This window comes from Notolabrus celidotus, chromosome 4, assembly GCF_009762535.1.
Source record: "Notolabrus celidotus isolate fNotCel1 chromosome 4, fNotCel1.pri, whole genome shotgun sequence".
NCBI classification, from domain to species: Eukaryota; Metazoa; Chordata; class Actinopteri; order Labriformes; family Labridae; genus Notolabrus; species Notolabrus celidotus.
The window spans coordinates 5,936,921-6,081,099 of NC_048275.1; the positions used below are offsets into that span (position 1 = coordinate 5,936,921).

The 144,179-nt window shown below is 43.3% G+C and overlaps 4 protein-coding genes across 5 annotated transcripts in view; 2 read left to right on the plus strand and 2 right to left on the minus strand.

The window, feature by feature from the left end:
• Window positions 1-24,358: 24,358 nt before the first annotated feature.
• npas4l (neuronal PAS domain protein 4 like) lies at window positions 24,359-33,182 on the minus strand. Its single transcript, XM_034682126.1, has 10 exons — window positions 33,013-33,182; window positions 32,175-32,261; window positions 30,422-30,585; window positions 28,371-28,516; window positions 28,127-28,226; window positions 27,788-28,046; window positions 27,589-27,698; window positions 27,214-27,349; window positions 25,916-27,120; window positions 24,359-25,003 (listed from the first exon to the last, which is right to left on the minus strand). Exons 2-10 carry the CDS (start codon window positions 32,252-32,254, stop codon window positions 24,975-24,977), a joined length of 2,229 nt encoding a protein of 742 aa, XP_034538017.1. The 5' UTR covers window positions 32,255-32,261; window positions 33,013-33,182; the 3' UTR covers window positions 24,359-24,974.
• Window positions 33,183-40,417: 7,235 nt separating this feature from the next.
• Window positions 40,418-94,539, minus strand: klhdc3 (kelch domain containing 3). 2 transcript variants are annotated; one of them, XR_004630977.1, is made up of 12 exons: window positions 94,413-94,539; window positions 90,829-91,071; window positions 87,866-88,042; window positions 87,554-87,669; window positions 87,395-87,466; window positions 83,585-83,798; window positions 82,148-82,234; window positions 81,033-81,205; window positions 80,555-80,663; window positions 53,010-53,083; window positions 51,161-51,239; window positions 40,418-45,242 (listed from the first exon to the last, which is right to left on the minus strand). XR_004630977.1 is itself a non-coding variant. In XM_034681569.1 (11 exons), the coding sequence occupies exons 2-11, from the start codon at window positions 90,980-90,982 to the stop codon at window positions 45,176-45,178; spliced, it is 1,149 nt and encodes a 382-aa protein (XP_034537460.1). In that variant the 5' UTR covers window positions 90,983-91,071; window positions 94,413-94,539; the 3' UTR covers window positions 40,418-45,175. The 2 variants fall into 2 exon arrangements, 1 of the variants encoding a protein (XP_034537460.1); XM_034681569.1 differs by lacking the exon at window positions 81,033-81,205.
• A 37,496-nt stretch (window positions 94,540-132,035) lies between these two features.
• LOC117811971 (protein myomixer-like) lies at window positions 132,036-132,263 on the plus strand. The gene has a single exon (XM_034682481.1). It carries the CDS (start codon window positions 132,036-132,038, stop codon window positions 132,261-132,263), a length of 228 nt encoding a protein of 75 aa, XP_034538372.1.
• The window catches only part of LOC117811970, a 57,412-nt gene continuing 45,312 nt past the window's right edge, over window positions 132,080-144,179 (plus strand). The window contains exons 1-9 of the mRNA XM_034682479.1: window positions 132,080-132,878; window positions 133,254-133,343; window positions 134,135-134,278; window positions 139,734-139,880; window positions 139,998-140,189; window positions 142,906-142,989; window positions 143,206-143,324; window positions 143,403-143,517; window positions 143,598-143,675. Coding sequence (XP_034538370.1) covers window positions 132,390-132,878; window positions 133,254-133,343; window positions 134,135-134,278; window positions 139,734-139,880; window positions 139,998-140,189; window positions 142,906-142,989; window positions 143,206-143,324; window positions 143,403-143,517; window positions 143,598-143,675 — 1,458 coding nt within the window. The 5' untranslated portion in view covers window positions 132,080-132,389. The remainder of the gene's footprint in view (window positions 132,879-133,253; window positions 133,344-134,134; window positions 134,279-139,733; window positions 139,881-139,997; window positions 140,190-142,905; window positions 142,990-143,205; window positions 143,325-143,402; window positions 143,518-143,597; window positions 143,676-144,179) is intronic.

The following is a 144,179-nucleotide window of genomic DNA, read 5'->3' on the forward strand; positions in this document are numbered from 1 at the left end:
TTCATGTTTACGACAGGTGCTAAGAGATTTAATGCAAAAAAAACCCTGATAATTAGTTTATTCTAAAAGAAAAAAAGTAGTATGGGAGGTCGAGCCTTCAGTTATCAGGCCCCTCTCGTTTGGAATCATCTACCAGTAAGGGTCTGGTAAGCAGACACCCTCTCTACTTTTAAGAGTAGGCTTCAAACTTTCCTTTTTGATAAAGCTTATATTTAGAGCTGGATCAGGCTTGGACCAGCTATTAGTTATGCTGCTATAGGCTTAGACTGCCATAGGCTCAGACTGCTGTAGGCTTAGACTGCAGTAGGTTCAGACTGCTTTAGGCCAAGACTGCTATGAATCAAGACTACTATAAGCTAAGACTTTTATAGGCTTATACTAACATAGGCTTAAACTGCTATAGGCTCAAATTTATATAGGCTTAGACTGCTATAGGCTAAGACTTTTATGGCTTAGATTGCTATAGGCTCAGACCTCTATAGACTTAGACTGTCATAGACTTAGACTTCTATAGGCTCAGACTGTTATAAGCAAAGACTTTTATAGGCTAAGACTACTATAGGCTTAGACTGTCATAGACTTAGACTTCTATAGGCTCAGACTGTTGAAGCCTAAGACTTTTATAGACTTAGACTGCTATAGGCTCAGACCTCTATAGACTTAGACTGTCATAGACTTAGACTTATATAGGCTCAGACTGTTAAAAGCAAAGACTTTTATAGGCTAAGACTACTATAGGCTTAGACTGTTATAAGCTAAGACTTTTATAGGCTTAGACTGCTATAGGCTCAGACTACTATAGGCTTAGACTGTTATAAGCTAAGACTTAGCTAAGACTTGCTATAGGCCTAGGTTCTATGGGCTTAGGCTGCTGTAGTCTTCAGAAAACAGTTGTTGTGATTTGGAGCTGTATAAATAAAGATTGATTGAATTGAAATGGGGCAGTTATCACAGATGAGGCAGATGTGAAGCTCGTGAAACATGGAGTGCAGTCTTGGGCCACTCCTCTTCACTAACAAGCTTCCCTCCGTGTTCCAAAAGGTGATCTCCATGAAATGTACGAAAAAACATCTCATTCCAGGCGTTGTTTTTCCTCTGCTGGGTGGTTAGGTCTTGCATTTTAATAAGCAACATAAAAATTGCAGCCAGTCCAAAATTAATCTGTACGTGTTTCTGATGACGTGACCACCACAGGGTCTAAGCTTTCTCCAGCGGGTCTCTGACCTCAGGATCGTGGGGGACTAATCACACGACCTCTGCTGATTCCAGATCCTGCCCTCTGGCAGGAGATGTCCTGTCCCTGAATTTAAAACAAACAGAGGCAGCTTCACCTGCTCTGCTATCAGACTCCTGAATAAACATGACCTCCAGAGAAACCTACCCCCCCTCCCTAGTCTCCTCACCTTCCCTCCTCACCTGGAGGAGCTGGACACCAGCTGTTTGGGTCTATGATATAGGAGTCAGTGATATACTCTGATTTTTTATATTTATTTTAAAGGTGTAATTATTTCCACATTTTTTTCTTGGTGGAGGCCGAGCTCAGCTTTGACCCTGCTCGCCCTGCTGCTGAGCGTCACATGAGTCAAAGTGTTTGGGTTCACGTGGTCAGACGTGCTCTGACTGTCTGATGGAGGACTCAGAGGAGAGAGAGGACTTCTCTCTCACATCTCCCCCACATCTCTCCCTCCCACTGAAGCCGTCAGTCATCCTGACTTTAACAGCTCTGTGACTGAGAGGCCACACACTGCAGGGAGCAGCGCAGAGTTCAGATACAAAGAGCCATGTCTCAATAAGAAACACAGCTGCAGTTACATGAAGCCTTCAGTACGATGATGCACCGAAGCCTCACATCAGACTGAAACAGAGCTGCTGCTGTTCTCCTCATGACGAAGGATCTTAATGAGAATTCTAAACTTTAGAATCTATACTTTATAATCATGCAGCTGAAACGTTCCTCTTCAGTTTCTGCAGTTTCTGTTTTAAAGAGAAACCCTCAGAACCATTTCTCCCTCTGGGGAGGATGTGAAGAGGAAATTATTCAAATGTCAGTGTGCATCGTTATTACAGTCATAAATCTAAATTTACACTCGTCCTGACTTCAGGTGTTTTTGAAAGCGGTGACCTGTTTTATGATCGGGTCAGGATTTACTGAGCAGGAAGGAGGAGCGAAATAATCTGCAGCAGGGTTTGAACCGAGTAAAACTCAAGCTGCTGCTCAGACGGAGGATCAGGAACACATGAGGATGAACATGTTCAGATTTCAAGAAGGAGGCCGTTATTTTAAGACGTCAGGAGAGATAAAATGTGGACATTCATTTGAAATAAGACGTACATTTATGAGTTTGTTTATTTAAAGGTGACATATCACGCTTTTTCATCAATATATATTGGTCTAAGAGGTCCCCAAAACATGTCTTTAAAGTTTATGCTCAAAAAAACACTTTGAAATCAGATTTTGGTCTGCCTGAAAAAACCCTCTTCTTCAGTCCTCCTCAGAACACTCTGTTTTCCTCTCTGACCACGCCCCCTCAGGAAGTGGATGTGCCTCGGCTGTCCAGCACGTTGATCTAATGTTAATATGTTGGCTGAACATACACGGCTGCTCAGAGATCACGTTACATCAACCCTCTGAATCTGATCCAGAATCTGATCCTGACGGAGAGGCGCCTGCAGCAGGACCTTTCTGAAGGATTGGTCACAGATTTAGTGTTTCTTGTTGTTTTATTTGTCAGTATGTCGACATGTGTCTCGGTACACAGCTACGAACATGTAGCTATGTGGCTATGCTAACTAGCGCTAGCACTTATCCATGACAAATAAAAATCATCCGCTAGATCTTCAAATCTGCAGACGTGTGGAGTAAAACCGACCTCTACCAGAAAGGCAGCGGGACCTTTTCTGAAGGATTGGTCACAGATTCTGTTTTTCTTGTTGTTTTATTTGTCAGTATGTCGACGTGTGTCTTGGTACACAGCTACAGCTATGACATGTAGCTATGTAGCTATGCTAACTAGCGCTAGCACTTATCCATGATAAATAAAAATCGGGGGCGTCGTTTTGGAGGAGCTCTGAGGGAGAGGGGAGGGGTTAGACGGAGTCAACGAGGAAAAGCTACATTCAAATTCATGCTAGTTTCAGAGACTGGCCAACCCCAGCTTTAAGACATAAAATGTCAAAATGAGCAGGAGTAAGTCATACTTATGAAATGAAAAGTTATAAAAGGAGATTATAAACAGAAGTATGACTTGGTTACACGACGACAGAGGTGAAAAAGTACCTGACATTTAAAGCATCATGTTATATTCTCTTGTATTGTATTTCAATAAACCGTGATGACTCCATGTCTCAAACCTTCTGGCCCTCACAGACGATTAAAGCTGTGCCGTGGGATGAAATTGCCTTCATGTTTTTATCTGAAGCTGTCATGTCCACGGCTCACTGACTCCTCGAGTTTACCTCAGGTAGCCCAGCTTTTATTTTCACCTGCATGTTTCCAATAAATGCTTCATAAACTGGATCCTACAGAGAGAAGTTAAAACTCCATCATGATGCTCTTAGACTGAGTTTTACATCCAGCAGCACCGAGCATGGCGCACGTTTGTGGACCGGACGGCGTCAGAAGAATCTCAGTCCATCTGCATCTGCAAGCTTTACACACTCCTGTGTCAGTGTGTGAGAAAGGCTTCATGCTATCTGAGCTCCAAAGCCAAACTAAACCCTCCACCAGCTCTTCTTTAGAGACTCCACCCTCACTTTCATTAAGATGCTCCACATCGCCTTGAAAACATCTCTTACAGCAGACAGTCAACAAGAGCGTGTTGGAACCAGCAGCTCCTGCTCTACAGGGGAGGCTACGGCACATCCCGGCGTGGAGCGTGCAGAAGCAGAGGTCAGAGTGCGCTGCAGGGACCTACCTGATGCTCGCTGATTAGCATTGTGTTGTGAGTCTCGCTCCAAGCTTTCTCTGAGCCAGTGTGTAGACGGAGCTGTGATCAAACATCAGAGCAGAGTCTGTCCAGGAATACTGCACACTCTGACTTTAGTGCATGTTTGTGGAAAGTCTGCAGGTTTGTGTTTTTAATATTTAAGTCATCACCTTTAAAGTAATCATGGTATAAGAAGAAGAATCAGAGCACACTGCAAAAACTCAAAATCTTACAAAGTGAAATTGTCTCATTTTTAGTCAACATGTCTTCTCCCACTTGATTGAAGATAAATTTACTTAACAAGTAACATTTGAGCAAGATAGAGGGATTTGTTTTAAGACATCTTATATATCTTGTTCAGTCAAACAATCTTGAAATGATCTTGTTTTGAGTTTTAATTTAGAAGAAACAAGGTTTATTTTACATTTCAGACATTTTTCAAGCTGAGATCTTATTTGTAGAAGACAGATAATCTTGATTTAAGACAAACACTTTACTTGATTTAAGTAAATGACTTTTATTTAAGAATCTAATAGAATAGAATACAAGAAAGAAAGAAAGAAAGCAGAAAGGAATTAAAAAGAAAAAGGAAAGAAAGAAAGAAAGAAAGAAAGCAGAAAGAAATGAAAGGAAAAAGGAATAAAAGAAAGAAAGAAGGAATTAAATGAAAAGGGAAAGAAAGAAAGAAAGAAAGAAGGAATGAAAAGAAAAAGGAAAGAAAGAAATGAAAAAGGAAAGAAAAAAGAAAGAAAGAAAGAAAGAATGAAAGCAAGCAGAAAGAAATGGAAGGAAAAAGGAATAAAAGAATGAAAGAAAGAAAGCAGAAAGAAATGGAAGGAAAAAGGAAAGAAAGAAAGAAATAAAGAAGGAATTAAATGAAAACGGAAAGAAAAGAAAGAAAGAAAGAAAGAAAGAAAGAAAGAATGAAAGCAAGCAGAAAGAAATGGAAGGAAAAAGGAATAAAAGAAAGAAAGAAGGAATTAAAGGAAAAAGGAAAGAAAGAAAGAAAGAATGAAAGAAAGAAGGAAAGAATGAAAGAAAGAAAGAGAGAAAGAAAGAATGAAAGAAAGAAAGAATGAAAGAAAGAAAGAGAGAAAGAAAGAAGGAAGAAAAGAAAAGAAAGAAAGAAAGAAAGAAAGAAAGAAAGAAAGAAAGAAAGAAAGAAAGAAAGAGAGAAAGAAAGAATGAAAGAAAGAAAGAAGGAATAAAAGAAAAGAAAGAAAGAATGAAAGAAAGAAAGAGAGAAAGAAAGAAGGAATAAAAGAAAAGAAAGAAAGAAAGAGAGGAAAGAAAGAGAGAAAGAAAGAAAGAAAGAAAGAGAGAAACAAAGAAGGAATGAAAGAAAGAAAGAAGGAATGAAATGAAAAAGAAAAGAAAGAAAGAAAGAAAGAAGGAAGGAATAAAATGAAAAAGAAAAGAAAAGAAAGAAAGAAAGAAAGAAAGAGAGAAAGAAAGAAAGAGAGAAACAAAGAAGGAATGAAAGAAAGAAAGAAGGAATGAAATGAAAAAGAAAAGAAAGGAAGAAAGAAAGAGAAGTTGTTGTTTTTAATGGTGGGTTTCAGTTTTCAGACACTGTTTCTTCTAAATCAGATCAAAATAAACATCCTCAAACTCCATGCACACAATGAAACAGCTCCTTTAGAGCAGAGCTGTCTTCTCCTAAAAAACAACATGACTGAATATTAGTATTTCTAGCTCACTATGAGAAGACATTATATCTCAACATGAGACAATTCAACTTTGTCATCTTATTTCAAATAAAAGGTCTTAAACCTAGAGAAGTGCCGCTATAATACAACTCAAATTAAGGTGAATACATCTCAACACTGAGACTCTAAGCTTTAAAATACTTGTAAAATATTACCTAAAATAAGCTTTCACTAGTTTTAAGATCACAGTTTTCTAAATATTAAGTCTTATTTTAAGAAATCTTACCAAGCAAATGTTCCCTTGTTCTATTGGCAGGTAAAAGTACCTTGAAATAAGTTTTCCTTCTTGTTTTTGGAGGGGACTTTTTCCAGTGTATGCACAGGGATGAGATCTGTCTCTGTGTTGTTGGTGCTTGTTGTGCAGAAGTACAGTGAGTCTAAATGCAGACGCAGCGGGTAAAAACGACACGTCACAACCTGACATTCGGAGTTTTTTGTGTGCGGTTTGTTTACAGCCTGATGACGAGAGTGAGTGATCATGTACCCTGACAGATCAAACACCGCTCCATGCATGTGCAGCTCCGTGTGCAGCGAGGGATGAAACAGCAGCGTTACAGTGAGCTGAGCGCTCTCCTTGTCCTGCGGGGGCCTCATTAGCACTGTGAGTCATCGTCGGCGCTGGAATCGAGCGAATGCAAATGAGTTGTGATGGAAGGCATCTCCCCGGGTGGCACAGCCTCAGCACACCTCCACCGACTACTGTACAATAAATCATCCCCGTGCCAGTGCCTCGGCGTTCACCATCACAGCCCCCATTAGAGACCCAACCTGCAGCCCGAGCCGTAAACCCCGGGATCAGAGCGGGGAACGCGGGAGGAGCGGGGTATGGCGTGTGGCGGTGACACATTGAAGTCACAGAGCGAGGACGACTCGGAGGAAACGTGGAGCTAGTTCTCCTGCAGGATTTGAGATGTGTTCGATTAAAGGAGGCCCGCCGGGAGAGCGGAGCAACTGCTTCAACGCCAAACCGGTTCATTCAACTCAAACCTGCTGCCTTCCTGTCCCAAACCAAAGAGATCATGTTTGATTAGCTCTGTGAAATCCTCATTGATTTCTGTTTGTGGGAGCACAAAGCCGTGTGTGTGTGTGTGTGTGTGTGTGTGTGTGTGTGTGTGTGCCCTGGAGATGCTCTGTAAAATATGTGTACAGTAGCAGAGCTCTGTTCATTTTACTTTCTAATTACATCTTTATTTTCCACTTGGCAGCCGGCCCGAGTTTCGTGATCCGTCATTCCACTTTCCCAGATTCCCCTGCATTTGTTGGAGCCGTGTGGTCTGCGGTCTGTGTGTGTGTGTGTGTGTGTGTGTGTGCGTGCGTGCATGGCCTGGTCATGTGACGGACGTCCCTGCACACCGGAGGTCACCGGGATCAGCGTCAGCACATTAATCTGAGCGTACGATGAATAGATTAATGAGCGGGTGATGCCAAATTGCTGCCCAGGCGGCGCTGTCTTCAATTATCATCATTAGCGGGGGCTGAATGAGCTAAATAGTGATCCGCAGTATGGATAGGTCTCGTCTCCTCTTGTCTTTAAATGGCTTTTACATGTATAATGGCTGAGGGACAGTATAGGGTGGAGGATGAATAAGAGGAGCCAATGAAGCAGGAGAGGAGAAATATCTTCAGGGTTGTTTGACGGCTGCAGGAACTTCTGAGTGCTCCCAGTTTTTTCTGATGATTCAAAGATGAAAAGATGAGACCTTGATGGTGCAAAAGCAGAAACAAGAGAAGCTTCTAACTTTTACTCTTGACAAGGTCATCTCATGTTTCACACAGACTGTTGCTCCCCAGGATCAGGTGCTTCCAAAGACAAACCGGACCAGGCTGAGCTTTCTTCATCCATCCTCTCTGGACTACGAGGTCCGTCTGTCCAGGGTCAGATTCGTGTCCCTGACGTTGTTGTGGATCACATCATACAGGGCAGGTGGTAGGGTCTGCAGAGGAGACTCAGGATCCAGATATCAGCTGCTGAAGTCCTCGGTCTCTACCTGGAGGAAGGTGATCATCAGGAGCTGCAACATTCAATCACTTTTTCATTCACTGCTGCAGCTTTGTCTCTGATAAACTTCCTGCATCTCTCAAACGTCTGTTGAATCAGCACTTTTAAGTGTTAATGCTAGCTGCTGCTTCTTCTTATTCCTTACATCTTAGTTGTGATGGAAACCTTTAAGTTGACTTAAAGGTTTGTGTTAAAACTTGAGGACTTCTTCCTCCTCTGAAGACCTGCAGCTCATGTTTTGCAAACTGTAGTCGTGTTCTCATCTGAAACCATGAAAACATCCACACCGGTCACGCCATCTTCTATTCCTAAATCTAGACTAGGATTTAAAATCCTTGGTATCTTAAAGAGCTCATAGTGCCCTATTACCCCTCTAGAACACTACGCTCCCAACATGCAGGCCTGCTCATCGTACCTAAAGTCTCTAAATATAGTATGGGAGGTAGAGCCTTCAGTTATCAGGCCCCTCTCCTTTGGAATCATCTACCAGTCAGGGTCCGTGAGGCAGACACCCTCTCTACTTTTAAGAGTAGGCTTCAAACTTTCCTTTTTGATAAAGCTTATAGTTAGAGCTGGATCAGGCTTGGACCAGCTCTTAGTTATGCTGCTATGAGCTTGGTGATGTGAATTCTTTCCATGCTGCCTAAATGACGCCCCCTGGAGGCCAAATATGTCACTGCAGCCAAGTGTTGTGCCTGATTGATTATTACAGTCAGGTGTGTCTGCAGACACTTCATCAGGGTCAAACTCAGACCTGCAGATCTCTCAGATCTTCATCCACTCCTCTCCACGCGATCCAGAACATGTAAGATATTCTGTTTATCCTCATTTATCTGCCATTCTTTAACTTATAGCAGCAAACTCTGATAGGAATTATGTTGTTATTAATTCTGTTGTTGTTTAATTGGTATTAATTGTGAAATATGACGTTGATCCCACAGAAAACACGGCTGTGGATGGAAAACAAATCTGCAAACTGCTCACCTCGTCAACATCTCTTTAATTTGGGACTCTTAGGCGGTCTCCCTTTAAGAACCTATCATGTTTTAGTAGACTGCTATAGGCTTAGATATTTCAGCTTGTTTTCAGGCTTGTTGTCTTGACTCAGCTCAAAATCAAGTACACAAGTTTATCAAAGGAAGTGCTGTTACCTGAAGATGTAGAACGCAGACGAGGTGTGCGTCAATAAATCAGCGTGGAGGATGGAGCATCGGCCAAAGTCATGGAGAGTCCCAGAGACTGGTCAGGTAGTTTTATGAATAATATTCCATCATAATATAAACAGAATATTAACTGGGGCTGATATGGATCATGCCTCCCTGGAGGTTTTGGATCTAAGAGTCCTGATCCTGCTGAAACTGGAGGTCTGATCTGCAGGAAATCAGAACCATGATGACCTGACGTCATTGATTCCCTCTATGATAGTTTCAGGTCAGGTGACGTTGGGACGGCCTCGCCCTCGTGTCTTAATATATTACCCATGATGCCGAGGTTCAGTCCATCCGTCTTTACCTATCGAGACCTCTTTACTGTTTCCATGGTAATCCTCTTCTGCAGGAGTCTGAGACGCAGATGTGAAAACCTCTCTGTGAATGAATCTTGTTGAGGTCATGTTTTTAATCTGAAGCACTTTGTTCGTTCTGAGGGCACTCAGAGTCTCCGTGTTCCCCGTGTTTCTCGTGTTCCTCGTGTTCCTCGTGTTCCTCGGCCGCCCGGAGTTTGTTCCTCACACACAAGGAGCTGATTCTGAGCGTCTGTTTCCTGCATCCTCTGTGAGGTGTGCAGAGACGCCGTCAGGTTGCTTATCTGCTTCACCTTGTTGCTTTTATTCCTTCATCCTCTGCACGGCGTCTCAGATCACCAGGATGAGTGTTTCTGCAGAGCCTCATCATCATCATCATCATCATCCTCCACGTTACCAGAGCTTCTCTTCACACTGGACTGAAGCTCCTCAGAGGGAGATCTCTCTGAAGTGGAAACTCATCTGCGTTTCTTGGCTTGAGCAGCCATCCTTCTTCTGCAGCTCGCTCGATGTTTCCTGCAAATAATACTATCTGCATAACACAAACGATAGACCTCCGAGCGCCGGCGTCCTGCAGAGGATGAATTATTCAGAGAAGAACGTGAAACCTTCTTCAGAGGAGTTCAGAAATGATTCAGGATCTTTGGAAATCAGGGATTTCCCTCCAACAAGAAGAGGAGGAGGAGGAGGAGGAGGAGGAGGGAAGCATTCAGCTTTAATCCGGTCTCTGTTATGTATGAGCCGAGGCCTCGTGCCCTCTGAGTGAGCTGCACAGTCAGAATTATCAATGAAGGCTAAAATCAAGCTAACCGAGCACTAACAGGCTCTGATGACGGCTGATGAATGTTAAAGACGCACCACCCACAGGGGAGGAAGAAAGACCGAATCATCTCACATCCTGCTCCACGAGTCAGGAACAAAGACTCAGAGAGCGACTGACAGCAGCGCCTCAGTGTGAGCGAGACCGGAGTCCTCTGAACCAGGGATCAAGGTCTGCTGGAGACGACCGGGTCAGCTGGAGAGCAAACGTACATTATTACACAGCCGGGAGAGAGACAGGAAGCGTGGGGAGTAGAGAGTGGGGGAAGACATGCAGGGAATGGTTGATCAGCCGGGAGTCAAACCGGCGACCTCAACGACATGGACTATAGCCTCGATATGTGGGGCGCTTAGACCGCTAGGCCACCAGCGCCCCTCAGGACTTGATTCTGAAGTAACATTCACAGCAGCAGTCTGTTACATCTTGATAGAAAACCGCTGCTATGAAGAACAGACCATTGCTAGTGATAAAGCTCCAATCACAGACTCTGGAGGACTCCCTGTACTCACACAGCCTGCCGGGACATATCAGGGTTGCAACCTCACCAGAGGCACCTGAACCTTGAGTCCCACAACCTTCTTCTGCAGAGACAGTGAGTGTTCCGGTTCTTAAGTATCCTGTCTTTGTGTTTGAGCATGAAAGCATCATCTCCTGATTTCAGACACCAGGATTAGTCTTTGTCCTGGTTTCTGGAGAACTCTGAAAAGAAAGCAGGACCCTGTGGCATGTTACCCTGGCGTCTGACCTGGCTGTGACTTCCTGTGAAGGCTTGGCCTCAGAGAAGTGACGTATCAGCAAAACAAACATGGCGGCAGTAACAAGAGGACCTTACCTCTGGAGCAATGAAGGGTTGCAACCTCACCAGAGGCACCTGAACCTTGAGACCCAGGACCTTCTTCTGCACTGACAGTGAGTGTCCCGGTTCTTAAGTATCCTGTCTCTGTGTTTGAGCATGAAAGCATCATCTCCTGATTTCAGACACCAGGATTAGCCTTTGTCCTGGTTTCTGGAGAACTCTGAAAAGAAAGCAGGACCCTGTGGCGTGTTACCCTGGCGTCTGACCTGGCTGTGACTTCCTGTGAAGGCTTGGCCTCAGAGAAGTGACGTATCAGCAAAACAAACATGGCGGCAGTAACAAGAGGATCTTACCTCTGGAGCAATGAAGGGTTGCAACCTCACCAGAGGCACCTGAACCTTGAGACCCAGGACCTTCTTCTGCACAGACAGTGAGTGTCCCGGTTCTTAAGTATCCTGTCTCTGTGTTTGAGCATGAAAGCATCATCTCCTGATTTCAGACACCAGGATTAGTCTTTGTCATGGAGAACTCTGAAAGAAAGCAGGACCCTGTGGCGTGTTACCCTGGCGTCTGACTGCTGTGACTTCCTGTGCAGGCACGGCCTCAGAGAAGTGACGTATCAGCAAAACAAACATGGCGGCAGTAACAAGAAGATCTTACCTCTGGAGCTATGAAGGGTTGCAACCTCACCAGAGGCACCTGAACCTTGAGACCCAGGACCTTCTTCTGCAAAGACAGTGAGTGTCCCGGTTCTTAAGTATCCTGTCTTTGTGTTTGAGCATGAAAGCATCATCTCCTGATTTCAGACACCAGGATTAGTCTTTGTCCTAGTTTCTGGAGAACTCTGAAAAGAAAGCAGGACCCTGTGGCGTGTTACCCTGGCGTCTGACCTGGCTGTGACTTCCTGTGCAGGAGCGTCCTCAGAGAAGTGACGTATCGGCAAAACAAACATGGAGACCTCTCGAGCGATGAAGACAGAGTTTTGCAGGGAGTCCTGCACCGTGCAGAGCAGGACTCAGGAATCTGTGAAAGACCCTGCATTTCATCACCTCTTGGTCCCTCGTCCTTCATGGTGTCAGTCTGAGGACTTTCTCTCTCCCCCTGTAGTTAGACCTGAGGTGAAAACACCAGACCTGCAGTGACATGTTGGAGTTTAATAGTGCAGTCACAGTGATCTTATAATAGCTGTGAGGAAAATAGCCAGTAAAGGTCTGTTTCTCCACATTAGTACGACTCACATTTACAAACAGAGACACAAACTCTCAACCTTTTTTAAAACCCTGACCCTGAAGTCTCAGTAATGAGCTGTGTGCAGAGGATGCAGAACGTATAGGACCCCGGTAGCTCAGAGACACGAGAGTGTAGAACATGTGCAGTTAATGAGAGTAAAGACTGTAAATCCAGCTTCATTAAAAAGCGGGTCATCAAACTGATTTACTCTCTGCAACATCTAACGAGGTATTAAAAGAAGTTTCTCATTTAGAGATGCATAAATTAATATGTTTAAGTCTTTTCATTTGATGCCCTTTATTCATTAACTTGTATTAAACTGCTCTCATTATTTAATTAGTTTTGATGCTCTGTAAGCCTCGGAGCGCGATCAGATCCATCGTGTTTATTTGCGTCAGTCTTTTGGGATTCTGCAGAGAGGGAGGGATAAACATGTTTACACGCAGACCCGTATACATGTCCCCTATACGTGGCAGCCACCAGCAGTCAGACATCTTCATCATCAATTACCTTAAACACCCACATCACCACAGAGACGGCAGCAGGGCAGGAAAAAATCAAAGAGTATCCCACTGATCCACCTGAGAGCTCCTGTGCTCGGATTCCTGCAGAGAGAATCGATTTTCTGAACGGAGGAGGGAGAGTTTAGAGAGGGCAGATCCACAATATGTTCCCCTTCAAGGAGAGAGGTTTGAGTCTGCAGAGGGAGGATGTAAAGAGAGAGAACTGGTGTTCTCATATTCAGTCCCTCCAGGAAGTTGCGATTTTGCAATCGCAACTATCAACGCAAATTCAACCAATCAGCACGATTTTTTCGCGGCCTTGCAATTTTATACAATCACCGCAACTTTCCAGCAAATTTGACCAATTACCTCAATCTCAGCCCCTGTACATCATCGGTTCTGTCATCAATTTCTCTTCCTTGGAACATAAACGTAAGTCCTCACTTGATCGGAGAACAGGTGAAGAGCGAGGACAGCAGGCAGGACGAGTGAACATGACAACGTTGTTATTTATAGATACTAGAGTTATTATCTGAAGGGCTCAGTGTTCGCTTGGTCTCTACCTGCAGCAGGTGTGCTTTATGAACCAGCTCTCCCTCCTCCATGCATCTGTCTCATCTTCATTGAGGATTTTTACCCCGGGTGTGTGTTAGTGACACAGACACAACCGGGGGACGTCTGTTTAATATTTGATGTTTGACGTTGTTGCCGTGGTTACCGTAAAAAGCTCCTCGTCTACAGCTTGATTTAATCCAGTTTGGTGATACATCAGACACATTTAGTAAGTTTTGATCAACTCCTTGTCATCAAAGATGCAGATGCATTTCAGAGTGCCGTGAACTGTCTGTGCCTCTGTCGCTGCGAGGTGCATTCAGGGGCCGTCGTAAATGTGCAATACAGTCCTTTAATGGCATTTTTCTGTGAATCAAGAGAATCAAAATACAGTCAGTGGCCACATAAAGAATGTTTTCTAAAAACATCTGTAATTTAGTGTATTTGCTTGCCCCTGAGATGTTATTGGGGGAAAAAAGCAAAGAAAAAAATCTCAACTTTCACCGCAATTTTTTGAAAAAGCTTTTTGGGCCGCAACAATCACCAAAAAAAATCCTGTGAAATCCTGGAGGGACTGGATATTAATGTTCTGTAGCTGAGATATTGGGGAAGTTTGGGTTTGAGGTAAATCACAGAACCAATTAACTCCAGTCTGACAACGTTCACGCCTCTGGGGACGATGGTCATGCTGAAGACGGTGGTGTGTGCAGCTGAAGGTGATAAACAAGCGGCAACCTCTGGTCTAAAAATCTGAGTCCAATGTGGAAGTGCTAAAAACTGCAGTTCTGACTTTCAGCTGACTTGATTGACAGGTGGGAACACTGTAGTTGTTGGCTAGGAGGCTCAAAGCCCGCCTCTTTACGTCACAATCGCTCAACAGCAGCAATATGGCTGCAGCCGCCGACTGGCCTCAAAACAGCGCTTCAGAAACAGATGGGTGAGGTCACGGATACTACGTCCATATTTTATACAGTCTATGGTGATAAACAACCTTCAGCTAAGACCCAGAGGAGCGCCTGTTTGTGTTGAGTCTCAGTTTCACTGTAAACAGTTCCACAGAGGCTTCACTCTGGCTTCCTTCAGCGGTATGAACCTGAAACAGAAACTGATGTTCTTGTGATGTTCTTGTAATTAACAGGTCTTAAGTTTGCTGCAGCCTGAGTGATGAGCTCTCTGAGCGCCCATTAACACGAGGACCACAGAAACCCTGAATGCAGCACCGTCTGCTGGCTGCCCCGTAGGGATCATGATCCTGTTTCATCAGCTGCTGTTTGAGTGTAGACTTTACTGAACAACAGACTCCTGTCCTCCTTAGAGGCTAAATGTTACAGATTTTGACCACATGAGAAGATTAGAGGTGGAATTCTGATTGTGACGACGTCTCAAAGTGAAATCGGTCTCTCTGAAGGACGTCTCTGTTAGCTGTTTATGAGCTCAGCTAACTCAAGTTCAGCTCATACTTTGGAGACTAAATCCTCCACAGGTTATCAACGATGGGAGCCGTGTTGTCATTATGCTGGATTGTGTTCCTCCTGCTGTTGCTCTCCATACAGACTGCTTTTCCTGCAGCCTAATGAACGGGTCTTCAGTTTGCTGAAATAACAACATCATGATGCAGATTAGTCAAAAGTCAAAAGTCAAGCTTTGTCAGGTCTGTCCTCAAGAGGAGAAGAAAACTACGTCTACAATGTTTGTTTGTTGAATGGAGGTCTATGAAAGAGGATTAGAGACACTGATGTTTCTTTTAGCTCTGACCTTCTTCACAGAATGTTCCATTTGTTCTCAGAATTCTGACATCAAAGACAGAACTCTGGAATTCTGTCTGTGATGTCAGAATTCTAGAACACCTGCTGTTGCTCTCCATGCAGACTGTTCTTCCTGCTGATGCCTGATTGGTGGATCACTACTCAGACTACAGACAGAGACCAGAACCCTTCTCAGACTAAAACCCAGACCCTGAGATCCAGATTCAACTCTGAATCAGAATCTGTAATTACAGGTTAGTTGTAGCTGAAAGTAAAAAGCTTTGTCAGGTCTGTCCTCAAGAGGAGAAGAAAACTACGTCTACAATGTTTGTTTGTTGAATGGAGGTGGGATCCATCATTTCTGATGCTGCGTTCAGGGAAGTCAGGAAATCTAAACGCTGATTGTCTTTAGTGACACAGCATCAAGCAGATTTGTGTCTCAGTGTAAATGTTTGATGTAGAGCAGATTGTTAGCTGCTCTTCATGCAGATATCTGTTTATAGAGAGGAAGAAATCCTCCTCACATTAACAACCATGGATTGTGTTCCTCCTGCTGTTGCTCTCCATACAGACTGTTTTCCCTGCAGACACAAGTTGAACCTTGTAATTCTACAAGTGAACAGATGTAGAAGAATAGTGTCTGAAGGCTCTTTGGTAACAAAAAGGGATTCTTCAGATTCAGCTGCAGATCTTTCTTTGAAAGTTTTTTCATCCTGCAGCTAAAAAACACCGCAGAATTAATCTGCAGAAGAAGATAAACCCAGAAAGCTCTGTTTAGGATGCTGAAATCAGAATACAACATCCCAGCACGTTTTGTGAATCCCCAAAATGAAATTTTTCATAAGCAGATGATTCCGTCAATGCACGACAGCGGCTCACATCTTAATCCGATCTCTGCTCAGTGGGATTTCTCTGCTGTGGAAAGGTGCTTCGCCTTCAGCAGACAGACTCCTCTGTGAGAGGAAACAAACATTCATATGCATGTAGGCTCTGCCGTCTGTACTCCCCTCCCTGGCCGGCCGCTCTTTTTCTCCGGTGAATATCAACAGGATGTGTTGACTCTGCACGACGCTGATCCAGAATCTGAGCTCTGGTTTGGGGCTTGGCAGCAGGACGAGCAGGAGGAGCCCGGAGGAGCAGGCTGCAGTCTATTTCGGGTCTTTTTGTTTAACCCAATTACAGTGTCGGTGTTGTGCTGACTGAACACGCTGCAGTCAGGTGAAGTGAGTCCTTTGAAAAGTGGGACAGCAGCGTTATAGAGATGGAAATGTGAGGCGCTGAAAACAATAAGAGGCGGTTTTGTGTCGAGACAAGGAGAGAAATGAATTACACAGGGAGCGCAGCGTGCAGGAGGAGACGAATAAAAAGGTTGACATGCAATAACAGCTCCTGTTTTCCTCGTGACGCCTCTCCGTGACCTTGGCGGGGAATCATCTGTGCTTCTGTTTCGATCTGCCAGAGCATCCCAGAGCGAAACAGACTTATATATTCTTCTCCGGATGGCTTTCCACGTCTTCATCTCTTTCAAAATAAATGTAAACCTGAGATAAGCTTCCAGCCGAGCACACGGGGCCGGCTGCAGCGACAATAAAAGTGTAAGCCTGTAAATAAAGGAAGATATGGCAGCACCACCTGAGGCCCGCCGGCTCAATCAGCCGGGCTCAATCTGCAGGTTCATCCTCTGCAGATAAATGAGGTAATCATGTGAGAGATCCACGGGAGAGACGCTGATAAAGACCCGGCTGCTCGTGGGAGGCTGGGTCTGAAAAGAACCCATCCATGAGCTGTTGTCTTGAACTGCACCGCTGCTCCTCTCAGTCAGCATCCGCCCTCCAGACGTCCACAGCTGACGGAGAGGATGTTCTCTCTCTGTCCTCAGCCTCCGTCCTCCTCTCACAGCTCAGATATGAATCACAGAATCAGAGGTATTCATGCAGACTCGTCCTCGCTCCTGTGAGGCGGCTTCTCTTAATTTAATCTCACATCTTAATTTAATCTGAGGGAGGCCGCTGTAATTAAGAGACACATTAACCTGAGAGATGAAATAAGTGGCTGTGTGTGTGTGTGTGTGTGTGTGTGTGTGTGTGTGTGTGTGTGTGTGTGTGTGTGTGTGTGTGTGTGTTGGAACATACATACACGAAAATTCCTTTAAAGTCCTTTAAAAGAGTTAAAAACAGATCAGACCCTCTTAAATGTCATAAATATGTGTTCTTTATCTGTGATCTACATGTTGAGTCGTTAAGAGATGATGATGCTCGTGATTGATTAGTCATGCCTGCCTGGACAGGAAGTGGGAGCTCCTGATGACGATGCCTCCTTCTCAGTGAAGCTTCGTGTCCGAGCTTTATTTCCTTATACTTCCTGTTTCAGGTCAAATATTTGTACTTTATGTTAGTGCTGGGCGATACCACACTTTAATGATTCCATATGATACAGATAACTTAAAGCTGGGGTTGGCAGTCTCGGAAAACTAGCATGAATTTGAAAGTAGCATTTCCTCATGACTCCATCTATCCCCTCCCCTCCTCCCTCAGAGCTCCTCCAAAACGACGCCCCCCCGCTCACATGCACGAGCGCCGCTGACTTGCGACCATATGATGGTGACTGATTCAAAACCGGTCCTCACCAAAACATTCTCATAGTGAAAGTTAAAAACACAAACAAACATGGCTGCTGTTAGTACTCACAACAGTCATTCTAGCATTATCCAGTTGTACTGGTGACACGATATCAGGAGAAAAGTTATAACACATATATAATACTGTAACAGCTCTACTGTTTGTTAAATGTGTTCAGTGTAGATGTTCTTAATTCCTACAGTGTTGACAGTCAGTGAAGGCATCAGGAGAGGTGTAGAGTGTGCGAGCGGGAGAGAGGAGAGACAAGAGGAGAAGTTCTTCATTCATTCAAACATTGATTGTTGTTTTGTTGGTTGGCGTGGTAACGGCCGACAGTGACCGGTTATTAAAGATCAACGTGTTCACGAATCGGCTCGTCATCACTACAGCGTCTGGACAGACGCTACAGTACATCTAAACTTTCTGTAGGACTTAAATGTCAGAGCCCCGTGGTGAGAGCTTTTTAGACTCTGATCCGGACTACAGTCCTGAGCAAAGCACCTCATCAGGTCAGAGGGGACAGGCCCGAGGTCGAGCGAGAGGGGCAGTCAGTAGAGTCAGGGGAAGTAGAGGCAGGAGATGGGGACTCGGCTCCGAGTGCACACTGGGGAAATGTACGTGCAGGAGGCGGGCAGAACGGCAGGACGGAATTTGATTGGTTTAAAATTTTGGCACCCAAAAAAGGCTGATTGGTTGGTGTTTTCCCAGGTTTACTCCGGCTGTAGATAGCAGCTTTTCTTCACTCTTTTTTAAGAACACATCATGTATTGATCGCCATCAGGACATAAAGATCATTTTAACCAGTATAACAAAAAGTGGATCTAAATCTGATTACCAACCCCAGCTTTAAAAAAAAAAAAATTCAATTAGTGATTTTATTGAGTTTTCTTTTGTTAAGAATAATGAACAACAAAGACATACATACATGGACTATGACAACATCAGATAAAATAAATACATGCAAAAAAATAAATAAAATAAAATAAATAAATAAAATTGTTTGGCAGGAAAAGGTGGGCATTTACATTTATGTTTGCATTTCCATATTAAGGGCAATTACCATACATTCTTCACAGGGTAACGTTGCTTCCCCCAGTGATACTGATTACTTTTTTGGCGATTCATTCTACACCCAATAATTACAGTGAGATTTTTTTAATATAAAATGCAACCCTTAAAAGACGAGTCCCATTACAAATACTGTTCATTTATAAACTTTAATATGCAAATCCTTCTGTGGCCTTTTTTAAACAATGAAATCAACTTAGAACACATAAATAATAAATAATTAACATCCTCTATTTAAATTCTCTGAGTGGAACCTTCACCATGACTACTGTTAAAATGACACTGTGATCATGATGTCTCTGAATTTGGGGAAAGTCACACACCTGGATATACTTTATATACTCAGAGTCCTCTGTGCAGTAGAAGGTGTCGGTGATGCATCCTTCTCTGCTTCCTCTTTCTGTCTCTTTCCCGCTCCGAGGTAAGCCTCAGGATGAGATGTTTCTAAGTGTTTAAACAGGTTGCTTGTGTTGCTGCAGTGTTGTACATTTTTACAGCACAAACTACCCCTCACCAGAGTTTGATTTACGCTTGAAAAACATGCCCACATCACACTCCTCTTTCCTCTTTCTCTCTCAGCCATGCATCACCTCAGACGCAAGCATATGGTTGCCACCTTGGTTTGTTAAAAAAAGGGACACTCGACCGAATGTTTGGGACGGAGGACTCGGTCACCATTACCAGTTCAGACTGACCAAATGAACATCAAATTCGGACATAGGACACTGGTAAGCTCTGCAGCTGCGATCTTGTCTTCTTCTGGTGAACCTCTTTTGGTCTTAAAGTTGCAATGGCTGCTTGTTTTTGTTTGTTTGATATCACAGCTTGATGCTTTTTTGTTTCTGCATTTATCCCTTCATATTTCACAGAGATTTTCACCCGACACAAACGCATGTGGCAGAAAAACTGTCTCCCTGGGTCGACCGTACCCATTCAAACTCTGACAGTGTCGCCCAGTCAGGATTGTAGCTAGCATATAGTTTTATTTCATGCTGGTGGCTTGCATGTATTTGCTCCATCTCCTTCCTTGTCAGTCGTCTCTCCTCCCATTTCAAACGAAGACGTGGTGAAAAGAAGACCTCAGCGCGGAGTACGCCGGTCAGTTCAGCTTGCTGTCTCTCTTCGGTGAAGTTTCCCTCACTGCTTGAACTGCTTTGAGAGCTAGGGTGTGCCCGTGTGTGATATATGCATGGACTGGAAGAAAACAGAGACAATTTGAAATAGCCTCAGAAGCAGATGGGACCTTTATAGACTCCAGAACAAAGGAAATCAAATTAGGTTTTTGCATTTTTCCCCAAAATATGGGACAAATTGTGTCCGGGGAGAGACATTTATTTTCTAGGGACAGCTGGTGAAAAAAGAGAAGCATTCTGGGAAAAACAGGACGGGTGGCAACTCTAACTTTCATCGATGCACTCATGAAAATATCTACTGCTAACTCTCGCTCGTATGTCCTGACATCGACGCCCAACGACACGTATACGAAATAGTTTGCATGCTGTGTTGCGTGGGTAGAAGTTCGCCAGCTGTTGCACGATGTCGGTGCACCTCAGGGTTTCTGCAGGTTCCTGCAGGTTCAGGGCGCTCAGCTGAAAACACGATATATTCAAAGAAGACTTTAACACCTGACCCTGCAATCATCATGCACCTGCAGCTGTAAATGACACAGACACAGAGGAGTGTTGGTGTGTTTCCCCGTGTGTGTGTGTGTGTGTGTGTGTTCGTGTGTGTTTAGTGATGAGGTGGATTCCTGCAGTCTCCATGGCGCGGACAAATGCGCCGACGCCTGCACTCTGTGTCACGGGGCTTCTGGGAAATCACGAGTGTTCCAGGTATCGCTGAGCGCTGCGGGCGGCAGATGTGGGAGACTTGTTAGGAACTTTATCTGCCATTGTACCCTCCAACAGACATCGCTCTTAATTAGGTCTCCACGGAGAGGACCAGGCATCTGGACTGTTTGCTCATGAACCAACTGAATCATGTCCTTTTGTGCTCCAGACGCCACACTAACACACAAACACACACACACACACACACACACACACATGCTCCTCTTTATTCTACCTTGTTTAGTCTCTCTGAAGCATGCAGATATCAGTCAGCTGCTGCCTGTTGGAGCTTTGACTCCATCTAGTGGTGGTTTTTATATTGCATGGTGTAAACAGGCTCTGCATTGCACACTGCAGCAGCCTGCCTGTGAGTGTTTCAGTCCTTCAGTGTGTGTCCGGCTCTTCCTGTTTGCATTGACTCTGCGTACCTGTGTCATCGATCCCTCCGTGCACGCTCACACGCTCTCCTCGATGCACGATATGTGAAAATCGATGGAGCTGCGAGGACGAGGAGTCTGGATGTTGATCTGATCATAGAGAGAGAGAGCATGAATCACACACAGAGGAGCTGTTAATTATAAATATAAAATGCTGCTGTGAAAGAAGGAGCTTTTAAAAGCTGTGTGAATTAATGTGTTTATATGAATCTGACTCTTTATGAGCTGCAGAGTCAGAGGAGCAGATATCACCTCTCTCTCCTCTCGCCGCCATGAACACACCCGCTCGTATCTCTGTGGGCTTGTGTACTCGGGGTAAGGAACACCACAGTGTTTGGCAACTCCGCTCAACTTTTCAATTTTTCGGCAGTTATGAAAGTGGGTCAGCGTGGGATTAGCCTCAATCTCATCCACATTCAGAGGCGCTGTAGTCGCAGAGGAACGCCGCTGCGAGGCCCGAAAACTGGCAACACACAAGTCTTTGAGGTTCCAGCGACTCATCACCTCTGCAAGATCACCTCAGGTTTGATGAGACGCAGGAAAGCATGAGCAAGACTTTAAACTACAGATTCACACAGACCTGGCTGATCCAAACTCTACCAAATGAGCTTGGCGAGCACGGGGGAATCAGAGGCCCTGAGATTGCTCCTCTGCTTAGGATTTACCCCAAAAACACAAGAGACAGAGCGACGAACTCTCCAGCCTGAGTTTAAGAAGTCGTTTTAATAAACACTCAGCATCCAGAGAGAAGATTATGATTCACCCGCTGACAGTTTGACCTTTAATCAATGCTGCATGCTGGACTGATACATCATGTGTTTGTGTGCATTCATTGATCCTGTCGTGCAGCTCCGCCTCCTCCCTGCAGAACGTCTCATAACGAGCACGTTCATGTGTTTAGCGTCGTGCTCACCTGCGTCCCGTTTCTCCACCAATCAGAAGTGCAGCGCGATTGATCTGCACTGCACGGTGCTACCCTGAGTATAAATCCCATAATGCATCACTTTAGTGAAGTTTATAGCCATGAGAAAGATGTTTGAATGATGCAGATGTTGCTCGTACGTAGTTTGAACCTTGCAGCGATGCAGACTGCTCAGCTGGTTTTGTCGTATGAGAGGACTCGGATTTGACTCTTCTGGGTTTTTCTGGGTTCCTGTTCAGGATGTGAGCCGCTTTGCACTGAGATGTTTCTTCATCTGCTCGGCTTCAGCTGCATCACAATCCTCCTCAGTGAACAACGAAGCTCTGAGATGAGACATTTTTCATCACAGCGACCTCGGGAGACTCGAGTGAGCTTCAGACTCACCCGGTTTTTGTTTTTAAAGCAGGGTTCCATGGTTTGGTTTTGTGCTCGTCTCTTCTCTCCCTTCTCCTGCCGTTTTCAAGAAACCAGCGATTGTCCATGTAATGAAGTTGAGATTCATGTAAACGTTGCTGGCCTGTATCAGCTACTGTGTGTGTGTGAGAGATGTTTAGTTGTGATGGGCAGATGAAGCAGTATGAGCTGGAAAAGATGCTCTGAAGCTTCCAACTCAGCGAGCACAGCGACATCTGGTGGTGGTGAAAGTTAAAGCTGCCGTCTTAATGCTGCTCTGAAACACCAACACGTCTCTTGTTTAGGTGTCCTGCATCAGATATTCAGGCTTTTGTTTGAGTGTGTTGCAAATAAATGATAAACCTTAGTGTTTATTTCTTCTTTCTTTAAAACTGTCGAGTTGAACGAAGAGATTTTGCAGCATCAGTGACTTTCGAGGCGTCAATTATCACTCAGGTGACATTTCATGTCCGACGCAAGCTTCTACACTTTATCTTGAAGCCCTGCAAAGTTTATTTGTTCTCTTAGGGAAGGTTAGAGTTTACCTGGATGACTTGTGTTTATTATTTCAGCACATTACTCATCTCTGAGGTTCATTAAAGATCCTCTCTCTGATCTGACATGTACCACTGACTTGCTGAAAATCGAGGTTTTCCCTCGATAAAAAAGATCAACTTGTCCCGACTTCGTGCAAAATTTCCCAGAGAGGCTGTCAGGAAAGAGTCTGCGTCCGGAGAACAGCTTGTAAATAAATAGCTGTAAAATTGTACGAAGGCTTCTTGCTGGAGTTGTATTTTCTCTTTGTGTTAAAGGTGACATATCACGCTTTTTTCATCAATATATATTGGTCTAAGAGGTCCCCAAAACATGTCTTTAAAGTTTATGCTCAAATAAACACTTTGAAATCAGATTTTGGTCTGCCTGAAAAGCCCTCTTCTTCAGTCCTCCTCAGAACGCTCTGTTTTCTCTCTGACCACGCCCCCTCAGGAAGTGGATGTGCCTCGGCTGTCCAGCACGTTGATCTAATGTTTACATGTTGGCTGAATATACACGGCTGCTCAGAGATCACGTTACTTCAACCCTCTGAATCTGATCCTGACGGAGAGGCGCCTGTAGCAGGACCTTTCTGAAGGATTGGTCATAGATTTAGTGTTTCTTGTTGTTTTATTTATCAGTATGTCGACGTGCGTCTTGGTACACAGCTACGAACATGTAGCTATGTGGCTATGCTAACTAGCGCTAGCACTTATCCATGATAAATAAAAAAAATCATCCACTAGATCTTCAAATCTGCAGACGTGGGGAGTAAAAGAACTCCTCACCCAGCAAACCCCAACCCGGAACTCACGCACTCCACATCAGAACCTCCTCCACCCTCCCAGAACCAAGCTCCGGACCATGGGAGATCGGGCCTTTTGTGCTGCTGCACCACGTCTGTGGAATTCCCTGCCCAGCCACCTCAGAACCCCACAGACTGTGGATGCTTTTAAAAAACATTTAAAGACCTTCCTCTTTAAAGAGGCTTTTAACTTATTTTAAGTACTGCTTTTAAAAGTTTGTTTTTACTGTGTGCCTGTAGCACTTTGAGATTTCTGGAAATGAAAAGTGCGTTATAAATAAAATGTATTATTATTATTATTATTATTAAAACCGACCTCTGCCAGAAAGGCAGCGGGACCTTTTCTGAAGGATTGGTCACAGATTTAGTGTTTCTTGTTGTTTTATTTGTCAGTTTGTCGACGTGTGTCTTGGTACACAGCTATGAACATGTAGCTATGTGGCTATGCTAACTAGCGCTAGCACTTATCCATGATAAATAAAAATCATCCACTAGATCTTCAAATCTGCAGACGTGGGGAGTAAAACCGACCTTTGTGTTTATTAAGACAGCCTACAACTAGCATGCCTCCCTCCTAAGCTCCTTGTTAGCACACATTTGTGCAGGTAATGAAAAACGGAGGAGGGATTCAGTATTATTTTATACAGTCTATGGGCTGAACAAGCTCCGAGCTCTGACTCCGTGACAGACCGGATATTGTTGTTACGTAACAAAAACACTGAAGTCTGAAACGGCTCATTTCACACACATTTACAGAAAGGTGGAGAAATCAGAACAGGGGCAGAATGGATTCTTTTCATTCTAGGGGGGTTTGTAGACATGGACACATATTTCAGGTAGAGAACCATTAAAAAGTCCATTTTGCATGATATGTCACCTTTAAAGTCAGATAATAAAAACATGATTGTAAGGAGTTCTTGTTCATCATTTTATTAACATTTAAAGCTCATTATTCATAAATCACATTAACATTGAACATTCAGACGTGTAGCGTTCCTGTACCGTAAAAAAAACAAAGACTAAATCGACTTAAAGACGTTTTTAAGACGATGAAGTGATTTTAAATATTGGAATGTATTTAATGTACCACTGAGGTAGATAGTTGTCACATCAGTTTATCTCTCAGTTAAAGTTTCCTGCAGTAAAAAAGATTAAACACAAACTGATGAAACAGAAGAACTTCCTCTCTTCGTGTTTTAAAGGCACAGAAGGTAAACGTCTCTCAGGTCGGAGGAATGATCCACGTGTTCTTCAGGTAGCTCTGAGTCCATTACAGACTCCTCTGGCAGTGACGTTGATAAAGTGCTCCGCAGTAAACTGTGTTATAAGAAAATAGAGTTTCAGTCTGTGTGGACAGAAACTATTCTTAAAGTACCGCTCTCATAAAAAATAACACCTCAGCAGAAATCCAGACCGCAGCGAGACCAGAACGTGATCCACTTTAAGGTCTCTGAATCGAGTCGAGGACACATGGAGACATCCTTTAAACGTCTGCAGATCCACTGGAGGAAGGTTTCTCTGACAATATGTCATACGGGACGAGGATCAGTAAGTCACAGACTTATTTCAGTACAGGTTCTCTTCAGAGAGGGCGTCTGAAAGGAAGCAGAGAGGGAGATCAGTGAGGGGAAGCTTTGGAGACCTGCAGGACACGAATCAGGGGAGGAGTCAGGACATGAATCAGGGGAGAAGTCAGGACAGAAATAAGGTGAGGAGTCAGGAGACAAATCAGGACACAAATCAGGGGAGCAGTCAGGAGACAATCAGGGGAGGAGTCAGGAGATGAATCAGGAGAGGAGTCAGCACACGAATCAGGGGAGGAGTCAGGAGACAAATCAGGACACAAATCAGGGGAGGGGTCAGGAGACGATCAGGGGAGGAGTCAGGAGATGAATCAGGACACAAATCAGGGGAGGAGTCAGGACATGAATCAGGGGAGGAGTCAGGAGACAAATCAGGACACAAATCAGGGGAGCAGTCAGGAGACGATCAGGGGAGGAGTCAGGAGATGAATCAGGAGAGGAGTCAGCACACAAATCAGGGGAGGAGTCAGGAGATGAATCAGGAGAGGAGTCAGCACACGAATCAGGAGAGGAGTCAGCACACGAATCAGGGGAGGAGTCAGAACACAAATCAGGGGAGGAGTCAGGAGACAAATCAGGACACAAATCAGGGGAGGGGTCAGGAGACGATCAGGGGAGGAGTCAGGAGATGAATCAGGAGAGGAGTCAGCACACGAATCAGGAGAGTAGTCAGCACACGAATCAGGGGAGGAGTCAGGAGACAAATCAGGACACAAATCAGGGGAGGAGTCAGGAGACTAATCAGGAAAGGAGTCAGGACACAAATCAGGGGAGGAGGTAGGAGACAAATCAGGACACAAATCAGGGGAGGAGTCAGGACATGATCAGGGGAGGAGTCAGGACACGAATCAGGGGAGGAGTCAGGACACAAATCAGGGGAGGAGTCAGGACACAAATCAGAAGCCGCTCGTGTTGGTTGCTCACCTTGCTGAAGGACTCTCTGCATGTACTGGTTGAGTTGATGCAACTCAGAGTTTTGTTCGTGGCGTCCCAGCTGCACACTGAAGGGATCCACGTACGTCTCAGCGGGCAGCAGCTCCTCCTGCAGAGCCAAGGGGACGCCGAGGAGCTCCTCCTCCTGCAGCTGCAGGGACCCGATGCGGCTCCTGCTGCACAAACCCGGCTGGTAACTGTGAGACACGAAACCCGAGTGGGACACGTTGCTTTTCACGGATGTCACCATATCCAGGTCTTTAAGGAGGCTCTCGAACACGCTGTCCTCCAGGACCTGCTCACGCTTCAGAGGGAGAGGAGGCCAGTCACAGGTGGAGGTGTTAGAGGGAGCAGGTTGGATCACGTTCTGACGTGGGCTCAGGGAGTGATACGAGTTGAAGCTGCTGGCCAGAGAGGAGATCTGCTGAGCCAGGATGCTGATCTCCTCCTGCTCCCTCTCGCTGTAGTCGGACTCTGTGGAGGGTGGAGACTGGTTGGGGGTGAGGAGGTTTGCATGAAGGGGCAGCACGTGGTGAGGAACATGCTGCGTGTGCAGGAGCACGCCCCCTGGTGGCTGCTGGAGGAGGCTGAGGTCGTCCTGATGCAGAGCGCAGTCTGCTGAGCTCTCACACAGATCGGACAGAGACAGACTGCCAGGAACCAGCCGCACGTCTGAGGCTGGGAACTCAAACGCCGCTGATGAAGAGGAGAGAGGAGAGCGAGCGGGGAGGCGGATGAAGGCTGTCGGCTCTAATGGTTGTTCAGCTGCAGGCGGCGGAATGGAGGGCGACAGGTGACAGGTGAGGACCGCCTCAGGGAAGCAGGTCTCAGGGGAGGACAGCATCGTGTACCCGTGCACATCCATCAGGAGGTCATGGCTCAGCTCCTCGTGCTGCAGCGGCGAGCCGGATGAAGAGGAGGAGGAGGCGGGGCTGTAGGGAGGAGTGAAGAGAGCCAGGCTGTCACCTAAGGGAACAGGTGAGGTGTCGCCTCTGGAGCAGCCGGACGCCATGAAGTACACGTCTCTGGCTCGGCCGCTCTGGTCCTCGCTCTGACTGTCAGACGTCCTCCGCCTTTTAACACACTTAGCACTCTGAGTCTGCGGCGGCGGCTGCTGAGCGTGAAGGTGGCAGGATGCTGACGGTTTGAAGGCCTCGCCGCTGATCGTGGTCTGCAGAAACCTGGCCTCGGTTTCACTGTGGAAACAAAAAACACAGTCAGCGTTTTAGACTTAGGAAACTTTCTCTCTCTGTCGTCTCCGCCGGCTCGCCAGGAGAAGTTTTTCTTACCTGATGGTGAAGTTTGTGCAGCTCACACCCTGCAGCTCACACAGCTTGTTAGCTTGAGTGTAGATCCAGGTCCATGACAGATCTTTGCACTGGAGTCTGAGCACCATCTCTACCCGGGAGCCTTCGTCTGCCTGCACTGGACGGGACGGAGGAAGAGTCAGGGTTATTAAAATGCACAAACAATGACGTGCACAGAATAAATCAGGATCTGTCTCTGCGTGCGCCGGCTGCAGAGTGACTTTCCCTCTCTGAGTTAGAAATATATGATGCGTGCATGAACAAATCATCCTCTGTAGGTGTTGTTTCTCGTGTCTTCTCTGTTTTTGTGCATCTTAAGTTGGATTTGAAGAAGAGTTCTTGCAGGTTCAGACTTACATAGACTCGTGTGAGCGGCTGCACACGCAGAGAGATCTTCAGGGTGGATCAGACCGTACCACGACCGACCGATCAGCTCGTCTGCAGAGTAACCCCAGACGTGTTCAACACTGAAAACAAAACAGAGCAAAGGATCCATCAGCTGGAGCTCCAGAGTGTTTCACACCTACACCAGGTTCAGATGAGTCTGCACACGCACCTGTGTGACGTCTGAGTGAAGCTCATGTCCAGGCCGTGCATGCTGTGGAAGCTGAGACAGGAAGGTGAGTCTGAGCTCTGCAGGCGGTCGACGGTGGGGCTGCAGAGAGCGACGAACAGAGGCGAAGAGGAGGATGAGGAGGGGAGGAGAGGGTGAGGAAAAGAGCGGTACCTCCCTCGGACCAGGATGGAGCAGCAGCCGCCGCCGTACTGCAGCCTGAAGGCTTTGGAGGATTGCATTCGACAGACGAAGCTCCGCTCTGTGGAGGAGGACATGTCGTTCAGAGTCTGTGTGATGGAACTGAAGCTGATTTAAAGCCGTACTGTCTCTTTAAATTACCTGATGATGAGTCGTGTTCAGTGTCCAGGTGAGATTTAACAGCGTCCACGTCAGAGCGCTCCAACATGTCGTACACGGAGTCTCCTTGCAGAACATCCAGCTGCAGATTAAAAACAGCTTCACCGTCAGAAGCTGCAGATTAAACTTCACACTCAGGGAACTTCATGTTTGAGCTTTTTGATTCAGTTGATGATGAAATCACAGAAATCAAGAACAAGTGTTTCAGTTTGAATCCCTCACTCACCATGGAGAAACCCAGATACTCGGACACGTTTTCAGACACGTAGACAAGCCTCCCCTGAGCCGTGGTGACCAGGATGAAGCCGTGCAGTGCGGGGAGGAAGGCCTCGTATGGAGGGGGGCGGTCTGATCTCTCTGCAGCCGGGAGTCCTGAGAGAGAGAGAGAGACAAAGACAGAGAGATCAGCCTCAGACAGCAGAGTTTGGAGGTTGTAATTCTCACTGAGTCAGGCAGGGGGCGCCAACATCTCCACAGACTGAACGCTCCTCAGGTTTGTTTTCATGTGTTTGATTCTTTGTGATCGATCATCTCAGAGGACTTCATCTTTTATTCTTTCCGTCCTGACGACGACTTTAAACTTGAGTGAAACAATGTGTTTGTGTATTTTTCTGCAAACCTAATTCTAGTTTTCTCACACCTCGTTCTGTAATCCAGATTGTACGACAGAGGATTAGGGCCACTGAGAAAGAATAAAAAATTAAGGTCCAATTTGTAAAATTATTATTATTACTCTGAGAAAAAAAGTCAGACTTATGAGATTAAAGTCAGAATAAGATAAGATAAGATATTCTTTATTGGTCCCCCATTGGGGGAAATTCTTTTGTTACAGCAGCTTACAACACGGGACAGGGGAATACAACAGTGTGCATACATAGTTAAAAATATAATAACATTAATAATAGTAATGATAAAGGTAAAATAGAACAGAAGAGAATAAAATAAGGCAACTATTACAGATGTATACACACAATGTGCATTCCTATCTGATAAATAGAAAGTCATTCTGACTTTTTTCTCAGAATATTAATAATACTAAAAAAAATTGACCTGTTTTTTTTTTTTTTCAATGGTTCTCATCCTTTTCCTTAAGATTGAGTCCAGCTCTCTTCTCAGATCAGGATAATCCTGATGTCTTGGATCAAAGTGATCCTGATCATACTCAGACATGTGACTCCTGGAGGTTCGATCAGGATATAAAAATAACAAATGTGTCCCCGTCAGAGATCCATAATCTAAACCGGATTACTTTAAACATCTTGGTTTCAGAGTTTAAACACTTAATTTATTAAACTGCAAAACCTCAGAAAGAGAAGGAAAGGCAGTCCGGTCCGTCTAGAAGGACTTAGATTGGGAACCAAAGAGAAGAGAGAGCTTGGAGGTCTGACGGGGAGCTGGAGAGGTTCAACGACTGCTGAGTGACCCCTCTCTGTTAATGATGTTCACAGCATCATGTGTGTGTGTGTGTTTCACATGATCAATAACAGAGTACAGCGTGGCTTCATCCTTGGTCCCCACATTTCCTGCCCCCCCCACTGTTCGGTCCACCAAAGACTAAAAGCCCCAAAACTATCTTTAGAATTATAACAAATCAGATTTTTCCTCCAGGATGATCAAAGTAAGTCTTCTCCTCTTCCTCTCTGGAGTAACTTTCCCTCCTCTTCCTGCATCTCCACCAGAAATCATTCAACACTCAACACATGATGAATCAGGTTTCCTACACGGGGAGAAAATCTGTTGCATGATGTTTCAGAAAGTACCGGACTAACAGACTAACCCAGAGCTTCAAACTCGCCTTAAACTTAAACATTTGATCAGTTTGAGGATTTAAAAAAGCATCGTCTGATCGGTGCATGCATGAGTGAAGTTATAACCTGATGTGACGTCTGTTTTCATGCATTAGAGATGCTCCTGCAGGACTCTGAATCTTCCTGATTTAGGAGCTTGCAGCTTTTTAAAGACAGATTGTGATCTCTCCCTCAAATCGTCTGTAAACTTTGAGAATCTTCAGTGAGAGTAAAAAGTGTTTCAGAAGCTTCCTCTTGACTTCAGTTCTCCTGTGTTTATCTGTTGAACTTTAAAGATCCTGATATTTAAAGAAGAGTCGAGCCAGAGAGTAAAGAAAGTTACTTGATGCACTTTAACTCGTACGTCTTCCTGGATCGAGGATAAACTGAAACTACAGATGAATAAAACCTTCAGAGATTCTGTCGTATCTGATATTTCTGCAGAGTCAAACTTTGCAGAAACTTCCCGCTCTGAGCGGCGAGCACTCACCCCGCAGGAGGACGGTCTTCCTGATGAAGGTGCAGATGGCGGCCATGGAGTGCAGGTAGGACAGCCTCTCCTGGTCGTCCCGGCTGACGGGCAGCAGAGCCCGCATGTTCCTGATCTCGTGGTTGATGTGGTCCCGCCGGGCTTTAGAGGCTCCTTTGGTGGATCTGTGGGACACCATGGTCATGAGGTCAGAGGTCAGAGGAGATGGAAGTTTGTCCTAAAGGTGAGAGCGTCTGCCCGCGCTCATAGTCCTCAGGTGTTCAGAGAGAAGAGAGGGATGAAGAGCCGGACTCTTCCTCTCTATCACTGCTTCCTCTGAGAGGAGTGTGTGTGTGAAGCAGAGAGGAGTGTGTGTGTTTGCAGCAGAGAGGAGGACTCTCAGCAGTGTGTGAGAGTGTGTGTGATCAGGGAGCTTTTATAGCCGTCACAGCTCCAGCGTGGGCGTCTCTCTCAGAGGGGGGCCGGCCTTCTGCTGCTCTCTTCAGTTCCTTATAAAGAGGGAGTCCTCGGAGCCGGGTCACACGTCACAGAGACACGGACTCCACAAAAGGAGGGTTTCATCACTCCGTCTGTCTGTCTGCAGCCAATCAATAAAGATTTATTCAAATGATGGTTCAGAGAGGATTCTCCTTCTCACTGAGTGTTTCTAAATGTGTGTGTTTCTAAATGTGTGTGTATGTGCAGCGTGGATGTTTTTTTCTGCTCTTCTCTTTAAAACATTGATTAATAAAGGTTCAGGTTTCTCGCTCTCTGAGAGAATCTGAAGGTTTCTCAAACTCCGGCTGCAGACCGGAGAGGATTAAAGACTCCCCGAGGAGAAACACCGCAGGACGCTCAGAGAGAGAGAGATTAAACAACACCGGGTTGATTCAGAGGAGGAGAGGAGAGAGGAGGAGGAGGAGGAGGAGAGAGAGGAGGAGGAGTTGCAGGATGTAGGAGGAGGACAAGTTGGAAAAGTTGAGGAGGAGGTGAAGAAAGGTTGACTAGAAGAAGTAGGAAGAAGAGGAGGATAAGGGAGGAAGGGGCATGGAAAAGAAGGAGGAGAAGGGATGGGGGGAAATGGCGGGTAGAAGAAGAGGAAGAGGGATGGCTAGAAGGAGGAGGAAGACAAGAAAGAAAGGAGGAGGAAAGAAGAAAGGAGGCAGAGAAACGGGGATGGATGAGGAGGAGGAAGAGTGAAGGAGCACAGGGAGGAATAGAAGAGGGAGATGAAGGAGAGGAAAAAGAGAAGGAGAAAGAGAGTTGCAGCAGGATGCATGAGGAGGATAAGTTGGAAAAGTTGAGGAGGAGGTGAAGAAGGTTGGCTAGAAGAGGAGGATAAGGGAGGAAGGGGCATGGAGAAGGAGGAGAAGGGATGGGAAAAAAGGACAGGTAGAAGAAGAGGAACAAGGTAAAAGAAAGGAGGACAAAGAGAAAGACACGGAAGGAGATGAAGGTTGAGGAGGAGGACAAGAAGGAAGAGGAGGAGGAGGAGGCAGAGTGAAGGAGGACAGAGAGGGGTAGAAGAAGAAGAAGAGGGGAGATGAAGGAGAGAAATAAGAGAAGGAGGAGAAGAAGGGTTTTAAGGAGGGAAAAAGGGAGGCAGAGAAGCATGAAGTGGAGGAGAAGGAGGAGGAAGAGTAAAGGAGGAGAAGAAGCAGGTGAAAGGAGGAGGAGAAAGAGAAGGTAGGAGTCTGACAATAAGGAGTAAGAAGGCAGAGGAGGAGAAGGATCAGATAAAAGAGGAGGAGGAAGGAGGAGGAGTGTGACTGACCGGAGTCTCCTGCAGGGGGCGCTGTGAGGATCTCCGGGTGGAGGATGAGAGGAGCAGAGAGCGTTTCCACGACTCTTCATCCTGACGCTGAAACAGAGGAGAAGAAGAAGACGAGTTAAAAAACAAACTGAGATTAGATCCATCAAATAATCCAGACTACAGAGAAGAAGAGACTTTAACTCAGAGAGGAGAGAGGAAGTTTACACTGACACAAACTGAAGATCATCTCTAACTGAAAACACAAATAATCAAATAATCCAGATTACAGAAAATTGGAGTTTATCTCAGGGTCATAATCTCAGGACATCATGGAGCTGAGATTCTGTGAGATCTTACCTGAAGTCTCTGCAGACTGACGACGAGTCTGAGACTCTGTTCCTCCTTTAAAGCCTCAGACTGACTCTCTCTCTCTCCCTCCCTCTGTCTCTCTCATCTTTAAATAAATGAATAAATGATTGTGGAGCATCACTCGACGTGACGTCACACTGAATTAAAGTTATTTTTAGAGGAGTGATGTAAAAATAACTCAGAGCAGGAAGTGATGAGAGGATTGAAAGAGGTGAAGAGAGAGAGAGAGAGAGAGAGAATGAATCATTCATACTGTTTTCATTTATTAAAGAGAGTATTGATCTTCTTGTTTCTCTCCCCTTGTTATTCATCAGATCATTAATCAGCATTCATTCAGATCTTTGTAAACCTCGTGTGTCTCTGATTCTGTTTCTCTCTCAGTCCGGTCTCTAACGATGCTCAGACGATGTTTCCTCTGAGTCATGATGAAGAAGAATCGATCATAAAGGTTCATAAAGAGTTCTCCACGTGCACAATAACACAGACTTACGTTTAAATGTCTCAGCGCTGAGGGTTCATGAACTCTAAAAGTTCCTGCTCTCGTGTTTTGAACGTTACAGATCGTCTGCAGAGCTTTCAGTCCTCAGTCGGATGAAGTCTCAGAGTGAAAGTCTGTCTCACTTGAAGAGACATGTTCAGCATCCACCAAGTAAGGTCCAGTTGATCTGGATTTAAAGGTCCATGTGACGCTCAAACTCTGATTCATCCTCATCAAGTTTGCTGTTTTATAGTTTTATCTCTCACGTGTTCCTGCAGCCTGAAAGAAACAAAACATTTACAAAGTCTGAACTTCAGAGCTCCTGGGAGGAGTTTTATTAGACCCACAAATAAAGACAGACCCTCAGCAGGAAGTCTGAACACTTATTTTAGTATATTTCTAATCTGAGATGTCACTGCTGCTCGGTTGATGTCAGCCGAGGAGATTGAAGGTGACATATCACGCTTTTTTCATCAATATATGTTGGTCTAAGAGGTCCCCAAAACATGTCTTTAAAGTTTATGCTCAAAAAAACACTTTGAAATCAGATTTTGGTCTGCCTGAAAAACCCTCTTCTTCAGTCCTTCTCAGAACACTCTGTTTTCTCTCTGACCACGCACCCTCAGGAAGTGGATGTGCCTCGGCTCTCCAGCACGTTGATCTAATGTTTACATGTTGGCTGAATATACACGGCTGCTCAGAGATCACGTTACTTCAACCCTCTGAATCTGATCCAGAATCTGATCCTGACGGAGAGGCGCCTGCAGCAGGACCTTTCTGAAGGATTGGTCACAGATTTAGTGTTTCTTGTTGTTTTATTTATCAGTATGTAGACGTGTGTCTTGGTACACAGCTACGAACATGTAGCTATGTGGCTATGCTAACTAGCGCTAGCACTTATCCATGATAAATAAAAATCATCCACTAGATCTTCAAATCTGCAGACGTGGGTAGTAAAACCGACCTCTGCCAGAAAGGCAGCAGGACCTTTTCTGAAGGATTGGTCACAGATTTAGTGTTTCTTGTTGTTTTATTTGTCAGTATGTCGACGTGTGTCTTGGTACACAGCTACAGCTACAGCTATGAACATGTAGCTATGTAGCTATGCTAACTAGCGCTAGCACTTATCCATGATAAATAAAAATCATCCACTAGATCTTCAAATCTGCAGACGTGGGGAGTAAAACCGACCTTTGTGTTTATTAAGACAGCCTACAACTAGCATGCCTCCCTCCTAAGCTCCTTGTTAGCACACACGTGTGCAGGGAATGAAAAACGGAGGAGGGGTTGAGTATTATTTTATACAGTCTATGGGCTGAACAAGCTCCGAGCTCTGACTCCGTGACAGACCGGATATTGTTGTTACGTAACAAAAACACTGAAGTCTGAAACGGCTCGTTTCACACACATTTACAGAAAGGTGGAGAAATCAGAACAGGGGCAGAATGGATTCTTTTCATTCTCGGGGGGTTTGTAGACAGGGACACAGATTTCAGGTAGAGAACCATTAAAAAGTCCATTTTGCATGATATGTCACCTTTAACATAAAGTTTTCATTCAGAAGTGACCGGAGTTATAATCTCTGCAGAGAGGACTCTCAGTAAACTGTGACCGTAAACTGACAGCAGGAGTTTCACCATGAAAGGAATGGACAGGACAGAATCTGTATAAAGATTAGAGTATCAGCTTTGTCCACAGGGGGCGCTAAAATCTACACAACCAGCATTTGTAAGAGAAGCTTCAAGACAGATTCAAAACTCTCAAGAGTGACGATGAGGAGGGTGAAGCATTCAGGAGTAGATATTAAACTTTCTTCTAAATCATGCTCTTTCAGAGGACTGCCTCGCAGATCCTCAGACTTCCTCTCTCTCTGTCTCTCGTCCTCTCTCAGTGAGAGCAGATCTCCTCCTCTCGTAGTAATCTGTGAACAGACCTCGGGCTCTCGGCTGTGGCAGAGTTTCTTGGTGGCTTAAACGGAGAGTCTGTGAGTCACTCCATTAAACCCTGCTGGAGGAGAATGAAGCTACAGGTCTGCAAACATGACGCACTGAGAGCAGACGACAGATTACAGCATCACAGAGCGTGAGTCACACCAAACACACCGAGCGACACAAAGAGGACTCTGACGGAGCGGGATCCTGAGTTTAGAGCACGAGGGGATTACAGAGTCAGTGTGTGATCAATACAGATATCAGATCAGATCAGATCTTGATGGAGACACGAGCCGGGAGCTGACTGAGAGGAAAGTCAGACCAACCAGAACATCCAGATCACATCCAGTCTCTGCAACAGTTTTCATTTTATCAACACTTGGGAGGAGGATCCAGCTGAATCCAGATCCTGCTCAGATGTGTTTACTTTGACTCTGATCCATGATGAACACTGAAACTCTCCTACTTTGCCTCCACTTTCTCCTGCAGGCCTCTAAGTTACATTTCTGCAGAAAGTGGAGGTGAGAGCGCCGCAGGAAAATCAGCTTAAACATGCAGGTGGTTAGAGGTGATGATGTCATATCATGTGACTCGAACAGCGGCATGCAGCAGGAAGAATAGAAACATCTGAGGCTGCAGAAGGAGAATCATGTTCAAGAGATGTCTGCATCAGCCTTCGTAGTGTCGCTCTCTGCAGCTTCGTCCTCCATCGCGTTGTGAACACCCTGATTCTGATGTCATGTCCTGTTCTCTGCTCATCATGTAACAGGGAAACTCCAAGCTGGGAGGAAAACTTGTGCTGCAGGAAAATTTTCAGGCGTGCATGTGTGACAGAGTACAGTGTGTGATCCTTAAGTTATATTTGGCAGTATGGGAGCTCCCTGTCCTTCCATGTGCCTACGTGGAAGGGCAAAGCCTGCGGTGGGGAGAGCACACACCCCCTTCCTACCTTATTTGCATTCATTACGTAATATTTGACTATGACTCTGTTCTCAGAGATCCCTGCCCTTCCAGATGCCTACGTGGAAGGGCAACACCTGAAGTGGAGAGAGCATCCTCCCTAAGGAGCACGCTACCCCGTTATTTGCATGTATAAGTTAAATTTGTCGGTATGGCTCTGTTCTTGGAGCTCCCAGCCCTTCCATGTGCCTACGTGGAAGGGCAAAGCCTGCGGTGGGGAGAGCACACACACCCTCCCTGCCTTATTTGTATTCACTAAGTTATATTTGACTATGGCTCTGTTCTGGGAGCTCCCTGCCCTTCCAGGTGCCTACATGGAAGGGCAAAGCCTGAGGTGGGGAGAGCACAACCCCCTCTCAGGAGCACGCTACCCCTTTATTTGCATGTATAAGTTAAATTTGTTGGTATGGCTCTGTTCTTGGAGCTCCCAGCCCGTCCATGTGCCTACGTGGAAGAGCAAAGCCTGCGGTGGGGAGAGCACACACACACCCTCCCTAACTTATTTGTATTCACTAAATTATATTTGACTATGGCTCTGTTCTGGGAGCTCCCTACCCTTCCAGGTGCCTACGTGGAAGGGCAAAGCCTGAGGTGGGGAGAGCACAGCCCCCTCTCAGGAGCACGCTACCCCTTTATTTGCATGTATAAGTTAAAATTGTTGGTATGGCTCTGTTCTTGGAGCTCCCAGCCCGTCCATGTGCCTACGTGGAAGAGCAAAGCCTGCGTTGGGGAGAGCACACACACACACACCCTCCCTACCTTATTTGTGTTCACTAAGTTACATTTGACTAAGGCTCTGTTTCTGGGAGCTCCCTACCCTTCCATGTGCCTACGTGGAAGGGCAAAGCCTGCAGTGAGGAGAGCACACACACCCTCCCTGCCTTATTTGCATTCACCAAGTTATATTTGACTATGGCTCTGTTCTGGGAGCTCCCAGCCCGTCCATGTGCCTACGTGGAAGAGCAAAGCCTGCGGTGGGGAGAGCACACACACACCCTCCCTACCTTATTTGTATTCACTAAGTTATATTTGACTATGGCTCTGTTCTGGGAGCTCCCTACCCTTCCATGTGCCTACGTGGAAGGGCAAAGCCTGCAGTGAGGAGAGCACAGACACCCTCCCTGCCTTATTTGCATTCACTAAGTTATATTTGACTATGGCTCTGTTCTGGGAGCTCCCTGCCCTTCCATGTGCCTACGTGGAAAGGCATAGCCTGAGGTGGGGAGAGCACACCCCCCCTCAGGAGCATGCTACCCCTTTATTTGCATGTATAAGTTAAAGTTGTTGATATGGCTCTGTTCTTGGAGCTCAGGGATTGTTTCTTTCAGCTCAATGTTTTCAACCTTATAAAGCCTGCAGTCCTGCGTTCACAGCGCACATTTGAAGCTCAGCGGTTTGAGACGAGACGACCGATACAAGAAAATAAAAGATAACAAGATGATCAATGAAGAAACAAACACAACTTTTGTGAAGCAGAGAGCAGCGTCTCTTTGCTCAGTCCTCTCCAGCAGTGATCTCTGCACACTCTGAGCTGATGTTTCTGTTCAGCTCTCTGGACTCTAATCTGTATCTGTGCAGTGATTGAAACAGGAGGATGCATCAGATCTGAATCTTTAGAAAGGGAAGTTTGACCGGCTGCAGATACATGGGGCACGGGATGAGTGACAGCACAGATCCTGCAGAGCTGAGAGGAACATGAAGCCAAAGTTAGAGAGCTGTGTGGCTGCAGAAAGAAGCCGTGAAGATATTTAAATAAAGCACATGATGGAGGGATGTTAAAGCTTTATGCACGTCTTTTTTTGAAGCATCTGTAAGTGTGTTTGTCTGCAGATCATGGCTCAGCATCTGGTTGGCCATCATCCTACAGTAGATTATACAACAAGTACTTATAAGAGCCGAGTGCACTCATACTTTAAACACTCTGACTCTGTGTCTCTAACATCCATGATCATCGTCCGTCGACTTGTTTCTTTACTTTCTGTTATTCCTGACCGTCTGTGGTGTCTGTCCTCTGAGGCCTCGCGCTCCTTTAATGCCTCTCTCCTTAAATCCCTGACTGAGTGCTCTGAAGGACTCTGGGAGCAGAGAACTAGAACTTGAGTGAGGGACTCACTCGGGGACGGGACAAGACAAAACAAATCACTCTGAACAAATCCTCAGTCTGATTGTGGAGGGCCGCTGGGACTCTGCGAGTCCTGGAGGGAAATTAGAGCGTCGTTTGTCTGAGTGGCTCCTTGCATTAACGCCTGCCGGGCCTGCAGGCTCTGGGGCCAGACAGGGGGACCCGCTGCAGTCCTGCTTCCTGTGTGCGGCGGGGGCCAGGCGGGACAGGGTGTCTCTGCTGCCCCGCTTTAAGCCGAGTCCTCGTCTGTGGCCTGCACTTAACACTGCAGATAACAGCGGCTTTATAGCAGGCGACTGCTGACAGACGGGAACAAACTGGAGCTGGATTCAGGGGAGACACTTTCTAATGAAGGGACCCCCCAAAGCAGCCGCACGCGTCCTATTAGGTGGACTGAGGCAGGGAGGGGGGGCGGGGGGGGGTCCGGTGACAGTGAGGACAATCAGACGGAGCGGCTGGAGCAGACTCTGCAGCTCTGCTTCCTGCAGAAACCCAGAGAGCAGGGTTCAAAGAGCTGGGAGCGACTGACGACACGTTCAGGAGCTGCAGGACGATTATTCAAGTGTCAACGCTTCCTCTGAGCAGAACGAGCACGTCTGATCAGACTGACGTTCACATAAACTCTGATATGAGATCAAATGTTTCATTACAAAGTGACTTCAGGGTCAATAACTTCCTGTAACATCTCTAACTAACTCTCTTATAATCCAACCACATTCAAAAGGTCTTGTTTTACAGTCAACATCAATAATAGACGCCGACTACAGCATGAAATCCAAAGTGTGCACCCACTCCTGCAGCCTCTGAGACCTGGACCAGAGTTTAGACTTCAGGATCAGGTCCACAGCTCCAAATCTTCCTCTGAAACAAGGAGTACAGGCCGAGTCTGGTGCTGAGGTTCAGGGTTAGATCTCCTCAGATGATGATGATGAGGACGATCAGACGGAGCGGCTGGAGCAGACTCAGCTCTCTGGGTTTCTGGAGGAAGCAGAGCTGCAGAGTTCAAAGACCAGCGAGCGATTAACGACACGTACAGGAGCTACAGGAGGAGAGAGTATGGAGATAAGAGGAGGAAGAGGAGGAGGAGGCTGGCTTCTCAAATCTGATGCTCATCAAAGTTAGATTAAACTGGAAATAACTGCAGCTGTTACAAACTGATCCCGGTTTGTGATTGATTGCATTCAGTGATCATGTGCATGATTCATTCTGACTTCCAGGAGTCTGTGTGCATGCCAGCAGCAGGTCAGAAGTCATGACACAAAAAAACTTTGTCTGTACTTCCTTCTTCTTTTTCTTCTTCAATTTTGAGCTTCTGAACACATCCAGACTGATTTCAGCCTCAATCAACCTCAAAAGACAAACACCAGTCTGTTTTCCTCTTCAGCACGATATTAAAGGCACAGTAAGGAGTTTTCGTGTTGTGTTGATTCTGGCGCCCCCTCTGGTTGAAGTTGGTAGTGCCTTTCTGGGATGCAGACTACATTTCCCATGAGCACCGTCACTCCCTGTGGTAAAGATGTGTTTCTTCTTTTTAATCCTTTGTTCATCTTTTAACAGGATGCAGAGTGATGAGGTCGTGTGTTGATCTGAAGCTACGTCAGATTATGAACTGTAACGCAACGACGACTAAACTTTGTACGTTAGCTAGCTTACAGAAGGTGAGCTAACGTCCCAGTGTCGTGATGTGAGCTGCAGCGTCCCAATAAATGTCTGGATAATGTCATCATGCACACGGTTTAACTCTTTGGTACTCAAAGAGCAGAGAAGCATTCACACGCAGGCATAGAGAGGGGAGGTGTGCCCTTCCACGTAGGCACATGGAAGGGCAGGGAGCTCCAAGAACAGAGCCATACCGATAAATTTAACATATACATGCATATAAAGGGGCAGTGTGATCCTGAGGGGGGAATGTGCTCTCCCCACCTCAGGCTTTGCCCTTCCACATAGGCACATAGAAGGGTAGGGAGCTCCCAAAACAGAGCCATAGTCAAATATAACTAAAAGCATGTAAATGAGGGAGGGAGGGGATGTGTGCTCTCCCCACCATAGGCTTTGCCCTTCCACATAGACACATGGAGGGCAGGGAGCTCCCAGAACAGAGCCATACAGACAAATTTAACTTGAACATGCAAATAAGGGAGGGAGGTTATGTGTGCTCTCCCCTCTGCAGGCTCTGCCCTTCCATGTGCCTAAGTGGAAGAGAAGGGAGCTCCCATACCGCCAAATATAACTTAACGCATGCAATCTTTGAGGATCTTGGTCCTGACTGAGTGATACGAAACCACATCAGGTCCCCAAGCCGCCCCCCGGCACTGCATGATCTGAAGTATTTCGGCCTCTGCAGCTCGGACCGGGACGCGTCTCTGAAAAACTGAAATGTGAAAGAGTGAAGACGGACACGAGCTCTTCTTCAAATCGTCTCAGATTTATTGTTGATACAGTTATAAAGCATATTGCACAGGAAGTCCTGACCAACCTCTCCACTCAGAGTCCCTCTGAAAACACGTGTCAAATATAAAACCGTCAAATAAAAACAGTGAAGTGATCCAAACACACGGCGTACTTTGTTCTGATCCTAACAAGCATTCTTTGTAGTTTATGAATTAATCCACAGAGAGAGAGAGAAACACACTTCTTGGCGTTAAAGTTGGAGAACGTCGTCCTGCTTGGCAATGATCGCCGCTCGCTCTAAGTGACGTTAGACGAGCGTGCGTTAGGATTTATTGATGCATGTTTCTCTCAGAAGCTGCTTTAAAGGTTAAAAGCTGTAAAGGTGCAGAGAGAGCGTACATCACCATCGCTCGTTTCACTCTCACGGAGGCGAGCGTCTCTGAGGGACAGGTTTGTATTCCTGAAGAGGTCTTGGCTGAAACACTGTCACCCTAATCTTCACACGCAACAAGAAGAGGACCGAAGTCCTGCAAGAAGAAAGTCTTCCACCACACACGTTAAAAAAGTGACCGAGCTTCCTGCGTCACATCCAAGGTTTGATTTGTTCACCTGTACCTTTACTCTGTCGTTAGCAGGGACACTGAGGACCATGAAGAGTGAAGAGTGTGGATTGTGTGTGTGTGTGTGTTGTCATATTGGCACTGCCGGTCTGTAAATGAAACCCACACTCAGTTTGGGGGGAGAGAGAGGTTTGAAGCAGCATTGTCTCCTCTCTGTAAGGCCAGACCGCCACGATCAGCCGCTGACTTCAGCCCGCACTAACGATTGTTTCACACTTCTGTAAACATCAGGATGAAGGTCAGAGTCTTCACTTCCTGATGTTTGGGACCAGCAGCCGGCCTGCAGGATTCATTTCTACCAGCTGATCCGGCACAGAGGGGATCTGGTCTCAAAGATCAGGACTGAAGCAGCCTGGTTCTTATTTACATTAAACTAGCATGGAGAGAAGTTCTCTGGCTGTACTCATCATCACCTGGTGTTTCTTTTAAGACCCAAAGACAAGTCTGTGATACTCGATCTTATCATCCTCATGAAGGAAATCAATCAATCCAACAAATACTGTCACCCTAAAGATACCAAGACTTTGGCAAGACTGGCGACGTTAAAAATGTTAAAAATATAGCTGGAAAAACTCTGATTGTCTTTGTTTTGTGAGCTTTAACCATCACAACACGCTGCGTTAGCACCGTTTGTTATCGTCACCATATCTTACACGACGCAAGCTAATTCGGAAAGTTTCGGCAGTATTGTTAGCTCGTAAAGACGCTCCTGTTGTTATCGGAACTGAGTTTTAATCTGTAGAAACCTTCGATCTTGAAGTATGAAGCCAATGCAGAAGTGCCAAAAACAGCAGTTCCTGGAGTGTCCACTAGAGGGCTGGCTGCAGAAACACTAGAAACCAAATACACACCCATTCAAAGAGCCGATCTTTAAAATAAACATGTTAACAGTTTAGGTCTGAGTAGCTCATTTCTCTATCAGCACACACTGTACGAAGGGAATTTATTATTAACGTGTTCTTTTTTAAAGATATTAAACGTACAAGTTTTAAATATTAGAGACACATTAGCAAGGAGGCTCAAAGTCTACCTCTTCGCCTCCTGTTACGTCAACCAAATTTAGGTTGAGGCTTCAAAACTCTGCTTCAGTATGGAATACAAGATGTAGACGCAGAGATGACGTCGTACAGTCTGTGGTTATTACACAGATGTGTTGAATCCTTGATCTGATTCTCAACAATAAAGTGTTTCCAGAGACGACCCTGATCACACACGTCAAATTGAATCAATCTGTGAAATGTGTCCGGCGCATTTCACCTCCGCCTGTTGACACTGCGGCAAAGAACGAGAGTGAATGTCTGCTTTCGAACTCTTTTGATTACATGGAGGATATTTTAAGATTACTTTGAATCTATTTTAGGAGTTCAAAGTTTAAGATTCAAACAACAGAGAGAAGAAGACGAGAGGAGGACACTAGTGAGGGAGGTTAAATCACACCAGAAGATGAGCGAAAGAGACGTCTAACGAAGTGAAGAAAAGAGACGACAGTGTTCGGAATGACAGATTCACTCTTAAGTCTATACTCAGTGTCAGCTTGTTTATGTCCTTATATGGTAACGACCATGCAACTCTTACTGGATACGTTTCGTTGAGGTAAGATCGACTTGTTTGGAGCACTGGCAGTTATTTTTACAACCTTATTTTTTGTAAGTAACATCTGTAAATACGATGATATATCTGGATTTTTAAGGTGACTTATATTAAGTGTTAAGATTTATTTTGAATAGTTAATAAGATAAATTAACTTGAAAGACTTTGAGGTTTTTGCAGCATAAATATTCAAACTCTGAGCTAGCTTTTCAGCGATATTGAGCCAGCGTTTGAGAAACCCAAAATAAGTCTTGACTAAATAAAGTCTTTAATAAATTCCCTGTTTAATGCAAATATGGAGGATAACAACAGCACCAAGCTGTGGCAGTAAATGACTGAACCTGATGAACCTGTGAAGTCTTGAGTTGTATTTTGTGTTGATTGATCCCTCAAAGAGACCGCTGACTGCACCAAAGATCTGAGATATCACAGACGTCATCGTGGAACAAACCTGGATACTAAAGGTTGCAAACAGAGACCGTCACCTCTCCAAACTTTGTTCTAAAACTTGTACGGTGAAATAAAAACAAGCGCCTGAGTAAACACCTCCATGTCCGGGCCTCTCATGGCGAGTGTGTAATAATTCAGTAACAGCCCTTCTGTGTCGTCAGCTGAACACAAACACACGTGTGTCAGCGCGGCGTGAAGAAGCACGCTGTAGGATTGTCTAAAAGAGGAGCGTCTACATTATGCACATCAGAGATGATTCCCCCGAAACAACAGGCAACGTGGAGCAGGTGGGCGAGGATCACGAGCATCACGTGCGGACACACATACACAGTATATGTTTGCATCATGAGTCTACGTTTGGCACTGAAAAACAAACTGCAGGAGGAGGAGGAGGAGGGAGGAGGGAGGAGGGAGAGTCGTAGCTCTCTGGAGATAAACAAACACAGACCTCACGGTGAGGAGGCGTTTGTTTGTCTGAGGGGAGTCTTCATGTGAAGGATGCGACTGAGGGAGGTAGATGGACCGAGAGTTTCACAAGGCAGACCGGTTTCTGACTTCAAACTGAGGCCGGACTCAGACTTCAGACTGAAACACTAACTGGTCTAACAATCAGGCTGCAGACATAAACCACTTTCACGTGCACGAAACTCCTCAACATGTCCTGACTTCATCCGGATGAGCTGCATGTAACGAGGTTTTCAGGCTGACTTTAACCACAACCGAGTAAAACGTGGGGAAGAAATCAAAGTGTGTGTGAGCGCATGTTGGCGTGATGTGTGTGAAGTTCTAGAAACAATCCGAGCTTCAAGTCAGCAAACTGTTAAAGATTAAGGCGGAGACTTCATTTCTGTGCGTGCCTTCGCTTACGGTCCAACTTCAGACTGGAGTTAACGCTTAAAGACAAAGCTGATGTAAGCATGAAATATCAGATAAAGATCAGTTAAAGGGAAACTGTCATGAGATTTCATCACGCCTTCTTCGTGCTCTCTAAAGACTGTTTCGAACGGCGTGCAACCAACGCTTGCTGAAGCATTCGTGGACGAAACTCCTTGGAAAAACCCTCGCCCAGAGATTCAGTATTTCTATGCAGTCTGTAAGTGATCTCACTCCTGAACATTTCTATCCAACGGACTGTGAACACAAACACCAGAGCTTTTCACGTTAAGCCCACATTAGCCGTGTCTTTTTTCGGGTGTGTTTGTTTTGCAGTTTTTTCGTCCTCACACATGTTGGAGTGACGCTAACGCTCAACAGTTTCACAGCTACCTCCTTCCCTCTCTCCTTTCTGCTCTAAACGTACTGACGTAATCCTCCAGAACCTTTAATGCTAAACATTCAACAAGATCGCTATCATCGGCACGCCTTAGACGAGTCTCTGAGCAGCTCAGGATGTCAAAGATTGGTTCAGTGAAGAAAACAGGTATACATCTGATGCATGCTCCTCCTGTAGTCTGAGTCCGGCCTTAGAGACACTTAGCATCGGGGTGTGAGTGAGGAGAGGATGAAGCATGAGACAAGATGAAGCCAATCACACAGAACTTTTTCAATCGTGGAACCCTAAAAGATCTTGTACACGTCTTCTTAAATCTAACACCAAAGTCCACGGTCACCTTCGTCCACTTCATAAACTACAGACACTTAATCCTTTTACATGGTTTCATGTCCGTTTGAGAGACTCAGCGTCCTTATCGATCCACCAGTAGATTCACATTAGTCCTTTGAGGGAGACCCGTGACATCGTCCACAGAGAGCTCTCTGGAACCTTTGGCTGAAGTTCTTGTCTCTTCCTGTGCTTAAGATTAGAAGTCTATGATTATCATAGGCTGATTGGATTTCTAGAGAGGCTAGAAAAGAAGAAGGAGAAGGTGTCAATGATTCGGGTCTCACACGACCAGCGTCTCAAGGGTTCAAAATATCCGAGACCGCTCGCGGCTCCAGAGGAGTCACGCAGGATATTTTGGTCAGAGTAAAGTTGAAGAATGTGGAAAATAAATCCCATCCAGATCCAGACTCTAGAAAAAAACAGCGGTCTGGATCTGAGTCTGTAAGAAAGTTAAAAGCCTAAAGAGTCCTGAATCAGAGAGTCCTGATCTCCCTCACAGTCAGGAGGGTCAGCCGTGGGACGAGAAGATCGGCCTGCTGATGTTGCTGTTTGTTGTCATGGCTGCCAGTTCCCACCTAGAAGAAAACATGAGACAGAACCAGGAAACGTATTAGAGACGGTCTAAATCAGGGGTTCTCAAACTTTTTGGAGCCAGGGACCCCTTACAGGTGAGAAAATTGTCCAAGGACCCCTCATAATTGTAACACAGATTAATCACATTAGTGATGTGTCATGATCAAAAGCTGCGGCTCTGAGAGTCGATGCTTTATAGTGAATCAGAATCCCAGTTTTTTCCTTTACTGCTTAGCTCTCTCAGTGCTCAGCCCCAGCTCTGCTCACAGCACAACTCAGCACAAGCTGAGGAAATTAATAATGTCGTGTTTGGTTCTGCTTCTGTTTGCTTGAGTTTGGTTCTGGTTCTGTTTGTTGAGTTCGGTTCTGGTTCTGTTTGTTGAGTTCGGTTCTGGTTCTGTTTGTTGAGTTCGGTTCTGGTTCTGTTTGTTGAGTTCGGTTCTGGTTCTGTTTGTTGAGTTCGGTTCTGGTTCTGTTTGTTGAGTTCGGTTCTGGCTCGGTTTGGTTCTGGTTCGGTTCTGGTTCGGTTTTGTTCTGGTTCTGATTTCTCCCGTTTGGTTCTGATTCTGTTTGCTTGAGTTTGGTTCTGGTTCTGTTTGTTGAGTTCGGTTCTGGTTTGGTTCTGGTTCGGTTTTGGTTCGGTTCTGGTTCAGTTTGGTTCTGGTTCGGTTCTGGTTCGGTTTGGTTCTGGTTCGGTTCTGGTTCTGGTTCGGTTTGGTTCTGGTTCGGTTTGGTTCTGGTTCGGTTTGGTTCTGGTTCGGTTCTGGTCAAGTTCTGGTTCGGTTCTGGTTCGATTCTGGTTCGGTTCTGGTTCGGTTCTGGTTCGGTTCTGGTTCGGCTTGGTTCTGGTTCGGTTTGGTTCTGGTTCACTTTGGTTCTGGTTCAGTTCACTTCGGTTCTGGTCAAGTTCTGGTTTGGTTCTGGTTCTGTTTGGTTCTGATTTCGTTTGGTTCTGGTTCTGTTTGCTTGAATTTGGTTCTGGTTCTAACCCTAATCCTAACCCTAACCCTAATCCCAACCCTAACCCTAACCCTAACCCTAATCCCAACCCTAACCCTAACCCTAATCCCAACCCTAACCCTAACCCTAACCCTAACCCTAACCCTAATCCTAACCCTAACCCTAATCCCAACCCTAACCCTAACCCTAACCCTAACCCTAATCCTAACCCTAATCCTAACCCTAACCCTAATCCCAACCCTAACCCTAATCCTAACCCTAACCCTAACCCTAATCCCAACCCTAACCCTAACCCTAACCCTAACCCTAATCCTAACCCTAATCCTAACCCTAACCCTAACCCTAATCCTAACCCTAACCCTAACCCTAACCCTAATCCCAACCCTAACCCTAACCCTAACCCTAACCCTAACCCTAATCCCAACCCTAACCCTAACCCTAATCCTAACCCTAACCCTAACCCTAACCCTAATCCCAACCCTAACCCTAACCCTAACCCTAATCCTAACCCTAATCCTAACCCTAACCCTAACCCTAACCCTAATTCTAACACTAACCCTAACCCTAACCCTAATCCTAACCCTAACCCTAATCCTAACCCTAATCCCAACCCTAACCCTAACCCTAATTCTAACCCTAACCCTAACCCTAATTTTAACCCTAACCCTTATCCCAACCCAAACCCTAAACATAACCCTAATCCTAACCCTAGTCATAATTCTAACCCTAATCCCAACCCTAACCCTAATCCTAACCCTAACCCTAATCCTAACCCTAATTCTAACCCTAACCCTTACCCTAATCCTAACCCTAATTCTAACCCTAACCCTAACCCTAATTCTAACCCTAACCCTAACCCTAACCCTAATTCTAACCCTAACCCTAATCCTAACCCTAATTCAAACCCTAACCCTAACACTAATTCTAACCCTAACCCTAATCCTAACCCTAATTCAAACCCTAACCCTAACCCTAATTCTAACCCTAATCCTAACCCTAATTTTAACCCTAATCTTAACCCTAACCCTTATCCCAACCCTAACCCTAATCCTAACCCTAACCCTAATCATAACCCTAGTCCTAACCCTAATCTTAACCCTAACCCTAATCTCAACCCTAACCCTAACCCTAATTCTATCCCTAATCTTAACCCTTACCCTAATCCAAACCCTAACCCTAATCATAACCCTAACCCTAATCATAACCCTAGTCCTAACCCTAATCTTAACCCTAACCCTAATCTCAACCCTAACCCTAACACTAATTCTAACCCTAATCTCAACCCTTACCCTAATCTTAACCCTTACCCTAATCTTAACCCTAACCCTAATCATAACCCTAGTCCTAACCCTAATCTTAACCCTAACCCTAATCTCAACCCTAACCCTAACACTAATTCTAACCCTAATCTTAACCCTTACCCTAATCTTAACCCTAACCCTAATCTCAACCCTAACCCTAACCCTAATCCTAACCCTAACCCTAGTTAAAAGAGCTGGCTCTCTGAAAAGAGCCGAACTTCCCATCACTAAAGAACATGCTTACTATCATTTGCACTCTTAGTTCCCCTTGGAACTATTTGTTTTGTAAAACGTATCAATGTATATACTTCAGACCTGTACCATACTTTTTTAACTCTTGAAATTTCCATGTTGGTAAAAAAATCTTCTGCAGCGTCACTCAGCCCACTAACTGTGAGTCCTTCACCCACCCCTCTTAGCCTCCTCTTGGTCCCAGTGCAGAGCTACGATGTGTATAATGATGAGGGACGGTCTGGCTGTAACACGAGAACCAGGAGCAGGGGCTGACAGCAGGCTCTGCTGCTGACCTGCTGACAGGTCAGAGGTTGGGCTGCAGATTGTTATCTCTGGCTCTGGTTTCACACTCACTCCTCTTAATTTGCTTTGTTCGTTTTTCTGTTGTTGTGCGCGTGTGTGTTTAAGAGGGGAGATTGGCACTGGAGGTGGAGATGCCAGCGAGGGGCAGAGGGAGTTAACGTGAGTCCTGTGACCTCGGGGTGAAAACTCTCTGCGGGTTAGAAACACGACTGCAAACAGCGAAGTGTGGAGCGTGCAAGGTGGCAGTGACAGTGTGAGAGGAATGGAGGGTGAGCAGTAATTAGGATCGAATTACTAAAAAAGAAAAACACTTGAGAGAAACTCCTTCATTACTGAAGCACTTGTCTAATGAGCCAAACCACGAGTCCATTAAGGATATCTGAGAAATCTTTGAGTCTACAAACAGACGAACCGTCAAACGATTCTTAAATATCAGGCGCCGTATTTACATCAAGCTTGTTTTAGAAAGAGAGAGCACAGAGACTTCACTGAATATGAACCTTCCAGTTTAAAAGACTCGTTTATACTTCATGTCTTTAAATGTTTGAATACTGCTTCAACATGATAATGACATCTTTTAAACCCTGTGATCAAACATCAAACAAAAACAAAGCTTTGTTCTCAAACTGGAATCTCTTGAAGTATTACAGATTATTTAATTCATTTAGGGAGTACAGAACGGGATTAGGGCCGCTGAAAAGAAGTTTTCCTGGAGAGTGGGCCAGTATAAAAAGTTGTTTTGAGGTTTTACTTTTTCATTTTTTCATTCATATTTTATAGAACGCTGAGATCAACGACAGAATTCTAGAATGCTGAGATCAAAGCTAGAAGTCTAGAATGGCTTTGATCCCACCATTCTATAATGTCAGAATCTAGAATCTCTGGCTTTGATCTTAGAATTCTAGAATTCTGGCTTTGATCTTAGAATTCTAGAATTCTGGCTTTGATCTCAGAATTCTAGAATCTCTGGCTTTGATCTCAGAATTCTAGAATCTCTGGCTTTGATCTCAGAATTCTAGAATCTCTGGCTTTGATCTCATAATTCTAGAATCTCTGGCTTTGATCTCAGAATTCTAGAATATCTGGCTTTGATCTTAGAATTCTAGAATCTCTGGCTTTGATCTTAGAATTCTAGAATCTCCGGCTTTGATCTCAGAATTCTAGAATCTCTGGCTTTGATCTTAGAATTCTAAGATTCTGGCTGTGATCTCAGACTTCTAGAATCTCTGGCTTTGATCTTAAAATTTTAGAAATCTGGCTGTGATCCCAGGATTCTGAGAAGAGTCAGATTGCTGACTCCCTCAAAAAGTCAACTCAAATGTATTTGTGGCCCGCTCTTCCAAAAATATTCGCCCTAACCCTTTTATTTGTAAACAAGAGACAGGACGGTGGATCAAGAAGGAAACTAGGAAAAGAAAGACAGATCGGAGGATGACGTGCAGATAAAAAAGATTGTTCAATAAAATATTTACCACTTGATAAAGTTCTACTTATAAATAAATCTGTTTTAGTTATATTATTTTGGATGGATGTAACAAAACAAATATTTATGCTTATATGATACCTTTCCATTAAATCCCCAGTTAATTCCCATAATTTCCAATTTGGAATATTTCCAAAATTCCCCAGCTTAACTTCCCATGGAAATTTACCGGAAAATTTCCACCTCTTTGCAACCCTAACCCTGAGTCACTTTTTTAACTTTTATATTAAAATATATATTTTTGAGCTTGTTGTTGCTGAGAGGAAAATTATGTTTTATTCCCTCATCACACCCATTAAGTGACAATGTGTGCCTTACACTTTGCAGTACCTGTTTCAGTGGTTTTAATAGTACTTTGGTTTAACGGGGGAGAGATGTGATTATTAAATAAAGAGTGGTTTCAGTGTAAAATAATGTTCATCTCTTTTAAAAAAAGCTATTTCAGATAATGCTAAAAACCTGGACCCTCAAACCTCAGCCCATGAGTAGACAAAGGTGCCAGAATTCTAGAATTCTGAGATTAAAGCCAGAATTCTAGAATTCTGAGATCAAAGCCAGAATTCTAGAATTCTGAGATCAAAGCCAGAATTCTAGAATTCTGAGATCAGAGCCAGAATTCTAGAATTCTGAGATCAAAGCCAGAATTCTAGAATTCTGAGATCAAAGCCAGAATTCTAGAATTCTGAGAATAAAGCCAGAATTCTAGAATTCTGAGATTAAAGCCAGAATTCTAGAATTCTGAGATCAAAGCCAGAATTCTAGAATTCTGAGATTAAAGCCAGAATTCTAGAATTCTGAGATCAAAGCCAGAATTCTATTCCGACATTATAGAACGGTGAGATCAAAGCCATTCTAGAAGTCTGGCTTTGATCTCAGAATTCTAAAAATGTATGTAAATTAGAAGTTTACATGGAATAAAAGAGTATTTATGTATTATCTGTGAGCAACATTAAGGCATCTCAAGCACAGAGATGTTACATTAAAACATATTTCATATCACACAAACATATTTTAACTCTAGGACAAATAATTATTAGAATCAGAGCCAAATTAAGTGATCCAAACTTTTCCTCAAACTTTGAATGTTTTCTCACCGTGTGTTGCACACCATTAAACATTTAAAGACTGAAATGTGCGTGTGTGTGTGTGTGTGTGTGTGTGTGTGTGTGTGTGTGTGTGTGTGTGTGTGTATGATTGTTGGTCATTGTTTTAGTTTTTTCAAAGGTTTAATCCTACCACAAAGTGACTTCCTTGACCTCCTCATGCAGTATAACTTCCTCTTCCCTTCTTTCACGTTGACGCTATAATTAAATAAACTGAATATATCTTCCTCTTGTTCTTTATTCGTCTGTGTCTTCTGGATAAATGACACATTATGAGGCTGAGAACATCGCCTGGACTTCATCTGTTTTATGTGACTGTGTTATTCTCCTATAGAGGAGAGTGAAAGCTGTAAGTGGGCAGATGTTATAACTATTTTATCATGTCAGACAAAGAGCTGAGTAATGAATAATGAGTCCTAATCTCTCTCTGTGACAAACAGCCTCATTACACAGGAGGGGCAGAGTGGTGGCAGATATGACACAAACAGCAGGAAACACAATATGTGAGTTTGTGGAGGAGAGGATGCTGCTCTGACCTGATGTCTTGTGGGAGTCCCGACTGCTCCAGACTGTACTGAATAACAGCTATTTTGCATAACGTCTTCAAATTAGGGCCTGAAAGGAGAGAGAGTAATGAGTCACAGACGGATCACAGACATTAATCACAGCGAGGACATGAATCCATGTGTCAGCGCTGGGTTAGATAAAAACAGCTGGAGAAACAAACACCACATTATTATACATATATACACTATCAGTCAAAAGTTTGGACACACCTTCTCATTCAATGGTTTTTATTTATTTTAATTATTCTCAACATTGTAGATTAATACTGAAGACATCAAAACTATGACATAATCTGGTTTTGCCATAATCTGGATTACAACAGTAGTTAAATAGGGCTATCCATTGTGTGCTAACCCTACCTCTGAACAACACAACTGATGGTCTCAAACACATTAAGAAGGCAAGTCATTCTATAAATTAACTGTTGACATGGTTCATGTTAATCAGAAACCATTCCAGGAGACCACTTCATGAAGCAGACTGAGAGAAAGTGTGCAAAGCTGTCATGAAGGAAAAAGGGGGCTACGAAGAAGAAGAAGAAGAAGAAGAAGAAGAAGAAGAAGAAGAAGAAGAAGAAGAAGAAGAAGAAGAAGAAGAAGAAGAAGAAGAAGAAGAAGAAGAAGAAGAAGAAGAAGAAGAAGAAGAAGAAGAAGAAGAAGAAGAAGAAGAAGAAGAAGAAGAAGAAGAAGAAGAAGAAGAAGAAGAAGAAGAAGAAGAAGAAGAAGAAGAAGAAGAAGAAGAAGTTTTATTTAAAAGCGCCTTTCTCAACACTCAAGGTCACTTAACAGAGGGATTAAAAACACAATAAATTAAATAAAAAACAACAAGCAAAAGTAACACCAAGTTTAAATGAAGCAGTGAGATTATATGGAGAATGCAGCTTGAAACAGATGGGCTTTGAGTCTTGATTTGAAGAGGGGTAGTGAGTCTATGTGTCGGATGTCTGGTGGGAGTGAGTTCCAGAGTTGGGGAGCAGAGCGACTGAAAGCTCTGCTCCCCATGGTAAAACCCTGAAAGAGCCCGTCTTTACAGATCTGTCCCTGCGTATCCAAACATTTAGTGCATCTATAAGTTGTTTAGTAACCTCCTGATCACACGTGATTTCAAAAGGCACCCTTTTGAAATCACCATCATTTTTAACCCAGGTGATCAATACGTGGGCTGATTACCTGCAAAGCGCTCTTATTTTGAAGGCCCATCTATGGACGTGACTCTCCCACCTCACGTTCCCTGATAAACACGGTGAGGACACACGCAGCTGGCACGTGGAGGCGTTGGTCACAGGGGAAGCCGCTGGGCACGGTCTGTCCCATATGGTCCCTGTGTGTCCCTGTGCTCAGCCCACCTACACAACTCCCTGACTGTGACCTCACCGCGTCACGGGCAGGACCTGGCTATATTTGGGCGTCTGCACGGCGGAAGTTATAAATGGGAAAACACACAAGGCAGGTAACACCGTGTCCTCGGGATGGACGCTCGCACTTCTGTTTTGGTGACGTAAACAAACGGCATCGCTACCGGCTGAGATGGAGGAGCGGTTTCTAACTTGCTTGGTGAATCTCATTGGAGGTTTCTGTGGTGAAATGAGGAGGCGGGGAGGTAACTCCTCATCTGTTTATCTACCGCTCCTTGTCCTCCTTTACGTAGGAAAGGACAGGACAGGAAATTGAAACAGGGCGCTCGAATATAAAAGCCTCCAACCCTGATAGATTCACCTCCACGTTGTTCCTATGACTGGCACCAAACAGCAGCTCAAATCACCCTGCTTCACAACTTTAATCTATCAATGGTAAACCAGGTAAAGAGAGGGATACTCACTGAAGTCTAAGATATACAGGTCTGAGTGGTCCATGAGGTTGAATTCATCCCCCATTCCTTGCTCGGGACACGGGCTGCAAAGAGAATGAGAAGTTTGAGTACATTAACAAACAATCAAAGCTTTGAACACATCATGGACAAATCAGAAGCTCCTGAAACCTCCAGACACACAGCGTTTGAAGGTTGTGTTCACTGCTCAGCTGTTTAATCATCTGTCAAACTTTTGTTTTTGCACTCGGAGACTGATCTCAAGTATTAAAGGTGACATATCATGCAAAATCCATTCTGCCCCTGTTCTGATTTCTCCACCTTTCTGTAAATGTGTTCTGAAACGAGCCTTTTCAGTTTTCAGTGTTTTTCATACGTCACAACGCCATCCGGTCTGTAACAGGAAGTCAGAGCTGGGAGCTTGTTCAGCCCATAGACTGTATAAAATACAACTCAACCCCTCCTCTGTTTTTCATTCCCTGCACACGTGTGTGCTAACAAGGAGCTTAGGAGGGAGGCATGCTAGTTGTAGGCTGTCTTAATAAACACAAAGGTCGGTTTTACTCCCCACGTCTGCAGATTTGAAGATGTAGTGGATGATTTTTATTTATCATGGATAAGTGCTAGCGCTAGATAGCATAGCCACATAGCTACATGTTCGTAGCTGTGTATCAAGACACACGTCGAAATACTGACAAATAAAACAACAAGAAACACTAAATCTGTGACCAATGGTTCAGAAAGGTCCTGCTGCAGGCGCCTCTCCGTCAGGATCAGATTATGGATCAGATTCTGGATCAGATTCAGAGGGTTGAAGAAACGCGGGTCTGTGAGCAGCCGTGTATATTCAGCCAACATGAAAAACATTAGATCAACGTGCTGGACAGCCGAGGCCACATCCACTACCTGAGGGGGCGTGGTCAGAGAGCTCATTCTCATTTAAAGGCACAGACACAGAAAACAGCCTGTTCTGAGGAGGACTGAAAAAGAGGGTTTTACAGGCAGACCAGAATCTGATTTCAAAGTGTTTTTTTGAGCAATAAACTTTAAAGACATGTTTTGGGGACCTCTTGGACCAATATATTTGGATGAAAAAGAGCAGAATATGTCACCTTTAAGGCTGCATCGCTTTTCTTTTCCCCCTCCGAAAACTGACTTTATTTAAATGTTCTGTTTTCTTTCTCTGCTTCTTTTCTTCTAGAATCTAATTTATATTCCTCCTCAAAGACCTTTCACAGTCTTTCTTCTCTTCTAGTGTATCTTCAGTATTTCATGTCATCTTTCCCTCCTGGTGTTTCCTTTCTCTTAAACTTCATTGATATAATTCACCTCCCTCCTCCTCTCTCCTCCTCTCTCTCCTCCTCTCCTCCTGTAATCAGTGAAGTTCATTAGCAGCGAGCCACAGATCATTCTAAAGGAGAGCTGCTAACACGCTGCTCTGCTCTCTTATCAGCGCCTGCCATGATTTAAGCCCACAGGAAGAACAGCGGAGCGGTGAGACGGCAGACTGGCTCGAGCTGATAGTCTCCCAGACCTGTGCAGACTGAGATATCACTGCACATCTGTTTCCTGCTTCAGCCTCACACACACACAGATACACACAAACACACACACACACACACACACCTGTGACACCTGGAGCTCTGTATCACACTCTGTTCACTCATCATCTCTGTAACGGTTAATTAAGATGCAGACTTGTCTGCTTGGATGGATGTTGTATAATCAGAGGTCTGACGGTAACAGGCTGCGGCCTCTGGGGACTCAAACTATCATTTAAGGAAGATTTATCCCCGCAGGGAGGCACGGATATTCCTGTAAAAGCACATCATTGCTTTACATCCATAACAAAAGAGCACCAAGAGACCGGTCCAGATTGGAGGATAAAAATGCACTCTATGGTTTTACACGGCCCCGAGGACAGTTTCATCCAGACAGGTGTATTTACTGAGGAGTTTAGAGTCTATAAATATCCATCAGGAGAGGAACAGAGGGGCTGGGGGACAGGTTTGGTCTTTAAGAGGAGTGTTTCTGAGACGCTGAAGGTTCCTGTGAGTGGAACCTCATAGACTGTATAAATAATGGACGTAGTATGCATGACGTCACCTATCTGTTCCTGAGCGCTGTTTTGAAGCCAGGCGGCGGCCATATTGGAAATGCGGAACTCAAACAGGCATTGTGCGACATAAAGAGGCGGGGTTTGAGCCTCAAACCCCGTACAGGGCCAAATCTCAATTTCCTCCCTGAGCCCTGAGCCCTTCTGGACTTAATTGACGTCAACTGGAAAGTGATTGAGGGCAGGAGGCAGTAAGGGCTAAAACTGTAGAACTGGGAATGAAAAAGCACTTTGAGATTTCTCAAGTAACCTGCATGACGTCACGTAGCTCACCTTAGAGATATTAGGAATTTTTATTGCACAATTTTAACTCCTCAGATTCAAGGCGCTTAAGGCATGACTATCTGTCATGTGATCCAGGCTCTAACTGTACACACTGCTTAACCACAACATTTAAAATATATAAAAAGGCTATTTAATTATAAATATATAAATTATACTGTATATACACATATGTGTGAGGATAAATATACTAAGGCTGTTTTCTATATTTATATTTACAGGCAAACTTTTTTGCCTGTAAATTTTATTGCAACTTTCATGCTTCTTGTTTACAATCTCTCTCTTTTTTTTTCTTTATACTTTTTATTAGTAGTTTTCACACACAAAGAAACAACAAGGAAACAAAACAAGACAAAACAAAGACGTGGCAGCATGTCAGCATTGGATGAGTTTTCTTGTATATATATATATATATATATATATGAGACTATCTTCTGTAAGTAAACAGCTCATTTTTAACTCATCCTTGAGTATAGGACTTGATACCCCATGCAGAAACACACTTTAAAGAAAATGTACAAAGAGAAAAATCTACAACGTCGACAAGAATAAACAGAGAAAAAGAGAAAAAAAAAGAAAAAGAAAGAAGAAAAAAAGAAAGAAAAACTAGAAAAGAAAAGTAAATACATAAAGGAAATTTAAATCAGATTTAATTTTTTTAATTTCATGTGACGGCGTTCGTTTACCCTCCAAGCTTGTGGGCTTCCCCTGGGAATACGGTGTTTTACACCACAATGCTATGAACTCTGGGTAATTCCCTTATGCTAAGTCTGCAAAAATGCCCACTTACAGAAAGGGGGCATAAAGGGCTCAAAAAGTCAGTGAGAGATCCCTCACTCACTTGATGATGTGACAGTGGGACAGCCCTAAACCCTCAAGGACTTAACGGGCCTCAAAGTCAGTGAGTGCTTGAGGGTGGACATTGAGACTGGGCCCAAGAGTCAAGTCAGTCATGTCCTTATTTGGGCAGAAACTTGTAATCTTAATATCTTCTGAACCGTCGCGTTAGAAGAAAATTCACCCCCTGTACAGTGTGTGCCGATAGAGAGATTAGCTACGTAGAGCCAAGCTGTTTTTTGAACCAGGCTGTAAACATGTTTATTAATGCTGCAAAGATCGTCTTCTTTGAATGGGTGTGTATGTGGTTTCTGCTGTTTCTGCAGCCAGCCTCAAGAGGATTCTCGATGAACTCAGCATGGGCTTCATATTTTGAGACCCGAGGTTGCCGCTTGGGACAAACACACGGACAGACACTCGTACGGCAGCGTCGAAGCACTCCAGCAGACTCAGACTCGTTCTTTAAGTGCTGCAAATGACATTCATTTTATTTCCCTGTCCGTCATCTCTCTCCATTCTTCACTCTCACCTCACACTCCTCTCTCCTCCTCCCATCAATCTCCATCCCTCTTTCTCCATCGCGTCTCCCTTCACTGCGTGTTCAGGATGTTGTAAGGGTTTTACGTTGCTAATCTTCCCTAAACAAACAAGACGGTGGCTTAAAGCGGCCCGGAGAGGCGCAGAGCACGAGCACGGCCGTCCCAGGGGGCCAGCTGGGGAAGTCATTACGCTCCCCGACCCCCCCCTCCCCACCAGGAGGGGAGCACCCGGGGCTTACAACCTTTATCAGAGGACCCTCAATCACCCGAGCCCTCCCCTCATTATTAGACCGTCTACTCCTGGACCTGCTCATCACTGCTGCCCCTAACATTTATAAAACAGTCATTTCTATGTCATTTTAAAACACTCATTTAAAAACACGTACATTTAGGACGACTGTGACTTCTCTGAACAACACTCTGCAAACATGAACCCAGGAGGCCAGGTTCTGGACTTTAAAGTGACATGTTGTCCCATTCTGTCCTGATAGAGGATTTCAGCTGCCCAACAGTTCAGGGTCTCCTTTGTTGTATTTTTAGTTTCATGATGCTCCAAATGTTTTCAATGGGGGACGAGTCAGAACTGCAGGCAGACCAGTTCAGCACCTGGACTCTTCTACTACAGAGCCATGCTGTTGTAACACGTGCAGAATGTGGTTTTGCTGAAGGTCTTCCTGAAGACTTCATTGTCTGGATGGCAGCATATGTTGCTCCTAAACCTGTATATATTGTTCCGCATTAATGTAGCCTTCACAGATGTGAAAGCTACCCATGCCATGGACTCTTATGATCCCCATACCATCAGGGACGCTGGCTTTGAACTGTGAGCTGATAACAAGCCGGGTGGTCCCTCTCCTCTTTAGAGCATAGGACACAGCGTTCATGATTTCCAAAAAGAATGTCAGATTTTGATTCATCAGACCACAGGACAGTTTTCCCCTCAGTCCATCTTAAACAGGCTCAGGTCCAGAGAAGTCTCTGTGGTTCTGGATCAGGTTTATATATGGTTTCCTCTTTGCATGGTTCAGTTTTAACCTGAGTTTGTGGATGCAGTGACTTCCACTACAGAGTCATGTCTGTTTTAATGCAGTGACTTCCACTACAGAGTCATGTCTGTTTTTAATGTAGTGACTTCCACTACAGAGTCATGTCTGTGTTTAATGCAGTGACTTCCACTACAGAGTCATGTCTGTTTTAATGCAGTGACTTCCACTACAGAGTCATGTCTGTGTTTAATGCAGTGACTTCCACTACAGAGTCATGTCTGTTTTTAATGCACTGACTTCAACAACAGAGTCATGTCTGTTTTTAATGCAGTGACTTCCACTACAGAGTCATGTCTGTTTTTAATGCAGTGACTTCAACAACAGAGTCATGTCTGTTTTAATGCAGTGACTTCCACTACAGAGTCATGTCTGTTTTTAATGCAGTGACTTCCACTACAGAGTCATGTCTGTTTTTAATGCAGTGACTTCAACAACAGAGTCATGTCTGTTTTAATGCAGTGACTTCCACTACAGAGCCATGTCTGCTTTTAATGCAGTGACTTCAACAACAGAGTCATGTCTGTTTTAATGCAGTGACTTCCACTACAGAGTCATGTCTGTTTTTAATGCAGTGACTTCCACTACAGAGTCATGTCTGTTTTTTAATGCAGTGACTTCCACTACAGAGTCATGTCTGTTTATAATGCAGTGACTTCCACTACAGAGTCATGTCTGTTTATAATGCAGTGACTTCCACTACAAAGTCATGTCTGTTTATAATGCAGTGACTTCCACTACAGAGTCATGTCTGTTTTTAATGCAGTGACTTCCACTACAGAGTCATGTCTGTTTTTAATGCAGTGACTTCCATTACAGAGTCATGTCTGTTTTTATTGCAGTGACTTCCACTACAGAGCCATGTCTGTTTATAATGCAGTGACTTCCATTACAGAGTCATGTCTGTTTTTAATGCAGTGACTTCCACTACAGAGTCATGTCTGTTTATAATGCAGTGACTTCCACTACAGTCATGTCTGTTTTTAATGCAGTGACTTCCACTACAGAGTCATGTCTGTTTTTAATGCAGTGATCTCCACTACAGAGTCATGTCTGTTTATAATGCAGTGACTTCCACTACAGAGTCATGTCTGTTTTAATGCAGGGACTTCCACTACAGAGTCATGTCTGTTTTTAATGCAGTGACTTCCATTACAGAGTCATGTCTGTGTTCAATGCAGTGACTTCCACTACAGAGTCATGTCTGTTTTTAATGCAGTGACTTCCACTACAGTCATGTCTGTTTATAATGCAGTGACTTCCACTACAGAGTCATGTCTGTTTTTAATGCAGTGACTTCCACTACAGAGTCATGTCTGTTTATAATGCAGTGACTTCCACTACAGAGTCATGTCTGTTTATAATGCAGTGACTTCCACTACAGAGTCATGTCTGTTTTAATGCAGTGACTTCCACTACAGAGTCATGTCTGTGTTCAATGCAGTGACTTCCACTACAGAGTCATGTCTGTTTTTAATGCAGTGACTTCCACTAGAGTCATGTCTGTTTTTAATGCAGTGACTTCCACTACAGAGTCATGTCTGTTTATAATGCAGTGACTTCCACTACAGAGTCATGTCTGTTTTTAATGCAGTGACTTCCACTACAGAGTCATGTCTGTTTTTAATGCAGTGACTTCCACTACAGAGTCATGTCTGTTTTTAATGCAGTGACTTCCACTACAGAGTCATGTCTGTTTTTAATGCAGTGACTTCCACTACAGAGTCTGAGGAGCACACTGCAGTAGCTGTGAACTACTGTGTGAGCTCTGAGAAGAGGAGGGAAAGCTCTCGGATGATGACGCGTGAAAGAGTTCAGATAAGAGGAGCTTGAACAGGAGCAACAGGAGAGATGGAGAGGCTCTCTTCTAGGTTGAGTCTTTCTTTTGGACGAGTCTTTCTCGCATGTTCGTGGACGATGTCAGGCCGGGGTGTGAAGCGGGACATTAAGGAGCAGTAATGCTTTAATGGTCGTCACAAAGAGGAAGAGAATGAGGGGATGATAGAGGCAGGAGAAGGTAAAGTGAGGTGTTAAGAGGTGTGGGGAGATAGACCGCCAGTAGTTGGAAGCGGGAAAGTCACGGTGAGCGGCTTTATGTGGCGTCCTGGTGTTTGATGACTCACTTTGTTACTGGATCAGTAAAGTATCAGTAAGTGTGAAAGTGGTCCTCCCCCAGCAGCAGCAGCAGCAGCACTGGTTCCCAGTCTGATGAGGCTCCCCCACTAAAACAACACTGCCTGCTATTTCAAACAACACTCAGCGAGGTGTCTAATCACCCCCAGCTCTCTATCAATGCACTGCCTGCCCCCCTTCTTCATCCTACAGGTCTCAGAGTGGTGCAAACGTCCAGGAGGGCGCTCGTACTGTGAAGGACTCTCAGAGAACAGTGACGCGTATATAAAGTGTGAAAGAGATCCAGTAAACTCACACAATCAGTGACGCCTCCAAACACAAACATAATCCAGGTCCTGTCAGAGGCAGGTTTCAGAGCCTTCATTGGCCGTATCCTCATTCCTGGACAGATCTGATCTACATCCTTTTTCCTTTCTCCACTTCCTCCTGAACTTTGGTCCCTCAGAACCAGCAGGCTCACAGGAACTCATCGTACACTACAACTTCCTGCAGAGCACCTTATCAGGACGGCCAGACCGACTACAGTTTAATTAAGAGTTAAGAGTGTTCTTTGTTTTGAGTGTGTTCGTCTGCAACGTTTACATTTGAGGACAAGGGAAGAGAAGAAGCTTTGGGATGAGGGGATGAGAGTGATGAAGATGAAACCTAAAGCTGTCTCCTCCTGATCTCACATGAACAGAGGATCAATATTAAGATCTGTGTCCAGCAAACAAACAGCTGTTAGGACTTCTCTGGAAGAAAACATGAAGAGTGTGGGAGCCTGGATTAAAAATGTGGCTTAATGTATGTCTACAAAAACCAAAGATAATCTAACACAGAAGAAATTATAGATGCATTTAAGAAAATTGGCAAAACAAAATTATTCCTCTTATTTTGAGTATTTTAGTTATCAGTGTAAGTTTTTTCAGAGCAGGAGAGTGATAAAAACCCTCTATAAACACTTCATTTATACTGCAGGGATCATTGAGGGGCTACACTAATTCACATGATATGGAGTCATTTACAGAAGCACTTAAACTAAACAGACGACAATGGGATTAGAAAAAGAAACCTCAAGTTAGTCCGTTTCAAAGTCACTTGAAACCTTTACACTCGCTTATTCATCCTGCTTCCAATCCAACACTTCAAGTTTGGACAGATAATCAAGGACACTCACTTCACCTGTTAGTGATCATAATGTTATAGCTGTTAGGTTTATCTCTATATGTTTGTTTGTCTGTTTTCCTTTTCATCCAGGTAGCTTGCTAAAAGCTCAGGAGTGTGGAGATGTTGGAGGGAAGTTTAAAGCTGGGGTTGGTAATCAGATTTAGACACACTTTTTATTATACTGGTTAAAATGATCTTTATGTCCTGATGGTAATCAATACATAATGTGTTCTTAAAAAAGAGTGAAGAAAAGCTGCTATCTACAGCCGGAGTAAACCTGGGAAAACACCAACCAATCAGCCTTTTTTGGGTGCCAAAATTTTAAACCATTCAAATCCCGTCCTGCTGTTCTGCCCGCCTCCTGCGCGTACATTTCCCCGGCGTGCACTCCGAGTCTCCGTCTCCTGCCGCTGCTTCCCCTGACTCTACTGACTGCCCCTCTCGCTCGACCTCGGGCCTGTCCCCTCTGACCCGATGAGGTGCTTTGCTCAGGACTGTAGTCCGGATCAGAGTCTAAAAAGCTCTCACCACGGGGGCTCTGACAAGCAGAAGAATGAATGACATTTAGTAAGTCCTACAGAAAATGTAGATGTACTGTAGCGTCTGTCCGGACGCTGTAGTGATGACGAGCCGATTCGTGAACACGTTTAGTTTTAATAACCGGTCACTGTCGGCCGTTACCACGACAACCAACAAAACAACAATCAATGTTTGAATGAATGAAGAACTTCTCCTCTTGTCTCTCCTCTCTCCCGCTCACACACTCTACACCTCTCCTGATGCCTTCACTGACCGTCAACACTGTAGGAATTAAGAACATCTACACTGAACAGGTTTAACAAACAGTAGAGTTGTTACAGTATTATATATGTGTTATAACTTTTCTCCTGATATCGTGTCATCAGTAAAACTGGATAATGCTAGAATGACAGTTGTGAGTACTAACAGCAGCCATGTTTGTTTGTGTTTTTAACTTTCACTATGAGAATGTTTTGGTGAGGACCGGTTTTGAATCAGTCACCATCATATGGTCGCAAGTCAGCGGCGCTCGTGCATGTGAGCCGGGGGGCGTCGTTTTGGAGGAGCTCTGAGGGAGGAGGGGAGGGGTTAGATGGAGTCATGAGGACATGCTACATTCAAATTCATGCTAGTTTTCCGAGACTGCCAACCGCAGCTTTAAATGCACTTTGAATATTTTGCAGGTATGAATGTGAGAAATATATTTTTAAAAGGACATAAAAAATGTTTATGGAGTACTTCAAAATTGAAATGCAACACCAGAACATTTTTAAATTAAAGAACATAAGATTATCAGAAACAAGAAGGGTCATTATTTTAAGATTTAACATTTTAAAGAGTACAGCCGATGCTCGATCACTGAAAGACTTTTCAGTCCTTCCTGGGAGTTTCTGAGTATTTTATGCAGATTTATCCAAACTCTGCACGCTTTCATGACCATGCAATTTAGATTTAACCTGCAACTTTTGCAAATTTGACCCTGTTATAACCTGTAATAACCCCACTGTCATCAACAAGAAGGTCACCAAATTCACCGCTTGATGGAGTATTGATCCACTTATGACATGTTGGGCTGCAACAACCACAGAAGAAGAGGCCAGAGAGACCCTGAATCTGTCCAGACAATGTAAGAGGGACAGCAAGTCTTCCTTTAAATGATTGTAGCATCAGTTCGTCACTTCAGACTTCAGCTGTAAGCTTGAAAACACAGTTTTAAAACGTATAAAGGAAGCTACAGCATGCAGCTGAAATTATTATGTCACTACAGGATTTATCTGCTTTCTGTTTTTACAGTACAAACATTAGAAACAGAGACCGGACTCAGAGAGAGCCTGCACCCGTTTAGGATCTCAACTTTCTCTAACAAATCCAACAGACTCGTTTATCACGGATCAAGAGACTCCCGTCCATCTCTCTCTCCTTTATCTCGACTGTCCCACCTCGTCTTACTGCGCTATCTGAGCCCCCTCCTGGGCCGAGGCTGGACGGTGGATTAAGACCTGTACCTGCCCAGACCTAAACCCCATGCAGAGGGCGAGACACGAACTGCAGCGAGTGAGAGAGAGAGAGAGAGACTGGCTCCAGATTAGACAGGGGAGATGCCAGCTGCTTATGCCCCCCCCTCCCCTCCTCTCTGGACAGCATGTAGTTGGACTTGGTGCTGATGTGAAGGAGAAACTGCCTGCAGCACAGATTGAGTCTGTTTATCAGGGCAGGCTGTTATCTGAATACAGAGAGAGGACACTGAGAGAGTCTCAGGACCTTGAACACAGCTGGCTCACTCAGGGGAGAGTCTTCAGGGTTTGCCAAATGTCCCTCTGGAGTCAGGGGGGATCATTTAGGGAAGAATAAGTTACTTCCTTTACAGCCTGGACCTGAGGAGTCAAGGACAAACTTACAGGAGACACTAAATACAGGAGCTGCAGACTAACAAACAGAGGCTGCAGACTAACATACAGGAGCTGCAGACTAACATACAGGAGCTGCAGACTAACATAGAGGAGCTGAAGACTAACATACAGAGGCTGCAGACTAACATAGAGGAGCTGTAGACTAACATACAGGAGCTGCAGACTAACATACAGGAGCTGCAGACTAACATACAGGAGCTGCAGACTAACAGAGGGGCTGCAGACTAACATAGAGGGGCTGCAGACTAACATAGAGGAGCTGCAGACTAACATGCAGGAGCTGAAGACTAACATAGAGGAGCTGCAGACTAACATAGAGGGGCTGCAGACTAACATAGAGGAGCTGCAGACTAACATGCAGGAGCTGAAGACTAACATAGAGGAGCTGCAGACTAACATAGAGGAGCTGAAGACTAACATAGAGGAGCTGCAGACTAACATAGAGGAGCTGTAGACTAACACACAGGAGCTGCAGACTAACATGCAGGAGCTGCAGACTAACATACAGGAGCTGCAGACTAACACACAGGAGCTGCAGACTTACATACAGGAGCTGCAGACTAACATACAGGAGCTGCAGACTAACATACAGAGGCTGCAGACTAACATACAGGAGCTGCAGACTAACATGCAGGAGCTGCAGACTAACATACAGGAGCTGCAGACTAACATAGAGGAGCTGTAGACTAACACACAGGAGCTGCAGAGCTGTTTCACTGCATGCATGTGCATCATTTATAACCTTTGTTTGAACGGCATGAGATCTCCTGAACTATATTTTGTTCTGCAAGTCTTAGTGATCAAACTAGAGAAGTTTCCACGAGGCTCTGAAGTTTTACTTTCAGAAATATGTCAGGTTTATTTCACATGTATATTTAAAAACAGAAGTCTAAATCTGCAGAGAGGGAATCATTAGGTAAGAATCAGAGTGGCAGAGTTTAGAATAAGGCGTTGTGAGGGGAAGCCATGATATGACTCTGTAATCTAAGGCCTCCTTTGCTTCACATTGTGCAGCATGGAGCCTTCGTCTCTTCAAATCAGCTTCTGGAGAGTCCTCACCAGTGGCGGCTGGTGGAGTTTTCTCCAGGGGGGGGCTATAACTCCAAAATCGACATACCAAAAAGCAAGCAAACATGAACTAAGGTATCACACCATTTTTTTCTGGTCCGTCTCCACCTCTTTGCTTAGAAGACGCTTTAGTGCTTCAATTAAAGGAATAATGGATGCAGACATGTTGGCCCTTATCCAGACTGGCTGCAGTTTTTGCTTGCGTCATCACAACAATCTGTTTTGGTGATAAAAGTCTTTCGGCCGAAGACCGAAAATGCACTCTTTCTGCAGGAAATGCAATTATTTAAAGAGAAAGTAAAATATAGTTTTGGTTTAGCTTTACTTAAAGCTCCTGTGAGGAGTTTTTGAGTGGTTATGAAACAGGCTAAAATCAACAACCATGCCTCTTCATGACCCTCAAAATCAAACAGAACCATTAGAAAATATTTCAACAGTTTCTGTTTTATAATTTTTAAAGCCTGAAACAGCTCTGAGGGGGTAGGTGTCAGACGAGGTGATCAACAGCACATCAAAGAAAAACCCTTTTAGTACTTTTTCTGCAGCAAATATTCTTAATGCGTGAAATATTTGACTATTAATTGATAGCAGGAAGAGATTTCGTGTCAAAAACATAATTAATTCAGCAACGATAGAGGTATCACTTTGTCCACAGGGGGCGCCAAAGCCAACGCAAACAGAAAGTTCCTCACAGGAGCTTTAAATGCACCAAAAAATTATAGCATAAAAACACCAGAATATAAGAGAACAGTTTACTTGATAATACATTTGAGTTTTCTTTTAAGAAAATAAAAAAAGAAGTAGTTTATGTGAATTTAAATTCTTTAAAGAAAGGGAAATTAAATCAGCAGGTCAGTGTGAGAAAGATGGAAATTAGAATAGATGCATCTCGAAGCTGCAAAAGCATCTGTGCAACAAATCTCACCATAAGACCACATATTCATTTCCTTGAAGAGTAAACTTTATGAGTGTTTTGTAATTATAAATGTTTTAATTTTAATGCTCTTCTGTCCTTTATATTTTACAAAGCTGACTCTACAACACACCTCACTTCACATCATGTGCAAACAATGACAAATGTCTTTTCTGTTCTGACTGCTACAAGTATTCTCTTTAATATAAATCAGGAAATACAACGCTTCTTTAAAAGGTTGTTGTCATTTGAATGCAGGGTTCCCATTGTTTTCCAGAGATCATTTTCCAGGACATTTTCAGTGATGATCAAGCTGGTATGACAGTCTAAATTGAGTTCCAAATTTAGTTCCTAAATAGTCTAATGTGTTCCTCTCAGTGGAAGTCTACATTGAAGACATGCAGTCTCTGGCTATCCATGAAATCATCTCTTACATGATTAAAAATGATGGCAAATTGATTATAGAATAATGCAACTGCAGATGTACAGCACTTCACTTTATTAGTGCAACCAAGCAACAATGATGGGCAACTCTCATCTCAGCTTTCTCTTTTCTCAAAAAAATATTAAATGAGCTAAGTAAAAAACAAAAGAGCCAGCAAAGGACTCTGGAAGCTGCCTTGGTGAAATAAATAAATAATAATAATACTCAGAGGATCAGTGCATAAACTGACCTAAATAGATCTGAATGAAAAAAATGGCCACAAATGTTGAATGGGGATGTGTTTTTTTAACCTTGTCAGGTCGCACACAGTCATGTTGGAATAATTTTCCATGACATTTGACTTTTTCTCCCATTTTCCAGGTGTTTTCCAGGACTGGAAAACTGGTCAACTGTTTTCCAGGTTTTCCAGTTTTTCCAGGACACGTGGGAACCCTGTGAATGTCTTCCTTTATTCTTCTGTGTATTTTTGGAGCTGTATTTATCTATAAGTCGTGTTTCGGTTGTTTCAGCGGTCAATCAGGTTGAACAGCTTCTATTTAGACGTGAGGATTGTATACAGCCGGAGAGCGGGTTAAAGAGGGTTAAGATGCAGATCAAATACTATCAGACGCTCCTCTTTGAAGAGTAAATCACAGTGTAGCCGCGCTGCCCCGGGGTCCCGTCCCTGACGCGTGCAGGGTGCCCCGTATCCTGCCGGGGTCACCTCCACTGTTTGACAGGCTTTATCTCAGAACACACAGAGAGACACACACACACACACACACACACACACAAACAATTAATAAAGGAAACTTCTGCAGCCTAGCCTTTGACACTGAAGGCACAACATGTGTGGCACCATAATCTGAGGCGTGTTGACAGGCGTGTGTCAGCGGAGCCGTGTGTCATCAGAGGCGTTGGAGGAGGCGGGACGAGCAGACGGATCAGTTTAATGATGAATAAAAGTCTGAACACAAAGCTGCAGCTCTCATAAAGTGAGAGAGTAAAGAGTGTAAGATCTGGGTCCAGTGTTGTGTTTAGTCTGACTCTTCAACGGTTCAGCAGTGATAACAAACCACTCTGTAGCTAACAGCTGGATTATCATAACAGCGTCTCTGTGGGCCGTGATAAGGTGTAAAAAGGCTCTGTAGGTGATATCGAGGCTCCAGGCTCTCTCTGACCCTCCTGATCTGCTGAACTCAACCAGCCCACTCTGCAGAAAGCTCTCCGCTCTGCAGCTCTCTGTTTGGAAAGGTGAATTCCTGGCAGATTAAATATCCCGGTGAGATTCTAGTGGATTAAAACAGAGGTGAGGGTCTGGGATGTTTTGGCTAGCAGCCAGGATTACCTGCTGTGAGGTCTGTAAAGCAGCCACACACACAATCACACTGAAAACTGAGCAGAGGAAGGAGAGACGTGAGGGACAAGCATTTCTGCAAACACTTTACGCCGTCAGACGAAGAGGAGCTTAAACTTTAAATAAACTTTCATGACTTTACAAAACTTTACCTCATCTTTGAGGAACATTTCCAGGACCTTACATTCCCTTAAATGTTTGTGCATACATTGAAAACAAGATTACACTCATGCCAAAACTTCCCAAAGTGTATCTTTACCAAAGTTCATAAGAATGACGCAGCTCTAAGATGTTTACGACCACTCGTACTCCAACATACAGATTTTCGTGAAGAACATCTTTCATGACGTTTCTAAAACTTACTGTGTTGATTTATTGTCTCCAAACTTTCCAGGCCTGGAGACTGATATTTTAAAATCCCATGACTTGTTCAGGTTTTTAAAGATTGTATGAACCTTCTTTTAAAGAGATTCAAAGTAAATCATTTCAGGACAATTTAGAAGTTTGAATCTAGATCTACAAACCTTGATTTGTCACTAGAATACCGTAATGACCTTAATATAAGACCACTCTGAGTTCTGTTAGAGACACATCTTTTAAAACCTAAAACCCCACGGATTTTTTTTTGGCATCATGGTGAGATGGTCCCTCTCCATCTAATTGTGTTAGGTTTCTCTCTCCTTCTCTTTCCCTGTCCCTTTGTATATCCTTATGTAATCTTTCTTTCACTTTCTCTTATTTTTTTATTTTTTTGGCCCACCTAGGTGTGCACGCCCTCTTTTACAGAACATGATATTAGCTGTCAATAAAAGATAGGCCAGAGTTCTAAGAGGGATGGTGATGGTCGCATGCACACAGTCACAAGCACAGAAGAAAAAGGTTTTCTTTCTTTTCTTTTGCTGCAAGAATAAATTGCATTAATATTTGACAGTTTGTGACAAACATGACACAAACCAGAAATATATATGCAGACAAGAGAAAAAGAAAAGAAAAGAAAAGAAAAAAAAACAAAAAAAAACCTAAATCTTATTTTAATGAATCAAATATTTTAAACAGATTATTTATCATTTTTCTGAGTAAATAAAACAAACAAGTAGCTTGTTGTTTTGAACCTCTTTCAAATATGTTCATGTTCTAAGTATTTTTAATACATTTTCACTTTTAAACAGAGTTAAAGTGAAACCTGCAGGTTGGAGACGTCAGTAAATCAATGTGTGGGGAATTATTTCTAAATAAGGACCACTTTGGTGACTCCTGGATACACCCACGCCTGTTAGAGGCTTATATTTTCTAGCTCTTCAGTCTGGTCAGAACTGAAGAAGCCTTTCGGAGGAGAAGTGAAAAATCTTCAAGAATTTCTACCAGTCCAGTTGCCTTACGGATCAAGCTTTGAATTATTTTTAAAGTTTTTAATTCAGTAAAATGTCTGAATGAATCCTCTGCAGTAACTTCAGAGTCATTTTAGCAATTTTTATTTCACTTCTGCATCAAAAACAGACGATCAGATGTGACGTTAAGTTAATGTTTAACATGAATAAATATCTTAACACCAGTGTTGTGAATACAGAGGGAGAAAACGCTTCGTCGTCTGCATACGACCGAACCTCAACCAGATAATTAAGAGTCTGTTTTATATTAATGTTGTGCAAACTTTAACCTGGAAGCTGCACTTTAAATGTGATCACATGTTTAAATGAAGCATGTGTGGTTTTGTTTTTTAAATGCCATAAAAATAACTTTAACTTTGATCCTTCAGTGTCATACTCACACATTTAAGACGATTGTTTCGTGCTCCCGACTTTCACCACCATATTTATTGTCTGTTTGACGTTTATTAAACATTTATTCTGCATTGATTACTGTTTTATTAAACAAAGCATCACTATTCCGCCTCAGCTGTTGGTAAATCTTCATTTTTAAACCTCTGACGCTGTAACAGTAACAGCATTTAGTTGCTAAATCCTGAATATATGACAACCTCACTTTTTCTGATGTTATTGATTCAAAAAAACAAAATAAACAGCATATATTAGGGTTAATACCCACAAGGCGTTCTGTTACATACATGTCATTTATTTCACCGTTAAATACATTAAACAGAGAAATGCATTCCTCTCTGTTGTTTTCTCATATTTGCTCCTGTGATTGACTTTAATTCTCATTACAAACGTTCTGCTGCGTATTGATCTCCTGAGTATAAATATAGTCCGATTGACTGAAGCAGAAACGTTCCTGCGTCTAATGTTAGGACTGGCGTCAGCATGATTTTAACATCCCTGCTAAATTAAACAAACTGCTGTGCGTGATGCCAAACGGAACACATGAGCTAAAGCTGGCAGAGACTCGGCAGCATGTGCAGCTCCTGACGTCAGCTCGGTGAGTCACAGTCATGACAATACATGCAGACATATGCAAAGGACACAAACGGCACACTACAGCAGATAAAACAGGAGGGGGGGATCAAAGCGTCTCTGCAGCCTGAGCACAGAAGCTTCAACAATGGATCTGACATCCTGAACCAGGCGGAGCGACTAGCAGAGATCATGGCACAGAGGAAATATGAATTCAGTCATTCAGACACAGACTGCAGCCATAACGGAGTCACAAACTCCAAACCTCCCACTGTGAAGCCAGAGTCAAAGCTCACGACAGCAATGCTTCAGTCTGAGTTTAACATGGTTGAAATAGGGACGGCGATACTTCAATACTTTACTGAGGACTCGTTTGTTATTGAGTACTTCTAACAAAGACAGATACCAGATGAATACTTTTTCTACTCCGACTGCTTTCAGTCAGTTTGAGTCTTTGCTGCGACGACACAGCTCTGACTTCCTGTTGATGAGGGTTGGGGACCAATCACACACGAGAAACCAGCGCTCAGTGTCACAAGGCCTCCTCGGTCCTCTTCAAACTTTGAGTGTGAAAGCGCAGAAAGTGCACAAATGTTTTGATTTCATTGAATTAACTTTCTTAACACATTTATTAATGTGCTGCAGTATCGGGATGGTAAAATGTAAAAATGTGGAACTGCCCGGCCCTAGTTTGGACTGCAAACTGCAAATTCAAACTTTAAAGTTGCTGTTTTTTGTTCCTTATGGGCTCCTGTAGAAAGTGCAAACCTTATAGGAGAAAGTGTTCCCTTTATAGAGAGATAAACGGCTCATTTTTAAGTAATAAACGTGCAATAATTCTTATTTTCTGGTGATAATGCTTTAAAAGAAATCTTAAAAATATTTAGTTACACTTCCCTTTGTTTTAGACACTGGACTTTGAATTTAAAGCAGATATTAAAGGATTTTTTATGACATTATTTACCATCTTCCACTTATTTATGTTGTGATTTGTGAACATGTGCAATGTAATGTGCATGTTTTTATGATTTTTGTGCATTAATACTACAGTGGAGGCCACTAAAGGAGAGCAGAATTTCAGTCCAAGATAAATTTCTTTACAAAATCTTTCATTATTGGAATCTACTTCCTCCTTTTAATACACATAACAATTTTATTTTTATTTTTCATATATATGTGTGTGTGTATACATTTGTGTACGTGTATATATGTGTAATAATCAATTTGTTTTCTTTTTGTATTATTGTTATTATTGTGCTTATTATAATTATAACTATTGTTGTAATTATAGTATAAATAATAGAAATGATTATCATTATGATAATGTTTTTTATTGTATTTTTTTAATGTATTTATTAATTTATTTGTATTATTTAAGGATTTTATTGTCTTACTTTAATGCTATATGACACTGTTAATTACAAGTATTTAACACATTCATCAAATTATGTCAAAAAAAGTTCAAATAATCAAACTTTCATTAAACTTCATTATAAAATGTTAAAAGTACATATTTTCATACAAACTTTCCTGTATTTTTATTTATTTTTTAAAATTGTATTAAAGTTTCTTGACTCCTTTTTACTTTTATTTTCCATAAATTCTTCTTCTTCTTCTGTTTCCTTTGTGCCAGAACACCAAAACAAAGCCCTCGTGTGCACAAACGTACTCTGCTATAAACCCTGATTATGATTCTAATTCTGCATCTGAAGGAAATCAAACAGATGGCTGAGACAAAGAAGAGAAAACAAACAAACACATTTTACAAAGAGAAAAAAACTCAACCCTTCAACCAGACGAGAGACAGTAAAACACAAAGACATTAAATCATTGATTATGATCCTCAAACAGGCGTTTGAACGTGTGTTATAGTAAAGTAGATGTTCTCTAAATGTACTGATGGCATGAATTTAAGAAGCTCCAGAGCCAGCAGTGCTAGATTCCCCCTCAGATCCCAAGCTGTCTGCTCCCAGCATGCCAATCTGTCATGTCCTTGTTCACATCCTGCCCCTCGTAGCATGCCCTGTTCCCGAGCTTAAAATGCTTCCCGATTTAGACAAACTTCATCTTGTCGTAAGCAATTATACACGGAGCGTACGGCTGCCAATGATGACAACACATCCTCTGCAGGAGATCCATAATCTATGTGAGTCTGTCTCTAACTCAGACTCAGAGGAACTTAGTTCCTCAGGAGGTGAGAGGAGTCAGAAACACAGGGTCTGATAGAGTCTGCAGTTTGTGGACGGGGTGTAGGTGAAGGTCAGTGCAGGTGGAGTCAGTCATGCACGGCTCGTCCTTCGTGGGGCAGCGAGCAGGGCTCAGTAAATGAGTGTAGCAGAGGCTCTGAGGGCAGATCAAATTGCCCTCCGTGAGAAAGAATGCTCCCCGAGGTCGTAAATCAGAGACGGGGCAGAATTTCGCGCCTTTCTGCAGCTCAGCAGGCCTGTTTACACGGACGCAAGTGGCCCTCAGCAAGCCCGGCCTGTGCAGACTCAGACTCTCACCTAAAGAGGAACGAGTGTGCACCTCAAAACTGCAGAACAGAAATGATCAACTTTTTGTACATTGTCAGGTAGAACTCCTTGGGAAGGTTGAGGGAGGGTGGAGGGTGGGATAGTTATGGTTCTACTGTTAACTCTATGATGAAGACAGTTTTGCCTGATGATAAGGAATGAATAATCCAAATTAGTGAGGATGCAGTCTGTGAAGATAAAGCCTTTGAATTGCACTGTTAAATGAAAGTTGAATGTCTATGTGGATACTTTGTGGAGATCTTGTTTTCCTTAATAAACATACTGAAACAAAAAAACCTGCAGAACAAAACAAAGGACTACATGACTGTGTCGGCCAACATCGTCATCCCTAATCAAATCTATCTGTTTGATATTTTATATCCACTCATGATGCTCATTTATATCTAAATATAAACTAAACACTGATCTATTCAGTCTGGCTTTTAGGTTGAGTTTCATACTTTTATTATTCTAATATTTTATATTGATTTGAATGTTCTTTTTTATTGTTATCTTTACTTTTAATTACTTGTTATTTATCGTTTGTCTCCTCAGTTTCATTGATATTTCTATTGCCTTTATTTATTTATTTAAATTATTTTACATGTTTATATTCTCATTTTTATTTTGATGCATTAACAATTTGTTTTATTTAATTTTATTAAATTTTTTGGCAAGACTAGTCAGTTTATTATAGAACATATTAAATCAACTGAATCCATTTGCTGAATAAGAAATAAAATTTAAAATAATTTCACAACAATTAAAAAGGCAAAAGAATATCTCTTAAAAATATTTATTATCACTGCTAAAAAAGCAATCTAGTGCAAATGGTTACAGGCAGATCCACCCACCGTACAACATTGGTTTGAAATCATCAAAGAAATTCATGAGGTGGAAAAAATGACTTTCCTGCTAAGATTAAGAAAAGATTTTTGCATTACAAGGTGGGAAACATTGACTTCTTATCTTTGGGAATAGAGGATGTGTGTGGCTGCTTCCTTTCTTACAGTTGAAAACATTACTAACTTCCATTTTTACTTTAAACATAAAGTTTACAAACATTCTGTACAAAACCTATGACTGTGGAACTTATCTGAAACTGTGAATATTACAAGCCTGGCAATAATGTAAATTCACACGTCCACTCTTACTTCTTACTCAACTCGTCAAACTTTATTTCTTCATCCTCCTAAAAGTTTTTCTTGAAGAAGTCAATTCTCAATACGTTTCAGGGGCGGCACATTCTGGAATATTTATTCCAATGTAGTGAAAAACTGTCTATCTTTAAAAAGTTATAAAATATACTTGAAAAAACTTTTAACTACTGTTACTTAATTACACTCATCATGCTCAACCACACACTCATATAGTAGGTGTCCATGCAAATCATACTCATATTTGGTACTTTTGAATTCTGTTGATGTAATAACTGTATCAGGAGAAAAGTTATAACACATATATAATACTGTAACAGCTCTACTGTTTGTTAAACGTGTTCAGTGTAGATGCTCTTAATTCCTAGTGTTGACAGTCAGTGAAGGCATCAGGAGAGGTGTAGAGTGTGTGAGTGGGAGAGAGGAGAGACAAGAGGAGAAGTTCTTCATTCATTCAAACATTGATTGTTGTTTTGTTGGTTGGCGTGATCACGGCCGACAGTGACCGGTTATTAAAACTCAACGTGTTCACGAATCGGCTCGTCATCCCTACAGCGTCCGGACGGACGCTACAATAAATATATATTTTCTGTAGGACTTGCTAAATGTCATTAATTCTTCTGCTTGTTGGTGAGAGCTTTTTAGACTCTGATCCGGACTACAGTCCTGAGCAAAGCCCCTCATCAGGTCAGAGGGGACAGGCCCGAGGACGAGCGAGAGGGGCAGTCAGTAGAGTCAGGGGAAGTAGAGGCAGGAGACGGGGACTCAGAGGAGTGCACGCCGGGGAAATGTACGCGCAGGAGGAGGGCAGAACGGCTGGACGGGATTTGAATGGTTTAAAATTTGGGGAGCCAAAAAAACGGTGATTGGTTGGTGTTTTCCCAGGTTTACTCCGGCTGTAGATAGCAGGTTTTCTTCACTCTTTTTTAGGAACACATTATGTGTTGATTGCCATCAGGACATAAAGATCATTTTAACCAGTATAACAAAAAGTGTATCTAAATCTGATTACCAACCCCAGCTTTAATTTTTTAATTTTGTATATTCTTATGTTATTTTATTTTTAGTATCAACTTTAGTCTTTATGTGTCAATTCAGTGTTTTTTAATTCATTTTTGATATTAGAACACTCTTTGTGTGGAGGCTTCAAATAATAATGAGTTTTTTGCCTCTTCCTGCACATTATATTATTTATCTTTGCTATTTTTCTTTTAATTGTGCAAATAAATAAACATAAACAATGTTGATGTTATTGTTTTTGTTTTTTGTGTTTACTCGTCTTTTGTTGTGCTTAAATTGAAAAAATGGAAATAAAATCTAAGTGATAAAAAAGGCAAAAGAAATGAGTTGGGTCTTGATAAGAGATGAGGGAGAAGTTATTTTTAGTGGCAAATATTTTATTGATTTATTTTCAACTTATTTATTTAATTAAATATATTTTATTGTTGGTGTTCATGTGTCTCTTCTTCATAGTTTATTAATATGTTGCATGTTTTTCCATGATTTTATTTCTGCTTCTTTCTTGTTTTCAGTCACTGTAAAGCTCTTTGACTGAATTTGATTTGTCTGAAAGGTGCTGTATAAATAAAGATTGATTTATTGATTGATTTCAGAACAACTAAAGCATTTTTAAAGTTTGAATTTCTTACTTGGAGTTCAGTAAAACTCAAAGCCCGAATGTTAAACCTCCACCGTCCAGTCCTCTCCAAAGACTAACCCTCGGACTCAAAGCTTTATTGTCCTTCACTAAAGTAATAAATTATTCTTGAACAAACACCTGCAGCTAAATAAATATCATAAACAGGGAAACGTATCAACAAGACCCGGTTCTGTTTAGGATCAATATGAAAGGACAACTAACAAGGAAAACACCGCGCGGGTCATAAATCTGAACACAATTTCCCCGGAGCGGCGAGCAAAATGAGGAGCACTAAAAGAAAACACAAGCAACGTGTCGGGGGAATAATTCATGAGGGTTAGCGCGAGCATTCATCAACGCATGAAGACGGGAGCCGATAAGTTTGTGGGCCTGTTAGCCGCCCTCGTGTTGTCGGGTCGTGTAAAAACAAACACAGGAGACACTCTTTAAAAGGATTGTTCGCACTGAATTAAAGGGTTAATGACGACACTTACTCCGCCTCACTGGAGTCATGAGCAGAATTAAAACCCCTTAATAGAAAAACTTCCTCATTAGAGAAGAGAAAGCAAACAATGTGAGTGTGTTAAGACCGTCTGGAGTTTGTTTGTGTGTCTTAGTGTGTGTGTGCACGTGCTCATGGGAGTTCCTGTGTGTAAGAGGCTTAAGGCTCCTCATGTAAACAAGAAACACGCCGCTCAGGAGGACCCGTGTAGCCGGCGTGGTGCTCTCACTGTACAGTAACGAAGCCGACCTGCAGAATCCTCCACTTTATAAATAACTGAGTTTTACAGAAGATGCTTCCTGTGCATTCACGGCTGGATTATTATTTATATATGCAGATGAATGCAGGGACGCTGAATCTTCCTTTAAAGATAAAAAAAACACTGCCCTGAACCTTTTAAACAGGATGTAGCAGATACTTGGTGGTGTTTGATTTCTTCCTCTGCTCTGCCAGCTCTCCATCACTCCCCTCCAACCCCGGCCCTATCTGCTCACAACAGGAAATCATGACTCCTTAAAAACCCGTCCTGGACTAATCCTGGCGAGAACCCAAACAATGCATAACAATCTTGGGATGTAAGCATTTTCTAAAGCTCATCCTCATCCCTTATAAATAATTATTCTCTTATCCGATTGTTCAGAATCTAAAACTGACTTCAGACTGCGCACAACAAACTTTATGACCTCTGACGGCTTCTGTTGACACAAACAGTTTCTGACCAACATCCACTGCTGAGGTTAAAAACTGATGTTTTACAGATGAAGTGGACACCTGTTGATTCATGTCTTAAAAGTTGACTTTATGATGCACTTGTATCTATTTCTGTTATTTTTCAATTTTTTTAATTGTATTTATACATTTTAATTTAAATGTATTTTGTATGTATTTATTCATTATTCATTTTCTATGTTTATTATTCTTTAAGATCTATTTCTATTATGTTTCAATTCTTAATTATTTTATTTATACATTTTAATTTAAATATATTTTGTATGTATTTATTAATTATTAATTTTCTCTCTTTATTAATTATACTTTAAGATCTAGATAGATAGATAGATAGATAGATAGATCTTTATTTGTCCTTAATAAGGAGATTTGTTGCCACCGTCTGTACAGGAATACATGTATGAACACAATAACCATAAACATCCAGCCTCACAGCAATGGTGCACCACATCCCACAAATATACACACCAGACACATATGAACACACTGGACACATATATGCACACCGGACACATATGAACACACTGGACACATATATGCACACCGGACACATATGAACACACTGGACACATATATGCACACCGGACACATATGAACACACTGGACACATATATGCACACCGGACACATATGAACACACTGGACACATATATGCACACCGAACACATATGAACACACTGGACACACATATGCACACCGGACACATATGAACACACTGGACACATATATGCACACCGGACACATATGAACACACTGGACACACATATGCACACCGAACACATATGAACACACTGGACACATATATGCACACCGGACACATATGAACACACTGGACACATATATGCACACCGGACACATATATGCACACCGAACACATATGAACACACTGGACACATATATGCACACCGAACACATATGAACACACTGGACACATATATGCACACCGAACACATATGAACACACTGGACACATATATGCACACCGGACACATATGAACACACTGGACACATATATGCACACCGGACACATATGAACACACTGGACACATATATGCACACCGAACACATATGAACACACCGGACACATGTATGCACACCGGACACATATAAACACACCGGACACATTACAGTGGCATTCTGTTTAGCAGTGCTATGGCCGATGGGACGAAGCTTCTGCCAAACCGGGCTCGCCTACAGTAAGGGGATCTGTACCTGCGACCGGAGGGGAGTACTGTGAAGACCGAGTAGAGGGGGTGTTGGGGGTCCAGTGTTATAGTGCGTGCTCTGCGTATGATGGCTCTGTTGTTGAGGTCAGACAGGTTGGGTGTGGGGAGGCGGATGATTTTGGTGGCAGTGTTTGTGGTGTGTATGAGTTTGTTTTTATCTATTTCAATTATGTTTCAATTCTTAATCATTTTATTTATTCATTTAAAATAAAATTATTTTGTATGTATTTATTAATTATTAATTTTCTCTCTATTCATTTATTACTCTTTAAGATCTATTGTATCTATTTCTATTATTCTTCTATTATTCTAATTAATATTAGTTGTAATTTATTTTTATGATTTCATTCTTATTTTGATGCATTTATTTTTCATGTAACTATTAACTCATTTTTATTTTTTTTTGTATTTTTACTTTTCTCTTTATTTATGTTTTCTTTGAATTGTATTAAATCTATTTATTACTTTTCTATTATTTGAATTATTATTATTATTAAATCACTTTTATTTATAAATTGAACTTTTTTAGTCAATTTATTATTTTTTTTTTTTTTTATTGATTGATTGATCCATTTTTATTTTTTACTTCTCTCTTTTGGTCTCTGGACTTTTCTTTTTAATTAGTTAAGTTATATTTTCTGGGCTTTTTGCCTTTATTTTATAGGACAGCTGAAGAGAGACAGGAAATGTGGGGAGTAGAGAGCGGGGGAAGACATGCAGGAAATGGTCGACCGGCTGGGAATCGAACCGGCGACCCCTGCGACGAGGACTGTAGCCTCTGTATGTGGGGCGCTTAGACCGCTAGGCCACCAGCTCCCCTGACTTTTCTTTTTTGTAATTAAATATTGGTGCATGAGATCTGCCTCTGAGTCTAATGGCTGCAGTGTTGTTTTGTGTTGTGTTGTCTGAGGAGTCTAATGAAAAAGTTTATAAAATAAAATTAAAGACCAACATCTACCCTCTTGTTGAATTAGATCTTCTCAAGTTTGTGTCTACAAAATCTAATCTTATTAATCTTAACACACAAAGATCTCCAGGACGAAGCTGGCTCCTCTGAAACAAAGATGCTGCAGCTTCATGAGACCACAGAGAAAAAAAGGGGGGGTTATGTTTTCACTGTTTTTGCCTCCCGGAGCAGAGTTGCTGCTGCATGAGGATGACATCAAGATAACCTTGTGTATTAGGCCGTGTGGCTCCCTGCGCTGTGGTAGCAGCAGAAAGCGGCATTCAGGAGACGTAGTGGGGCTGAGAGGGATCTTATCCTCAGCCTCCCGTTCCCCACTATCAGGTTATCCCAGTGGGGTCCTCCTGATAACACGCAGCCTCGTTGATAACAGCGACCCAGCTCCCGGACTCCTCTGGATCATGCTAAGGCCGTTAGCTACCTCATTAGTCCCCTGGCTACTGGCCTATCAGCGGCCCGTCACCAGCCCAGTGGCACCTAACCAGCTACGATCCCCCCCGGCAGTCACCGCCGTCCAGCAGCCAATGAGAGACTCATGGCAGTCTGCTGTCTGCACAGGCCAGAGCATCCATTTGGCAGATTCTACAGACAGCTGAGTTTCTCCACAAACATTTCAAACACAGAAATCTGCTGAATTTAACACGTTGTCCCTTTTTGTTCTTTGTGTGTATTAAAAGGTAAAAATGTGGATTTAATCCAGGAGTGCCATCATCAAACTTTAACCTCTATTAAAGGTCCAGTCTGGAGTTTTTAACTGGTTGTGAAACAGGCTGAGTTTAATTCTGATGCCTCCTTATGATTCTGATATTTTCAGCAGCTGAGCTGAGAGGCTGAACGCTGACAGCACATAATGACACACACAGAAACCAGAGTTTAATCCTGAGGACGATTGTGTGTGAAAACAATGGCTCAGCTGGCACACGGAGGTTTGGACACCGTGTGATGACGGCTTACGCTCCTCTGTGGGAAACGGATTCAGACCCAACAAAAGAGGAGCGAGTATCTGAACAATTCAACTGAGGGATCCACGACTGCTTATCCACGTCACAACGGCTTCCTACAAACTACAGAGTGTGTGCATAAATATTAACACCGTACGAATGTTTCTCTATTTACCTTTAAACCAGAGGGGATGAGGGTGACGTCATGAGGAGGACGACTTATATCTGCACCAATCTGAATATTCTGCAGCTACATTTGCAGCTCTGCTTTTTGTACAACTGCACTCATGTGTTGCATGGTCCACTTTTAAATACAGCAGGGTATATGCAGGATTCCTGAAGTCCAATTCCATGACTTTAAAGACCCTTTTTAAGACTTTATCAACATATTCTAAGATCTAAATGCAGTTTTGAGCTGTCACCTGTTATAACAGAAACACACATACATCATAGTACTATTTGTATTACTTAACATATAGATAGATTAGCAGTACAACAAAGTACAGATAGGCTGTAACTATTTTTTAGTTTTTTCGCTGCCTTTATTTATTTTGTTTTCACATCTCTCAGTTTAAATAACTCCCACTTTATTATTCACATCATTTCTATTTCTCATTTTTCCTCCCAGAAACTTTAATCTGCTCATTATGCTTAGGTCAGCAGTGAGTCAGTGGACCAGTGACTGATCAGTGGGGGGGAATAAAGTTTGACTTTTAGAGCACAAACTCTTGGAATAATTCTCCATTCATGCTGGATGCGTAACAAAAAATGTGATGCCTCATGAGATGATGATTTGGACTTTTTAATGGCTTTAAATGTCACTGGTGAAAGACTAAGAAGAGACTAAAATAAAAGCTTAAAAAAAAGGGGAGCAGTCCAAGTAAAAACGTCTTCAGGTGCACGACTACACAGAAGCTTACAGAGGTGAATACCTGTGTGAGGTTCTAGCTGAGTCAGCAGTTCCTGCATCTTTAAATCAGAGTGCATCCACACTTCTGACTCTCTAGTATGATTTTATGTTTGTGTGAAGGAACTACGAGGCTGAAAACAAACAGCACATAATGAAATATGAGGTCGGGTTTCATCTGAGTAATACTCTGCAGGAATTGTCTAACTGTCTTCGCAGATATATTAATATTCTTAAGATGAAATATAATGCACTGTTTAAAGGAAACCTGGTGTAGAAATACGAGAGAGTTTGATGTTGGAGAGAAGAAAGAAGGTAGAGTAACATCTTCAGTGTCTCTCACCTGGTTCCTCCGAAGAGGATGATTCGATCTCCAACCATACAGCAGCACTGCCGCCTCCGGGGACACGGGCCTTTCCCCTTCGGCTCCACCTTATTCCAGGAGAAGGCTTCTGCAGCGAGCGAACGAGAGGAAGAGGAAGAGTTAGAGACATTCTAAGAGGATGATGAAGAGGAAGAGTTAGAGACATTTAAACAGGATGATGAAGTGGAAGAGTTAGAGACATTTAAACAGGACGATGAAGAGGAAGAGTTAGAGACATTCAGAGTTTCATAACCCTGCTCCTGAATTCATTCGGCCTATAATTCAAACACGACGCTGAGGAAGAGTCTCTCCCTCTCAGGAAGAGAAACAAAGCTCTTCAGCTCTGATGAAGAGTGTGACGAAGCTCTCTCAGCTGATCCATATAAGGATGAAGAGTGTGATGAAGCTCTCTCAGCTGATCCATATAAGGATGAAGAGTGTGATGAAGCTCTCTCACCTGATCCATATAAGGATGAAGAGTGTGACGGAGCTCTCTCAGCTGATCCATATAAGGATGAAGAGTGCCGTCTCACACTCTCTCAGCCAGCAGCATCATTAGATCTCTATGGCAACAGGCCCATTCAGAGTCTGCTGGGTAATGAGGATGACGTTTGAGGTGCAGACTGCCATCTAGTGGACAGCAGAGGAAACAGGGAACAGAAGGTCTCTGGTGCTCGCAGGTGAAGAGCTCCAACAAAAGGTCTTTATCCTTCATCAATAAACTGGCCTTTTTTATAATATATTATCTGCCTTGTGAATGCAAATTAATAAAGTGTAACTGCACATTTAATTCAGGATATACATCATGAACCAAAGTTGTATCTCCTTTACAAAATCTGCATCAATAATCAATCTTTAACGTGGACTAAAATCAGGTGTAATGTGACAACCTGACTCCCTGCTTTTGTTTTATAACAGCTTTGTTCCTGATGTTCATTTTGTCTTTTACATTTTACAGGTTTTTATTTTCTAGGGGGATTTTTTGTTCCTGAAAATGTAATCTGTAGTTGTTATGTTTGTCTGTAGCTTCAGCATCCTGGACTGCATGTGTCTGTACAAGATGCTGTTTTAAATGAGGTTAACTTGACTACACTGACCATACACCCAGAGTCTGATTCTTCAGATATAACCACACAGATGAAGAGGTTTCTTTTGAATCACACTTGACTTGACTTGACTTGAGATTCAGCTTGGCATCGTTTGTCTGAGCAGATTAAGACTCCAGAGACGTCTCTGTGTTTCTGTCAGAAAGAGAAGGAGTGTGTTTTTCACACCGGGCTCAGAGGACACGGCGGTCTATGTGACCGAGCTGATGAAGGAGGAGGAAAGTGGGTCAACATGTTGCATCATGTGCCTCATTCCCCCGACAGCCCAGCCCGCGACCAGGACTGCTAATCAGCCGAGGCTACAAGTCCGATATACACTGCATCAGATTAATCAGACGCAACAATGCCTGCATGTGTTGTCCCTGTTAGATTAAGAATTGAGCAAGGTGGATCAGAATCAAAAACTCTGCACACATGAAAAATAAACACCGTCACAGGAAGCAGTCTAACATATAAACTGAATCACCTGGGTTGAACTTCCAGAGGTCGTTGAAGTGCATGTCCAGACGGGCGTTGTATCCTCCAAATATGTACAGCTCTCCGTTGTAGGTAACTGCACAGAGAGTGAAAAACATAAAGTGTTTTTATGGTCTGTTGTGCAGGTTAATGGGATTTGCAGCACAGAAACGGACCCGTGTGAACCAGTTAAATTAGCTGAAAATGAAATCCTGAACTGAGTAAATGCAGAGTGGATAAAACTGTTTCTGCTCTCAAACACAAACAATACAAAAAACAACCACGCTGATGATAAAACAGAGACTCAGAACCTGAACCTGAAACAGAAACTGATGTTCCTGTGATGTTCTTGTAATTAACGGGTCTTAAGTTTGCTGAAATAACAACATCATGATGCAGATTAGTTAAAAGTCAAAAGTCAAGCTTTGTCAGGTCTGTCCTCAAGAGGAGAAGAAAACTACGTCTACAATGTTTGTTTGTTGAATGGAGGTCTATGAAAGAGGATTAGAGACACTGATGTTTCTTTAGCTCTGACCTTCTTCACGGAATGTTCCATTTGTTCTCAGAATTCTGACATCAAAGACAGAATTCTGGAATTCTGTCTGTGATGTCAGAATTCTAGAACACCTGCTGTTGCTCTCCATACAGACTGTTTCTCCTGCTGACACTTGATTGGTTGACACTACTCAGACTACAGACAGAGACCAGAACCCTTCTCAGACTAAAACCCCAGACCCTGAGATCCAGATTCAACATGTCTCTGAATCAGAATCTGTAATTACAGGTTAGTTGTAGCTGAAAGTAAAAAGCTTTGTCAGGTCTGTCCTCAAGAGGAGAAGAAAACTACGTCTACAATGTTTGTTTGTTGAATGGAGGTGGGATCCATCATTTCTGATGCTGCGTTCAGGGAAGTCAGGAAATCTAAACGCTGATTGTCTTTAGTGACACAGCATCGAGCAGATTTGTGTCTCAGTGTAAATGTTTGATGTAGAACAGATTGTTAGCTGCTCTTCATGCAGATATCTGTTTATAGAGAGAGAGAAATCCCCAGATTAACAACCGTCATTACACTGGATTGTGTTCCTCCTGCTGTTGCTCTCCATACAGACTGTTTTTCCTGCTGACATCTGATTGGTCGATATCACTCATACCAAAATGCACTATAAACGAACACTTCCCGTACTAAAATCCAGACCCCTGCCTGCAGATTCTACATGTTTATGTATAATCTGAATAGAGATTGCTTCAACTTTAGTCTTATTGTGACAAAACGTCCATAGCTCGTAGTTTATTCATCTCTAAAGTCATCGTCTACATCTACCTCCTTAAAGAAAACTTAAGGTGGTGTCAAAAACTGAGAGAAACTGTTGATAGACACAGCTTTTTCCTCACATATGTGTGTGTGTGTGTGTGTGTGTGTGTGTGTGTGTCTGTGCTCGTGTCTTACATGCTGAATGGCTCCGGCGTCCCTCTGGCAGCGGCTGTGCTGACGGTGTGCTCAGCCAGCAGTTGGTCTCTGTGTCGAACACTTTGATCTTGTTGCAGTAGATCTCGTTGTTGGAGTGGAAGGGACCGAAGCGGTCTGCTCGCCCTCCAAACACAAACATCTTTGTCCCGATTATGGTGGCTGAGTGGAAGTCTCTCCAGCGTGCAGGATTGCCCTGAGGAGAGGAGATCAGCAACATGTTCTTTCTCCAAAGTTTCAGCAGAGAAATGGACTCAGGAAAAATCACCAGTCTGCTGGAAACTTGCTGCATTTTTCAAACTCGACATCATAAACTATTTTAAGTTATTAACTCTCCAACATCTCCATACCCTGAGGATAAAGCTTCAACCCTGTGTTGGAAAACATGAGGCTTCAGCAACTTAGAGTGAGAAGTGCCATCTAGTGGACTGAGCTGTGAACTGCAAAGGCATAAACCTTTTTAAAGCACCACTTTCAAAAACCCTGTTCTTTACTCAGTGGAAAATGTAGAGGATATATTCAGAATAAAATCCCACTTTTGTCATGTACTGGATGAAGAAAGATAAACATGCATTTGCAAAGTGTGACCTGTTTCCACTGAATGAGTCTAATGCAGGAAACCTCTTCTCCCTTTACATGTAGCTGGCATGCTGCCATGCTGGAGCCTTTGCAGAATGTAAAGCTATTGTTCTCAGATCTCCTGAATGCAAGCGTGCTGTTAAAGCTGCAGTATAAACAGAGGAGTGGGAGAAAATCCTGCTAAGCTTAACGTCTGAATTATACAAATATGTTTTAAATGTTAGAAGAACCGGAGATATGTTGAGACTAGGGCTCTAAATTAGCACCCGCCAACCGTGGGTATTAAAAAAAACTGACTAGCCATCTTGGTCGGTGATAAATGAGGCACTTTAAGATCTATTTCGCAGGGCCACATGTTTTGTTTCTTTTATAGCGATCTTTAGGTCTGACATTTTCCCCCTGAGTGTAAAGATTATTTTTATTAAGGCCTCTAAAAGTTTCATATCATGGATCAATAAGTTTGTTTTGGTGGACAGTTTGTTGAGCCTACAGTGTATGTTCTTGTGTTTGTCTATGTCTGTGGAAATGCAGAAAGGTGCTGTGGAAAAGAATTTCCCCAAGGGGGCAATGAAGTCTAAAGTCTAAGTCTAAAGTCTGTTTAATCGAAGGATTTATAAATCAAATGTTTAAACTTCTGCTGGAGTTCAGATTTCAAACCGATGTTGTTGACTGCTGTAGTGATTTCATCCAGACGTAGTTTTTCTGATGGGAAAATGGAACTGATTCAGATGGGGGCTCTGAGTCAGAGTCTGAAGACACTTCAGAGAGCTCTGACGATGTTTAGCCTTTACATACTGTTCAAGCATTCAAGCATTTCACAGTATCCCCCTCATAATTGGTCTCTAGACATAATGTTGTGCGTAATGATGTGCATTATCTGCACTAAAACGTGTAGAAAGTTGTAAAATATTTCCATTGTTGTATATTCAGGGTCACATTAAGATAAATCGGCACGTTTCTAGCAATAAAGAAAAGTTTTAATGGTTTTTTTTCTTTTTATGTACAAAAAATGGGTCAAATTAGACCCTGAATAGTATGTAAGGGTTAATGAGTAATGAAATGTTAGGATCATTTTTTTATGTACTGAAGCTTCATTTTATTGGAATCATTTTAATTGGATATACATTCCAAACTTCAGCATAAGATTCATTTAAAGCTGGGGTTGGCAGTCTCGGAAAACTAGCATGAATTTGAATGTAGCATTTCCTCATGACTCCGTCTAACCCCTCCCCTCCTCCCTCGGAGCTCCTCCAAAACCGGTCCTCACCAAAACATTCTCATAGTGAAAGTTAAAAACACAAACAAACATGGCTGCTGTTAGTACTCACAACTGTCATGCTAACATTATCCAGTTGTACCGGTGACACGATATCAGGAGAAAAGTTATAACACATATATAATACTGTAACAACTCTACTGTTTGTTAAACGTGTTCAGTGTAGATGTTCTTAATTCCTACAGTGTTGACAGTCAGTGAAGGCATCAGGAGAGGTGTAGAGTGTGTGAGCTGGAGAGAGGAGAGACAAGAGGAGAAGTTCTTCATTCATTCAAACATTGATTGTTGTTTTGTTGGTTGGCGTGATCACGGCCGACAGTGACCGGTTATTAAAGATCAACGTGTTCACGAATCGGCTCGTCATCCCTACAGCGTCTGGACGGACGCTACAGTACATCTACATTTTCTGTAGGACTTAGTAAATGTCATTAATTCTGCTTGTCAGAGCCCCCGTGGTGAGAGCTTTTTAGACTCTGATCCGGACTACAGTCCTGAGCAAAGCACCTCATCGGGTCAGAGGGGACAGGCCCGAGGTGGAGCGAGAGGGGCAGTCAGTAGAGTCAGGGGAAGCAGCGGCAGGAGACGGGGACTCAGAGTGCATGCCGGGGAAATGTACGCGCCGGAGGCGGGCAGAACAGCAGGACGGGATTTGAATGGTTTAAAATTTTGGCACCCAAAAAACAGTGATTGGTTGGTCTTTTCCCAGGTTTACTCCGGCTGTAGATAGCAGCTTTTTTTCGCTCTTTTTTAAGAACACATTATGTATTGATTGCGATCAGGACATAAAGATCATTTTAACCAGTATAACAAAAAGTGTATCTAAATCTGATTACCAACCCCAGCTTTAAAGGCCCTGTGAGGAGTTTTGAACTGGCTGAGAAACAGACTGAAAATGATACTGATGCCTCTTTATGACCATCAATAGCAAACGAGACCATCAGCAGCAACACTGACACCTTCTCTGTTGTCGTTTGTAATGCCTGAAACCGCCCTGAGGGGGTAGGTGTCAGACCAGATGATGGACATCTTCAGAAACAGCCTTTATTTGACTGTTTTCATGGAAAAGAATCACATTGCCTGATAAAGTTGACTGTTAAAAGACAACAGGATGAGGTTTTTGTTGAAAACGCTACTTTATGCATGGATAGGACAAGAGATAAGAGGTATCACTTTGTCCGCAAGGGGGCGCCAGAATCGATACAAAACAAGAGTTGCTCACAGCAGCTTTAAAGCTTTAGTTAGTAAAATTATCAAACAAACTCAGTGGCTCTAATAATCTGTCTTTTTATGTGGCTAGTGTAAATTCTGAATGGCTGGTAACTTCAGAAACTTACCAGACAAATTGGCTGGTGATCAAAAAAGGTTAATTTACATCCCTAGTTGAGACTGTGCTGCATCCCAGAGGAACATGCATTAAAACAGAAGTGTGTTTAGAATGAGTCTGCAGAGGTTTAAGCTAAAGCATGGCAGGTGGTTTAGAGTTCATGACGGGCCTCCAGAGAGCACGCAGAAAAATGTATTACTCAGTCACATGCACGACTAAATCTGCACGCACCACCACATAATCCCTCCATGACAAAATGTTATCAGTTCAGTTGAAAAACTAGGAGCTGTGGACTAAACACACCGCTCACCAGTCCCCCTCTCCCCGTCCTAGAGTCTGCTGTCCAGGTCTAAAATATACTTTACAAGAATTCATCACATGAGCAGGTTGGCTGCACACAAACACAAATGGCATTTCCCAAAAGGGGGGTGTGTATAATCCTGTGTGAGGCTTTTTGTATCTGGCCACCTACCAGGGAGCTGCATTACACTGCACTGAGCTTTGTATCCAGCCAATGGGACCGCTGGCTGCTCGTCCAGCAGCTCCAGCAGCACAGTGAGTCTGATTTGAGTTATTCAACACAGAATGAGTGACAGCTGCTGATTTGACTCACCCTGGCGTTAATTAATGACCACACCATGGTGGTGGTGTCCAGCTTGTGGATGTCATTGGAGAAGCAGTCGGCCTATAAAACAACACAAGAGATTAAGAAATCATGTTTTGAGTGTCCGGTGAGCCGACCCCCCTGAGTGAGGAGTGATGGAGGACTCACCAGCTGCTCGTATCCTCCAAATATGTACATCGCCTTCCCCAGGACGCAGGCCGAGTGTCCGTCCCTCGCCCCCGGGACGGTCCCAGAAATCTTGGGTGTGAACCATCCGTGGGTGTCTGTGAAGCAGGAAGGTTTAAATAAAAGCACACCACGCACACTTTGTCCTAACCTCTCATCTTACAGTGTTGACCTAACGCTTCAGTCATGTGCAATAAGAGACCATCGCAGGCGTTACAACTCCCAGAAGCAGAACAAATCACACATCAAGCAGGTGCAGCTTAAAGGAAACACAGAGACGCAGGGTTTACTCACTGATATCAAAGGCATACAGCACATTACAGGCCCCTTCTGTGTCGTTACGCCCACCCCAGAGGTAGATTATATCATCCAGCAGCACGGCTGTGTGGCCGTAACGCATATATGGCACTTCACGGGCACGTTCGTGTCCTCCCATCCTCACCGGAGGCAGCTTCATCCAGCGCAGAGACACTGAAACACAGAGCAGATACCACAGGTTTGATGTTGTGTTTATGTAGCTTTTATAAATCGTAACTTTGTGAAACGCAGGAACAATCTTCAGACAGTTGAGAGAAACTACGTCTGGACAAACATATTCGCTGACTGTTTTTATATTTCCTTTTTTGTCTCAGTGACGATCTCTCCTCGCTCTCTACCTCTCACACCTGCAGCCTCTCACACATGCTCTGCAGGTGAGAGGGTGAGATCCTTCAGTGCATTCCTCCTGTTAAAGCATGAATTGAGGTGTAAGGTCTCCTGTCTGTTTTAAAGGTTATGATTAGTTAGATTTTGGAGGAGGTGCACGGTGTAGGCGCGACCTGCAGCATCGATTCGAAGCAGAAGTATGAAACCAAGCGGCAAACTCCGGTCTCAAACGATGAAGCCAATGCGGAAGTGCTATAAACTGCAATACATCGAAAATCCGCTTGAGGCTGGCTGCAGAAACACCGGAAACCACATTGATATGAATGGGAAAAAGACGATCTTTGCAGCATTAATAAACATGTTTACAGCCTGGTTCAAAAACCGGCTTGGCCCTACAAAGCTAATCTCTCTAATGGCACACACTGTACGGGGGGGGAATTTTTTTCTAACGTGACGGTTCAGAAGATATTAAGATTATGAGTTTTGCCCAAATAAGGACATGACTGACGTGACTCCCGGTCGGGAACACACAGCCATTGGCTAAGAGGCTCACACTACGTCACACTCTGCCTAGTTGAGTTCCGCATTTCCAATATGGCTGCTGCCGTCGATTCGCTTCAAAACAGCTCTCAGGAACAGATGGGTGACGTCACGGATACTACGTCCATATTTTATACAGTCTATGTATGAAACCAGGTTTTAGTTTGGATCTTTGTGAAACGCCTCATCTACAGGTCACCTCGGGATCACCTGTTGTGTTACAGAAGATTGTGTGAAAGATTTTAAAAAAGGATTTCTGTTTTTGGGCGTCTGTAAAAAACCTGCTGATGATAAAAAAAAAATTTAATCAGATATGAACCGAAAAGAGGAAAGGAAGGAGACAGAGCGAGACACGCTGCTTTGAGTCTGAGGACAGGAAATGTATAAAATGTATTATTATTATTATTGTTCTTTTTTATTACTATTGTTCTATTATATCAAATATGTATTATTTTATGATTACTTATTATGATTATTATTATCATCATTATTTGTATTCTTGTTTGATATTATTTTAATATGTTTTATTATTACAATTATTTAATATTACAGTTTTTACTATTTTGTTATTATTATTACTATTATTATTTTGTTTGTGCTTTTTTTGTGCTTTTAATATTGCTATAATTATCCTTTTTTATTATTATTATTGTTTATTATCACCATGTATTATTATTATTATTGTTTTTTATTACTATTGTTTTATCATATTAACTATATACCATTTATAATTATTATTTTTATTTTTTTTATTATTGTTTCTGGTATGATTTTATTATGTTTTATTATTTTTTAATGTATTATTATTGTTTTTACATTTTTTATTAGTACTATTATTTTGATTGTTTTTTAATATTGCTATAATTATTTATTCTTATTATTTATTATCATTTTGTGTTATTATTATCATTAATTATTATTATTAATAAATTTTTTATTTTTTTATTATCAATAGAAGTATCTATTTTTATAATCATGATTTCTTTCAGAGATGCTCTAATGTTGAATTAAATACCACTGAGAAAGCACATAAGAGTACATGTATTATCAGAGGGTCACTTTCAATGTCCACTGTTAAAATACTAAAGAAATCTGCTGCAATAATTTTCAAAGCCAAAAAATAAGAACAACCATTTTAATGCAATAGGATGTTTCCATATTCATAACTTAAGGTTATTTGTCAGCCTGCATCTCTTAAAGTTAATGTAAACAACATGTGACACTAAACGTCTGGATGAAATACAAAGTTAGAGTTGAAAGTTTTACTTATCTACTTAATGCAGCCGAACCAAGAGGATCTGATCCTGCTGTGAGATACAGAATAACTTTAAACTAGATTACACTACAAGCAGGAAGATTATAAATCAGGATTATTTCACCAATGCTGCTAAACACTGCCTGTTTGTTGTTTGATGTCATTTCTGTCACATGTAAACAGATTTTGTGTCTTGTTGTGAATCCTGCTCTTAGAGAAAAGGTTAAGAAGATGAAATTATTTAAAAAGGTTTAAAACAGATTATAAAAGGTGAAGTGTCTGAAAGTTAGAGGATGAAAAAGTAAAATCAAAGTACTGAAGAGACGACAGGCGAGGCTGTAAAAAGAGATCAAAGAGGAGCAGCACACAGAAAGTGACAGGAGAACAAAGCTTCAACGTCGACTCATTTCCATTTCAATCACACACAGACACCTCGTCCAGGTTTCATCCAGAGAGAGACAGCAGGTAGGAAGTAATAAAACCATAAAGGACCACACGGAGGAGGAGGACAATCACTTCGACCGGTTACAGGGAGGACAGAGAGAGAACAGGGTTATCAAAGTGTAAACAAAACAGCTGATTACTCCTCCATCATGAGGAAAGAAAAAGAACTCTGATTCTGAGCATGTCTACATAAATATGAACACCAGGGGGTTCAAGTGTAGACCTGACGTGGATTTAAAGGCCTCTCGATGTCAGGCTGCGTGTTTCTAAGGTTGTCAAACTGCAAGAGGAGGTAACCTGTAAGACAAGCAGCTGAAACAAAGAGACGAGATGTAGAGGAACCTGTAAAAGCCAGAGTGAGCGGCGCTCCCACCTGTGTTGAAGACGTGCACGTCGATCTGTCGCAGCGTCTCGTAGTCCTCCCCGGAGCAGTACCCCCCGAAGGAGTACACCTTGTGTCCCACCGCCACAGCAGCATGGTTGACTCTCCGCGGCCCTCCTTCAAGGTGCACCGACCAGCGCAACATCCCCCGCGCGAGCACCTCCGAGACCGCCAGTCCTTAGACCATCACTCTGACGCCCGCTCCGATCCCATCAAGCCCACACCATCGAAAACCTGCGATCACAAAGAGGAGGAGAGGAGGAGAGGAGGGGAGGGGAGGAGAGGAGAGAGAGTGTGTTTACACCACAGCAGTCGAGGAACACAGTAGGTATTTGTCCCGTCGTGTTTGGAGTAACTCTGCTGCTGCTGCTGACAGGCTCAAACCCCGGCTTTATCTACACCCAGAGTATTTTAAGAAGTGATTAGACCTACAACTACCGCTCCTCTTTCTGTTTACTGTCGTCCCTGAGCCCGCCATCTGAGCTACAGAAGTGTTAAATATAGAAACACTTGAGGAAATATGCGCCCTCCTCTGGGAATAATCCTTTGTAACTGGGATGTGAAGCAGGTTTCTTCTTCTCTGCTCACAGAGAGCGACATGCTGAGAGCACATGTGGAGGAAATATCTGGAAACGTTCAAATCAAGAGGCTTTAACCCTGCAGGAGGATCTCAGGGAGAGGGCCCAGGAGTCTTTGTGATACCTAAACACTGGACTGATGATGCCGAGCTTGGACCATCAGGTCCTACCACAGAGAGGGTTGAACTTCAGCACGTCTCTGTTTCCTCTCAGATTCAACACCACACTCAAAATGAGCACAAATGATTCACCCTGTGTGCCCCTGCTGTTCCCGCCTCCCTCCCTGACCTCCAACCTTCGTTTGCTCTTAAAAATAAACCCCCAGAAGACCCTCACATTCACTCCCCCTCATCTATTTCCAGCCTGAATATCTTTCAGGACCAACACAGTCCGACCCTCCTCAACGGGGCAGACGTGGACCTCAGGTGATCAGGATCATTGTTGTTCTGGTTTCATAGCCCGGAGTGACCTGATCCTCCTACACTCTGCAGGGTGTGCTCAGCAGACAGGTATGCACGGCTGTGTGGGCGCACTGGAGCAAGAGCAGTCATGCGGGTGAGCGCTGAATGCTAACTGTCACATCAGAGAGGAGGAGGTGATTTACAGCCTGTACCTGAACGCTGGCCTGCAGACGACACACTGCATGTGAACCAGGAGGAGGGGGGGGGGGGGGGGGGGTTAATGTAGAGACAGAAGAGCAGCTTAAAGTCTGGAGACAGTCTCATGAGGGCGAGCTCTTTGTTTTATAAGTATCCTTTACATCATCAGATATTGATCACTGAATGATCCTGAGGTTCTCAGACTTCTAATCCTCCACAAAGACCTTTCCTTTCATTATTTTAATCAGTTTTTTAAATATATTTATCCGTCTGTAAAACGCTCCCCTGCTCACCCCTCCTGTCAGTGAAGCTACGGTGGCCTTTGAGGACAAAAAGCCCAAATGATGCAAGTTTTCATCATCAAATACGTCTACGGATTCAGTCTTCCCCTCTCTCTCCTCTCTCTGCCTGTCTCTCTCTTTAACTCTTCCTGTCCCATTAAAGTTACTAACCGTAGACCTTTCTGGAGTCCCTGAGCTCCCTTGTCTCGTAGGTTCCTCTGGATCTCTGATGTAGATTCCTTTTTTGGGTCTGTCTGTCTGTCTGTCTGTCTGTCTGTCTGTCCTTCTGTCTGTCTGTCTGTCTGTCTGTCTGTCTGTCTGTCTGTCTGTCTGTCTGTCTGTCTGTCTGTCTGTCTGTCTGTCTGTCTGTCTGTCTGTCTTTCTTTCCTTTTTCCTTTTCTGTCCTTCTATCTATCTATCTATCTATCTATCTATCTATCTATCTATCTATCTATCTATCTATCATTCCTTTTTCCTTTATTTCCTTCTATCTTTCTTTCTTTCATTCCTTCTTTTCAATCCTTTCTTTCATTCCTTTCTTCTTTCTTTCATCCCCTCTTTCTTTCATTCCTTCTTTTATTCCTTTTTCCTTTTATTCATTTCTGCTTTCTTTCTTTCTTTCTTCTTTCTTTTAATTTCTTCTTTCTTTCCTTGTTTAATTCCATTTTCCTTCCTTTCTGCTTTCTTTCTTTCTTTCTTTCTTTCCTTCTTTCTCTCTTTTAATTGCTTCTTTCTTTCCTCATTTTCATTCCTTCTTTTATTCCTTTCATTCCTTTCTTTCTTCCTCTCTTTGTTCTTTCCATGTTTTTTCATCCTTTATGTCTCCTTTTCTTATTCCGTCCTTTCCTTCACCATTTATTCTACTCCTTTCTTTCTTCTCATCTCCCTCACTTTTCTCTTTTCTTACACCTTTCTGGAGTCCCTGAGCTCCCTTGTCTCGTAGGTTCTGGATCTCTGCCATAGATTTCTTTCTTTCTTTCTTTCTTTCTTTCTTTCTTTGTTTTTCCCATGTTTCTTCATCCTTCATGTCTCCTTTTCTTATCCTGTCCTTTCCTTCTGTCATTCATTCACCATTTATTCTCCTCTTTTTCTTTCTTCTCACCTCCCTCACTTTTCTCTTTCATTACACCTTTCTGGAGTCCCTGAGCTCCCTTGTCTCGTAGGTTCCTCTGGATCTCTGAAGCTGTGGACGTGCCAGACTCCAGCTGCTACAACTACTACTATCCGTCTCCCCACTATCATCTCTCTATCTCTTCATCTCCCTCTATCCCTCTCTCCAACACGGTAGGTCTCAGCAGATGTGTGTCTAACATGTGTCTGGTCCTGCTGGAGGTTTCTGCCTGTTAAAATGACTCTTCAGAAAAAAGTTCAGCAGCAACATGGAGGATTTGTCTCCTTGTTTGTGCAGCAGCAAACAGGTTTCTGGAGGTTCTCTCTGTGTAAACAAACAACTCTGACTTTGATTCTTCCTTTAGGACTCTCTGACTCTCTCTTCAGGACTCAGGTGTTTACCTGTGAGGGGTCTGAGGTGGACAGGTGTTTATCTTTTAAAGGTCTAAGGTAGAGCAGCTTCTTCACCCTCCTGATCATCGATGTTGTTGCCTGTCCATGGCTCTTTAGATCTCTTTTATTTTGCACTATATCCCATATTATGCAGCTGAATTGATGCATAATGCTGCTACAGGTCTCCTTCATCATTATATGTAACCTCCTCCAGGATTGTTGGTTCATAAAGATAATCTGAACCTGGTGACATGAAGCTGCAGCTCGGCTACAGCAGCCAGTCACCGCCTCACACACACAGCAGTTAGCCTGTGTTAGCTTCCATTAAGGTGTAACACTCTCATAAAGGAGGCTGAAGCACATCCAGGAAGGCTGGAGACTCAGAAACAAACATTTAACTTCTCAATCCTTCAAAGAGCTTCATGAATAACTCAGCTGGAGGAGCTGCTGCTAGCTAAAGGCTAATCAGGAGGCTACCTGGTGTAGCTGTTGGAGGCTAACGTGAACTAAACAGACAACAAGAGAAGAAGAAGTTCAAACAACAGCTCGAGTTTACAGCTACAGAGAGTTTAAATGTCAGACTATAACATGAAGAGAAAGGTAAAGGTGTGTACCTTCAGGTTGAGTCGGTAGTAGTTGGTGTGCAGACAGGCAGAGCTTTGCACCGGGAGCCTCCACAGACTCCCCCGTGACGTGATGGGAGGAGACGCGCAGGCGCACTAGAGCACCTCCTGCCGGCCGGAAGTGGCACAACACACACTTTACACAGTCCTGCAGAGATAAAGGGACACAACACACACTTTACACAGTCCTGCAGAGATAGAGGGACACAACACACACTTTACACAGTCCTGCAGAGATAGAGGGACACAACACACACTTTACACAGTCCTGCATAGAGGGACACAACACACACTTCACACAGACCTGCATAGAGGGACACAACACACACTTGACACAGACTTGCATAGAGGGACACAAGTTACACACACTTCATACAGACCTGCACAGAGGGACACAACACACACTTGACACAGTCCTGCAGAGATAGAGGGACACAACACACACTTCAAACAGACCTGCAGAGATAGAGGGACACAATACACACTTCAAACAGTCCTGCAGAGATAGAGGGACACAACATACACTTCACATAGACCTGCACACATAGATGGACACAACACACACTTCACAGTCCTGCAGAGATAGAGGGACACAACATACACTTCACATAGACCTGCACACATAGATGGACACAACACACACTTCACACAGTCCTGCAGAGATAGAGGGACACAACACACACTTCACACAGTCCTGCAGAGATAGAGGAACACAAGTTACACACTTCATACAGACCTGCACAGAGGGACACAACACACACTTCACACAGTCCTGCAGAGATAGAGGGACACAACATACACTCACACAGACCTGCACACATAGAGGGACACAACACACACTTCACAGTCCTGCACAGATAGAGGGACACAACATACACTTCACAGTCCTGCACAGATAGATGGACACAACACACACTTCACACAGTCCTGTATAGAGAGACACAACACACACTTCACACAGTCCTGCAGAGATAGAGGAACACAACACACACTTCATACAGTCCTGCAGAGATAGAGGGACACAACACACACTTTACACAGTCCTGCAGAGATAGAGGGACACAACACACACTTCACACAGACCTGCATAGAGGGACACAACACACACTTCACACAGACCTGCAGAGATAGAGGGACACAACACACACTTCACACAGTCCTGCACACGTAGAGGGACACAACACACACTTCACCCAGTCCTGCATAGAGGGACTAAACCAGGGGCGTCAAACTCCTTTCAGTCCAGGGGCCACACACGGCCTGAGTTGATCTCAAGTGGGAAAGAAAGAATGGAGTTTGAGATCATGTGCACATGTTTGTTTTGAGAGTGTTTGCACCAGGTGACATTCACAAAGATTAGCAGGTGAGATAGGATCAGTGACTGTTTGTTTTTGTTTTTTTTACCAGGAAACAGAAACATGAGGGTGCCATTGAGTGTTTGTCAGATAATGTTGTTGAATAAAAACCAAAAGAAAGTTATTTTCCCTGGATATTTACAGTTTGTTTTAACCCTGCATACAATCCACTCTCCATGTGCCCCATGGCCAGTTTGATTGCCACTAACTTACTCTTTATTTGTTCCTCTCTCAGCTCCTTATCATTGTTTTACTGTCCATCAGTACTCTAGGTGTCGAGGGACAGAGGTGGAAAAAACTGAAAGTGTAGCTGCTGTTTGCTGTTGGGCACCTATGCACAAAAGTTGTGATAAATAAACTGGATCTAGCTTTAAAAAAAGGGTGGTTCAAACCCCTGGTACCCACAGCGAAGGGTTCATTTATAACAAAATGAGGCACACAGTGAATTTAAGACTTTAAGTGATAAGACACAATCAAATGATTTACTAAATTATGTTGACTGACTTAACACCAGAAGTTAAGACATTGTAGAGTACTGAACTTATGTGACAAACTTAACATAAAGACCAAATATAATCGGGTACATTAACCTTAAAAGCACTTTGTTACACTTTCACACAGGAAGTTAATCCAGAGGCTGTTTACATTTCTCTAAAACTGAGTAGAATAAAGTCTTCAGGTTGAGACGTCGTCTTCTGGAGATTTTTTCCATTCCCCACAGAAATGTGACCTACCTGTTTTTAAAGCAGTCAGTCCAGATCGACCTGTTAGCAGCCCCACTCATTTAACCTCTGATCTGATAACCTGTGGCCCCCTTCGTTCATTTAGTAAAAACAGCAGACAACACGAACAGCAGCTTCCTGTTCACATCAGCTGGTGATGATAGAGGTTTGTTTGTGCTTCTCTGACTTTCCACTGAAATATGACTCACAGTGTGAACTAATGATTTCTTTATGTGATTGTGATGCAGGACTTCTTAAGGTAACAGGAGGGATGAGCTAATAAAGCAGGACTCCTCCAGACTACTGTCCAGAGAGACTCTGTGTTTACTTCTCTTCTTACTGCAAGCATGTTATCCTCTATGAACCCCAGAATATGAATATGCAATAACCGTACAATACACTGTGCAATATCCCTGCCACTTTAAAATCCTTGTATAAATATCTCTTTCATTCCCAGCACTTTTGTACATAGATCATTTCTAACTATTCTGTATATACTTTATTATTATTTTATTTGATCTTGATTTTATTTTATTTGATATTTATTTTATTTTAACTTTTTTAAATTAAAGGCCCTGTGAGGAGTTTGGAACTGGATGAGAAACAGACTGAAAATGATACTGATGCCTCTTTATGACCGTCAATAGCAAACGAGACCATCAGCAACAACACTGACACCTTCTCTGTTGTAATTTTTAATGCCTGAAACTGTCCTGGGGGGGTAGGTTTCAGACCAGATGATGGACATCTTGCTTCAGAAACAGCCTTTATTTGACTGTTTTCATGGTAAATAATCACATTGCCTGATAAAGATGACTGTTGAACACAAAAGGATGAGGCTTTTGTTGAAAACACTACTTTTGCATGTATAGGACAAGAGATAAGAGGTATCACTTTGTCCACAAGGGGGCGCCAGAATCGATACAAAACAAAAGTTCCTCACAGCAGCTTTAAATTCAATTTTATTTGATATTCATTTAATTTATTTTTTTCTTTTTAATTTAATTTAATATTTATTTCATTTTATCTTTTCATTTTATTTTATCTTCTTTATTTTATTTTTTATTTTATTTTCTATATATTTTTTTATTTTATCTTATCTTTTTTATTTTACTTGATATTTATTTTATTTTCTATTTATTTTATTTTACTTTATTCATATTTATATCTTATTTTATTCCTTTTTTCTATTAATATTTTGACTTTCTTACATACTGTTTATAAGAGCTCTGTAATGACAGAATTTCCCTCCCCGGGATTCATATTCTGAAAACAACATCACCTGTTTTGTTTTCTAGTACAGAACCAGGTACTTCCACCTCCCGAGGCCTCCAAAAACTATTTGAAAAAATCATTTTGGATGTAAAAATAAACATTATATCTCTGTTACAGTGTTTGTAACTCACATACACACTCATGTTATAAATAGGAGTCACAGGTAGCTGTCTCTCATGAAGGTCTCACAGGTTTGATAACAACAGACTGAGTTATTGATGAAAGATGATTCAGCTCTGTGGAGGACCTCCTGCTGCAGGGACACTTCCTTTACATGATGACATGTCTCTAACAGTAGAGGGCGCTGTCCTACATGTTTTGAATATCTCATGAGGTCAGGATGCTCCACACACACAAACACACACTCCTCTTCAAACCATGATCCAGCCCTGATGTTACAGGTCAGATAGCCCAACCTGATGATCTGACTGGCTCTAGTTCTCTGCGTCTGAGAGCGTCCACCATGAGGACGAGCTGATGACGAGCTCGGTTATGAAACACTCAGATCTCCAGAGACGCTGCAGAGGAGCCGACCACCGAGTAGTTTAAAGCTCTTCATCGGGGTGAAAGGTCAGCGATGTTCAGAGTAAATCATCTCCCTCCAGCTTGTGGTCAAACTGAGCAGCATTAACTTGTTTTAGGTCCTCCTCCAGCTTGATGCTGTCAGCTCTGAAGAATGTGCTGTTGGGCAGCTCGCCTGAGAACAAAACAGCGTCATCCAGAGTTCATGTGGGTATAACTGCTCCGACCCTACTGTGACGGCGCCTTCAGTGGACATGAGAACTCATGTGGAATCACACTAAGTAGGTCTGATTCAAGAGGCTGAGACATGAAGCCAAAACCTGCAGTTCTTCAACTGACCACTAGAGGGTGGCTCTAAAAAGTGAGTCATCCTCATAGAGCCCCATGTTAAAAGTCCAGAATTAACATTTTGGCTCATTTCTGACAAAGAAATGTTATAAGACTCAATTTTAACTTCTATTAAGGGTTAAAGGGAGTAGGATTAGGGGCGTGGCCTCTTTGACTAACAGAGCTGCTAGCTCCTTGACTTTGAACGACCCCCCTGAGGAGATAAGGCATGCAGTCAGTGACAACTTTTAAATCTCTTCTTAAAACCCTTTTTTACAGACTTGCTTTTATGTGACTTAATCCTTCTAACCGCTTTCACTTCTATTTTATTATTATCTTTATTTGATATTTTATTTTTTTTACATTTTTTTCATTTATTATTTTAATCTTCCTTATTTATCCTTTTCACTTTTTCTAATTATCTCGATGTGATGCAGCCTCTTATTCTGAAAAATTATTGTCCTTTTAATGCTTTTATTTACTGATCCATTTTTATTTATTTATTTGTATTTATTAATTATTTTTTCTATCTTTGAGAAACCTCTTAAACAGTGATTTATTGGTCTATTGTCACACCACTTCATTCTGTTTAATTTACATGTATTCTTTTTAACCTCTTGCGTTGTATTCTGTTTTGTATTGTTAAAATTCCTCCTCCCTGTCTGTTTAAGGTTTACTTTGTTATTTGAACCATGCTTTGTTTGTCTAATCACTTAGTAAACATTTGTTTTTAAAGGTGCTATATAAATAAAGTTATTCTTATTATTATATTAGCTGTAAGCTAGGTGTCCCCTCAGCTCATTCAGTGCCTGAACTTTAACCTCTGGGCTGCGTCCCTTCAGCTACCATCAAACATCCAATCATAACTTCAGTGGCTTTCACACAGTGGCGTCTCTTCTGTCGTCCCGCCTCTGTACTCACACACTGATCTCTGCAGCGGTGTCATGTTGTCGTCCCATTGTTTGATTTCATATTGCATCAGGAAGTTTAGGAAGTGCAAGAAGAGCTGCTCCGCCCTGTTAATATTGTCACTACACATCTCCACCATTACGCCTCTTTTTCTACGTCTGACAACAAATCAGAGACGTGATGACGTCACCCCATGAACACACCTCTGTGCCGTGCAGACGAGGCACAACAGAGGTTTCAATATCCCGTCTTGAGCTGACAGAAAGTAACAGCCTTAAAGGTGACATATCACGCTTTTTTCATCAATATATATTGGTCTAAGAGGTCCCCAAAACATGTCTTTAAAGTTTATGCTCAAAAAAACACTTTGAAATCAGATTTTGGTCTGCCTGAAAAGTCCTCTTCTTCATTCCTCATCAGAACACTCTGTTTTCTCTCTGACCACGCCCCCTCAGGAAGTGGATGTGCCTCGGCTGTCCAGCACGTTGATCTAATGTTTACATGTTGGCTGAATATACACGGCTGCTCAGAGATCACGTTACTTCAACCCTCTGAATCTGATCCTGACGGAGAGTCGCCTGCAGCAGGACCTTTCTGAACGATTGGTCACAGATTTAGTGTTTCTTGTTGTTTTATTTATCAGTATGTCGACGTGTGTCTTGGTACACAGCTACGAACATGTAGCTATGTGGCTATGCTAACTAGCGCTAGCACTTATCCATGATAAATAAAAATCATCCACTAGATCTTCAAATCTGCAGACGTGGGGAGTAAAACCGACCTTTAAGTTTAGCCTCTTGTTCAGATTGAGTCAGCTGTGGCTCCAAAAATCAAAGACTGTGACCTTGAAACATCCAAACTCCAGGGAGGCCGATCAAACCATGGATGACATCACGGCGGGGGCCGTTCATGCAGTCTCTGTTTCACTGTAAATATCTCTGACTGTAAACATGACCAGTTTTAACAAAGAGGCATGTTGTGTGTGATTGTTTGAGCTCAGCTGAAGTGAAAGTGGACTCTCTTGGAGGATTAGAGGAGCCGTGTCTCAGCTGTCCTGGATCTGCTGGTATCTCTGCTCAGGTCTGCTCCTCTGAGGAGGGGCTGTGATGGATTCATTCCTGCAGCGTGTCAGCTGCTCGTCCCGCACAAAGGAGAGATTGTGTCCGAGCGACAGCTGTCCACGCCGGCCTGCAGGGCCCTGATAGGTGACCACAGACCGCTGAGCATGCTTTCTGAGAAACACTACACTGCTAAATGTAGAGACTTAAAAATGATCATCAGTCTCAAACTCTAATCATAAACACAGCTTTGCTTTTGTTGCTTCAGAGGAACTTAAGTCTGAGCGGGGGTCTGGTTTCACCTCAAGATCTCTCTACACTGAACAAAGTGTAGAAAAACTCTTCTTTTAAGATTTTATAAACCTAAAATAATAAAGCAGAGTTTGATAGTGATGAGTAAAAAGATCAGCCCTTAAAATAAATGTTGTAGTTTCACAGATCAAAGTTTGATCTCAGCGGTTATCAGGAAATACAACAATCAGAAGTTCTTCTTCTTCTTCTCGTTTGCCAAAGTTTTAAGAGTTATTAGAAACTGAGTTAAAAAAGTTTCTATTGAGAAAAGTTTGAAATCAAAGAGGATATTTTGAATCAAGTTACATCAATAAATCTTTAAAGGGGACATATCACGCTTTTTTCATCAATATATATTGGTCTAAGAGGTCCCCAAAACATGTCTTTAAAGTTTATGCTCAAAAAAACACTTTGAAATCAGATTTTGGCATGCCTGAAAAACACTCTTCTTCATTCCTCATCAGAACACTCTGTTTTCCCTCTGACCACGCCCCCTCAGGAAGTGGATGTGCCTCGGCTCTCCAGCACGTTGATCTAATGTTTACATGTTGGCTGAATATACACGGCTGCTCAGAGATCACGTTACTTCAACCCTCTGAATCTGATCCAGAATCTGATCCTGACGGAGAGGCGCCTGTAGCAGGACCTTTCTGAACGATCGGTCATAGATTTAGTGTTTCTTGTTGTTTTATTTATCAGTATGTCGACGTGTGTCTTGGTACACAGCTACGAACATGTAGCTATGTGGCTATGCTAACTAGCGCTAGCACTTATCCATGATAAATAAAAATCATCCACTAGATCTTCAAATCTGCAGACGTGGGGAGTAAAACCGACCTCTGCCAGAAAGGCAGCAGGACCTTTTATGAAGGATTGGTCACAGATTTAGTGTTTCTTGTTGTTTTATTTGTCAGTATGTAGACGTGTGTCTTGGTACACAGCTACAGCTACAGCTACAGCTACAGCTACAGCTACAGCTACAGCTACAGCTACAGCTACAGCTACAGCTACAGCTACAGCTACGAACATATAGCTATGTGGCTATGCTAATTAGTGCTAGCACTTATCCATGACAAATAAAAATCATCCACTAGATCTTCAAATCTGCAGACGTGGGGAGTAAAACCGACCTTTGTGTTTATTAAGACAGCCTACAACTAGCATGCCTCCCTCCTAAGCTCCTTGTTAGCACACACGTGTGCAGGTAATGAAAAACGGAGGAGGGATTCAGTATTATTTTATACAGTCTATGGGCTGAACAAGCTCCGAGCTCTGACTCCGTGACAGACCGGATATTGTTGTTACGTAACAAAAACACTGAAGTCTGAAACGGCTCGTTTCACACACATTTACAGAAAGGTGGAGAAATCAGAACAGGGGCAGAATGGATTTTTTTCATTCTCGGGGGGTTTGTAGACAGGGACACATATTTCAGGTAGAGAACCATTAAAAAGTCAATTTTGCATGATATGTCACCTTTAAGTTTACCAATTATTTTAATGTCATGAAATAAGTTCCCAAATGGTTGTGAGATGTTTCTTTTTGTTGATATTTTTGTTCATGATTGATGGAGAGATTATTACACATCTGTATTGATCATCTGTAAGTGTTTAAGGATGATCGGTTGTTACCGCATCGTTTCCATAAAACATACAGAATGCAAGATGGCGTCCCTAGCGTTTGTTTGGCGCTGGCTCTGCACGTCTTAAAAAAGTACCGTGGTGTGGATGTGAGGTGAAGTACGTGTGAAAACAGCAGGGGGCAGTGTAGAGGCAGAGAGAGAGAGTAAACAACAGCGAGAATTACAGAAGCTTTGAAGATGAGATGACACGTACTCGCCATCGTCCTGTTGGGGTTCATAACGTGGCTTCAGTTTGCCGCCAGCGCAGCTTTTTCCACCTTCATCTCAGCCTTAATGCCAGAGAAACCTCCACTAGTGTCTCCATGTTTGTTGGTGTATATGGTCTGAGCTTAATGCAGCACCCTCCAGAGATTTCCTCCTGTAATTTGTTTAAAATGCATTTTGAAGTATGTTTACAAAGTCTTTATTTGGCGTCATGTGTTCTAAACTCCTGCTCAGATTTGTAAACCTCTGCGTGAGGTTGAAGCTTCATGTTTGACAAGTTTTCGTTTTCGTGTTCCTGATCTGAAACCGTCGGATGAAACAGACTCCATTATTCTGTCGATCTGAGGCCGTCCTCCTCTTCGTCTTCTCTGTTCAACATTGGCAGTCCGATGATGTGATGGTCTGGACGTGATCCAGAGGGTTTCTGGGAACGCTGTGGTTTGTGTTTGTTTAAATGATCACATGTCTGAGACCGAGGAGTTATTCAGGTTCAGGGTTTTGTTTTGATTTGTTTCATAATGATATAAAAGAAGCAAACGTGTGGAGGCTGAGATCTGAGACACGCCTCCCTCTGTTAGACTGAGACTGAGTCAACATGACGTCTTTATATTTTAGACCTTCAAAAAAATCCACTCATGAGGGGACGTCTAGATATTATTTAGCTCTTTATGCCTCCATAACTTATTTATGATCCTTCACAGCTCTTTAGATTCTCAGCAGTTTTACAAACACAAACTGAGAAACAAAGAAATAAGAAAACAGTGAGGTAAGTAGGGCTGAGTTAAAGAATTGATTCATTGCAGTTTATTCTTTCCCGATTTAGACGACCCTGGAGTTGATCAATTCTGTTGTAATGAAGCTCCGCTCCTGTGGGGGGCGCTGTGGGGGACTTCATGCTGTGATTCATGTTGTACAGAATCAAACAAAATAGTGACAGCAGCGAGCGGCAACGTTAAGTCGGCACCTACGACATTAAAGCTGATGTTTGGACGTATTTTGGAGTCAGACGTTAAACGGGAACAGAAGAAGGCGATTTTGGTAAATTAAATTTTAAAAGTCCAGAACTGAAACTCCAGAAGTTTCTTTTGAACATAGCAAAGAGTTAGTTACGAGATCGATATAAAACACTGATAACAAAACTGACTTTGTGTAAAACATGACTGATGTGAGGTTTCATATGAAGTTTCAACAGGTAATAACCATTAGGATAGGATTGGATTTGAGTTTCTTTTTGGAACCAAATGTCATAATATGAGACGTTATTTTGTTGAGCAGGAGATTGTTTGAAAGAACGAGATCGCGAATACAAGCGGCCGAAATGAGCTTTCTCCGCAGGGTGTCTGGGCTCAGCCTTAGAGAGAGGGTCAGGAGCTCAGACATCCGGGAGAGGCTCAAATTAGAGCCGCTGCTCCTCTGGATCGAGAGGAGCCAGATGAGGTGTTTCGGGCATGTCCGCCTAGGAGGAGGCCACGGGGAAGACCCAAGACACGATGGCGAGATTAAATCTCTCAGCTGGCCTGGGAACGACTCGGTATCCTCCCAGAAGAGCTGGTGGAGGTGGCCGGGGAGAGGAGTGTCTGGGCTTCACTGCTGAGACTGCTGCCCCCGCGACCCGGACCTGGATATGGGAAGAAGAAGGATGGATGGAGTGTGTTTGATTAGATCACATCATATAAAGTGTTGAAACTGGACCAGAGAGACTCAAAGTATCAGATTTGGATGTATAAAAGAAAGTGTCATCTGCATAAAGTTGAATCTGACAGATATCAAAAATCAAAGTTCGACTTTTGACATAATTAGAAACTTTGAGCAACACGTTGAGGTTTCACAACCTGTGGCTAAAGCTAAACCTGCTGACCGCAAACAAATGCAGCTTCACAACCCGCCTGTCTGCAAACTGCATCACGATCTGAGCATGCTCAGAAGATAACAGAGTCTGTGGCGTTGAGAATGATGGCTTTAAGATGGTGCACACAAAACACACCGCAGAAGATGCAGCTCAAAAGATGCTGTTTGTTTACAGTTTGATTTCCTGGTCTTATTATGCTTTATTTATATTAATCTGCCTGTTTTTCTCCCCTTCAGTTTCTTCAAATCATTGCAAAGCACCATGATCTCCTCTTGCACAAAAGGAGCTTTAATTTTAGATATACATAAGAAAAGGAATGGAGCTTGATTATTCCAGAGAGAACTCCTAAACTGAGCTTTGTTTCAGTCATCTCTGTAACTGATGATCATATAAACATTTAGATAAGTCCCCCTTTAGCGACCTCTCATGTGAGCAGTGATTTCTCCTGAGACAGAGCCCATCCCAGAGAAAGTGTTCAGGCCTGCCGTCCCACCTGTCAGCATTCGCACACACACTGCGTCACCCACCTGATCCCGCTGAGCCTCTCTGACACATTTGCTTAGCTGTGTGTTTTTTTTTAAGCTTTACAGCGAACACATGTGATGTCTGCCTGTTGTAATACGTCCACACAGAGAACAGGAGTCCACCAACTGCAGCATAGCTCTGCGAGTCAACAACAACAACTGCTGGACCAACTGTTGTTTGGTATTCTGGGCTGGTCCATGATGCCAGAGCTCAGAAATGTTCTGTGGTGGAGGAAAACACCGGCTCTGCTCTGAAACTCCTCGTCTGGTTAACCTTTCCTTTACCATGGCTCGTAAAGTTATTATGAACAGAGAAACCGACAGCTTTCAAAATAAACTCATAAAGAGGAAGAGAAGTAAAAACAAGTGGGTCAGGATTTAAGGACGGTTATGTAACATGAATCTGCACAACATAAGAGTTTAAGTAGAAAGGTGGAGGTGTGTTTCAGCATCGTGATCCCTGCAGTTGGATGTGTGTTTCAGCATCGTGATCCCTGCAGTTGGAGGTGTGTTTCAGCATCATAATCCCTGTAGGTGGAGGTGTGTTTCAGCATCATAATCCCTGTAGGTGGAGGTGTGTTTAAGCATCATAATCCCTGTAGGTGGAGGTGTGTTTCAGGATCATAATCCCTGCAGGTGGAGGTGTGTTTCAGCATCATGATCCCTGCAGGTGGAGGTGTGTTTCAGCATCGTGATCCCTGTAGGTGGAGGTGTGTTTCAGGATCATAATCCCTGCAGGTGGAGGTGTGTTTCAGCATCCTAATCCCTGCAGGTGGAGGTGTGTTTCAGCATTGTGATCCCTGCAGGTGTTGGTGTGTTTCAGCATCGTGATCCCTGCATGTGGAGGTGTGTTTCAGCATCATGATCCCTGCAGGTGGAGGTGTGTTTCAGCATCGTGATCCCTGCAGTTGGAGGTGTGTTTCAGCATCATAATCCCTGCAGGTGGAGGTGTGTTTAAACATCATAATCCCTGTAGGTGGAGGTGTGTTTAAACATCATAATCCCTGCAGGTGGAGGTGTGTTTCAGCATCCTAATCCCTGCAGGTGGAGGTGTGTTTCAGCATTGTGATCCCTGCAGGTGTAGGTGTGTTTCAGCATCGTGATCTCTGCATGTGGAGGTGTGTTTCAGCATCATGATCCCTGCAGGTGGAGGTGTGTTTCAGCATCGTGATCCCTGTAGGTGGAGGTGTGTTTCAGGATCATAATCCCTGCAGGTGGAGGTGTGTTTCAGCATCCTAATCCCTGCAGGTGGAGGTGTGTTTCAGCATTGTGATCCCTGCAGGTGTTGGTGTGTTTCAGCATCGTGATCCCTGCATGTGGAGGTGTGTTTCAGCATCATGATCCCTGCAGGTGGAGGTGTGTTTCAGCATCGTGATCCCTGCAGTTGGAGGTGTGTTTCAGCATCATAATCCCTGCAGGTGGAGGTGTGTTTAAACATCATAATCCCTGTAGGTGGAGGTGTGTTTAAACATCATAATCCCTGCAGGTGGAGGTGTGTTTCAGCATCCTAATCCCTGCAGGTGGAGGTGTGTTTCAGCATTGTGATCCCTGCAGGTGTAGGTGTGTTTCAGCATCGTGATCTCTGCATGTGGAGGTGTGTTTCAGCATCATGATCCCTGCAGGTGGAGGTGTGTTTCAGCATCATGATCCCTGCAGGTGGAGGTGTATTTCAGCATCATGTTCCCTGCAGGTGGAGGTGCGTTTCAGCATCATGATCCCTGTAGGTGGAGGTGTGTTTCAGCATCATGATCCCTGCAGGTGGAGGTGTGTCTCGGCATTGTGTTCCCTGCAGGTGGAGGTGTGTTTCAGCATCGTGATCCCTGTAGGTGGAGGTGTATTTCAGCATCATGTTCCCTGCAGGTGGAGGTGTATTTCAGCATCATGATCCCTGTAGGTGGAGGTGTGTTTCAGCATCATGATCCCTGCAGGTGGAGGTGTGTCTCGGCATTGTGTTCCCTGCAGGTCGAGGTGTGTTTCAGTATCATGCAGAGGTGATCCCTGCAGGTGGAGGTGTGTTTCAGCATTGTGATCCCTGCAGTTGGAGGTGTGTTTCAGCATCGTGATCCCTGCATGTGGAGGTGTGTTTCAGCATCATGATCCCTGCAGGTGGAGGTGTGTTTCAGCATCATGATCCCTGCAGGTGGAGGTGTGTTTCAGCATCGTGATCCCTGCAGGTGGAGGTGTGTTTCAGCATCGTGATCCCTGCAGGTGGAGGTGTGTTTCAGCATCGTGATCCCTGCAGGTGGAGGTGTGTCTCAGCATCATGCAGAGACACGCTGCTGCAGGATGATGTCAGCAGTGTTCGGCGGTCCAGGATGATGTCATAGAGCATGACCTCACTTTGTGGCCAGATGATTGGATCATACATTTTCCTTTAATTTGAGGTTATTAAACAGAGCTCTCTCTCTCTGTGTCTCTCCCTCTTTCTCTCTCCCTCCCTCCCTCCCTCTCTGGTATTCGCCTCCGGTTATTCGTCTCTTGCGTTTCGTTCGAATTGCTCTGAACGAGGAGTTAAATTAGAGCTTTGCAGCGTTTTATTGGCGAGGCTGTGTTTCCAGTTACCAATTAACCAACAAGGCATACTTTATGAGAGCAGTCATGTGGACATGCAGGGAGGCTGCTGATTGGATGAGCTGAAAGTGATTTAGTGAAGTATTATCATTTCCACACAGAAATGTTGGGGCGTCCCCGTCGCTGACGTCTGACCGGTTTGAAGAAGGATGTGAAGTATGTCACAGATCTTTGGATATCATGAATAATAATATTAAAGCTGGAATCTTGTTTTCTGCAGACAGAAGTTGAGCACAAAGCTGAAGTTTTTTCAGAGCTGATTTTAAACCCCTCTCCTCTCTGGAAACAGTTCAGACTCTTTCCTTCAGACCTACAGGGACCAGGTTTCAGAGTCTGTGTAGTGCAAAAACTAAAAATCTTACCAAGTGAAATTGTCTCATTTATAGTCAACATGTCTTCTCCCACTTGATTTAAGATACATTTACTTCACAAGTAACATTAGAGCAAGATAGAGGGACTTGTTTTAAGACATTTTAAATATCTTATTCAGTCAAACAATCTTGAAATGATCTTGTTTTGAGTTTTAATTTAGAAGAAACAAGGTTTATTTTACATTTCAGACATTTTTCAAGCTGAGATCTTATTTGTAGAAGACGGATCATCTTGATTTAAGACAAACACTTTACTTGATTTAAGTAAATGACTTTTATTAGAGAATCTATCAGAAAACAGCTCCATTGATAAAAGACAGAAAGAAAGAAAGAAAGAAATGAAATGAAAAAGGAATAAAAAAAAGAAAGAAAGAAAGAAGGAATAAAAGAAAGAAAGAAAGAAGAAAAGAAAGCAAGAAAGAAAGGAAAGAAAGAATGAATGAATAAAAGAAAGAAGAAAAGAAAGAAAGAAAGAAAGGAAAATGAAAGAAAGAAAGAAAGAAAAAAGGAAAGAAAGAAAGAAAAAAGGAAAGAAAGAAAGAAAGGAAAAAGGAAAGAAAGAATGAATAAAAGAAAGAAAGAAAGAAGAAAAGAAAGAAAGAAAGAAAAAAGGAAAGAAAGAAATAAAGAAAAAAGAAAGAAAGAAAGAAGAAAAGAAAGAAAGAAAGAAAGAACGAATAAAGAAAGAAAGAAAGAAGAAAGAAGAAAGAAAGAAAGAAAAGTTGTTGTTTTTAAGGATGGGTTACAGTTTTCAGGAACTGTTTCTTCTAAATGGGATGTAAATTTGAAATGTATTAGTGCAAAAATCTATTTTTGAGTGAAAAATACTTATTGTTAACTAAGCTTTAAAATACTGGTAAAATATTGCTTAAAATAAGTTTTCCCTGCTAATTTTAAGATCACAGTTTTCTAAAAATTACATAATTATATAACTCTTACCAAGCAAATATTCACTTGTTCTATTGGCAGATTTATTTTGCTTATTTCAAGATAAAAGTACCTTCAAATAGTTTTTTCCTTCTCTTTGGAGGGGCATTTTTTCCAGTGTGGTGGTTTGTTTGTGTCTCTCATGAAATTCTCCTGACTCCACTCAACTGCAGAAAACAGAGGAAGTTGTGAAAGAGCCCCACGCCTCTGTAAGAAGCTGACACAGTTTGTGATATTTATTTATTAACATGACACGGTTCAGATATTAGTTGGCATCACGTTCAGAGGGATGAAATAATTCAAATACTTCGGGTCTTTCAGATTGACGAGAACAGAACTGAACCAGCTGCTCGACGTGTTTTCATCTGAAGTGTTTAAATGATGAGGATCACTTTCTATTTCTGCCCCTCAGTGAGCCCCTCCCCCTCCCCCTCCCCCTCCTCCTCCTCCTCCTCCTCCTCCTCCTCCTCACGCCCTGCAATCTAAGGACATCTGTTCTGTAGACTCTGTAGCACCTGTTTGAAACACAGTTGCTCTGTGAACACACTCACACCTGTTTCAGTCGTCTCCTCATGATGAAGGGAGGCTGACGAGTTTTTATGATCGTGCATGAAAATATCTCAAACATGGAATTTGCAAACTATTGTTCGGTCACATGCTTTCTCTTAAAGGAGCCAGCGCTGAGGGCTGCTGATGTAGACATGTGCTTCAATCTGTGCCAAAACTGCAGTCAGCTGCACAAAAATTAAATCCCCAAAACATTTCTAATCAAACAAGAACTTTTCACATCTCATGACATCAAAATAAAATCATGAAACTCGTGAGTTTCTTACAAAACACAGAAATATTTCAACAATAATTCAAAAAGTGCAAAAAAATAAAGATTTTCTCAAAACAATTTTTTTTTAAATGAAACACAAAAAGAACATTCTTAAATGCCAAATTATTTTTGAGTTCATTAAATATTTTTCTCTTTTTTCATCCAGTGAAATGATTTCTGGGTTCCTCTAAAGTTTAACTGTCAATTCAATTAAATTAAATTCAATTTGCTTTATTTGCATGAACAAAGACATGTTGTTGCCAAAGCACTTAAGATTTATACACATACATTACAATTATATTCATTACATATTATATATATTTCAAATGTTTTTATTGGATTTTTTCAATCAATTACAAGTTATACATTATGCAAAACATTTGCAACCCACCCACCCCACCCCCCTGGGAGACTGGCCAACAAACCAAGAGTAAAAAAGGATAAATAACCAATTACATGAGTAGATAACAGCAAAATAATAACAAATATAATAATAGAGATAGTGAAAATAATGATATACATACATGCACACACATATATAAAATGAATCACAGAAGGAAATTAAGCAAAATACAAGACAAAACGTACTAAAATACAAAAACAAAATAAAAATAAATACAATTTACTAAAAAGTCAGGATTCTACAGCAATTCTGCGTGATTATGGTCAGCTGCTACAGGCTTTAAATTACAGTTCATGTAGTATAAACGTTATTATAATAGTCCAGGAATGGTTTCCATATTTTATGGAATTTATTAACTGAACCCTGAGTGGTGTATCTGAGCTTTTCCAGCTTCAAATGGCTCATTACCTCCTCAACCCATCGGCTGTGCATAGGGGACGAGCTAGATTTCCAATTAAATAGAATTAGACGTCATGCCAAAAGTGACGAGAAGGCAACAGCGTGGACCTGAGCTTGTGTGAGATTCAGATCTCTCTGAGCAACGCCAAAAACTGCCAAAGTTGGCTCTGGGTCTATGGCTCTGTCACACATGTACGAAAGTGTTTCAAAGACCTTAGCCCAGAATTGCCTCAGATTTGGGCAAGTCCAAAATGAGTGGATAAGGGTCGCTGGATCTCGGTTGCACCGTTGACAGGTTGGGTCAGATTCTGGATAAATTTGGGCAAGCCTACTCTTAGACAGATGCAATCTATGAAATACTTTAAATTGGATCACACTATGTCTGACACATATTGAGGTTTTGTGGATCATTGCAATAGACGATTTCCAGATTTCATCTGAGATCTTCTCGCCAAAGTCATCCTCCCATTTTGACTTAAGGTGATCTAAGGAGGGTGAGGCCACTGACAGTAGAGTATCATAAATCTGAGATATGGAATTGTATTCATCAGGGGCTTTATGAATACAGTCCTCCAACCAGTTGGAAGGAGTTTGAGAAGGGAATGAAGTAAAGTTTTTTTTTAACAAAGTCTCTGATTTGGAGATACCTAAAGAAGTGATGTTGTGGAATGCCAAATTTTCTGACAATCTGGGTAAATGACATGAAAATATTGTCTTTGAACAGGTCTGTCACCTCGCTCAGGCCATATCTGGACCACTGCTGAAATGCATTGTCCAACATTGAGGGTGCAAACAGTGGGTTATTGGTAAATGGCATACTGGGGAATGGTTGTCTTAGTCCAAAGTTTGTCCTGCACTGTGTCCAAATTTTTAAGGAGCCCTTAATTACAGGGTTTCCTGCAACCTTCATATTGATAGGTAGAGGAGCACAAACCAAGGATCCTAAGTTCACCGGGCCACTAATGCTCCTTTCCATGTTTGCCCACTCCAAACCGCTCTCATCCTCCGGTACTGAAATCCAGTGAGCTATCTTTTGTGTGTTGGCTGCCCAGTAGTAGAAGATAATATTTGGAAGACCAAATCCCCCTTCCTCCTTGCGACGTTGAAGGAATATCTTCTTTATTCTAGGGGTAGTTTTATTCCACAGAAAAGTGTTAATATTCTTATCTAATTCCTTAAAAAAAGCCCTGGATAGAAAAATGGGTATTGTCTGAAATAAAAATAAAAATCTAGGCACAATTGACATTTTTACAGTGTTAATTCTCCCTGCTAAGGATATGGGGAGGGCGCACCAGCGTTGAAGGTCCGATTTAGCCTTATCAAGAGCAGGTTTAAAATTACTTTTAAAGAGGTCGCAATATTTTCTAGTAACGGTTACTCCAAGATAGGTAAAATTGTCACTGTTTATTTTGAATGGGTAAAGCTCAAATGACATTTGCTGTGCTTGATCATTAACAGGGAAGAGAAGGCTTTTTGCAAAGTTTATCTTATAACCAGATATTTCCCCAAATAGTGATATAATGCTCATTAGAGTTGGAATAGAGACATCTGGGTTAGAAAGATACAATAAAAGGTCATCTGCGTAGAGTGCCAATTTGTGTACCTGCTCTCCTCTTGTAATGCCGTAGACATGTTCCGAATTTCTTATAGTAGCTGCCAAGGGCTCAATGGCAATATTGAACAGAAAAGGGGAGAGGGGGCATCCCTGTCTAGTTCCCCTGTTTAAACGGAAATATTGAGATAACACACCATTGGTGCGAACAGCTGCATGAGGTGATGTGTACAATACTCTTATCCATGAACAGAAGGAGGTGCCAAATCCAAACTTTTCCAACACTTTAAATAAATATTCATATTCTATCCTATCAAATGCTTTATGGGCATCTAGGGCGATCAAAACTTCAGCCGTAGTTGTTGCTTTTGGAGAATAAATAATGTTGTATGTGCGACGAAGATTGCCATATAGTTGCCTTCCAGAGATAAAACCAGATTGATCTGGGTGTATTATCTTTTGGATGACTGTATCCAGTCTGGTTGCTAACAACTTAGTCAAGATCTTATAGTCAACCCCCAGCAGACTTATTGGTCTATAATTTTCGCATTTTAGTGGATCTTTGCCTTTCTTTAAAATGACTGAAATCGTTGCCTCTGTCATTGTGGGGGGCAGAGAACCTCGCTGTATTGCCTCAGCAAATACATCATTTAGCAGAGGGGAAAGTTTGGCTGAATATTTTTTATAAAATTCGATAGGGAACCCGTCGGGGCCTGGGGCTTTACCGCTTTTGATTTTACTGATTGCCCTTTGTATTTCCTCCACCGACAGCGCTCTTTCTAAAGCCCCGCAATCATCAGCATCCAGGGTGGGTAGTGTAATATTTTCAAGAAAATCTTTAGTTTTATCTTCGTTTATGACCTCCGATGCATATAATTGTTCATAGAATTTTTTAAACTGATTGTTGATTTCTCGTTGGTTAATAGTTGTGTTGCCTTCCTCATTCCTAATCTCTGAGATATAAGCCTCTGCTTCTGCCTGTCTGAGTTGGTGAGACAGTAACTTGTGCGCACGCTCCCCAAATTCATAATACTTATAGCGGGACTTTAAATGGAGTTTCTCTGCTCTATCAGTAGATAAAAGATCAAATTCGGTTTGCCATTTCACCCTTTCCCTATACAGATCCGCTGAGGGTGATGCTGCATGTTTTTCATCTATTTCTCTAATCAGGGTAGCTAGTTCATCCAAACGCTGTGCCCTCCTTCTGTTCATGCTTGCTGTATAAGAAATTATTTGTCCTCTAAGATAGGCCTTCATAGCCTCCCATAAATTACCCTTACTGGTGTCTGGTGTGTCATTAGTTTCCAAAAAATAATCTATTTGACTGGATAAAAATGTAACAAACTCCTCATTTGAGAGCAAGAGGGGATTCATCCTCCACATACGTCTAGAGAATTCATTGTCCGGGAAACAAAGTGATAGAGTCACTGCACTATGGTCCGAAATGACAATTTCTCCAAAGTCGCAGGACTTGACTAAAGGCATGAGTCTCTTATCCAATAAGAAGAAATCAATCCTCGAGTATGATTGATGGGCAGTCGAGAAAAATGTATACTGCCTGGAGTTGGGGTTATCCAGTCTCCAGGGATCTACTATCCCATAGGCTTGAAGAAAAGAGTTGATGTATTTTGTCGAGTTAGCCGTGGTTCTATTAGTGGATTTTGAGCGGTCTAGAGTGGGGTTTAACACGCAATTGAAATCTCCGCCCAGGATTAGTTGGTGGTTATGTAGATCAGGTAGCATAGAGAAGAGCTCCCTAAAAAACTCCACACTGTCCCAGTTTGGGGCATAAATGTTTGCTAAAATAACTGGTACATTAAACAATTTTCCCTGCACAATAATAAATCTGCCATTTTTATCAGATATCACTTTAGATTTAATGAATTGGACATTTCTGTTTATAAGTATAGCGGTTCCTCGACTTTTTGCATTGAAGCTAGAATGAAAAACTTGCACAAATCCCCCCCTTTTAAGCCTGTTGTGATCGCAATTCTTCAAGTGTGTCTCTTGTAAATATACCACTTCAGTTTTCAATTTGTTAAGATGTAGGAAAATCTTATTGCGCTTTATAGGATGGTTAGCTCCTCGAACATTCCAACTAGTAAATACAGTTTTAGGTCGGTTTTCTATTCCTGACATATATCAAGTTGTAATATTCCTGCATTTAGCACTGTCGCACCTGTCACACCTGACCTTAAAGCTGAAGATATGGTAGTATTGCTTGCAGATTTAAAATGAAAGCATACACATTGCCAGAAAACAAATAGCTGAACATATAAAACATAAACCCAAAACCAGTCCCCCATCCTTACCAGCATGCCTCTCCCCAACTGAGCGGCTGCTTGCCCGACCAACATCATCGTAGCAACCAGCATACGAACACCTTACTATTGAGTCTGAGCCTCATCCCAACTGTTGTAGATAAATAAAACACCTGGTATCTCTCCACCAGCAGTAACTTTGCCTCCATTCTTTGTGAGTACTTTAAACATACACCAGCAATGTCGGTAAAAGAAAATTGCACCAAGTCAGTGATAACAATGTAAACAAGAGTAGTAGTTACCTAAAGGAGTGCGGTTCCCGGGCTATAAAGACATCCTCCCTGAATAATTACAAAATAAAACAGAAAATAAATAAAATGTTCCTCACACACGTTCCCCGCGGAGGGACGGTCCTTGAGTGTTTAATATTGGTCCGTAACAGTTCCTCGTCCGGAGGACAAGGATGACAGTTTGTAGACAGGTGAGGTATAAGAGAGAAACAAAAAAAAAGAAAAGAAGAGGCCGGGCATACCGTCTGACTGGACCGTTGAAGGCTGGATATCAAGTATGAAGAAAAAATAGCACGTCCTTTTTGTCCACTCACTTCATTATATTGGCCGACACAAATGCCTTTGCCTCCTCGGGGTCTTTGAAGGATGTACGAGTGCCGTTCACGGTTATCCGAAGCTCTGCAGGGTACCACAGGCCAGACTTCACCCCCTCACAGCCGCGTAGCATTCCCCTCACCTCACTGAACGCTGCGCGTTGCTCCATCACTGCCTGTGTGTAGTCGGGAAAAATGCGGATTTTATCCCCATCGGATGTTGACACCTGCTTTAGAGCTCTTGCTTTTTCCAAAATTTTCTCGCGTTCCTGGAAGTAATGGCATCGGATTATCCAGGCCCTGGGTGGGAGACCGTCCTCCTGCCTTCTCCGGAGCGTCCGATGCGCACGGTCGAGTACCGGAGCCTCTTCCATGCCGAGAGCCGCTTTCAACATCTGGGCCATGAACTCCACGGCTCGCTTGCCGTCCTCGCGTCCCTCTTTGATGCCAATGATACGCAGGTTACAGCGTCGTGAGCGGGCCTCGAGGTCATCGTTTTGTGCTTTAAGGTTGCTTATCTGTTTTTTCATCGCCGAAAAGTCCTTCTCCAGACGTGTGATAGAGTCCGAGTGGTCACCTGCCGCCCCCTCCAGCGAAGCCACCTGCCTTCCCAGAGTTAGGTTGTCGGCTTTAGCTGCTTCAGTAGCCTGTTGCAGCTCTCTACCCAGCTGGTCCACCCTAGCACTAATCATAGCATTCTGACTCTCGGCCTTTTCTTCAATTTTGGCAAGTAGCTCTTCCTTTAGTTTGTCAATTGCTCGGAGAATAGCAGTTTCCCCGGTCTGCGCGTCTCGTGTGTTAGTATTGCTAGCAAGCGAGCTAGCAATTGCTTCTTGGTTCTTTTTCTTGCTCATTTCTCCCACCTTTGGATTGGAGTCGACTGTAAACTTGACGTAGACGTGTGTGGCTCACAATAAAAAACTGTCCGTTACATAAGCCTGGTGGAAATATAAGTTAAAAATTGACAAATTCAACAGTTTGGATGAGGAGCTCAGCAAGGAAGCGTCCTCATGCCTTCGCCGGAACCGGAACCCCCTACATATTATATATAATACATATTTTATAATGCATTAATGAACGATGGTGTCACCCATGCAGCATATCTCAATGTCCTCACTTGATGCGGTCTGCTCATATATCTGTCACTCTCTCAAACTATCTGAACTAATAAAGACAAAACGCCCCAAAATATCTAAAAATAGACAAACAAAAAGTGTCTTCATATTTAAACATTAATACCTTAGTAAGACAGATCACCACACAGTGGATTTAAAGTCATAGTTCCTGGTCAGATGAAGATCATCATGTTTCTGTTGTTACTGAATGAAGCATCGTGTTTCCAGCCATCACAAACTCTCACTCACCTGAGTTCATTAAAGTCTGTGACGGTTCAAGCTGAGGCTTCATGTTGTGTTCACACCGGACACAAATAAAATCATTCCCTCACTTTATTCGTGCGGACTTTAAAGGTGACATATCATGCAAAATCGACTTTTTAATGGTTCTCTACCTGAAATATGTGTCCCTGGCATGTCTACAAACCCCCTGAGAATGAAAACAATCCATTCTGCCCCTGTTCTGATTTCTCCACCTTTCTGTAAATGTGTGTGAAACGAGCCGTTTCAGACTTCAGTGTTTTTCATACGTCACAACGACATCCGGTCTGTCACGGAGTCAGAGCTTGGAGCTTGTTCAGCCCATAGACTGTATAAAATACAACTCAACCCCTCCTCCGTTTTTCATTACCTGCACACATGTGTGCTAACAAGGAGCTTAGGAGGGAGGCATGCTAGTTGTAGGCTGTCTTAATAAACACAAAGGTCGGTTTTACTCCCCACGTCTGCAGATTTGAAGATCTAGTGGATGATTTTTATTTATCATGGATAAGTGCTAGCGCTAATTAGCATAGCCACATAGCTCCATGTTTGTAGCTGTGTACCAAGACACACGTCGACATACTGACAAATAAAACAACAAGAAACACTAAATCTGTGACCAATCCTTCAGAAAGGTCCTGCTGCAGGCGCCTCTCCGTCAGGATCAGATTCTGGATCAGATTCAGAGGGTTGACGTAACGCGGGTCTGTGAGCAGCCGTGTATATTCAGCCAACATGTAAACATTAGATCAACGTGCTGGACAGCCGAGGCACATCCACTTCCTGAGGGGGCGTGGTCAGAGAGAAAAGGGAGGGCTGAAGAAGAGGGCTTTTCAGGCATGCCAAAATCTGATTTCAAAGTGTTTTTTTGAGCATAAACTTTAAAGACATGTTTTGGGGACCTCTTAGACCAATATATATTGATTAAAAAAAAGCGTGATATGTCACCTTTAACGCCTAAGTTCAGAGTTTACTCCCTTAATTTGTGCAAATAACTCGCTTCAGAGGCCGGTTACCCTAAAGGGGGCGGAGCTAACTTCAAAGTGACAGACAAGGGTTTTCACAACTTAGCAGATAATCCTCCTCTCTCTCTGTCCTCACAGTGAGCTCCTGTTTATTCCTGATCCCATGAAAACAGGTGCAGTCAGAGTTCAGGGAAGCTGCACAGAGATACAATCAATGTGTCCGATTTATTCCAGAGGAAGGAACCTCCACGGGTCCGTACGTCACATCCAAGCAGCAACCTCCAGTCTCAAATATGAAGCCCATGTGAAAATGTTATAAAATGCAATACATTGAGAATCCGCTTGAGGCTGGCTGCAGAAACACCGGAAACCACATAGACCCCTATTCAAAAAAGAGGATCTTTGCAGCATTAATAAACATGTTTACAGCCTGGTTCAAAAAACAGCATGGCTCTATGAAGCTCATCTCTCTATCGGCACACACTGTACAGGGGGTGAATTATTTTCTAATGACTGACGTGACTCCCGGTCGGGAACACATAGCTGTTGGCTAAGAGGCTCACACTATGTCACACTCTGCCTGGTTGAGTTCCGCCTTTCCAATATGGCTGCCGCCGACGATTGGCTTCCAAACAGCGCTCAGGAACAGATTGGTGACGTCACGGATACTATGTCCATATTTTATACAGTCTATGGTCACATCATACGTCCCCAGACGATCTGCATGCTGATTGGCTATCGCTGAACATCAGATCTTTCAACTCTCACGATTAAGGGAATAAAGCACGTCACAAATTTGCACCATTCACACGAACAACTTGCTCCATTCTTGTATTTTGGGACAACCAATTTGAATCATTCGTGTCGCCCATCAGGAACTTGCATTTAATCACAAACATCTGCTTTGATTTTACATCTCATTCACTCACATGCCGTCATGTGAAGTTAGGTTTTTGAAGTCCACATGAATCACAGCAAAACAGAGTTTTTAGAATTGTCCACCTTGGAAGGCGTTTTTCACAACCTGAGTTTTCAGTGACCAAAACTATGTGTTACGTGTGATCGGAGACTAAAACACAGAGAAAAAACTGTCTTTAAATATACCTGGTTATGTGTGGACTTGGTCTCAGTCAGGGCTCTTAAAAGCAGGAAGTGAACCCAGTATTCAAACCTGAGCTCACCTTTGTTTGTAACGTGAATCAGAGGTGAGTTTATTTTCTACGTTTCATGTGTTCAAACTGTCGTTCCTCTCAGGAGACTGATCCTGTTTATTCTTCTGTTGGTTGTAGCGCTGCTGTGAGCGTGTTTGTTAGTGTGTCAGCGTCCACAGACTGACGTCAGCTATGAGCTCATCTTCTCCACAAACAGGAGGCGACGTGAGAGAGGGACAATAACCCCGGACTCTCAGGTAGGTCCAGCTTCTTACGTAAAGCTCTCAGGACCACCGAGTGTGTCCAAGCAGGACAAAAGACCCCCCCGACCCCTCACCCCCCCAGACTCTGTGAAGATGATCTTTAGTGGGATTGAATGAGTGTTTCTGAAGGTTTAAGAACATCTGTGAGAGTTTTTGAGCGTGTCGTTGGTCTTACTGGTGTTTTCATGTTTACATTGCGTCACTAAATGAAAGAGAAGAAATGAGTCGACAGAAAACACCCGACTCATCGGTTTGAAGATGACTCAGCATTTCTCCTCTGAGATGAAAAACTTTGTGAAGTTGAACTTTTGAAGTGTGTCGTGATTACAGAGGTTAGATTACAGGTCCTTCAGACGTCTGATTGGTTAAATGTGTAAACGTCGGCCCCCTCGCCTCGCTGCATGACGACACCTCCAGACGTCTGCAGGCTGACTCCACCGCATGATTAAAGTTCCTGTATGTGATGAATAAATCACGCCGCCGGGTCAACGGGGCGTCTAAACAAAGGCTCGAAGGCACCCGACCTGCTGCTGTGATGACATCAGAGGTCAGAGGTCAAGCCTCCCTCTCACGGTGATTGATATTTTAGCAGAGGGCATTAATAAGCTGCAGCTCTCTCCTCTGGTTGAACCTTTGATATGAGGAAATTGCTTCCTGCTGCCCGAGCACAGTCGCCGTGTGAACCTATGATGTCATGTGGTGGAGTGACCTCATCCTGCCATTCAGCGCGACTGTATTTAATCATAGAGTTTAATACAGTCAGCGTTTAGCTGCATGTTCATCGATTTAAAGGTGAAGCATCCAAATACAGGATCTGGAGACGAGCTACGAGATGCTGGTCTCAGAAGGGGTCCGGTTTCTGTTTGCAGTCCATGTTTCAGTCAGGACCACTCTCATCAAAGAGTTCATTATCTGCATGCAGTAAGTTAGACTTGGTGGTTTGGCTCTGTTCTGGGAGCTCCCTGCCCTTCCATGTTCCTACGTGGAAGGGCAAATCTTGAGGTGGGGAGAGCACACCTCCCCTCTTTCTCTCATGTGCATACACGATAGACTTCTGTAACGGGGTCTTTACAGGACTCCCTAAAAAGTCCATCAGACGGCTGCAGCTCATACAGAACGCTGCTGCTCGAGTCCTAACAAGGACCAACAAAGTAGAACACATCACTCCAGTTCTTAGATCCCTACATTGGCTTCCTGTCTGCCATGAGAAGCCAAGGCAGAGAGCAGCAGCTCTTTCTCTCTCTACTATATGACCTGCCTCGACCAATCATCACTCCTCATGAGTAATGCTTCGACCTGACCCCCTGAGCCCCGATCCAATCAGAGGCAGCACCAGGACCTGGTAGTGTTCCTTTAGGAGTCTTTTCAAAATAAAAGCCAGCAAAGTTTTAAGCACATTAAAAATATTGATAGTACAATTTCCTCGCTGACCTTTTAAAACACACAAAATATAAATTTGATGGTGATGCTGGAGAAACAAAATTGCTGGGGACCATGAAATATGTATGACGTTTAATGTATACAGGTAAACGTCTGGATCAAATTGGTGGACAGACCAACTACGAGACACAGCAGCACTGCCGCAAAAAATCTCCATCTGACTTTTGGTCCTCCATGAAATGAACCTGATTAATACAGCACCTTATTTATACAAATATCAAACTTATTTATGACAACAAGAACAAAATTAACTGAAACTACAGTCATAACATTTAGCACAAACTGAGAATGAAGAACCCAAAAAAGAGCGAAAATTTCAACAGTCTCTGAAGCCCGGCAGGTAAGGCCCCTGGTCCTCCCTGTGACCCCTCATAATAGCTGAGATCAGATGATCACACCTACACCAATCTGTTTTCAGCTTTCACCCTCTCCAAACCTGTAAAGTGGATTCATTTCATCATCCAGATATTTCCTCAGCGACCTTTCCGTCCACCCGCCTAACAAGCCCGCCTGTTCACTTTGAGTTATCAGCTCCTGCAGAGCCAGAGAAAGCTTCATTTGATCTTAACATTCTCCCAAATCTCTGTTTCCCAGCGCTGATGTATTTTTATAAAGCCGTGGCCAAGTGTCGAGGCAGGACAAGAACCCCGTTTGGAAGTCAAAACAAAGTTCCTTTCTCTCTGAGCCAGGTCTGACTCCTGTGCTTACATCTCTCCATTCTTACAGACGCTCTGTTTCTGCTCATGATTTTAACCTGCTGCCAGAGCTGGAGGCTGGAGAGAGCAAATATTACATGTTTGCGTGGAGGAATGCTGCACACGGGGCCAGAGATCATGGTGTTAATGATGTCTGTGCAGCAGCAGCTACCTGTAAACATGCAGAGGTATGTAAGGAGGGAGATATTAGACGTCAGGGTGTTTGAATCTTGAACAAAGCTTCTCCTTCAGTGTTAAAGACTGAAAACATGCGTCATGGCAGACGGTTGGGTCTTGTTGTCTCTGCTTGCCTCTCTCTGTGACAGACTTGGCTCCGCGTCTCTCCAAACAATGACTGACTGAGAAGGAATTTTATAGCGAGTGATGTCATCCAGCGCTCGAGCCTGCTCGGGCTCCTCGCGGCGGAGATAAGAGCCGACATGTTCAGGAGACGTGTGTGAAACAGGACTCCCAGGACGCAGAACCACAGGTGTGTGTGAGAACGTCAGCTGAGAGGAACGCAGGCTCATGAGGTCAGATAACGCCTCAGGTGAGCTGTCACAATTACCTCTCCATTAAAGCTGTGATTACAAGCTCTGGAGCTTTATTTGACACGTTTCAGGTGACGCTCCGTGATTTTATGACTGAAGTTATTTTATTAAAGTTTGTTCTAAACAAAGGAGGCCAAGAAACACGCAGTCTATACTCGAGGGGTGACTTCAGTGAAGAAATACTGATCGAGCTCTCACTGCAATAAAGAGAGTTTCATCTGCTGCAGAGGGATCTGGATTTTGGTGATCTTCTCTTTTCTATTCAGGATCAGGTGACCCAGTTTACAGACTGAAACGTTAGCAAATCAGAGGCATGGCTGTTCAACAGTAAAGCTATCAAATTAAATCAAACTTCAGGTGGTTCTATTAACAAGGAAGACAGAGATGGAGTCTCCCTGAGATACACCAAAACCTGCCAGACCGGCAATCAATCCTCCAACCAGCACAATGAGGACTGTAGCCTCTGTCCATGGGGTGCCTGCTCCACAAGTAGAGCCAAACCAGCTTTCCATGCATAGGCAGTGGGTGAGGATGAAGCCGACATACACCAGATCTGTGTCCAGTCCATCTCTGATCCGCTGCAGTCCGGCTCCATGCTCTCTCGTCCGGAGCAGGACCGCCGGACAGATGGAGTCATGTGACCGAGGTTTCCCCTGAATCAAGGATTCTCCTCCTCCTCCTCTCCTCATCCATGTTGTGTTTCTGGTCCTCTGAAAACCTCTGACCTGTTGACTCCAGGCCTGGCTCCGCTCATCATGACTTTGGTTTGTTGTTGTAGTTAAGTGAAAGACGATCTGGTGATAACACAGAGTGTTTTATTCTGAAAATTAACCGGATGTTTTCATTTTGTTTTGGTGAAACCTGACTTCCTGTCCCGCTCCATCTGCTCTGTTGAGATTGATGCGTCTTGCTCCGGCATCCGGCAAAAATAGAAGTCTTGTGTATCTGATCTGGAGGACTCCGACCTGCCGGATCAGAGACGCAGCCAGAACGCAATGGAGCGGATCCAGTGGAAGTTAACACATTGACTAGAATAGAAACCTATCAGATCCGGTGCTGTGATGGACCAGAGACGGATCTGCTGGAATTTAGCTACTGAGATTTGGGAACAATAATATCTGACCCACGATCAAAGACATTTTAATAATCACTCAACTTAATTATCCATACTCCTTTCACTATTTCCAGCATGTAAACATGGCCTACATTCCTGTAATCCAGTCTGAGCCCAGCTCTCTGCTGGGATCACCATAATCCTGATGTATAAAGTTATCTGAATCCAACTCAAAGGTTTTGTGTTAGACATCCTGGAGGTTTAATCCAGAGTAAAAACAAATCTACCTGATCTACAATAACTCAAACCTTTTCTTTCCTTTGAACTGTCTCTCTCAAGATTTGATCCAATCCCTCGTCTCTAATCTGAAACAGCTGACCCAGACTCTGAACTGTCCTCACAGAGTCAAAGTTTTCCTCTGAAGTACTGAAGCTCTCTTATTTCTGGAGTCTATTAAACTGAAATTATTCTGATGATAAATAAAAAAAAACAGGGTAGCTAAAGCTGACATAACCCCTGCCTGTATAGATCTCTGTCTCCATGACTCTTTAAACCCACGTGGGTCCTGATGTTACATAAAGCTGAAATGTGTTCTTCATAATGTGTTTTTATTTCCCCGTGTCCATAAACTGCAGCTGTCACGTCGTTTCATTCAAACACAAATCATCTCATTGTTAAAGCTCGGTGCTCGTCCTCAGGCGGTCCGTCTGAGAGGCTCGGTCGTGTTGACGACGTGAGTTCATGTGAGCTAACGCCAGAAGAATCCAGATCCACAGATAGGCTGTGATTCAAGCGATGACCTCAGCGCTCTGATCCCCCCGCTGTCTCTTTGTTTGTGTTTCATTGTCATCCTCAGCTTCAGGTTTCTCCTCAGTCTGAGATGATTCCTCTTTAAACTCAGACGCAGGTTTACATCACGCTGGTTTAACTCTTTGTGTTTACCACAGGCTGGTGATGTGATGTTTGTCCTGCTTGTAAAACTCAAATATGAGGTTATGTCCACAGGATGATGATTTCATGTTGGTAATGATCTCAGCCTGGCATCCAAGGAAAAAACATTTAGAGCCATCATGTTCAACAGACCAGCTGGGACTGGATTATTCTGATGTTAGATTTGAGTTTTAATTCAAATTCAGGCCCTGATCGGTAATCTGAGCAGATTAAGGCGCCGCTCACAGGTATACGAACATTCTCTAAAGGCAGATTTTCCTGTGTGAGATGTGTTTGAACATTTCTGCTTCCACATGAAGACGCAGAAATGTCTGTAAACGCCTGCATGAGCATGCCAGGCCAGTAGGTGGCGATAATGTGTATTCAGTCTGTCAGGTCAAACACCGTAGAAGAACATGTGCCCGTGTGTTGAGTGTCCACTTGAGTGAGCGGTGGTTATAAGCAGTGTGAATTAAAAACTATTAAGTTCATTATATTTATTCACCCTCATGGTGGCATTAATAGATTATACTTTGCCTACAGGGGGCGCCAGGTCCACACAAAATCAAAGATTCCCATAGTGGCTTTAAAATAAATGTTTGAACTCATTAAAAAGTAACACATGACTGTAACTCTATTACTGTTTTCTGTGGACGTGAGCTCCGTCCACGCATACGTGGATATTTTTGAAAACCCTGTTCTTTCTCTGTCGGTCTCACGTCGACCTAACCTGAGTTTTAGGTCCCTGAGAACGAAGGTTTTAAAAAAGGCTTTCAAAGTAGAGAAAGTGTAAAACTCTGTTCTGTCTTTCGGCGGGAACAGCTGAACGAACGTTTAGGGAAACCTTGCTATTACTGTCATTATACCTCAAATCCAGGTCTCCTAATGAACATGTCATTAAACCCATAGACTGTATATAAAATGGACGTCATCTCGCTCGGCTTGAAGTGAAGCTGCCACAAAAACTGCTCCCCCTAGTGGCTGACTGCAGTATAGGTCAAAAACTCTGTCTCCCCCATTCATTTGAATGGGGCTGCAGTCAAACCTTAAAAAATAAATACACGTCATACGAATGTTTCTCACATCCGTATGCTGTGGTGATATGTAGTTATTATTTGACTGTTTTGTGTTCAAGGCCTCATTTTTCTGAAAACTTTCTTTTTCGTTAGTTATTAGAGGTTAAAAAACAAGGTTTTACATCCGGGTTTGTTTTGATTGACAGCCGCCGTAGAGAGAAACTCCATAGAACCCCGGGACGCTACGCTGTAGGGCGGAGCTTGTTACCATGGAAACACAAATTCCCTACTACGCAGACTCTGGCTGCAGAAAAGTTACAAGATGGCAGCGTTCTGGAACGGGATGTTTTGGCTTCAAAACTGTACTGTCTATTATATATACAGTCTATGGTTAAACCTGACAGTACTGAGAAGACGTAAACAAACTGGTCGCCCGCCATCTTGGAGCTAACAATATAAACTACAGTTTCCATGAACAGGTTCGTCAGCGTTCCGCAGAACTTTCGTCATTACCTTCCACACGAAAACGCCAAAACTGAATTTTAAATGATCTCAATGTTAGAAAGTGTTTTTAAAAACCTATTTCCAGTGACCTTAAACTCAGTTATGTGTAGGCCTGAGACCAAAACACACTCAAATAATACGTTTTCAAAAATATCCACGTATAGGTAGACGGAGTTCACGTCCCCCAAAAAAACAGTGATAACGTTTCAGTCACATGATTCTTTGTAAAGAGATAAAACATTTAATTTAAAGCAACTGTGAGAATCTGTTATCTCATGTGGATTTGGCGCCCCCTGTGGACAAAGGATATTTATTTATAATCCCACTGGTGACCCAGATTTGATCATCTTGAAAAGTCTGTATCTGGATCAGGTTGACAAAGGGGGCGCTGTTGTCTAAGCAGGTTTAAGTAGTAGCCCCATGTACAGAGGCTGCAGTCGTCATCGACAGCGGTCACAGCTTCACCCATTGGCTGCATATCTTCCCTCACTCTCTGCTCTTTGTATTTCCTCTCTCTCTAAGAATAAAGACAACAATTCAAAATAATAAAAGAAAGAAAAACAGGACAAAGTGAACTGGATCACCTGATCCTGGTTAGCACAGATTTCAAATTCAGATCTTATCTGGATTAAACTTCTTGAAGAGGCCGGGTTAGGTGATCCAGAATGTTGTTTGTCCTCGTTAGGTCTAAAGCGCTCAGGACAAACTCGCCTGATGTAACAGAGGAGGAGAGTGTGTTTGAGTTTTTCCTCTCCTGTCATGTCGTCGTATTAAATTCTTCAAATCTCTCATTTTTGATCCTGATCCAGACTGAAAACTGAATCTTATCAGCCTTGAAACCTGACCAGCAGGCCGATCATGCCTTTGTGATGACATACTGAGTGGAAAAGTACAGACCCCCTCCAGCTCCCTGCATACTCTCTCCTCCACCGCAGCTATCACTCCTTTCATGCGGGAGGCCTGGCTGACATCACCCCTTGAACTCGTCTTCTCAGTCGTGTTTAATGACTGTAATAAAACAGGAGATATCTAACAAGGCTAATCACAGACCCGGGCCTGTGGTGAGGACGCATCAGGACTTTATTATCGTCCTGGGAGGCGGTGATATCAGCCGGGCTCAGAGATGAACACGGAGGAAAAGGTGGCAGAAGGAGAGAGGTCTGAAGAGGATGAGAGGCGAGCTGAGGGAGAGGGAGGGAGGACTGCCAGGGTAAACAACATCAGGAAGGTGTTACGGTAGCTTAATCTGACTCGTGGGTAGAGATGGGACACCTGGTTCAAATCTAACCCGACTCTGCTAACAAACTTTTATAAACGCTAACAGGCTGAATGAGAAACAGGAGGCGTACAGGTTTCACTCCAGAGGATAAATGTTTTGAGCTTTCACACGTTTGATAAAATTCTTTCACTTTGACTCACATTCAGGTGCTTCAGTGTTATTCCCTCAAGACAAATCTCACGTTCAGAGTTCAATTCTTCAAGAATGAAGCCAAATATGCTTCAGTTATAACACAATATGATTATAAAGTTATATTTCTACTCTTTTATCTTTAAAAAATCAAATCAAAAAGTGGCTCCTTCTGCAAGAAAAGCCACAGCAGCCTCTTTCTGCCGTTAGATCGTTGGCACTAATCTTAATAATCTTGGCCGACTCTATCAAGTGAGAGCCACTCAGAAGGCAAAGGGCCATCCTTGATGACCCTCACCACCCCCTTTTTTCAGAGTTTAGACTTTTGCCAACAGGGAGGAGGTTCACTTGTACTAGGAGGGCCAGATTAAACCGATATCTTAGATCATTTGTGCCCTCAGCTGTTGGATTTTTAAACAAGCTGTAGGACCTTACCTTCCCAGAGGAAAATAAATGTAGAGAGGAGATCTCAAAAGTGTTTCATTTCTGTCTCCTAGACAACAATGAGATCTGTTTGAAAGCAAAATGAGACTATAGCTTATGTCTCCTGTTTCTCATTCTTGCCTCCAGAAAAAAGTTGCAAAAAGTCTCAGCTTAGTCTCCCTTTCAGTTTAAAAGGAGATCTCATCAACATCTGAAATGATTCTCAGGTATTTCTCAAGTGTTGTGACTCCTTTTGAGCTCAGGTGGAGAAATCAGGGAGCTCTCTCAACTGTCTCAATCTAACCTCATCCATTTGTTTTTGTCAGACTCAGTTTTTGTGTCTCAAGTTGAGCTCAGATGGAGCAAAGAAAGAGCCTGAGCTCATCTTTTCATGAACATTTATAGTGCCCTGCAAAATTAAGATTTCAATGCAATTGTCTACAAACTTACAATTCTCATTAAAACATTTGAACCACTTCAAGATCAGCTATTTAGATTTGAAATGATCTCTTCTTTGACCTCACAGTATGGTCCTTCCTTTACAAGTCTGTTTGGAACAAAACAACTTCACAAAGATTTAGTGGATTTGAGAGAAATTGCTAAAGATAGAGATTTCATCCCAGGTATGACCGACCATTTATTTAAAATATGGGCCCTATAAGCGCCCCACATACAGAGGCTACAGTCCTTGTCACAGGGGTCGCTGGTTCGATTCCCAGCCAGTCGACCATTTCCTGCATGTCGTCCCCCGCTCACTACTCCCCACATTTCCTGTCTCTCTTCAGCTGCCCTGTCAAATAAAGGCAAAAAGGCCAAAAAACATATTTAAAAAAAGAGAAGAAAATGAGCCATTAATGAGATCTCTCATTTAAGTCTCAAATAAGACTCATGTCATGGTCTCAACTATTTCTCCTAGTGAATTTTAGGAGAAACTAACGAGAAACGAATGAGAACTATTTGAAACTTGATTGAGGCTGAAATGAGAATCTCAATTTTGTCTCCAGAGACTTAGAAGAGAAAGACTTGAGCAGTAAAATTTTCCTCTGGGTTGGTCTCATGCACAGGAAGAATGATGTCATCCACGGGAGTTAAGTTATATGGATATGTACTTGAATTGATTTGTGAACTTGTGTTTGTTGTTGTGTGTATTGCTTGTGTGTTTAGGATGTGTGTAGGACTGCTGTTGCGAACCAAATTGCCCCTTGGGGACATTAAAGATTTTCTAATCTAATCTAATCTTTCACACATGCACCAGAAAATTGGGGGATTTCTGCCCCTGAAGTTTCCCAAAGTCTCCTGTTCACACTCGTCCCTCTCAGCATGAAGTCTACTCTCTGAATCGAAGGAGGGATGTTGTTGGGAGGGTCGTTATCACACTTACAGTGGTGGAAAAAAAGTTTTCAGACACCCTTAAAGTTTTACACAATCTCAAATATTGTCAGTAAATATTGTGGAAAAGTGTAATATTTGTGTTTCAAGCATTAGACAGACACAAACAAAGACAAATTATATTTTCTTTGTTAATTGTTTACAAGAAAAAATAACAAAACTAAATTCTTGACAGCTTCAATATGTCAGTTCTCAACATTGTCGGTATCAAAGTCAACAAATAACAGAGAATGTGTTCAAAACTGAACAAAAAATTAAATAAACCTGGATGTGACTTTACTAAAAGAAATTGGACTCGAAGACCTAAGAGTGATTCTTAATGCAATATTACACAAATGCATGGGGTGTCCGAAAACTTTTTTCCACCACTGTGTATCAATGCTACATGCTAACGGAAGTAAGTGCAGACGTCTTCTCTGTCCTCATCCTGAAAGTGATTCTTCTTCTTCAACCTCAGATGATTTTATTCGTCCCATTACGAGTTGCTTTTCCTGGTTTGCACCAGTTGCATGAAATAGGTGTCCCCACCCTGCATTAGCTTGAGGTTAATGCATTAATGAGGAACTAATCTTTCTTTTTACAGTACTGCTTTTTTAGTGTGATTTATCAATCAATCAATCTTTATTTGTATAGCGCCAAATCACAACAAACGTTATCTCAAGACGCTTTTACAAACATAGGAGGTCTAGACCACTCTATGTCAAATTATGAACAGAGACCCAACTTCAAGACAGGGTAAGACTCAGTCTGACCCCACCTTAATCCATCATGAGCATTGCACATTGCAGTATTTAGCTAGTTACAGTGGAGAGGAAAAACTTCCTTTTAACAGGCAGAAACCTCCAGCAGGACCAGACTAATGTTAGACAGCCATCTGCTGAGACCGAGTTGGGTCTTGAAAGAGGGATAGAGGGGAGTAAGAGAGATTTACCATTCTTGAAAACTCATATTTGCACACGCATCAGTCATGCATGAAATTTATTAATAATAATAATAATAATACATTTTATTTTGGGCGCCTTTCAGATCACCCAAGGTCACCTTACAGATCATAAAAGCATACATCATTAAAACATCATAAAAACAAACAAACAAAAAGTAATAAATAAAAACTAAAAACTAGTGAGGTGCAGAGAGTCCAGTTTAGAGTGAATATGCCAGTTTGAACAGGTGAGATTTGAGTTGGGATTTGAATGATGTTATTGAGTCCGACTGTCTTATGTGTGGAGGGGAGGGAGTTCCAGAGTCTGGGTGCTGAGCAGCTGAAGGCTCGGGCACCCATGGTACTGAGGCGTGATGGTGGAATCTTTAATAGTCCAGCAGAGGTTGAGCGGAGGGAGCGGGAGGGAGTGTATTCATGAAGGAGGTCTTGGAGGTAAGTGGGGGCCAGGTTAAATATATCATTGACCTAGCGTCATTACCATAGACTGTATAAAATATGAACGTAGTATCCGTGACGTCACCCATCTGTTTCTGAAGAGCTGTTTTGAGGCCAATCGTCGTCTGCAGCCATGTTGCTGCTGTAGAGCGAGTGTGACGTAAAGAGGCGGAGTTTGAGCCTCCTCGCCAACAGCTACAGTGTTCCCGTCTGTCAATCAAGTCAGCTGTGCCTCTCATTGGAAGACTTGTAATCTTAATATCTTCAAAATTACTGCGTTAGAAAAAAATTCACCCCCCCTCACAGTGTGTGCCGATCAAGAAATGATCTATCCAGGCTACACTCGTCTTTTGTACCAGACTGTAAACATGTTTATTAATGCTGTAAAGATCAGCTTTATTGAATTGGTGTGTATGTGGTTTCCAGTACTTCTGGAGCCAGCCTCAAGTGGGTCTTTAATGAACTGCAGTTTTTAGCACTTCTGCACTGGACTCATATTTTTAGACCGGAGGTTGCCGCTTGGTCATTACCTTAAAAAATCTGCTCCATAGCGCCGCCCTAGAGGTTTCAAATAACCCTCCCCATAGAGCTTTTTATCACCGACATGTATTCAAACTTCTATGCACATTTCTGAGATCAAGACCTACAAAAAATCCTCTTACACCCACATCCTACACCCAACAGGAAGTGCGCCACCTTGTGTTGCATGTCAAAATCGACCCCTAATTTAGTGATTCAAAGGGTTCCTGTTTGAATGAGCTCCTGATTAAACAGAAGAAATAACTGATCATGTATGAAAACATTTATATCATCCTAAATTATACTATTCTAGACTGTGACTCAAGCTAGCGTGTAACTTATCCAGTCTTGATGTTGGGTCTTTGTTAATAATAGAACATAGAGTCCGGTCTAGACCTGCTCTGTTTGGACAGAGTCTGAGGATAATGTTTGTTGGGATTATACAAATAAAGATTGATAAGTAAAGTTAACAAAGTTTTACATCATCTGGGTGTTCAGCGGTGCCTCAGTGTCCCCGCTGCTCACATGAATCACACCTTTTAAAAACCATCAACACGAGGCAGTGACATTTAAAAGTTAGCCCTTGATCTCCACCCGTCCACCTCCTGTGAGCCACACCACCCGGCCTGCTCTGAACTGATCTCTGATTCAAGCTGCTGAACTTTAAAACTCTTCCTTCGATGACTTCATGGTGAAACCAGAGCTCTCTTTTTAGAGTGTCATCGACTGCACGGCCTCCTGCGTCGCACGGAGACGTCAGAGGACTCTGTTTAAGTTTCCTTCTCTAGATCTTTATGTAATCACTGCTTTCTTCTCTTGCAGCTTCAAAACAGAGCAAGGACAGAACTTTAAAGAAATGTGCATTCAAATAAGAAACTCAGAGAACACAGCCGGACACAACACAACGATATGAAGGTACAGGAAGTAGCCGGATAGGTAGAAGGTACAACAGGATGACACAGGATGTTAGAACAGCAGAAAGGAGACAGAAGGAGGGTGAAAGAGAAGAAATAGAGTGGAAATCATGAATCATTCTCTTATATTATTAAATAAATATGGGTAAAAAGGTCAGGTTAGGAACTTGGTCTCCTCTCTCTGACAGGGCTTCGTGGTTGGAGGACTCTGGGAGTCGTGGGACCAGGTGCTGGGGTCGAGTCAGAGTTCAGCAGACTGAAGAGTGAGAGTTCCTTTTTAGGGAAGAGAGCAGATTTCCCTCTCTCTCTCTCTCTCTCTCTCTCTCTCTCTCTCTCTCTCTCTCTCTCTCTCTCTCTCTCTCTCTCTCTCTCTCCCTCCTGACGCTCCCATCAGTCAGCCCGACATGTGCTCGGCTGGACCCTGGCCACCTTCAGGGAGCGGGGGTGGGGGTGGGGGGGTCATCATCTGCTCTGCTGTTATTTACCCTAACACACACATGCAGACACACACACACACTCTCACACACACACACACACACACACACACACACACACACACACACACACACACATGTGATGGCAGCGACAGGCTTCATTCAGCTGAAACCTGTGCAGCAGCTGCTCCTCTGAGGAAGAGGAGGTGGTCACTCTCTCTCTCTCTCTCACTCTCTCTCTGTCTCTCTCTCTCTCAGTGTGCACACACACTCCTCAGACGCTCAGAGATCAGAGATGTGTGTGCTGCTCTAACGCTTCAGTGTTTGTTGCTCTTCAGTCGGAGGTAGAGAGGTGTGTGTGTGACTCTGAGGATATTACCTCACAGAGAGAGAAGCTGTGATTCAAACTTTGCTCCTGCTGTCTCTTATCTGGGCCGGTTTTTTCAGTCCGGGTGCAGAGGGGAAGTTTTGACAGCCAGAGAGAGAGAGAGAGAGAGAGAGAGAGAGAGAGTGAGAGAAAGTTGAGAGGTGGTGACTTCATCCTCTATCCTAACCAGCCCTCCTCTTTCCCCCTCCTTCCTCCTTTCTTTCCCTCCTCGCCCTGCTCCGTCAGGCAGCATGCCAGCAGTCTTCCTCTTGCTGCGCTCCCTGCTTATCAGGCTCTTCAGTAGCAGACTGGCCGGCTCGGTGGCTCAGTTCCTCCGGAGAACCCTCTCAACGGGCGCTGCCCACCTCGGCACAGCCCTGCGCCACATCTGGGACCGGGTCCGATCCCAGGAGTCCAAGGAAGCCGTCCTGGGCTGCGTGCTGTGCATTCTCAACATGCACAAGAAGGTGGAGAACTGAGCTCAGCTCTGTGCTCACCCTCTTTGCTGGTCTGGACTCTGCAGAGAGAGAGAGAGAGGACCGGACACTCTGAGGGATGTGAGACTCTGTCTGGACTTTGATTTGTGTTGATTCTGAACTCTGGAAATGTCTGAGAGCATCGTGAGGAAGGTCCAGCCCTTCACCATCGGGACGCGGCTCTCGGTCCCGGCTGTGCCAAAGTGTCAGGACTTTACGCAGAGCTTCCTCCAGAGCCAGAGTCTGGATAACTGCAACCTCCAGCACAACCTGAACTCGCTCTACCTCAGCCGGTCTCAGGTCTGCGCGCACCTCGTCTCGCCCATCGTGAAACCGGCTTCTCCCATCAAGCAGGACCAGGAGGACATGGCGGCAGAGGACCAGCTGAACCAGAACGTCTCCCTTCTTCCGTCTGCCGTCTCCAGATCCATCAAGAAGATCACGATCTCTGGGAGCAGGGAAAGATCAGAGAACAAGGTGTCTGCTGGACCTGCACGGTGCTTGATCAGGGGGTCTGAGAACAACAACAACAACAACAACGTCAGCAGCTCGTCGGATCCTCAGCTGCCCAGGATCGTAGGAGTGAGCTGTGAGAGCAAACCCAGCTCTCAGTTTAAGGTAGGGATCGCTTGAAACATATAGATCTGATAGACACGGACGCCTCAGCATCCAAGAGAGGATCAGTCATCACACAGGGAGGGATGTTTAAAGTAAGACGCTGTTAAACACACTGTAGACGAGCAGTATGAAAAACACTGACTGCATCTTTAAAGTCATTCCTGCATCAGACAATCATTTCCTGTTTTTGTTATAGTAATACTTCTCTCTATAAATGGAGTTAGGGATCAAAAGCAGATTCAGATATTTGATTTTAAAGCTGAAATATGCATGTTTTTGCATGCTGCTGTGATTCTAAGTCCTTTAAAGCTTTTAAAGTCTTACTCCTGGATTATTCTGAGCACTAAAGTCTCATTTTTACTCTTTTTCTTTAAGGTTTTATTGAAAAAAGAAAGCAGTGATGGATTTCAGCCGACGCAGGGACAAACTAGAGTGACCCTGAACGGAGACGATCCTGAGCAGCGGGTAGGATGCCTGATATCTAACATTCTTTATCTTTAAATTAAAAGTTTATAAGTTTTATATTCAACCTAAAGTGAGAGGCTTTGTTGTTAATAAAGCAGTTTGTGCATGCTTCATGAAACAGATGTGTTGCTGTGAAGCTGTGGAGTCATGGAGGTGATGAGGTCATGCTCCGTGTCGGCCAAACTGAGCAAACTTTATTAAATCAGAGGTTAACTCACAGAGAGGTGGAGAGAGCAGCGTGTCTTTGAACGCCTCACACAGCCTGTTGTTCCAGAGTGAAGAAGAGGACGGCGTGTGTTGTTTAGAGTCAGGAGTCGTGAGTGGGTGTGAGAGAGACTCTCTGGAAAACATGAGGTCAGGGATGGTGTTAAGAGAAGCCTCGTGTTGGAGCGTCAGACAGGATAACACTGACAGCAGCGGCCTCATTTCCCCTCTCAGAGAGAAACACGCTTCTACTTCACCTTCGACTCTCCTCCACCTTAATGCTTCCTTTAAACAGTGATGGTGTGTTTACCTGTGCAGACTGAGCATGATCCTTTAAAACACACATGAGCGTCTCTGTGCAGCTTCCTTCATGAGCACAGATGTTTCCTGACTGCATTAGCCCACAGTGTTCATCTCAACTCAGAGCGACCTTTAGTGACTCTGCAGGTTTAAATAAAGGTGTTACTGACCTGACACATCCTCTCTTTGTGTCTGTGTAGCTTCACCTGTTGTTTAGACTTCCATTAAAAAGTGTCAATGCTGCTAAACGCTGACTCCGTCTCCTCTTGTGTTTTTCACTCACGCAGGTTTCAGCTCCTGAATCTCAGAGGAAGGAGCCTCAGAGGAGAGAGAGTCACCTGCACACGCAGAGCGAAGCTTCAGCAGCTGTTTCATCTCAGAGTGACTTCTTCACTCAGCGCAACTCGCTCTTCAACAAAGAGGTGCAGCAGGTAAGACAAATACCAGATTCACTCTGGAGCAGTAGAAGTGTTTGTGGTGAGTTTCCTGCAGAGACAGTTTAGAGTCCAGGCTGGAATACATCACAGCTGAAGTATGAGCCTGTTTTTAAAACAGGATTCCAGTGTGTCTGTTCCCATAGCAGTTTATACCTATAGCAGTCTGAGCCTATATCAGTCTAAGCCTACAGCAGTCTAAGCCTATAGCAGTCTAAGCCTATATCAGTCTAAGCCTATATCAGTCTAAGCCTACAGCAGTCTAAGCCTATAGCAGTCTAAGCCTATATCAGTCTAAGCCTATATCAGTCTAAGCCTACAGCAGTCTAAGCCTATAGCAGTCTGAGCCTATAACAGTCTAAGCCTATAGCAGTCTGAGCCTATAGCAGTCTAAGCCTATAGCAGTATGAGGCTATAGCAGTCTAAGCCTATAGCAGTCTGAGCCTATAGCAGTCTAAGCCCATAGCAGTCTAAGCCTATAGCAGTCTGAGCCTATAGCAGTCTAAGCCTATAGCAGTATGAGGCTATAGCAGTCTAAGCCCATAGCAGTCTAAGCCTATAGCAGTCTGAGCCTATAAAAGTCTAAGCCTATAGCAGTCTAAGCCTAAAGCAGTCTGAGCCTATAGTAGTCTAAACTTTCGCACTATAAGCCTATAGCAGTCTAAGCCTATAGCAGTCTGAGCCTTTAGCAGTCTGAGTCTATAGCAGTCTAAGCCTATAACAGTCTAAACTTATAGCAGTCTAAGCCTATATCACTCTAACTTATAGCAGTCTAAGCCTATAGCAGTCTGAGCCTGTAGCAGTCTGAGCCTATAGCAGTCTGAGCCTATAGCAGTCTACGCCCATAGCAGTCTGAGCATATAGCAGTCTGAGCCTATAGCAGTCTGAGCCTATAGCAGTCTAAACCTATAGCAGTCTGAACCTATAGCAGTCTAAGCCTATAGCAGTCTGAGCCTATAGCAGTCTGAGCCAATAGAAGTCTGAGTCTGTAGCAGTCTGAGCCTATAGCGGTCTAAGCTTATAGCAGTCTCAGCCTTTAGCACTCTAAACTGATAGCAGTCTAAGCCTATAGTAGTCTGAGCCTATAGCAGTCTAAGCCTATAACATCCTGAGCCTATAGCATTCTAAGCCTATAGCAGTCTGAGCCTTTAGCAGTCTAAGTCTATAGCAGCATAACTAAGATCTGGTCTAAGCCTGATCCAGCTCTAACTATAAGCTTTATCAAAAAGGAAAGTTTGAAGCCTACTCTTAAAAGTAGAGAGGGTGTCTGCCTCCCGGACCCTGACTGGTGGATGATTCCAAAGGAGAGGGGCCTGATAACTGAAGGCTCTACCTCCCATACTACTTTTAGAGACTTTAGGTACGATGAGCAGGCCTGCATGTTGGGAGCGTAGTGTTCTAGAGGGGTAATAGGGCACTATGAGCTCTTTAAGATATGAAGGTGTCTGATCATTAAGAGCTTTGTAGGTCAGAAGAAGGATTTTAAATTCTAGTCTAGGTTTTATGGGGAGGCAGTGTAGAGAGATTTGCTCTCTCTTCCTACGTGGAGATATTTGTGTTTTTGAATGTTGGAGGTAAAAGCAGATACCTGCCTCCATCACTCCAGAGCTTGAACTCCATCTGCTCAAAACTCTGGCTTCACTTTTTCCACTTTGTGTTTCCTCATGTTTGGAAACTCCTCAAATGTTCGAGGATGGTGAACATTTTTCCGACCCGCTCGTCCAGAACACGCAGGCCATGTTTCAAATCATTGCAAAATTAATCCACATTAATCTGAGCCTCTCATCTCCTCTCATGTAAATAATGCTGAAAGACAAGAAGCTGGAGCGGCTTTATCTGAAACGCAGAGAGCTCCACTGACGAGATGAGATCAGAGAGGAAGCTGCCTGTCGCATGACCCGAAGAGGAGGAGGAGGAGGAGGAGGAGGAGGAGGAGGAGGAGAAAATATGAACTGGTTCTTATTCTGTCCGGAGAACTGTGCGAGCTGTGTTCTGCAGAGAGCAGAGGGAGGGGAAGCCGCCACAAGTGAAGCAATTATTTAGGGATGAGATCATTGTTTGGCTCCGTCTCTTCACGCCTATGGCCCGGAGAGGCTCAGCCAAGCAGCACAACTGGCTGCGTTATCTCATCGCTGCGTCCCCCCCGACGCACCGGGACATTTTTCTCAGAGTTCGGCTCGGGGACATTTTGTCCTGCTTGTTTTCTCCACATGATAAACTGCTTTCTTCCAGTTGTAGGAATTAATTTTGAACGTGTGAGCTGAAGGAAATGTCTGATGTATGTGTTGAGAACAGGCCTGCAGCACGTCGTTAATGTTAACAAGCTGAGCAGCCCCTCTGCTCTTAAGTGGAGCTCACGTATCGGTTCCTTTAGGGGGAACCAGCTCAGTGTTTGACTCTAAACAGCCCGAGGCCAGAGAACCTGGGGACCTGCTTGTTTTACAGCGACTCGGTCGACTGCTATCGCTGATGAAAAAGTGTTTTTACACGGCGGTGAAGTGGAAGTGAGCTTTCCAGAGAGAGGCTTTTAAAAGGCCTCTGATGTTTCAGGCTCGGGGAGCAAAGCAGGTCAGCACATGGAGACGCTGCACGGCTGCACGGCTGCACTGCTGCACCGAGAGCCATCTGCTCTGCAAAACATCTCTCCTTTCAGCAGCTCGTTTCCATGATAGAGAGCTCCACTCCCACAGTCACTCAGGGCCGAGTTACAGGAGGGGAGAGAATCCTGCTTTGTCTTTAACGTGTTATCAAGTGTCAACATGTCTGAGCCACGTCTTTGTTTTTAAGTCAGATGACTCTTTGAAGCTGGAGAGACGAGCCCCTCCATCAGACTCTCTCTGAAGCTGACTCTCGCCCTCGTTTGTTTTCAGCTCTCAGATTGAAATCACAAAGTTGACCTTGGTCTGTTTTGGCTGCTCGCTTTGTTCCTCTCTGCACAGACTTTTTAAAAAGCAAGCGATACGATCTGAGCGGCATTCATCAGCCGTTGATAAACGGACGATTGTTGTGCAGCGCAGACAGGAAGAAACAAGCGAATCGTAGACTTCCTGTGTGAGGTCATTACAGCGATGGAGATAGGAAGCTCTCTTTTCCGTCTGTCGGAGCAGAAATACCTCGTCTGCTCTGGGGGGTCGTAAAGTTAACGACCTGCCGCTCTGAGATTAAGACGTGATGTCACCTCTCCTCTGCAGAGTCTGTCTTCATACTGAAGCTGCGATGCTTTGATGTAACGTGCTAATGACTTAAAGCATGCTGAACTGTTATTCAACGTTCTGCAGAAAATACAAACGCTCTGTTTCCATCAGAGTGACTCACGAGTCCGCTCAGACGAGAGGAAGCTGATGCATTAATCCGTTTGTGGCTCGATTCAGAAAACAAACATGCACTTTGTGACTCCGACCACCTGGTGTGCAGATCCTCAGCAACGCCAAGACAAACTTCTTCTCTCTGCAAGAGAACAAAGCGTCCGAGTTACTCAGAGTCAGAGGAGGAAGTGTGTGTTGGCTCTCCTGATCAGCAGAAGAAGACCGTGACCAACACCTCCGAGGATCGTTCAGTCACGCTGAGAATATCTCACACCCCTGAACTCCACGGTGGACCAGCTCTGAGTGGACCTTTCATGCAAACACTGCAGCTTTACCTTTCTGAGTAAATAATAAATCAGCTGGCTGCAAAGACTGATAAATAAAGAACTCATGTTAATGTTGATGTTTCATTAGATCAGGTCCATCAGGTTACATACGAACCGGCCCTCTAATTGTTTACACAATAAATACCATAAAGCATGTCAGAAAATATTCAACACGTTCTCATGAGAAACGTTACCTCTCGTTATGTTGAAGCAGCCAATCAGAGCAGCCGTCAGCTCGTCCTGCAAGACAGGTACGCAGTGGAGGAAGATCTTTGTTGTTTTATTATTGATGCATGTAAATCTGTAGGAGGCATCTGTTTATGGAACTATGAAGAGAGAGCATGTCTCTAAAAGTAGTATGGGAGGTAGAGCCTTCAGTTATCAGGCACCTCTCCTTTGGAATCATCTACCAGTCAGGGTCCGGGAAGCAGACACCCTCTCTACTTTTAAGAGTCGGCTTCAAACTTTCCTTTTTGATAAAGCTTATAGTTAGAGCTGGATCAGGCTTGGACCAGCTCTTAGTTATGCTGCTATAGGCTTAGACTGACACACTGGGATCCTGTCTTTCCCTCTCTCTCCTCTCTCTGCCTGTCTCTTACTTTAACTCTTCCTGTCCCATTAAAGTTACTAACCATAGACCTTTCTGGAGTCCCTGAGCTCCCTTGTCTCGTAGGTTCCTCTGGATCTCCTCTCTCCTCATCTCCTCATCTCCTCTCTCCTTAGATTCTCTCTCCTCAGCTCCTCTCTCATTGTCTCCTCTCTCATTGTCTCTTCTCTCCTTATCGCCTCTCTCCTTATCTCCTCTCTCCTTATCTCCTTTCTCTTTAGATGCTCTCTCCTCAGCTCCTCTCTCCTTATCTCCTCTCTCCTTATCTCCTCTTTCCTTATCTCCTCTTCCCTTATCTCCTCTCTCCTTATCTCCTCTCTCTCCTTATCTCCTCTCTCCTTATCTCCTCTCTCCTTAGATTCTCTCTCCTCAGCTCCTCTCTCATTCTCTTCTCTCCTTATCGCCTCTCTCCTTATCTCCTCTCTCCTTATCTCCTTTCTCTTTAGATGCTCTCTCCTCAGCTCCTCTATCCTTATCTCCTCTCTCCTTATCTCCTCTTTCCTTATCGCCTCTCTCTTTATCTCCTCTCTCCTTATCTCCTTTCTCTTTAGATGCTCTCTCCTCAGCTCCTCTCTCCTTATCTCCTCTTTCCTTATCTCCTCTCTCCTTATCTCCTCTCTCTCCTTAGCTCCTCTCTCCTTGTCTCTTACTGTAACTCTTCCTGTCCCATTAAAGTTCCTAACCATAGACCTTTCTGGAGTCCCTGAGCTCCCTTGTCTCGTAGGTTCCTCTGGATCTCTGCTGCTGTGGACGTGCCAGACTCCAGCTGCTACAACTACTACTATTCGTCTCCCCACTATCATCTCTCTCTCTCTTCATCTCCCTCTATCTGTCATCGTTCAATGAAGTTATTTGTGCATTGATTTATTTTGAGTCTTTTGCTAATGAACAGAAAAAAGTTCACAGACTTTGTTGATTGATGAAAGCTTGCTAAGTCTCAGTGACATTTTTCCAACCCCACCCTCCTCAAAATCATTGATTTCTTTTATCATTTCGTGCACCAAAGCTTAATTTATCTCACAGTTTTCACTCGAGTGGTTTAAGAGTCAAACTGAATAAAAGTGTGGATATAAAAACATCATCCCTTGCTGCTTTCAAGATTAAAAAGCTGTGTCCATGACAGATTAAAGATCCTAAGGATAAGTCAGTGTGCATCCCCTCCAGGTCGTGTCTGCAGCATCTTTTCAACATGTCCCTCTGTGTTTGTGACGCAGGCTGAGTCCTGGATCAAAGGGAAGCTGCAGGACCTGAAGGACGGCTGCAACATTCAGCGCTGCCCCCTGCAGGACTGGGAGGAGGCCTCGCAGACGCTCCAGAGAGACCTCAAAGACTTCGAGAACACCTTGATCCAGCTCAACCAGGTGAGGAAGAGAGTCAGCATGGAGGCAGACTTTTACTGAACAGCACATGGCTGATAGTTATCCTCTGACAGCCTGATCCAAGCTGAGGACTCACTTTAATGTCTCTGTGATTCAAAGATGGGCGAGCAGCTGGTCTGTAAGCTGAACCCGTCCTCTGAGCTGGTGAGGAAGCAGCTCGGACAGCTCAGGGACCAGTGGCACACGCTGAAACAGACCGCCGCCAACCAGACCCGGGCGCTGGGTGGAGCCAAAAACCTGCAGGAGTTCAACAGGAAGGTGGACAAACTGGAGGCGTGGATTAAAGAGAAGGTAACAACGATCAGCTCTTCTTCTTCTTCTGCAGTATCAGGAGTCAAAGTGGGTCCACATGCATCAGGAGGTTTGACTATTTTACAAACACAGTGTTGCTGAAGGAGTGAGAGGAACATTTGCAGTGTTACTTTGCAACAATCCTGCAGGATAAGATAAGATAAGAAAAGATACTCCTTTATGTGTCCCACAACGGGGGAATTCATGGAGTTACAGCAGCAAACAACAATGTGTACAGTAAAAGAATTTATAGAAAAATAAATGTCCATCAGAGACGACAGCTTGGCCATAATCCTCCTATCAGCCACCACCTCCACAGGGTCCAGGACTGAGCTGGTCTTCTTCATCAGTGTGTTCAGTCTTGCTCTCCTGTATCCTGTCCGCCCACAGCAGGTGAAATCCTTCCAATGTGGCGTTGGTGTCCGGTGTTAGCTCTGTTAGCATGATGCTACTCTGCCAGTATTCCCTCTGGTGCTGGGTTAGCTGGTCCACCTTATCCTAGATAGATCTTACATTCCCCATAAGGACAGGTCCATGTCATCTTTTTTAGCTTGCACCTCAGTACCAGCACGTCATCCTTGCCTCCTTCTCCTCAGCTCGCAAGGAAAGTCATTATTTTAATGTTGACAGCATGGTGCAATAAATCAGAACTCTGTATTATTTATTTTAAGGCATGTTTCTTTGAATGTAACCTCTGTGCATGGTTCAGTGAAGCATTGGATATATGGAGAAAAGTGTAGACCCCAAATATGAGACTAGTCCACTTTTCCACATGCACTATAAAAGGGGGAAAAACCTGTCCTACATTCGGACCAATTTGGTATATATTCCTGCTGGACGGTTTGGCTGATGGTATCTCTATATGTCAGACAACGGCATGTGAAACCGGTCCAACATACATAACATACATAACACTAGAGTTTACAGTAGCCAGTATTTGCTGGCTAACGTAAACTCTGCTGGGGTGTAGAAATCAGCTCAGTGAGGAACAGTTCTAATAATAACAACTGAAAAATATAGTATGGTAAGGGTGCTAGTGCAATGTGGATTGACCAACTCAATGGGCTGTCTGCAAGGACAGAGGACGATGAGACGAGCTTCCAGTCCAAAGAATATTTATTATAACTGTTTCAACTGGTTTCGTCTGTTGGAAATGATCAAACAAAGGTACATAAATCATGATAGTTATTCCTTCCAACAAACTTAACAACTGTAAATAAGGCAAACTAAGACACTACACACTTTAAACAAAGGAAAACTCACAGCTCAAAGACACAGTTGCTCATGTTGTGGAGATAGAGGTTATACGGCCAGCAGCCAGCTCCATTGTTCTCACAAAAGGTGGCTGCTGGCTGTCCTTTATGAGCTCTGGAGCTCCTCCCACTCAGGCAGCAGGTGAGCAGGCCAGGGAGAGCTGAAGAGGAGGGGGGATTTTCTACAATAATAATAATAACTTTATTTATAAAGCACCTTTAAAAACACATATTTGTAAAACTGTGGAATTAAACAGAGAATGCAGCTTGCAACAGGTCAGTTTTGAGTTTTGATTTGAAGAGGGGTAGTGAGTCAATATTTCTGATGTCTGGTGGGAGTGAGTTCCAGAGTTTTGAGAGCAGAGCTTTCAGTCGCTCTGCTCCCCATGGTGCTGAGACGGGCAGAGGGCACAGACAGGTGGAGGGTAGGAGGAAGACCTGAGGGAGCGAGAGGAGGCGAGGTTGTGGATGGCCTTGAATGTATACAGGAGGATTTTGAAGGTGATTCTGAATTTGACCGGGAGCCAGTGAAGCTGCTGGAGGACGGGGGGTGATGTGGTGAAAGGAGAGGAGGGGGGTTCTAGTGATGATGCGGTGCTGCAGAATTCTGGACCAGTTGAAGCTTATGGAGGGATTTGTTAGGGGCACCGAAGAGGAGTGAGGTACACTAATTGATGCAAGGAGGTGACGAGGCTGTGGCCCAGGATAGCAGAGGTGTAAAATTAAAGACAGTTAATTGGTTATCTTCTTGTTTTCATCCAGTCCTTTATAAAACATGTCAGTCGCTCTCTGTTGAGCAGTAAAGAAGCTGGAGAAGCTTCAGGGTCACTTTAGTTCCCCTGAGTTCATCAGAAAGCAGAGCCGCTGAGCTTCTTCTCAGACCGGTTCCTGTGAGGTTCTCCTGTCCTTCCTGTGATGTGGTTTCTTCTAACTCAAAGTTAAACCCTCCTCTTCTTCCTCCTCTATTTGGACGTGTGTCTCTGCTCCTTAAAGCCTCTCTCTGTGACTCTTCCTCTTCACACCAGCATCAGTTAGCAGAGCAGCAGATTGAAGCTGACAGACCGCTCTAATCAGCAGCTGTCAAGCTAACGTGAAACTCTAATGGAGGGAAATTAGCTCCGTGTCCTGAAGACATCTCTTGTTTGTATATTGTTCCTGCTGTAAAACATCTGCCTGTCATTATCAGAACGCGATGGAGTGATTCAGGCCTGTGTTTATCTCCGGGCTCATGTTTGCGTCTGGCACAGGGGAGCTGATGATTGATAATGGAGCTGTGGGAACAAAATGGAGGACGCTGGTTATGAAGTCTGCAGGAAGCGTCCTGTGTTAGTTTAAAGCTCCTCTCCTGACGCTGTCGGCTCTCTCTGCTCAGCTTCTGAAACATGTCTCAGCCTCTGAAAAGAAACAATGGACGGTTTTATACGTGGAGATGATAAACGCTGACTTTTACGTGTGCCCGGCAGGAAGAGGAGCAGTCTCTGGTGAGCGTCCTCGGGGAACACGTTGACAAAATGCAGCTGACTCGGAGGATTCTGGATCTGAAACAGGTGAGCTTTGGTAAAAGGAGCGAGTATTAATGATGCACATTACACACACGCAGAACACGGGGTTAACAAAACACACATCTCCATATGTTAATGGTTACGACTCTGCAGAGTTTTTCCAGGCCCTTTATTTACGGCTGCGTTGTAATTTATCTCCCAGGGTGCATGGTAAAGACAGCTGAAGTCATACTTGGAGCGTGTTGCTCTGTTTCTCTGCAGGACGAGCAGCTCTACAGAAACCTCCACGAGGAGATCAACCAGTTGGCCCTGAAGCTGGAGAAACAAGGGAAGACAGATGGAAAGAACATCTCCAGCAAGAGGAAGCACATCAATAAAATGTAGGCTTACCGGTACGCCGTGTGATACATCATCAATCTGAAGATACGTTGGAGACGTGACCTTGTTTCACTGTGCAGGTGGCTGAAGGTGCAGACTCACCTCAAACACTACCATGAGAATCTGCAGCTGGCCCTGGAGGTGTCCTCGTTCTACCAACAGGCTGAGAACACGCTGTTTGCCATCAATAACATGGTGAGATTAAGACTTCCTCTTCCTCCTGGATGTTGGATTTAGTATCGCTCACATTAACCAGAGCTCGTCCTCTCTTTCAGAAGAAGAGCATACCTGCATCCAAAGAGCTGGACAGCTTAGGCGACCGAGAGATACGAGACATCGCCAGTCAGATCATGGTAGGAGACGAGTGTGAGCTTAATGTGAATGTTATCTCGTCTTAGATAGAGCACTTTTCCTGAGTTTTTACCATACACTTTATAAATAATGGACGTAGTATCTGTGACATCACCCATCTGTTCCTGAGCGCTGTTTTGAAGCCAATCATTGGCGGCAGCCATATTGGAAATACTGAACTCCCAAACTTACTGTGAGGTAAAGAGGCGGGGTTTGAGCCTCCTAGCCAACAGATATGTGTTCCCGCCTGTCAGTCAAGTCAGTCATGTCCTTATTTGGGCAAAACTTGTAATCTTAATATCTTCTGAACCGTCGGGTTAAAAAAAAATTCACCCCCCCATACAGTGTGTGCCGATAGAGAGATTAGCTACGTAGATCCAAGCCGTTTTTTGAACCAGGCTGTAAACATGTTTATTAATGCTGCAAAGATCGTCTCTTTTGAATTGGTGTGTATGTGGTTTCTGGTGTTTCTGCAGTCAGCCTCAAGTGGATTCTCGATGAACTGC

Excerpts from the sequence above, each read along its gene's own strand:
- npas4l (XM_034682126.1), bottom strand. The coding sequence starts at position 32,254 with ATGAAGAGTCGTGGAAACGCTCTCTGCTCCTCTCATCCTCCACCCGGA. Across the intron at positions 28,227-28,370 it reads AGTATCTGGGTTTCTCCATG|CTGGATGTTCTGCAAGGAGA; the intron begins GTGAGTGAGGGA and ends TTTAATCTGCAG. Across the intron at positions 28,047-28,126 it reads TGAACACGACTCATCATCAG|AGCGGAGCTTCGTCTGTCGA; the intron begins GTAATTTAAAGA and ends CCTCCTCCACAG.
- klhdc3 (XM_034681569.1), bottom strand. The coding sequence starts at position 90,982 with ATGTTGCGCTGGTCGGTGCACCTTGAAGGAGGGCCGCGGAGAGTCAAC. Across the intron at positions 88,043-90,828 it reads CGTGCACGTCTTCAACACAG|TGTCTCTGCGCTGGATGAAG; the intron begins GTGGGAGCGCCG and ends TCTGTGTTTCAG. Across the intron at positions 51,240-53,009 it reads CCTGTATATCTTAGACTTCA|GCCCTAATTTGAAGACGTTA; the intron begins GTGAGTATCCCT and ends CTCTCCTTTCAG.
- LOC117811971 (XM_034682481.1), top strand. The coding sequence starts at position 132,036 with ATGCCAGCAGTCTTCCTCTTGCTGCGCTCCCTGCTTATCAGGCTCTTC.